General features: G+C 43.0%; 1 protein-coding gene across 1 annotated transcript; it reads right to left on the bottom strand.

The window, feature by feature from the left end:
- Positions 1-17,288: 17,288 nt before the first annotated feature.
- Positions 17,289-86,421, bottom strand: LOC137346965 (bone morphogenetic protein 7-like). The gene is made up of 7 exons (XM_068010923.1): positions 86,031-86,421; positions 42,505-42,697; positions 36,027-36,175; positions 29,423-29,620; positions 27,975-28,054; positions 21,537-21,647; positions 17,289-19,314 (listed from the first exon to the last, which is right to left on the bottom strand). Exons 1-7 carry the CDS (start codon positions 86,419-86,421, stop codon positions 19,165-19,167), a joined length of 1,272 nt encoding a protein of 423 aa, XP_067867024.1. The 3' UTR covers positions 17,289-19,164.
- Positions 86,422-112,144: the final 25,723 nt, after the last annotated feature.

Here is a 112,144-nt window from a genome sequence, read left to right as displayed (position 1 = left end):
AAAGTAAGGCTGGGATTCTGGAATGGTGACATCTCAGGGACTGAAGGAGCCTCTTAATCATAACTTTGTGATCTTGTGAGTAAAATATAGGATTTTAAAAAAATCACCATTCACGATTAACATATAAAACATATGTTCAATATTAGTGAGATAATATCTCAAAAAGCAATTTAATTCTGTCCTGAGGTTGGATGATGAAATGGTTAAATCTGGTTCATTTGCTCTGTTTCTGCACTGAAGCAGAATATTAGCTATTACCAACATTTGTCAATGTCAGCAAGTGCTTCCTGTCTGTACTTCTGAAACAAGCAAATCATAGACAGATATGTAGCTGTGAGCTGAAAATAGCAGCTATTTGAAAAGGTTCAATCAATTTAGTACAGGAAAAGGCCATTGAGGATGTGAAGGGACCGGAGCATGGATGTGTTTGTATGGATACCCCCTACAAGTCGAACTAAATAATCATTTAAGCATGACAATTCACACCCTAATTTAAAGTAGTAGGAAAATGTTCTGTTTCTCGTGGATGTGTCGCTCATGCCCTTAGACTCTCAAAATATTTTTCTTTTATTCATTTGTGGGATGTGGGCGTCATTGGCGAGGCCAGCATTTATTGCCCATCCCTAATTTCCCTTGAGTGGCCTGTTAGGCCATTTTAAGAGTCAACCACATTGCTGTGGGTCTGGAGTCACATGTAGGCCAGACCAGGAAAGGACAGCAGATTTCCTTCCTTAAAGGACGTAAGTGAACCAGATGGGTTTTTACAACAATTGACAATGGTTTTATGATCACCATTAGACTAGCTAGATTTATTTATTGAATTCAAATTTCACATCTGCCATGGTGGGATTCGTCCCCAGAGCATTAACCTGGGCTCTGGAGTACTAGTCTAGTGACATTACCACTAGGCCACAACCTCCCCAGACCTTGAGAGAAAAATGCAACTATCATTTGGGCCACTGCAGTACTACTGTCATATCCTATTTCAGCCACTTGATGCTGCTCTTCGCATATGTAAACAATTTAGCCTCTTCTAGTGGCAATAGCAGGGCACTACATTATTCTGATTCAATACAGTCCCTGGCTAATAAAAATAAGTTGGTGTCATCAGTGATTAGCTATTGGTGCACAAATGTTCTTTGCTCTTAATGCTTATCTTTAACAAACAGAAACATATAAATAAATGAGGCTGGAATCTCATTCAGCCAGAGAAACATAAGCTGACTGGAAGAGTCAGCGTGGTTTGTGAAAGGTTGGTTATGTTTAACCAATCAATACTTTTTTGACAGAGACACGGGACTGAATTTTACAGGCCTCTCCGACGTCAGGAGTCGTGGTGGGCGGATGCCGGAAAACGCCTCCAGCAGAGGCCTGCCACGGGCCTCAATGCTGGGAAGGCCCGGCCCAATAATGCCGGTGGCGACGAGGCCTCTTGGCGCCCACCCCCACCCCACCAATCCCCCACCCCCACCCCACCGCCGCTTGGTGACGCAAGGCAAATCTACATATGTTAATTAATTTAAGTAAATGAATAAATGACCTACTTGTTCCCGCCATCCTTTCTGGGGCAATATTGGTGCTGGTAGCTGGCACTCCCGAGCCTTCAGATACCTGTCCGGGGATCCGAGGCGGGACACTGGTAGGGAGCGGGGAGCAGGTAGGTTTTTCAGTGTGGGGGATGGGAGTGGCGTCAAAGTAATTTCATTGGTGGAAGGGTTGGTGGAACGGGGTAAAGTTTATAGTTTATGAACATTGGGGTGGGGAAGATTAGGTGGGCAGGGGAAGTGTCTTGGGGGGGAGGGCATGTAATGCATTGCATGGTTATGGGGGTGGGGGAGAGGGGCAAATTAAATGTCTTTAAAATTTTTTGCAACATCTATCTTTAAATATTTAAATTAAATGGAAGGGCTTGAAGCCCTTTAAAAATGGGGTCAGTGCCTGCACAAAGGCTGCTGACACCCTTGCTGGGGACGGACTACCCGCCCCCTCCATGTCATCGGGGTGGGCGGTCTACCCCGGCCATTTAAATGAGCTGCTGTGCTGAATTGTGCGATGGCTTCACAAAGTGCTGCCCACCATTATATAAATTGGTGGCAGCAATGTAAAATACAGCTCGCTGAGGTTATGAAATAAGGAGGACCAATGGATGTCACATACATAGACTTTCAGAAGGCATTCGATAAGGTTCGGCACAAGACTTTAATGGCTAAAATTGAAGTATGGAATTGGAGGCAAATTGACTAATAAGTAGGAAGCATAGAATTGGGTTAAAAATGACATTTATGGATTGACAGAGAGTAACAAGAGGTGGCCCCTAGGGTTTGTGTGCTGAGGTCCTAACATTTGCTCTATATATAAATTACCAGAATTTGGTAAAAGAGTATATCCAAATTTATATGTGATTGCAAGCTAGGAAGTATAGTAAAATTGCAAAAGGATATATATATAAATAGAAAGATTAAATTGACTGGGTGGCACAATGACAGATGGAGCTTTATGTATTAAGTGTCAGGCAATACACTTTGGATGTTAAAATATAGGTGGGAATGATTTCAAAAGAGGGAAATATGGAGAGCTGGGGTAGATGAACAAAGGGATTTAGGGGCGCTGTTACATATTTAGATCTTCTGTAGATCCTTTCTTGGGTTCGCTGGTGTCATTTACTTTCATAGCAGTCTGATCATCTAACCTTGGTGAGAGTTAACTCACAATGCCCTACATCTACTTGCCTGGTATAATAGCTTGCAGGTGCAACAGTAATACCCTTTGTGATCTGAAGTGAATATTTGCATATTTCACATATGTAGTGTTTCAGTTACTCCGAAGGCAGATTGAGCAAACATTTGGTGAGATAAGGCTAAATGGGATCCTGGGTTTTATATATAGAGGCATAGAGTACGAAAGCCAGGAAGCTATGCTAAACCTATATAAAACAATAGTTTGCTCCCAACTGGAGCAGTGTGTTCAATTCTGAGGCCACATTTTCAGAAGGACATGAAGGTTTTGGAAAGAGTACAGAAGTGATTTACTAGAATAGTTCCAGGGATGAGGGATTACAGTTATGTGGATAGACTGAAGAAGCTGAGGTTGTTCTTAAAGAAAGCTGAGAGGAGATTTGATAGAAGTGTTTAAAATCATGAAGTATTGAGATAGAACAGACAAAGAGAAACTGTTTCCAATGGCTGACAGGTCGACAACCAAGGGGCACAAATTTAAGGTAATTGGCAAAAGAACTAGCGACAATATGAGGAAAAACTTTTTTTACATGAGTGGTCAGGATTTGGAATGCACTGCTTGGTGGGCAGTGAACAGATCCAATGATCGCCTTCAAAAGGGAATTGTATAAATACTTGAAGGAAGAAAAGAAATACAGGGATATGGAGAAAGGGCTAGAGCGTAGGACTAATTGGATTGCTCTTTGAAAGAGCTGACAGAGACTAGATGGGCTGAATGACTTCCTTAGTGCGGTACTATTTTATGATTCTATGAAAGCAATTAGCTGCTTTACTTCACAATAATGTGACCGTACAGACTGGCAGTTAAGAATGGCTCACTGAATTCAAACTGTACTTCTTACAATGATACAGAATAAGGAGTATGTCATACTTCCCTGCATACTTCCCTGTGTAAGGTCCCCCCACCAAGCTGAATGGAGGGGCTGGATCCATGGGAAACCCCTCGAACTGTATCGGAAAAATTTTCTTTTTCTGTAAAATGTAAAAATGTTAATGGCATGACAAATGAAATGGAAGGGTTGTGAGGCAACTCATGATTGTATAGAAGGAAACGGACCGCCTTTGCACTGTTTGTATTTTTGACTTGGTGCTGTTTGAAACTGTTTGGCAATGTATTTTTTTTTTACAGATTTTTATGAATAAAGTATATTTTGGAAAAAAAATACTTCCCTGCATCAATGAGTTGCCTTACTTGATTTAAACAAGATGTCTTTGTAACTGTTCCTCGAACATGCTAACTTCAGACTCAGGATAGCTCTTGCAGTTTTCTCTTCAAAATCCTAACTGCATGCATAACATCCTGTTTCAAACATCCTCTCAGTGAGCCTATGTTCTAGTCTCTGTCTTGTAAGAACTCTGGATTTCAGTATCTCAGCAAATATGTGTCTTGCTTAACTCCTGAATAAGGAACTGTTTGATATTTTACTGTCCAGCTTTAGGTCTAGGAGTGAATTATACTTAAGTGGCTCACCAAACCATTGTAACGTGAATTAGTTTGAACTGAAGGTGAGTTGATGTCACTAATCCTTGATAAGGATACCACAAGCCACTGAGTGAATGGTAACCCTTTCTTGCTGAATTATCAAGGAAGAAGTCAGACAAAAAAGTCATACACTAACAACTATTTATTGGCTACAAAACCATAACTTAAAGTTAAACACTGAGTGTACGACCAATTAATAGATATAAATAGATGTAGTCCACTTGAGTTACATAGCAATTTGAATATCAGCAATGAATGGACAGAGTTACTTAACAAAATAAATAGAAGAGATTATAAAGGCAAGTCAGTAGTTTCATCATTTATCATCGTTAACAGCATCAATGAATATCAAATTATAGCTGAGACCAGTGGCTGAAACTATTGCAAATTGGTGAAATTATTTTAGGAGTAACTTATTAGATAGTTGACAAGTTAACAGCCTTAGAGAATCAGTCTACTGGATAGATGAATGTCTAAATGCTGGTGGTTAGCAATGTTGCAGAGCATATATCACAACTTCCTTATGAGTGGCATAGTTGATTTGATCTTCCTTTCCTGGGATGTTGGCATTAACTTCTGGAGCATTGAGTCATTGAGCCCTTTCAGCACCGGGGTTATCTGTTCCACTTGGATCCTTGGTTCTGGCTGAACCCACCTTATTTATGATTGACAATATCCAAACTAGCTTAATTCTCATTTTCCCTGATTTCAGACTTTGTACAGTTAAGTGGTACACTTATCTCTGTCTGTTACTGGCTGGTGTAGCCACTTATTTCTCTCTGTCTGTGTTGAAGGTACCTCAGCTAGGTAAAGATTACTACAAAGAAATCTCCTCCTAACTACAATGAGAAGTAAGAGAATCTAAGAAAGTCAAAGAAAGAATGCTTCTTCCTTTATCACTACTACAGCAGCCTACCACTTCCAGAGAAGTATCAAGTACCTCCCTTAAATTCTCGGATAAACTTCTTCTATACAACAGACTAATCTAAGTGAAATGTGTTAGAAGGGTTCCACCCCCTGCTGTCAATCATCTCCAACAATCAGTAAATTTTTTCAGAAATATCAACTTTGTGAAGCTTGAACATCTTGAGACTGACAAATGCTGTGAAACTATAACTGAAGAAAATGGGTTCTTGACTATAATCATAGGACAATTCACTACAAAACAAAGCATGCCACTTAATTCTTGTACAAGACATTGACTAGGCTTCAGTTAAAGGACTATGTGCAGTTTTGGTCCCCTCACATAGTGGGAGAAATTGAGGCTTTGAAAAGGGTGCAGAGGAGGGCTAGAATATTTGATTCCCAGTTCAAAACACATTAGTTATCCAAATAGGGTCAAAGAGCTGGGTCTGTATACTTCAGGGAAGCGTATACTTGGGCAATTTGATCAAGGTTTATAAAATTATGAACTACATTGTGTTTATGTGGAACAATTATTTAAACTGTCTGGGGTCACACTTATGTAAGAGCCCAACTAGTCTGGATGTTAGGTGGTTCTTCCTATCCCAGAGAATACCAGTGGAGGAGGTTCCTGACTCATGTATCATCATTTTATAAACCTTGATCAAATCGCCTGAGTCTACACTTCTCTGAAGTGATAAAGGGGGAAGCATGCTTTCTTTGACTTTCTTAGATTCACTCTTGCAGTTTTTGTATAATGATGCATAAGGCATCACAACTATATGGGTCAAGGTAGGTGGACCAGTTGTTTTTAATTTCCTGTCTGGCATTTTCATATATTTGTATCATTGTGTGACATCGCTTTATAACCCAACTTGCCTATCCATCAAGGGATCAGATTCAAATATGAGGGAACATGACTGGCTGAAATTTCAGGCCCCGCTGACATCAGGAACGGAGGGGGACGGGGGCTGAAAATTACGAGGCTGGTCGGCCAGTGTGCTGGCTTCTCGATGTCACCCTTTTTGGCTAACATGGCTTCGGGACCCGGTAAGGCTGCCCACCCCTATGAGACAATTGGGATCGTTAAGAGCATTGTTAACCTGGGATTAAGGAGGTTGACTGGGATTTTCCAGTCAGTCTCCAGTTTCTCGATGCGACATGGGTGGCAGATAAACTGCCTGGAGGTGGGCACCAAGCAGCAGGCCAGGTGCCAGTGCTCCAGGCAGGCCTACAAGCCCTCCCTGCCTGCCTGGGTGGGGGTGCAACCAAATTCCACCATGTAGGCCCCTCCCCTGCCCACCACCCCACAGTGGTGGCCTGGCTGCTTTTTGTATATTTTATTTAAACTTTTTTAAAAGTGGCTGAGAGGGCACCTTCTTGTTGAAGCACTCTCCCAGTTACTTACCTTGTACTGCAGTTGGGTGCTCCTCTGAAGCTGGAAGGACTCTGACTGTAGCTTTGAGCGCCTGCCCAGCATCCTTAATTCACTGGAAACCTGTCTTCATGCCAATTAATGGGGGCACGTCGGTCAAAATTCCAGGCTGGCGACTATATCCTCCTGGGGGTGGGTTTGGGGCCTGGAAACAGACCTGGTTCCTGTCCCCCCACTGCGCACCCCCCCCCATCAAGCAAAAATTCAGCCACATATTTCTGTTTCATTAAGACCTATTCCTGAGCTCTGAGTTCCTTCCAAATGGCTTCAGAACGCAAGTAAGGAATGTCTCGTTTATATATACAAACCTTCATAGTATAATTAATTTAGAAGCCTTATGACTTAATTAGCTTAAAGCCTGTGGGTTTAATTAGCTTGGAAGCCTGTATTGATTAGCTGAAAACCTTACATTCCAGCTACTTCCCAACATTCAGTTCAAAGGATGAACTCCATATTGAATGGGAGCTTTCAACGTAAAACTCCATTTTGACCACAATTCAGGCAGTTTACAGAGCATTTCCCCACAGATCGTGAAAGCAACCTACTGGCAATGTATGGGGTACTTTTCTTACGAACTTACATGTCTCTTTTTACAGCCAAAAAAGGGATAAAAGACTTTTCAATACAGTGGGTGTGAGTTGTTTTTAATTGCTGAGGCAGCTTAAAGAATTACTTATTTACCTGTGAAGAAACACCATCAAAGCTCATTAACATCTTATCTAAAGATTGTCCCCTGCCCTTTTCTTTACCTTGTCTGAATACGCTGATTTTTTTTTAATATCACAATCCTGTCTTTGGAAATTAGTTAAAAGGACCTGAAATGTGACAGGCCTTTAAATTATTTAAAGTTAGCTCACAGGCATAAAAAGTAATGAAAAATATTAGGATGCTAGGCTTCATCACTTTGTCTGATAACGCTCTTGTTATGGTTAAAGGCGCTCTATAAATGCAAGTTGTTGTTGTTGACTTCATTTGGGTAATTTCAGAACCCTACCTAGGTAGAATATATTGGGCTTGGAGAAAGTGTAAATAACGTCCAGCACTGATCGAGTTCCCGCAATCTTTTGTGCTAGTTTAAAAAATATTGCACTAGAAGCTGGCCCAACCCACAAAACTGGCCAGGTCCCCAACTCGAATTAATCACCATTACCAGTTTCCACTGATTGCACCATTTGCTCTTAAAACAAAGCTGTCTTTTACTTAGACGCATCAGCCGGGATTTTACAGAGCTTCCAACGTCGGGCTCCATGGTGGGGCGGAGGAGGGGGCCAGGAGCTTGTTCCGGCAGTGACCCGCCACGGAGCCTGACACCGGAGGGCTGGGCTCGATTTTCCCAGCAGCAGCAATGCTCTGTGGCGCCCCCCACCCCGGCTGCTGGGCACGGGACCTGGATTAACATATGGTAATTATTTAATTGCATACGTTTAAATACACCTACCTGCGATCTAACAGCCGGGCCGCGATCTTCAGTGCGGTGGCCGGCACTCCCGCGCCTTCACTTTCCCATCTGATGAAAGCAGGTGCCGCAGTGGTGGGGAAGGGGAAATTAGAGATTTTTAGTTAGTTAGTGAGTGAGTGGGGTGGGGAAACGGGGTCAAATGTTCGTCATTAGTGTAGGGGAGGGTGGGAAGGGGTGACCTGTAAACCTTGTTCAGTTTGAGGGTGGGGGGGAGGAAGGTCATATTTGAAAGATAAGTGTTTTTTTTGGGGCGGTGGGGAAGGGCAGAAACTTAATTTTATTGTTGTTGGTGGGGGGTGGGGAAAGGGAAGTTAGAATTTTGATTTGAACAGTAGGAGGGAGTTCCCTTTAACAATTTAAATTTGCTGGCAGGGTTGGCTGCCCTTTAAAAATGACACCAGTGCCTGCGCACAGGCAGCTAACACTATTGCCAGCGGTGGAGAGCCCACCCCCTCCATGTGATTGGGAGGTGGGGTGGCAGGCCGACTGGGGTATTTAAATGACCCGTCCGGGGGGGGGGGGTGAGTGGGTAGAATGGAATCACGAATCATGTATGCCGGCTATCATTTTTCTCAACTGCTGCCACTCCCGGCAGCAGGTGTTTAAAATCCAGTCCATCATGTTATAAAAGGCTGTAAACTTTTAATTTACTAAGAAACTGACTACTGTACACCAATGTATCTAATAAATAATTCTGTATAATGTTACTTAAAGGTGGTGGACTAGACCTTTTGATTAAAAATGCTTATTTTTTTTGATAAACACACTTTCAGCTGTAATAATAAAACTGCAGCAGGTTGCCACTTAAATATAATCAAGGAATATTTTTTCATGTAAATTTAAAAAATTACATTCTAAAATGCTGCTTGATTGTGCTGATCCATGAAACATTTTACATACAGCAATATGCTAATTGAAATATGAAATATGAAAATTAAACTTTTGAAAATTAGTGCAATTTTGGATGCAATTTGTGCCCAGATTGCCGATTGTGCCCAAAGCGAAAACTATTGGTCACAGTATTTCTAAAGGCCCCTTGTTCACCTATGTATGACTATGGAGCCCTGCTTTTGTTAAAAATATCATTATTGGATCATTTCTGTTAACTGTATAGTGATACAGTCTACACTATTTTCAATGTTAATCTGTTAATTTTTCCTTTATCTGCTACTTTCTAGCAAGAAGAAATATCATTCTCTGAATTGTTGCAGCAAATCTATCAACACTATCAAAACTGTCAACACCAGGCAAATCATAGGTGGAAGCTATTTCAGTCATTTGCCTGAAGTGTTGTCTTCCAGCAGTATATGAACATGGTGAAAAGTGGCAAGCTGAGATGGCCAATCAGTTAGCAGAAAATACCTTGAAGAGATGGACGGATGTGTATTAGCCATAGTATAAAGATGAAGCCTTGTTAAGAAAAGGTAAACATTTAAATTTAAAGCAAACTGTTGGCCTATCACACTAAGGTTCACATTTTAAATATTGAAAAGAGTTCATTATTTTGTCAGCTCTTTCAATCATTAAAACTGACATCAAAGATTGGAAGGCAGTGAGCATATGTTTAAAGGTACCATGCCTTAGAGCCCTATAGTTTTAATATCTTCTTCTTCTTAGGCATTCCTCAGGAACGAGGATGACTTTCTTCCACTCCAGGGTTGTGGGTCCAATCCTGATATTCCAGGTCCCGAAGTTCATTTCGAGGGGGTGAAAGATGCCTGTGCTTGGGTTCTTTTAACGTGGGGTGGCCGTTACACACCAACTACCACATGGTCCGAGTGAAGCAAGGTCTTTGTCCAATGGCAGGGATGGCTGAGACGATTGGAGACCAGGCTCCGCTACACAGACGGGGACTAATACACACGAGTCCGGATACAGGCCATGTTGATCTGCGTCAGGGTGTTCTTGAACGGGTAGCTGAAAGCCTGCTCCAAGGCTCCTGTGACAAGGGCTACCCGGGATCCCTCATGCAGCTGGCAGGAATAGTTTTAATATAGGCTTTCAGTGAGTATAGATGATGGAACGCATATGCCTCCATTGTGCATTGTTGCTTTTTCTAGTTGGAGAATGAGAGAAATTCCAGCAATTATCTGTGGTGTGAGTTCGTGAAAGGAGAAAGGATGAAGGAAGGTTGGATTCTCACACGTCAGACGCTACTACCTCTGCTCAGATATGAGGAAGAACTCCTTTCCTCAAAAACTGTTTTTGTATTGGTTATACTATAAGTCATCTCCAAGGATAACTTGAACTACAACCATAGAATGGTTACAGCACTGAAGGAGGCCATTCAGCCCATCGTGTCTGTGTCGGCTCTCTGCAACTCACTTCCCTGCCTTTTCTCCAAAGCCCTGCAAAAATTTGTTCTTTTCAGCTAATCATCCAATTACCTTTCAAAGCCTCGATTGAATCTGCCTCCACCACACTTTCAGGCAGTGCATTCCAGATCCTAACCAATCTCTGCCTAAAAGGGTTTTTGCTCATGTCGCTGTTGCTTCTTTTGCCAATCACCTACAATCAGTGTCCTCTGGTTCTCAATCCCTCCACCAATGGGAACAGTTTCTCCCTATCTACTCTGTCTCTATTTATGCTATGTTCTCTTTGCTGAGACATAAGACTATACTGAAGCCGTGCCAGTATTATATATAAATTCAAAATCATTTTCCACCTTTTCTCAATCCAAAGTGAGATTTGACCTAATATCTCCTATGTGCCTCGGTGTCGTATTCTGTTTTATGATAGTCCTGTGAAGCACCCGGGACATTTTATTACATTAAAGGTGCTATATAAATATAAATTGTTATTATATCATCCCTTTCTAGTGCTGCAACAATAATTTTAATCAATATTGCCAATACAATTAATGTTTTTCCCTTCCCATCTTTCCTGAATACATTATAACCAGGAATATTAAGTGCCCATTCCTCCCCTTGTTTGAGCCAGGTCTCCATTACTGCTACTATATCATAATCTCATGTAGCTACATGTGCCTGCAGCTCACTAACTTTATTTATCATGCTGTGGGCATTAACACACATGCTCTCTAAACCCATTTTATTCTACATCTTATTTCTGAACTATTCTTTATTCTAATGTTGTTTTTCTCTCCCAGTCCTCTCTGCACCTTGTATCTCCTTTTTAATGATTCATCTTGGTGCCCCTGCCTGTGCCAAATGAGTTTAAAACCTCCCCCACAGCTCTAGAAAACCTCCATGCAAGCATATATCTGGCAGCCTTAAATATGGTAGTCCTATATATAGCAGTTCTATATATGGCAGCTTTATATCTGAATTATCTTCTCTTTGAAGATCTCCCATTGCTCATTTATTTTGTTTACATGCTAACCTTTGATTCAAGTCCACCTGAGCCAGATCCCTTTTCATCTCTCTAAAATTAGCCCTCCTCCAATTGAGTACTTTTACCGCTAAGCATTCCTTGTCCTTTTACATAACTATTTCCAAACCTAATAATACTGTGATCACTGTTTCCTAAATGCTCCACTTACCTCACTTCATTCCCTAAAAGTAGATTCAGCACTGCTTCCTTCTTCATTGAACTGGAAACACATTGATCATGAAAGTTCTTCTAAATGCATTTCAGGAATTCCTCCCCCTCTTTGCCCTTTACTTTGTTATATCCCCTTGTCTAAAGTAGGGCAATTAAATTCCCCCATGATCACTACTCTGTAGTTCTTGCATCTTTATATGCAAATTTCTCCTTTACCTTCTTCCCACTATTTGATGGCCTATCGTATGCAGCCAGAAGTATAACAGCTGCTCTTTTCCTTTTACTCTAATTAAATAGATTCTGTCTTTCAACCCTCAGTCACATCGTCACTTTCTAGTGATGTATTAGTATCCAATTAATACTGACAATCCCCACCTTACCACTGCACCTTCCAATGTGTTTTTTCCTTCCTCATTCCTTGTAGCCAGGAATATTATGTTCCCATTCCTCCCCTTATTTGTCACGACATAATAATCTCATGTAGCTGCAGCTCACAAACCGGGCATTTATGCATATGCTCGCCAAGCCCATATTGGTCTGCTTTGCATTTCTCTCTCCTATGTCTGGACTACTCTTCATTCTAATGCTATATGTCTCTCCCAGTCCTTTGTGCACCTTATTTCTCCTCTCTGATGCTCCATTCTGGTGACCCTCCCCTGTCAAATTAGTTTAAACCCTCCCCCCACAGCACTAGCTAACCTCCCTGCGAGGATATTGGTCCTAACGCTCTTGAGGTGTGAATTGGCCATCTTGTCCAGGTCCCTCCTGCACCATTTTGCCAGTCATGCATTAACACATCTTATCCTACTTCTCCTATATTCACCAGCCTGTGGCACTAGAAGTAATCCAGAGATTAATTTGAAGTCCTGTTGGTTATGTTTCTCCATAGCTCCTGAAACTCTGTCTGTAGGACTTCCACCGTTTTCCTAACTGTCGTTGGTTTCAACATGGACCATGTCTTCTGGCTGGTCCCCTTCCTCCCACAAAATGTTTTGCACTCATTCAGTGGCACCAGGGAGACAATGCACCATGTGAGACTCATGTTGACCATTGCAGAAACGATTATCTATTCCCCTAGCTATCAAATCCCCAATGGCCACAACGGCTGGAATTTTACGCCCCTCCCACCACGGGGATTTTACCCATGGCTAGTCGGGCAGCCCAGGCCTGAGAGAAGTCGCCTGACAAAAGCAGGCGGCTCTCCTACAGCCTGAGGGAGGGGGGGGGAGCCTTCATCAGGCACCCTGTGCCTGACAGAGGGCCACCCCCGCTGCCCCAACCAACCCCAACATGCAACACACTCCCCCCCCCCCCACCCCCCCCGTTCCCCCAATTGACCACCCTTGCCTTGCCAGGGCCCAACCGATGAACCCCAGTGAGGCACCAAAAACTTACCTTCGTTCCGGGCTCCCCGACATCATCTTTGCGGTGGCTGGGTTGCAGTTCCAGCAGTGGCCACCACTCCCGGAGGGGATCCCTACCTTCACATTATCACCGCCATGGAGGAGGGAGCCATGGACATCGCCAAGGTCACAGACGAAGAGCGTGTCGAGCAAGGCCATATGGGCATCTGCAGTAGAGGTGGTAATTAGAGAGTGCAATGCGTTGATTATGGGCGTGCATTGCACTCCACCCCCATCCAGCAGCATACCCAAGACTGAGTTGCATTGGGAAGCCTCAGCACTGCAGAGGCCTCTGCTCCCCAAGGCTAGTTTTTATGATCTCTTCCTGTGTCTCCCACAGGCGCAAATGTTGAGGCACTTAAACCACATCCCTCGCCATCACCAGGCTAACTTCAGCAATAGCAGAGCTCTGAAGAGGCTCCATCACTTCTTAGAAGCACACCCTGCACCAGTGCAGATAAAGTCACCTCGGTGGGTCACCTGTTAGATAGGGTGACATTGGGTGATGATCACGGCATGAGTGTGCAGGAGAAGTTACCAGAGGCAGAGGCAGCTGTGGTCACTCCCCTCGGAGGATGAAGGACAGACACAGCTCTGCTGATCTGAGCACAGATGCAGGGCCTCAGGAGTACCAGGAAAGGAGGCTCTACCTAGACAGGAACAACAGATGAGTCCCCACATGGCAGAGTTCCCTGAGGCAGTGTGGGGTCATGGGCTGAGAATGGAGGAGTCTATCCAGCTCATGTGCACCACCCTGGCTCAGGGCTTTGAGCACATGAGCTCCTCCATTGAGAGAGTGGTCAACCTCATGGGGAGCCATGTGTGGCAGCACTTGGTCTGCATGCAGGGTCTGTATGTCACACTATCTAGCATGGACTGGTCAGTGGTGCTGATGGTACAGGGATGTCTGGAGGGGTGCCAGTAGCACCCCAGCTGGTGGTCTCCTCCAGCCTACTGAAGCAGTCACCGAGGAGGATAAGGGTGCCACCCTTCACAGGGCACCATCATCATCATCAGCCTCCTTGGCTTCCCTGATGGAGGAAGCATCTGTGCAGCAGGGCTCAGTGACAGAGCTGCCCTGCAATCATACTGATGCAGCAGCCTCCAAAGATGCCCCCGCGGGCATCTCCATAATGAGGATGACTGCCACGTGTATCTCAGCCATAAGCAGAGGCAAGTGAGCAGGCTGTCTCCGCCTTCTTTGAGGCCACAAGGAGAGCACTGTGTACAAGTGGCCAAGCGTGGAGGTGAGTGCAGAGGCCACCACATCAGGCAGAGCACTGAGCGGGTCACTGGGATGTCTTCCACCTGCAACTGTGCACTGTTTGCCTTATGAGCACCATGTAAATATTGACACTTGAAGCCTGAAGTGTGAGCCTCCTTTTATTAATGACAGGACATGAAAAGATTTATGAAGTGGTGAAAAAGAGCAAGGGTCCATCAATGGTGACAGTGAAACGTCTGGGCAGATGTACATCGTTCATTGGCAGTCAGAGTTTACTTGTTCCAGACTGTGTCATCAATGAAAGTGTTAGCACAAGCAATACTGAGAGTTCCAGACCATGCCGTTCCTCTTGGGTCAGAGGGTCTCAGTCGAAACGTGCCTGGATCAGATGATCCCTGAAATTGATGGCATTCTGATGAGACCCTCGAGCCCAGCGCCAGGCCCGGCCAGCTCCCTGTGCAGTCAGGGCACCTCGGTGATCTGCACCACCCCCCTCTGCCTCCTCCTCTTCCACTTCCTCTGATGAGCTGTGTTCTGCCAAGGCCTCACCCCCTTCAAGGTCCACACATCTTTGGAGGGCTATGTTATGGAGAGCACAGCAGACCACCACAATGAGCAAGGCCCTTGCAGGAGTGTGTTGCAGGGTTCCGACCAATTGGGCCAGGCACCAGAACCAAATCTTCAGAAGTCGATGACCTGCTCAATGGTTGTCCTAGTTGTATCGCCTCTGTCTCAGGCTCTAGTGGAGGGGTAAGTAGCCATCTCTTCAAGGGATATACCTCGTCCCCTAGAATCCATCCATAGAGTTTGGTGGGTGGAGAGAAGAGTTGTGGCAGTCTGGCAGCTGCCAGGAAAGCAAGCGTGCACGTGGAGAAAGCTCTTGTGATGGTCACAGACCAGCTGACCTTTGAGGGAGTGGAAGCCCTTCCTGTTGATTGATCTCACTGGGTGGTCAAGTCAGTGCCTTGATGGCCACATGGGTGCAATTGATGATGCCCTGTAGTGGGGAAATCCAACGATGGAGGCAAAACCCACTGCCCTCTGTTCCTGCGAGGCCTCATTTGTCTGGAATTGAATGTACTGTTAGGTAGGACATCAGTGAACCTGCGCAGCCATTTGTGAGATGCCTCCAAGATCCGCAACTGATCCTCGGAAGGAGCCAGAAGTGAAGAAGTTCAAAGCCAAAGTGACTTTGGTTACTGGCAGGGCATGGCAATCAGTGCTGCAATGTGTGAGGTGGGAGACGAGAGTACAGATCTCTGTGACCATCTACCTGGAGAGTCACAGTCTCCTACAGCATTGGTTCTTGGTCATCTCAAGGTAGCTCCTCTTCAGTGGTAAATCCTATTCTGAGGGTACAGCCTCCATCTCCTTCCTGCCCCTCATCCCTCTCCTCTGCCCAGACCACTGCCCTTCCTGCGGAGTGTTGCTCCGCATCAGCACTGGACCTAAAATCTGAGAGTTGTACCCTCATTGCCAGCTGCAGCCTTCCTTGTGGTTCCCCAATTGTTTTTGGCAGCCTTGCCCCCTCCTCTTATGCCACCGCAATGCCAGGAGGGTGACAACCCCCCTCCCCCCCCCCACTCCCCTGCACTGCCCAAGTGCTTACTGTCCACTCTCCCCGCAACCTGCACTGACCGATGGCACCTGTTTCCCAATGGCCGAGCCCACCTCTGCATCATTCACCTTTCATGGGGCCCACTTAATTCCCTGGGATGGCCATGACTGGCTCCCCACTGTGTTTCTGTCTCCATTCAGCCGGTCTGCCCCAGACAGTGGGCTGGAATTTGTGCTAGAGGCAGGGCTCCCAGTGCCAGACCAAAAAGGCATAGGGGACCCCGCCTCTGCCTTTTCGTGCCCCTCCCCACCCCCCGGAGCGATCCTCTGGTCTTTTTAAATCAAAGTATCAGGAGGCGGGATCCCCATCCCTTTAAAGACGGGGATGTAGCCTCCAAGAGCTGCCAGCCAATCAGAAGGCCAGCAATATCAGCAGCAGCACCAGGAGTGGTGGCCACTGCCGATACTGCAGAAGGCTCGGACTCAGGCCCAGCGCTGGTACCCTGGAACAGAGATGGATGAGGTGGGATCCCGAGGCCAGTCCAGAAGCCCCAGCAAGGTGGGTTGGGAGAGTAGTCAAGCAGTACCTGGGGATAAAGTTGTTCCCGGTGGGGGGCCCTCCATGGTCCACAAATTGCCCATGAAAGAGGGACCTCCCCCACCAAGCCTACAGGGAGGGCACCTCATTTTACAAGGTCTCCTCCCCACGTGGCGGAGGCCCCCCCGCCACTGGAAAGATCCCAACAGCGGCAGGAAGAGGCCCTTACTTGGCTGTTAATAGCCCACTTAAGGGCCTCAATTGGCCTTTGGGTGGGAAGGTCGTCGACGGCCTATCCCGCCCCCAGGAAGATTGCTGGGTGACGGGGAGGTGATAGGCCCTCAACCCCACCACTCCCCAGCCCCGCCACGATACTCCATACCCCCCCCCAACCTCTGACCCCACCTCAGGGGGCTACACAACATCCCGGCCAGTGAGTGCAGCCTGTGTGCTTCGTCAAAATCAGAACATGCCCCTTAACGAGCTCTCAATGAGCTCTTTATCAATGTTAATTGGTCTTCCTAATGGATCAGGAGGGATCTCAGGGCCGCCTTCCCCTGCCTTGGTGAAACTCGCTGGTGCCAGGAACGGCGTCAGGAAACCAGCCAGCGCTGGTATGTTTGTCCCCTGCAGCCTATGTTCCTGCCTCCAGTTGGGCCTGAAAATTCAGTCCTTGGAGTTTATGATGTTAAATCTGGATTCCATAGACCCTGGCATACTTGAAGGCCCTGCAAAATGCACATTTTACCAAGTGCACCATATTGATTTAAGGTGACTTTTGCTTTGATTTCCATTTTGTGTCTCCCCTTGGCAACATGGCTAAGTTTGGGAACTTGTGTTATGGACAATTGCAGGTATTACTTCGTCTGACATGTAACCACAAAAGGGAAATGTCAGGTGATATTTTTTCCCCTGATTTTAACCATTTTTCCACACTAAACATACTGTACCTGTATTAGATATTCTTCAACCGCAATAAATAGAACTTGATGAGGCAACAAAGTTCTTTACAAAATAAGAACAAATCTGATTTTTAATGTGTGAAAGTAGTAAAATCTGAAATACAACAGTCACTGGAAATGAGGTAGCAGTAATATCAATTCTTGAGAACTTTACTTTTTCACTGTTTCAGTGGCTGGTGCTATCTATGAAATACTGTCTCACAAGATGCACAATACCCCTATTTATTATACTATTACCCCTTTCACAATCACTTCTTTATTTCCTTTTGATTTCATGGAAGCTCAGAAAAGTCTGAGTCTTGGAATATTTCATGTCTTCCTTCATAACAGCTTAGCAGCGACATGCATTGCGAGACAAGATACTGGAACGCTGCTTAATAATTTTTCCTCGTCATAAGAGGAACTGTTCCATTATCATGAGGCACCTCATCTAACAGGCTCAGCCCAGAACAATGGAATTCTCTTTATGAGCAAAGTCAGTGTGTGAACACTCGCAAGGTCTAATATTCCAGCTTGGCTTTACAGCGCAAGATGTCCAGCTCTTTACCTTTGGTGCTACTGGGCCATTTATTTTAATAGCTGGTGATCCTGCACTGCATCCAATCTTTTAGACACTCACACATGGTTACCATCCTTTTAATCTGACAGCTTGCTCCATGATAAATACATGCATCATAATCCAGGATCAGGAGGCTACCAAAAGCGATGCATACAAGCTGGGAACAGTCAGTATTAGCTGAGTATCCATCTGTCCCCGACACTAATGGAACAGCTTCAAGTGTGAGGAAAGACTCAAACTAAATGTCTCCAAAGGCTCCATAAGATAACAATGAAGTGACAGGTATCTCTTACTAGAGAAGAGATTTTTTACAAGATTTTCTAATGCTAGATAAACTGTGGGAGTTCAATATGCTAAAAGTAACTTTTTCCCCCTGCTGCCCTTTTTTAAACCAAAACTAAAAATGATCCACTTGTAGTTTGTTTATTTGTATTCCCAATTTAACCAGTTCTGGTCTCAGTCAATTGTGGAGAAATAGAGGGAGGTTTGGAGGGTAAATTACACTCAATCATTTAGTTATCTGTTTCTTAATATGTGCTGTGATGCTCATAGTGAGGATTTTCTGAATATCATTTTCGGAAAAGCTACTATTTTTACATTTCTTGCTGCAAGTCACCAAAAGATTAATTTGATTCCTCAAAATCAAATCTTCTTGGGGACAAGAGTCCTAGTTCCCAAAGTACTTATGATTCTATTAATGGAAAAATTCTAAATAAAACACAGTAAAAAAGAGCAAATCTATCTGCAATTAAAGGTCTGCTCACTGAGGAGTGACAAAGCTCGCAGCGGAGTGAAGTCAGTATCTCAGTGATACTTTAGGGTCCATCCTGTTTATGATATAAGCAAACATGAAAACGCAAAAGCGAGGATTAAATTTATTAAAAAGTTACTTTTAAGTTATGTTTTTTCAATCAGTAGTGCTGTCAATCAAAGTAATACACAGAAACTCTTGTTGTAGTAAGAGAATGTACACAATGGGAAGCAGAAGGGTGTGGCGTTTCGTCCACCAGTGGATTATGGTCTTAGTCACCAGCAGGATAAATTAATATCTAATTTCTCCACATTGTCGATTTTGTTTATACAGGGGCAAAAATATCAATGTAATCTCATATTACAAATATTACTGACATGTTTTTCTTGCCTTCAGTGTTGACGTGCAAGTGCTTTGATATGCTTGGGTACATTATTTTGAACCATGAAAAATATATCTAAAGGCTTCAAAGATGACACACTGTAGAATAGAACTAAATCAAATTGAGATATATTAAATGGTGTGCAATTAGGCAACATAGGGAACCTGCAGTTCCTTGTACACTGGATCTTTTTTCTGATGTTATTCTTCAAGCTGCCTAATGTCTTGAATATTTGACCAAACACAATTACACCTTGCATAGAGACTTTTCATTGACAGCCACATGACTTTGCTACCATGTTCCGGTACTTTTTTAATATCACATTGTATTTCTCATCAAAGTAGAGTACTGAAGTGGCACTGAGTTTGGTTGGTGCACAGCATGGTTTTGGAACTGCCTCTGGTTTCAACAGATGCGCCTGTCAAGAGAATAAAATATAAATCTGTTTCAATTTTTTTCCTTTAATGCACGCTCCCCAATTTTCTTCTCTCCTGAAGTTAGTTCTCAAAACTATTCTCCAGGTCCAGGACAGTAAGATGTTCATCAATGCTGCTTTTTGGCCAGTACATCAGGAGACTTACATAATTAGTGTCTCAAAATTTCCCATTAATCCTTCTGTTTGCTGCCTGAAAGTGTCAAGATTCAATGCATAGAAAAAGTTCAAATACGAAAATGCTTGGACTCTATCAACATAAAGCTACCTGTATCTGGGTCAAAATTAGAGGAATTTGGGCCAGACTTGGTTCCACAGAGTCTCTGCCCCTTTCTGCAATAGTTTCTGAAGTCGTACAGGAGTGCAGATGCTTCTTGTATCTGCCAGGCTCACCCAGTGACATGAGTGGCAAGATCATGTCACCTTCCATAAAACCTCTCAGTTCCACCTCCTTTGCCATCAATGGAAAGTATGCCTGAATGATGCAGGGCTACACAGCTTGCCAGGATGCTAGAGGTGAGGCCCACATGGCCAATTTTCAAATTGCAATTTATTGCCAAGTGATTGTTATGTCAATTATCTTAAAACAATGCCCCAGATTTTGTGATGGTAATGACAACAAAACTGTCAGTGTTTGTTGTCATTATTGAAACTGACAGCAATTTTGGGAGTCCGCATATGTGCAGAATAACGCAGAAATCCAGAAGTTGCTGTCAGTGATTCAATGATGCTGTAGAAGGTGCCCTGTTGAGGCAGCCCCAGACTGCAATCAATGGGAAATTTATGATTTGACAACAACTTCCACTCTTACTTCTCGCTGTATAAACAGTTGAAGAGGTTACACCTTGTTGACTGAGGTGTAACTGGGGTTTTGACGGCGTGCTAAGTTCATAATTACTGCTAAATATCCTCACTGGCAATGTTTCCTTTATGTTGCGCAGCTGCACAGCAACCCAGAAGTTTCCACAGAAGCTGAGCATAAGTTGACCCCTTTAAGTTACTGCACATGCGCGGCCACTCAAAAAATTTAAAGGTCCCAGGCAACAAAAAAAAGGGACATTACCCACAGGCTCTGAAAAGCTAAATTTATATTTGTGAAATGTCAAATTTCTCCATTATGATAAAAAGAACACATTTTTAAAATAATTTTTTAAAAGTTTGTTTATCTTTATTTTAGCTTCTATCTTAATCCAATCATAATCATTTATTTTGCTATCTGAAATTTTAAATCAGAAGTGAAGGGATTCAGTGGTTTTTGCTTCCTGCTTTGCTCCCTATGAGAATATTTCAAGGATTTTGGCTGCTTACCCTGCTTGCTAACATCACTGCTGCTGCATGCCTGGAGATCCCTTGACCTGGTGCCAGATCTAAACTGCTGTCAGGAAAGGGGATGTCCATACCACAGAGATTGCTAGATCTTTGTGGGCATCTTTCTTTGAGGCCAATGGCGAGTGCCGTTGCTTCTCCACTGACCGCAAAATCTAGGCCATTTTGAATCTTTGGCCAGAACAGTTTGTAACCCTTGCCCCGCCTCAAGGAGCAGTACAAAGTCCATCTCTACCTTGGGATTTGGGACTGGGTCAGCACGAGGGTCAACTAGCAGGCAGACGTCAAGCCCTACTGCACTTCTGATGGCACAGTGGCCTGGCAGGAATTTCCAAGCTTCACATCTGCCAGCTTGGTTCAGTTGGTAGTGGATTCAAGCCCCATTACAAAATTTGAGCATGTAATCTCGATTGACTCCTCAGCGCAGTACTGAGAGGTGCTGTCTTTGGATTAAATGCCTTTATTGCTATTGCTGTGATCTTTCTATGCGCAAAATGGCAGCAATCTTTAAATGCATAAAGGTCACTGCTGTCATAATAAGTCACTGTATGTGAAGAATTTTGAGGAATTTCTGAAGAGACACAATAAGTTCCATTTAAAGATGTCTTTTGCCTTTAGTGTTCTACTCATCAGGATCATTTGACCATCTTTTCTCTGATTTAAAGCCCCTTTCTGCCAGAAACCTGTAGTTGCACGATTGAGATGGATCCACAAACAGGATGTATTTCAATATTATACCAGTGCAGTAAGCTTATTTTTTCATACTTGGTGCAAGTTTCACTTGAGCGAATACCACAAACTGACATACACAACAAAATGCATGAAAAGCAGTCCAAATGCAGGAACAGTTTGATTCTGGCCAGGGACACCTGTACACTTACCAATGTCTGAACAATTGCATGGTTGGTTGCATTCATGTGGGAGTCGAGTGGAAATGAACATTCTCCATCACAGTAAAATGCTGCATAGCCCTCTGGTGCAATTATCCAGTCCTACATTAGTGGACAGAAAGAATTAATACACACAGACCACCACAATTTCTCTATTCCTCAAATGTAGCCAGTTTGTCTTCAATGAGTAACATTTCTTACAAAATCTTTATTCATTCCACGGTACCTATCCAATTAAAAGGAATTCACACTCAAACATTAGCCTCTTGGAATTGACAGTTTCACTTTTGTACACTAAAATAAAAGCAAAATACTGCAGATGCTGGAAATCTGAATTAAAAACAAGAAATGCTGGAAATACTGAGCAGGTCTGGCAGCATCTGTGGAGAGAGAAACAGAGTTAATGTTTCAGCTCAGTGACCCTTCATCAGAACTAACGTTAGAAATGTAATAGCTTTTAAGCAAATAAAGCAGGGGTGGGGCAAGAGATAACAAAAGGCAAGGTGTTGATAGGACAAGGTCACAGAGAATAACTGACCAGAAGGTTATGGAGCAAAGGCAAACGGTATGTTAATGGTGTGTTGAAAGACAAAGCATTAGTGCAGAGAGTGTGTTAATGGACAGAAAAATGAACAGCCCTGGCCCAAAGCACAAACATTGACATTGAAACATACACTAGTCACAAGTCAGGAGTAGCTATATTACTGTAATACTGACTCTAAACTACAAAAAGTACACTTCCATAAACTAAAATTAAAAATTATGTTTTTAAACATTAATTATGTTCACCCCTCATCTCCAATGTTCCAATGCCCTTGCCTTTCTTATTTCTTTTCTGTCTTTTGTTTTCCTTTCTATTTTAATTTTATGTTTTTTAAAACTCAGTTTAATCATCACATCCCTTATTTCTTTAAAAGTCACATTAAGGAGGCACAGATGCATTTAAGAGACACCTTCATATCGACACTTCCATAATCTTGCTAGTGGATCAGTATAGTGTCTGGCTGTGCACAGAATAGGAATGGAATTGAGTAATAATACTCATCCATGGCAAACAAAGGGTTAATTCCAAAAGTACTCAATTAAGCAATTTCCGACAGCACTGCACATTTATCTAATCCGGTTTTATTACTTATAGCCATTTGTCACAGAATCATTTTTTCAGATGGTACACGAAAGAATATAAATCTGCATTTTGAAAGCTGGAAAGGTTTTGACAATCCCCGAAGGATTGTTATGCCTATTCTGGTGTAAAAGGCTGGTGTACGTTACCTATAGGATTTATAACTATAGACAGATGAGCATACAAATAATGTAGTGTTATTTTATATTATGATTCCTTTGATTTCACTTTGAAAGCTTTAATGGAAATGAAAAAATATGTTTATACAGCTGTCTTATGGACATGACACTAAGCATTAATCTAATATAATCCATGATAAAGTGGATTTAGGGCAGAAGAGTGGTGGGAGGGGTACTAAATGCTTCCTATACACAGGTCTTAGTTACAAGGTGTTTATACTTTAGGTAGGAAAGTAACTTGTGAAGAGGACATAAGGAGGCTACAAAGGGATGTAAATAGGTTAAGTGAGCGGGCAAAGACCTGGCAAACGGAGTATAATGTGGAAAAGTGTGAAATTGTCCACTTTGGCAGGAAGAATAAAAAAGAAGCCTATTATCTAAATGTTGAGAGATTGAAGAGCTCTGAGATGCAAATGGATCTGGGTGTCCTAGTGCATGAATCGCAAAAGGTTAGTATGCAGGTACAGCACACAATGAGGAAAGCTAATAGAATGTTATCGTTTATCGCGAGGGGAATTGAGTACAAAAGTTGGGAGGTTATGCTTCAGCTATATAGGGCATTGGTGAGACCACATCTGGAGTACTGTGTACAGTACTGGTCTCCTTATTTAAGGAAGGATGTAAATGCATTGGAGGCAGTACAGAAATGGGCGGGCTGTCTTACCAGGAAAGATTGGACAGGCTACACATGTATCCGCTGGAATTTAGAAGAGTTAAGAGGCGGCTTGATTGAAACATATAAGATCCTGAGGGGTCTTGGCAGGGTGGATGTGGAAAGGATGTTTCCCCTTGTGGGAAAATCTCAAACTAGGGGTCGCTGTTCAAATATAAAGGATCGCCCATTTAAGACAGAGATGAAGAGAAATTTTTTCTCTCAGAGGCTCATGAGTCTTTGGAATTCTCTTCCTCAAAAGGCAGTGGAAGCAGAGTCTTGAATATTTTTAAGGCACAGGTAGATAGATTCTTGATAAGCAAGGGGGTGAAGGTTATCGGGGGTAGGTGGAAATGTGGAGTATCAGTTCATCCATGAACTTATTGAATGGTGGAGCAGGCTAAAGGGGTCAAGTGGCCTACTCCTGCTCCTAATTCGTATGAATCAAAAAATGTTAGGGACTCGGGTGAAGATATGGGGCTTGGATAAGCATAGATCAGATCCGGAAATATAGGTTGGGTGACAGAGTGAGCTGGCTGGCCTTTCCTCACTCCTTACATTATCAAAACATTCCTTTCAGATGCTTTACCATGTTTGTAAACAGAAGTGGCACAAGATGTAATTGTATTCTTTGTGATATCTAGACCAAGAGACATTAGAACTTGAATTAAGAACTAAAAGCCTGTTGCTACACTATTTACCACCAAAACCCAAGATGTTGAGCTTGCAGCAGACATTTCAGAGTGAGCCATTTAATTAGTCTGCTCATTAATATTGGTCCCTTAAAATAATGAAGTAATACCTGCATCTTTCTGCAACCAAAATTATAGAATCATAGAATTCAGCCCATCATGGCTGTGCTGGGTCTCTGAAGGAGCAATTCACCAGGTGCCACTCCTCTGCCTTCTCCCCATAGTCCTGCAAATTCTTCCTTTTCAGAAAATAATCAAATTCCCTCTTGAATGCCTCTATTGAACCTGTCTCCACCACTCTCAGGCAGTGCCTTCAAGATCCTAACCACTCGCTGCGTGAAGTTTTTCCTGAAGTTGCCATTGCTTCTTTTGCCAATTATATTAAACCTGTGTCCTCTGGTTCTCAATCCTTCCAGCAATGGGAACAGTTTCTCCCTATCTAATCTGTCTAGACCCCTCATGATTACGAATACCTCTATGAAATCTCCTGTCAACCTCTCCAAGGAAAACAGTCCCAGCTTCTCCAATCTATTTACGTAACTGAAGTTCCTTATCCCTGGAACTATTCTCATGAATATTTTCTCTCTAACACCTTCACATACTTCCTAAAGTGTGGTGCCCAGAACTGCACGCAATACTCCAGTTGAGGCCGAATCAATGTTTTATACAAGTTCAACATAACTTCCTTGCTTTTGTACTCTATGCTCCTATTGCTAAAGCCTAGGATTCTGTATACTTTATTAACCTCTCTCTCAACTTGTCCTGCCACCTTCAATGATTCATGCACATATACTCCCAGGTCCCTCTGCTCCTGCACCCCGTTTAGAAATGTACCCTTTATTTTATATTGTCTCTCCACATTCTTTCTACCAAAATGAATCACCTCACACTTCTCTGCTTTAAATTTCATCTGCCATTTGTCCGCCCATTCCACCAACCTGTCTATGTCCTTTTGAAGTTCTGCACTATCCTCATCACAGTTCACAACACTTCTAAGTTATGTATCATCTGCAAATTTTGAAATTGTGCCCTGTACACCAAGATCTAGGTTATTAATATAGGGAAGAGCAGGGGTCCTAACAGCAACCCCTGGGGAACTCCACTAAAAACCTTCCTCCGATCTGAAAAACATCCATTAAGCACTACTGTCTGTTTCCTGTCACTCAGCCAATTCCATATCCATGTTGCTACTGTCCCTTTTCTTCCACGAGCTCTAACTTTGCTCACAAGTCTGTTGTGTGGCACTTTATCAAATGCTTTTTGGAAGTCCATGTACACATCAACAGCATTACCCTTATCAACCCTCTCTGTTACCTCATCAAAAAATTCAAGCAAGTTAGTTAAATGCAATTTTCCCTTAACAAATCCGTGCGGGCTTCCCTTAATTAACCCACATTTGTCCAATTGACTATTAATTTTGTCCCAAACTATTGTTTCCAGAAGCTTCCCCACCACCGGGGTTAAATTGACGGGCCTGTAGTTGCCGGACCTATCTTTACACCCTTTTTTGAAGAAGGTTGTTACATTTGCAATTCTCCAGTCCTCTGGCAGCACCCCTGAGTCGAAAGAAGATTGGAAAATTATGGCTAGTGCCTCTGCAATTTCCAGTCTCACTTCCCTCAGTATCCTTGGATGCATCTCATCTGGTCCTGGTGCCTTATCAGTTTTAAGTGCAAACAGCCTATCCTATATCTCCTCCTCATCAATTTTAAACCCTTCAGGTGTCTGAACTAGTTCCTCTTTCACCATGACCTGCACAGAATCTTCTTCCTTGGTAAAGACAGATGCAAAGTATTCATTTAATACCTCAGCATGCCCTGCCTCTATGCATTAATCCCCTTTTTGGTCCCTAATTGGCCCCACTCCTCCTTTTACCACCTTTTTACTATTTATATGACTATAGAAGATTTTTGGATTCCCTTTTATATTAGCTGCCAGTCTCTTCTCATATTCTCTCTTTGATTTTTTTATTTGCTTTTTCAATTCTCCTCTGAACCTTCTATATTCGCCTGGTTCTCAGTTGTATTATCCACCTGTCTGTTAGTCATAAGCACACTTTTCCCTCTTCATCTTAATCTCTTATCTCTTTTGTCATCCAGGGAGCTCTGGATTTGTTTGTCATACCTTTCCCCTTCGTGGGAATATACCTTGACTGTGCCTGAACTATCTCTTCTTTAAAGGCAGCCCATTGTTCAGTTACAGTTTTGCCTGCCAATCTTTGTTTTCAATTTATCTGGAATTATCTTACCCCATTGTAATTGGCTTTCCCCCCAGTTCATTATTTTTACTCTGGATTGTTCCTCGTCCTTCTCCCTAGCCAAACTAAACCTTATGATTCAATAATCACTGCTCCCTAAATATTCCCCGATTGACACTTGATCCACTTGGCTCACTTCATTTCCAAAAACAAGGTCTAGTCGTGCCTCCTTTTTCATTGAACTGGAAACATACTGCTGTAGAAAATTCTCCTGAACACACTCTAGGAACTCTTGCCCCTCTCTGCTCTTTACACTACTACTATCCTAGTCTACATTCGGATAATTAAAGTCTTTCATTATAAGTACCCTATAATTCTTACACCTCTCTGTAATTCCCTTGCAAATGTATTCCTCTACATCTTTCCCACTAGTTGGTGGCCTGTAGACTATACTGAGCTATGAGTGTGCTTTCCCAGATTTGCTAATGTTAGCAGGTCTGGCAGTTTGAGAACAGATTTGTGGTGTTTGGCAGATACAAGATGGTTTAAATTCATGTCAGTGACTGCAATGTCATGACACATAGTGGATTCTGGGATAATCTGGCAGTTCCAGCTGTTAGATAGCTGATGAACCCTTTAACTAATCTCTGCATTGAATTGTAGCGGCGATGTACTGATGTCCATGACAACAAATTTTTGGGGGTGTTCAAACAGTAGTTGTGATGCTTGAATTGAAATAGTCAGGTTCAACTACAATAAAACCATAGAATGCAACAAATAAAACTACAGAATGGGGCTTTTAATGAAACAATGTATTTTACTGATCTTTTTTCTGTATGGGTATATCTATATACAAATGGACCTTAAGTACATACGTATCTCCTTCATGTGAATTTGGAATTTTTTACCACCAGTTGTTGGATGGCAAGAGACCAGAAGTTGTGGATTTCTGATGTTGCTGTGACTGTGGGTTCCCAATGACTGGAGCAGTGACTGGTGCTGACGTCCCCTCATCCATGCAAGGGAGCTCCTGCCTTTGAGATCCCTTATGTGTTCCCATTTTCACAGATGCTACCAAAATCTATTTAGCATTGTGTTGTGCATGTCGTTGAGAAGGACTATGAGAGATCCTGGGATTTTCAATCTCCTCAGCAGACAGTTATGTTTATGGCCTCTACAGAAGCATTATGATTTAGAAGTTTATTAACTGCTTGCAAAATTGTGAAAACGAATGTCAGTGCAGGTATACACAAATTGGTCAGTTGCTGCTAAGCATAAATCTGTCAGAGGAATACCCCGATACACATGATGGACAGATGCTACCCACAAATAGAAATGGATGAACTTTAATACTTATTTCTAAAACAGGAAATATACCTGATTGGTATAAGTGGAAGTAGTGGCTATTTAATTAAAAATTATTGGTGATGGCAAAAAATTACACTCTACAATATTTAATAAAGAGGAAATCATCCAAGCAAATAAAAATAGAAGTAAAAGGACTACAGTAAACCATTCTCTCACAAGTGTACATGTGAAAAACACCTGCACATATATTCTGAATATCACAGGAAGAGTCACCTTACCTGCCAGCCAAGATCTCGGAAGCTAACATACAGATCATGTCTCTTGCACACTCGCCTGTGATCTCCAGAATGATGGGCTGCTTACACACATAATTAGAAAAACAAAAGATAAATCATAATGTGGTAACCAACCTACCTGTCTTTTAGTTTAATTTAGCAATGTGGAAATTATTGCCAGACCTAGGTGAAACCTCACAGGAGATTCTTTTGCTTGGGTGGTGATGAAGCACACACTGGGCTGGATTTTAACAAGCCCTCGGCATCATGATCTGTTGTGGCGAGGCCTGAAGATGGCTCTTGATGAGGCCTGCCACAGACCTCAATGCCCAGCCAGATCCTCCTGGTGGCTGCTGGGTGACGGGACCACAATTTAAATATGCAAATTAATATAATTAATAAATTTAAATACACTTACCTCCAATCTTGAGGCCCCACTGCAATCTTCAGCACGGCAGCTGGCACTCCTGCACCTTCAGATCCCTGTCCAGGGAAACTTGGCGCCACACTGGTGGGGAGGGGGGGAGGAGGTAAATTTGTCAGTGCTGGGGGGCTGGGGGGAGACGGGGTCAAATATACATAACGGGTGTAGGGGATGGTGGGAAGGGTTGAACCTTAAACTTTGTGCATTTTTGTGGGGGGGTGGTGAAGATCAAATGAAAAATGGTAAGTGTTTTGGGGCAGGAAGGGCAAACAGTTATTGTAATTGTTTTTTAGGGGGGTGGGTGGGAAAGGGGCATAAGAAATTTATTTATTTAATTCTGGGGAATCTTTCTTTAAAAATTTGCCGGCAAGGCTGGTTGCCCTTTAAAAATAGTGCCAGTGCCTGCGCACAGGCAGCTGACGACATTGCCAGGGGACGGACAGCCCGCCCCCTCCAGATGATTGGGCAGGTGGGTGGGGGTGCGGGCTGCCCAGCTCTTTAAATGAGCCACCGCACTTAAGATCGCGGCTGCTCTTTGGCGTGCAGCCCGTGCAGGTGGGCCGCCATTTTTTGAGCTCGCCGCCAAGATCAGCGGTGGGCTCTTAAAATCCAGCCCACTGTGTCTCCCATAAAATTTCTCACAATGCGTGATTATTTAAAGGTAGCATTTTAAGATTTTTAATTTCTCTTTATAATTTACCCCATCTCCAAGTTTACTGCTCTATCCTTGTCGGGACATAATCCCAGCATGGCTATGAAATCTTTAACCATTCCACACTGCCCATCCACTTATCAGCAATTCTACCCAGAATGTAGCCCTTTGATAATAGCTCTGCACCAAAATCCGAAATAAGCTACATTACAACTTGTAAAATGTGTTCTAAATCAGCTTTGATTCAAATTACTGGATAAGTAACAATGTCTTTCATGACAAAAGCAGGAACTAAGATAATAAGTTGGACTTATAGTTTAGTTCAAACTTAGTCTGGACACAATCTTTAATATATACGCATGTTCATTGTGTTACCTGGCGTGCTAGGCAATCTTTCACAGGGTTCCTGTAATTGGTTGTGTTTCTTGCGACCTCTGCGTGGTTTTGTAGCCCGTGTTGTACGAATAGGTCCCTGACTTGCTCTGAAAAAGGTCACCATGAATGGCTGCTTGGAGCGGGCTCCTCCTCGTCCTACCAGCCCAATAGATTCAGGGTCCAGACTGTATCCCGGAGCTTAACAAAAAGAAGTAAGCAATTGGTAAGTGAACCAGTTAACATGACTGCTACATTAAATATCATTCGGATAGATTTTTAAAAAACCAAAAAGTAGTATTTCTTTACAATCTTATTTTTTTCTTTCTCTCTTTGTTAGTCCAAGCCACACTCCATACCTGGTTCATAGTATGAACAGGTAAACTTCTGTTAGCTGGCTGCCAACACCACATGGAGGTGCACTGTAGTGGTCCTGCAAAATAGTTTTTGCGTTTCCCTGCCTCGTTGAACTGGATTTGTTCTCCACAATATTCAATATCATTAAAATGGATGCTCGTGACAGCACCAGCATATATTTAGTTTCTGCAGAGTTAATTTCATTTGGCAGAATCTCCTGTTAATACACGGCCATAAAAATATATAAAATTGGAATTCACAGCAGCACAACACATGGGGCCATATACAAACTGTGCCATGGATTAGTAGGCCACAAGATCTCACTGTTAATTTACTACATGGTAAGTTCCTGGTCTCAGCTGCATTGCCATAGGGAACATAGTCACTTCTCCAAAATTTGGGAGAGAAGTTCAGAGGAACGATTTTGCAGGAGTACTGCAGTGCACCACCTTGTGGATGATTTCAGAATGGCACTGGCAGCCATCGAGCCGCAGTCTGCCTGCTCTTTCTGTGAGCCAGATATGTTAGACTTTATTGCAAGGGGATTGGAGTGATGAAGAGAGAGAAAGAAAAAAAATTAAGTAATATCTTTTTTAATATGCCGCAGTAACATAGCGAATTTGTAGCACTTGTATAAATTCAACATAAGAAATAGGAGCAGGAGTAGACCATATGGTCCCTCGAGCCTGCTCCGTCATTCAATAAGGTCATGACTGATCTTCTGCTGCAGCTCCACTTTCTTGCCTATTCTCCATACCCCACGAAAATCTATCTCAGCCTTAAATATACTCAATGATGGAGCATCCACAACCCTCTGGGATAGAGAATTCCAAAGATTCACAACCCTTTGAGTGAAGAAGTTTCTCTTCATCTCAGTCCGAAATGATTGACCCCTTATCCTGAGACTGTGCCCCCGTGTTCTAGATTTGCCAGCCAGGGGAAACAACCTCTCAGTGTTTACCCTGTCAAGCCCCTTCAGAATCCTGTATGTTTCAATAAGATTGCTTCTCATTCTTCTAAACTCCAGAGAGTATAGTTCTGAGTATAACTCAGCCTCTCGTCATAAGACATCCTTCTCTTCCCAGGAACTAATCTAGTGAACCTTCGCTGTACCGCTTCCAAGGAAAGTATATCCTTCCTTAAATAAGGAGACCAAAACTGCGTACAGTACTCCAGGTGTGGTCTTACCAACACCCTGTACAATTGTAGCAAAGCTTTCTCATTCTTGTACTCCAATCCCCTTGCAATAAAGACTAACATGCCGTTTGCCTTCCTAATTGCTTCCTGAAATTGTGCGGTAACTTTCTGTGCTTCTTGTACGAGCACACCCAAGTCTCTCTGAACATCAACATTTAGAAGTTTCACACCTTTTAAAAAATATTCTACTTTTATATTCTTATTACCAAAGTGAATAATCTCACACGTTTCCACATTCTATCCATCTGCAACCTTGTTGCCCATTCACTTAATCTGTCTATATCTCTTTGCAGCCTCTTTGTGCCTCCTCACAGTTTACCTTTGCAACTAGCTTTGTATCATCATCAAACCTAGGTCTCTTTGTCATTAATGTAGATTGTAAATAGCTAAGGCCCCAGGACTGATCCTTGCAGCACTCCACTAGTTACAGCCTGTCAACTTGAAAATGCCTTGTTTCCCCTACTTTCTGCTTCCTGTCTGTTAACCAATCCTCTATCCATGCTAATATATTACCCCCCAACTCCATGTGCCTTTATCTTGCATATTAGTTTTTTGAGTGGCACTTTATTGAATTCCTATTGGAAATCCAAGTATTCTACATCTACTGGTTCCCCCTTATCTATCCTACTCGTTACATCCTCAAAAAACTCTATATGTTTGTCAAACACAATTTCCCTTTCATAAAACCATGTTGACTTTGATCATATTATGATTTTCTAAGTGCATTGTGAAGACTTCCTTAATAGAATCTAACATTTTCCCCATGACTGATGTCAGGCTAACTGGCCTGTTGTTCCCAGTTTTCTTAACATTTTTAACTTAAGCAAGGAGTCAGGAGGGCTAAAAAGGGTTATGAGAAGTCATTGGCAAACAGGATTAAGGAAAATCCCGAGGCTTTTTACACGTATATAAAGAGCAAGAGGGTAACCAGGGAAAGGGTTGGCCCACTCAAGGACAGAGAAGGGAATCTATGTGTGGAGCCAGAGGAAATGGGCGAGGTACTAAATGAGTACTTTGCATCAGTATTCACCAAAGAGAAGGACTTGGTGGATGATGAGCCTAGGGAAGGGAGTGTAGATAGTCTCAGTCATCTCATTATCAAAAAGGAGGAGGTATTGGGTGTCTTGCAAAGCATTAAGGTAGATAAGTCCCCAGGGCCTGATGGGATCTACCCCAGAATACTGAGGGAGGCAAGGGAAGAAATTGCTGGGGCCTTGACAGACATCTTTGCATCCTCATTGGCTACAGGTGAGGTCCCAGAGGACTGGAGAATAGCCAATGTTGTTCCTTTGTTTAAGAAGGGTAGCAAGGATAATCCAGGAAATTATAGGCCGGTGAGCCTTACATCAGTGGTAGGGAAATTATTAGAGAGGATTCTTCAGGACAGGATTTACTCCTATTTGGAAACAAATGGACTTATTAGCGAGAGGCAGCATGGTTTTGTGAAGGGGAGGTCGTGTCTCACTAATTTGATTGGGTTTTTTGAGGAAGTGACAAAGATGATTGATGAAGGAAGGGCAGTGGATGTTATCTATATGGACTTCAGTAAAACCTTTGACAAGGTCCCTCATGGCAGACTGATACAAAAGGTGAAGTCACATGGGATCAGAGGAGAGCTGGCAAGATGGATACAGAACTGGCTCGGTCATAGAAGACAGAAGGTAGCAGTGGAAGGGTGCTTTTCTGAATGGAGTGCTGTCACTAGTGGTGTTCCGCAGGGATCAGTGCTGGGACCTTTGCTGTTTGTAGTATATATAAATGATAGGGAGGAAAATGTAGCTGGTCTGATTAGTAGGTTTGCGGACGACACAAAGGTTGGTGGAGTTGCGGACAGTGATGAGGATTGTCAGAGGATACAGCAGGATATAGATCAGTTGGAGACTTGGGTGGAGAAATGGCAGATGGAGTTTAATTCGGACAAATGTGAGGTAATGCATTTTGGAAGGTCTAATGCAGGTGGGAAGTATACAGTAAATGGCAGAACCCTTAGGAGTATTGACAGGCAGAGAGATCTGGGCGTACAGGTCCACAGGTCACTGAAAGTGGCAACACAGGTGGATAAGGTAGTCAAGAAGGCATACGGCATGCTTGCCTTCATCGGTCGGGGCATAGAGTATAAAAATAGGCAAGTCATGCTGCAGCTGTACAGAACTTTAGTTAGGCCACACTTAGAATATTGCGTGCAATTCTGGTCGCCACACTACCAGCAGGACGTGGAGGCTTTGGAGAGGGTACAGAAGAGGTTTACAGGATGTTGCCTGGTCTGGAGGGCATTAGCAATGAGGAGAGGTTGGATAAACTTGGATTGTTTTCACTGGAACGACGGAGGTGGAGGGGCGACATGATAGAGGTTTACAAAGTTATAAGTGGCATGGACAGAGTGGATAGTCAGAAGCTTTTTCCCAGGGTGGAAGAGTTGGAAGAGTCAGTTACTAGGGGACATAGGTTTAAGGTGCGAGGGGCAAAGTTTAGAGGGGATATGCGAGGCAAGTTCTTTACACAGAGGGTGGTGAGTGCCTGGAACTTGTTGCCGGGGGAGGTGGTGGAAGCAGGTACGATAGCGACGTTTAAGAGGCATCTTGACAAATACATGAATAGGATGGGAATAGAGGGATACGGACCCCGCAAGTGCAGAAGGTTTTAGTTTAGGCAGGCATCAAGATCGGTGCAGCCTTGGAGGGCCGAATGGCCTGTTCCTGTGCTGTACTGTTCTTTGTTCTTTCTCCCTCCTTCCTTGAATAGCCATGTTACATTTGCTAACTTCCAATCCACTGGGACTGTTCTAGAATCTAGGGAATTTTGGGAAATCATAACCAGTGCATCCACTATCTCTGCAGCTACCTCTTTTAGAACCCTAGGATGTAGGCCATCAGGTCTTGGGGATTTGTCGGCTTTTAGTCCCTTAACTTTCTCCAATACTTTTTCTCTGCTGATATTAATAACCTTAATTTCCTTACTGTTAATAGACCCATGGTTACCCTCTATTTCCGGTATGTAATTTGTGTCTTCTACTGTGAAGACAGACACAAAATATTTGTTGTAAGTCTCAGCCATTTCCTTATTTAATAACTTTTGGTGGTCCTTTTTTGACTTTAAATGAATTAAACATAAGGAGCTGAGTTTTTGCGTCAGAGGTGGGAAACGGGAGCTGGGTTATCAGGTCAGAAACCTGTTTCCAGTGGATTTTCAAGTGGGTGAGTCCTTAATTGGCATGGCAACAGGTTTCCTGTCCAATTAAGGGTGGTGGGTGGGCTCTTGAAGCTGGAGGGTCAATCAGAGACCTTCCAGTTTCAGAGAAGCACCCAGCTGCAGTACCAGGTAAGTAACTGGGAGGGCGCCTCAACAAGAAGGTGCCCTCACAGTTACTTTTAAAAAACTTTAATTAAAAAACAGAGGGAGCAGCTGGGCCACCACTATGGTGGAGGGGGGTGGGGGGGGGGGGGTGGGGGGAGGAGGGATGGGGGAGGGGGGATGGGGGAGGGGGGGAGGAAGTCCCTCTGCAGGGTGGTCTTTGGCTGAAACTGCACCCAGGCAGGCATGGAAGCCTGTAGGCCTGCCTGCCTCTAAGTAGTTGATCTGCCCCTCTCCCTCCCACCTGTTGCATCAGGAAACTGGAGGCCAACTGGAAAATCCCCGTTGGCCTCCTAAACTTACCTTTAACAAGGCTCTTAATGAATCAAATTGCCTGCCCACCTCATAGGGGCAGACAGCCTTCCCAGGCCCCAAACCTGTCTGTCCCAAAATGGCCGGTGCTGGGAATGGCATCCCGAGACTGACATACTGGCCAGCAGCAGTATTTTTGGCATCATCCCCGCCTCTGTTTCCACCTTCAACCCTAATGTTAAATATGTCGCAGTGTACACATGGCCACTGTTAGACAGCCTTTACTCTTCCCTCCTTCTTCTTCTTTGGTTTTCTGCCTTTCAGCAGGTTCTTGTCCCATTCTTACATCTGCCTGTCTATGGCCTTTTAGATACTCATATCGTCCTTCCTTCACCATATCTAGCATTGCTAGTCTCTTCCTTCCTCGTTGTGTTTTACCCTCCATTCTACCTTCAATCACTGTTTTAACCAGGCTTTCATGTCTGATGACATGACCAATCCAGTTTTTTTTCCTTTTTCTGATGGTGTCAATGATGGAACAACTCTCCTTGACCCTTCAGAGCACCCTCTCTGACCAGCTGATTTCCAACATTTGTCTCATGAACCACATCTCACACACTTCTAGCTTCTTGATGTCTGCCTTGCACAGGGTCCATGTGTCTGCCCTGTATAGCAGCACGCTCCTTATAACTTCCCTCCAGCAATGGCCAAAGCAATCGGCCCATTTCTAGGGATGAGTGGTTAAAGCACAAAGCAAAATCCTGTCTCGTGGTTTCACTACTCGTATCTGCAAATTAGCTCTCTGTTTTAGAGATTTTAGAAAGAGGTGAAAGGAAGCTAAATATTTTGTTAAATAGTATGGGCGTGTGTGGTTGACACATCTGCTGATTTTAGTTGAAGTGCTTTTAAAACTTACTTAGAAGAAGTGCAATTGCAGGTAATAACAGTTAATGTTAATAAGCAAGAGGAAGTGCCATGGGCAGGACTGGTCACCGTTGCCGCCATGTTTCCATCCATCAGTTATGGAAACTATAGTGTGAATAGGACAGTTTTAGAAGTTAGTTCTTCCAGATGCTCAGAGTTATATTGTTAATGAGGGAGGGGAGATAATCTGGTGTAAGTACATGTGTGAATGAACCAGTTATATAGTTGGTTAAGGACTGTGAGTATCCTAAAATCCCATGAAGTTTTCATGTTGGAATAAATGAGAATTGAATCAACGACAGATTAAAACATTTACTTTAAGTTAGCATTTCTATAATAGGAATGCTCGAGGATAAGGCCCTACAATGCTTGAACTGTAATAATTTAGAGACAAGGGGGCACTGTCAGAGGAAAGTTTTACTACAAATATGCAATAGTAACAATGTAATTGTAGGGCAATATAGAGTGTGCTATTACTAGGTCACTTTGATCCAGGAACATACTGTATGTATGTTAAATACAGTACCTTCCTCAGTCTCCACACAAAGACGCAGACCCAGATTATAATGAGGATTCATCAGCCAATCGTTACTTGTTGCGGTGATGTCAAACTCCAGCCACCCTTCTTCTGTGGGCCACACTTCTTGATTGTCCAAAAGGAGGAGCTCTGGTTCTCTGTAAGTGAAAAAAATGAATAAAATCAATTTGAGCCAGACATGTAGGGCCTTGAGTAATATCCTGATCTGTGACCTTGCAAAATGGAATATTGTTTTAACTTGCGAATGCTGTAGTCATTGCTAGCTCAATTTACAAGATTTACAAAACTAGAGGGTCGCCTGTGGCATTGTTCAGAGTGAGTCAGAGGCCAGGCTGTTGGAAGAGGGATCCTAGGGTTGGGTAGTTATAGAGTGACACATCACTATTAACAAAATGAGAAATAAGTTTCTATGAAATTGGCAGCATTTTTTATTGTTCCCTGGAAAATAGATAGACAGACAGACCCACTATTAGAGTGGGGCCTTGCCAAATTTACTCTATAATGTATCCTTCCCCAAAATCTTTGCGCCTCTCACAAAAGTGTCACAGCTCGCCACCTTTACTGCTCATCTGTCTAGAGTATGGGTAAAGCCCAAAATATGTTATGCAACCTAAATCCCAGCAGAGTAAATTAACTTGGATTTTTCCTTCTTTGCTAAATATCTCTGTAATAGTGCATAATGTTACTAAATGGTTCTGCTTAAATAATTATGCTCAAATTGGTGTATTTTATTTTGGATTCCCCTTCAAACTTCAATAATGGTACAGCTTTACTGGAATTTCCACTATTCATATTAATTATCTGCTTTCAATTCTGAGAGAAGTAAAAGTACAGATGGTGTAGGCATTTAAAATATAATATTGAACAATGCAAAATTTCAAAGTGAAAATTTTCATTTTACACCTGTAACATGCTTTATCTGCTAAATAAACAGTATTTAAATTGAACAATCTGCATTGTATTTTCTGGAAAGCTACCTCTGAAGAACGAAAGTGATCAAGTTTTATTTAATTTTGTTCTTAAACCCAAGGTTAATCCTCCGAAAATTTGCATATGCATCGAAATTGCAATGTGCTTGTTGATTTTTGGGACTTCAATGCTTAAGCACTATAGTATCTTTCTGTGTTAGATTTGAGCACTGAATTGGTCTGAAAATCAGGGAAACAGCAACAACTTGCATTTGTTTAGCATTTCCTCTACATAGGACAACATCTCAAAGGACTTTACAATTAAAAGAATAAATTATGGATGCCAAACAAGAGGTGGAAAAGGAAGAATGGAGAGGGTTAGGGTGGGAAACCAAGGGCATGATCACACAGTAAGATTTTAAGGAGGTTTTTGAAAATAGCAAATATGGAAAGCTGGAAGGAAGTACAGAGGGAGTATCAGAGGGAACATGACGGGGAATGAGAGAGGGAACGAGAGGGGGAGTACCAGTGGGAATGAGAGAGGGGGCTAGAGAGGGAAGTAGAGAGGGAGTACCAGAGGGAGTAGCATATGGCAGGAGCATAGTAACTACACAAGGTGGGATCAAGAAAGGCCATGAATAAATATGAAAGGGCAAGGACTTTGAAGTCAACTCACTGGGACACAATGAGCCTGGATTGCCAACAAGTGCAAGTAGCTTTTTTGTCACTAGATTGAAACCATCTATTTAGCTGCCTCTGCTACTTCCTTCCATGCCCTCTCCAAGCTCATCTTGCCCATAAGCTCCAATTCCTGCTCCCTCGACTCTTATTCCCACCCAACTTCCCTTCCTGGCCCCATGTTAGCTGATATTTTTAATGGTTTCTTCTCCTCGGGTACTGTCCCCCTCCCCTTCAAATCTGCTGTCATGACACTCCTCCTCAAAAAACTATCATTGACCCCACCGTCGTTGCAAACTATCACCCCATCTCCAACCTCCTCTTCCTCTCCAAAGTCCTTGAACATTTGTTTTTTAAATTTGTTCAGTGGACGTGGGTGGTTATGCCAGCATTTATTGCCCATCCCTTATTGTCCTTGAACTGAGTGGCTTGCTAGGCCATTTCAAAGGGCATTTAAGAGTCAACCACATTGCTCTGAGTCTGGAGTCACACGTAGGCCAGACCAGGTAAGGACAGTAGATTTCCTTCCGTAAAGGACATTAGTGAACCAGATGGGTTTTTACAACAAGCAACAATGGTTTCATGATCACCACTAGACTAGCTTTTTAATTCCAGATTTTTAAATTGAATTCAAATTCCACCATCTGCCGTGGTGGCATTCAAACCCATGTTCCCAGAGTATTAGCCAGAGGCTCTGGGTTACTAGTCTAGTGACATTACCACTATGCCACCACCTCCCAAATTTGCGTCCATCTTCCCCGCATCTCCATGTTCGAGCCCCTTCAGTCAGGTTTTCATCCCTGCAACTGTGCTGATAAAGCCCTTAATTAAGGTCACAAATGATATCCTCTTTGACTGTATCCGTGGTAAATTATTCCTCTTCATCCTTCTTGATCTGTCCGCAACCTTTCATATGGTTGACAATATCATTCTTCTCCAATGCCTCTCTTCTGTAATCCAGTTGGGTGGGATTGACCTCAAAGGTTTCATTCTTATTCATCCATTTGTGGTCAGGTAATCACCTGCAATGGTTTCTTGGTCTGCTCCTGCGCCATTACCTCTGAGTTCCCCAAGGATCTATCCTTGGCCTCCTCCTATTTCTTATCTACACGCTGCCCCTCGGCAACATCATTCAAAAACATGTCAGGTTCCACATGTAGGCTATCGACATCCAGCTCTGTTTCACCACCACCTCTCTCAACCTCCCCAGTGTCTCTGATTTGCCATGCCACTTATCCAATTAGAAGAAGCTTTCTCTAACTAGATGGTAGGAAAACCGGGGTCGCTGTCTTTGGTCCCTACCACAAACTCCACTCCCTCACCACCGACTCCATCCCTCTCCCTGGCAACTGTCTGAGGCTGAACCAGACCATTCACAACCTTGATGTCCTATTTGAAACTGAGATGATCTTCAGACCACCAATCCATTCCATCACTAAGACCACCAACATGCATATTGCCTGTCTCCACCCCTGCCTCAGCTCATCTGCTGCTGAAACCCTCATTCATGCCTTCATTACCTCTAAACTTGACTATTCCAATGCACTCCTGGCTGATCTTCTACATTTTACTCTCCATAAACTCCCGTGAAGTGCCTACGTTAAAAGCGCTATATAAATGCATGTTGTTGTTATTGGAGAGGATGGTAGTAGCAAGTGGAAGCTTGGCAACGGGAAGTAAATGTTAGCATCAATCAGGATGCATGTGATAGCCATTTGGGAACAAAGCATAATTTAAAAGGCAGGCCAGGTGGACACTTGAATATTAAAGAAATATATGGCGATTAAAGTCACAAATATACTTTTCTGAGGGTTTTCTTGAAGATTCCATGATGCTTTTAAAGCAATATTCAGTCCTGAACATTATTTCATCAAATTCTTTTGAGAAGGAGCTCTGAACGACTGTGCATGTGGGTAGAATAAACTGATGGATTCTGATTGCTATTATTTGCAGAGTTCCAGGTTCAAGTACTGATATGACGAAGTAACAGAGTGTGCTGAGTGTGGCACCTCAGATTAAAGCATGCTCTAACCTTCTGTGGAGGAACACTGCATAGATTGGCAAATGAATGGAATCTCTCATATAGTTAACATGAGCTGTCAGCTGAGGACGGAGATGAATCTAGCAGTATTCCAGAGACACTTTCAGTTACTATCTCAAGCTGAAGCTTTACTGGCCTACAGTACATGGAGTTATGCAGGTTCAGCATGATCTTGTTAATATTGGAGAATGTGTTTCATGAACCATACTTACCAGTTTCTCCCCACCAGCAATCTCAAGTCCACATCCTCCTGAGTCTCTCCTTCATTTCCACTCTGCCTGAGTTTCATCCTGAAACTTCCATCAAATCCCTGCTCGGTAATTGACAATTCCTGGCATTGCTGCCAGCCATTTCCTCCCAACTGTTTTTAAACTCACCATATTTTTACATGCAACATATTCCATTGTAATAAACTGCAAGCTTACAATTTTCCATTGTCCTTTCTTGATTAACCTCTTGAAGAGTGTAGCAGCATTTCCATTTGAGATAAAAATACAATAAGGTTGCATTTTTCTTTGACTTTATTTGACCAATTGAAAGAGCGGTACACCATCATTGAAATACTCCAAATGTTACTGATTTAATGCTCAGACCATATTAGAACAATTGGATATATGTGCTCTCATCTGAATATTATCATTTTAAAACCAGGACTCCAGCAGTACCATAGGGACATTTAGCTTTATTTGAAAATGAATCAATTTATTAAATGCTGAAAAAAAAAAGAGTTCAGCTGCTGGAAACCACTCAAAAGAATGATCATTCCAGCAAATCAGGATAATTTCCCACTTTACATTCTTAGTGTGAAGCTTCATTCCTCTGGGAGAGTGCATCAGGAAATTAAGCACAGGCAGCCCTGATTTTCTGTTGATGCAAACCAGAGCCTGTGTGTGATTTCCCAACATGCGCTTCCAGTGGGCAAAGCTTTCACCTGCAATGCGAAAATGGAAGCTTTACCTTGTAGTTCCAAGTAGCATGGCTGCAAAATGTTGCTTTATGACTCGAGCACTCGAGTTTGAATCCCAGTTTAGATTAAAATTTGGACTCAGGGTTCCCGAAATGACAAGTTTGATCAGGTTGCTGGTGTGGTGGTGGTGGGGTGTGGGGGGAAGTGGAAATGAGCAAACATTTGCTGACACAGAAACCCTCACCACACTGCAGGATTCAAATTCTGGCAGTAGTGGTGTGGGAGAGAATTGACCATAGAACAGCTGATATCATCCATTGTCATGGTCTGTCGGAAGCCATGTTGGGTGTGGAAGTCCAGCATGAAAATTGAAATCAAATAAGGAAAACCAAATAAGAATTTTTTATACTTTACTAATGTTTATAATTGTGTTTGCTTCATCCATAATCTCTCTACCCTCACAAATCATCCTCTGTGCAGCTGGCATGACCCCTATCAATGCTACTGGAGTAAGTTTACCCTCTCTTTGAGCTGGACATCTCCATACTGTACGGTGAATTGGACAGCAATCTAGACAAAAAATAGGCTGAAAACTCATCCAGGCGTTAGCCCTGAGACTTGAACTCTTGACTGTCTGCCTGTCAGACAAGCTGTCAGCACGAATGACTGGACTGCCTCACTTAAAGTCCTTTGATCCCATGATTTTATCTCTGCTGTTTACTCTACCCAGGAAATGCTATTTTCAATAAACATTTTGTTGGGTCTCATGAGGGGAGGTAACAACTTAACTGAATAACAGTTATAGAAAGAAACAAAAATGGAAATAACAGCTCAGATGAAGAGTCCCACCCAAAATGTTAATCAAGCTTTTTCTTTCAGTTGCTGACCATGTATTTCTAGCATCCTATGCTTTATTCTTGAAAAATGAGCTATGTTCACAGCCCTTAAAAGTCAGCATGCTGGTGAGTGACCTTTCCTCTCAGCTGTTGTGCTAAATATATTCAGTTTTGATTTTTTGCATCAGCTTCACTGTTAATGACCTCTGGAACCAACTACTGGATTGGGTTGACATCCTTCACTTTGACTCCCTGCCTATGAGTAAGCACCTTTTTCTTTGCTTATCATCTCTACACAATGACTCATGTCCTGCCACTCCATAGCTTAGTGTTCTGTTCCCCAAATAGCCAGTAGGCCAATAAAGTGAGTAACAGTTATTTAAAAGTATTGTGATGGGGACATCAGAGCCCATTAGTGGTAAGAGCAAAATGTTATTTTGTAAAACTTATTCACCGAATGGTGTTCTGAAAAAGGGTAACGTAATGGCTCAGCAGGTATAAGCAATGAGGTTTCTGGACCAGAAAACTCCCAGGTTCAATTCCCAGTGTGCACAAGTTAGCTGATTTCAGCCAGACCCAAAATCAACGGTTGTTGTCAACCTCACTAACTCTGGGTTGGGGAGGGAAATATTGGCTGCAGTTCCCATTCCTGATTAGGTTCTGGAGCATGTGTATGTCAGGTGAGTATAAGATCAGGTGAGTACAAGATCAGGCTTAATTGTGATACTCCAGGTGGTTGAAGAGCCTGCTCACACTGAGGGTAATTTTTGACTTTGTGTGATCGTGGAACAGTCACACATTTTACATCTCTCTGGATTTTTTTTCCATTTCCAGGAGAGATGTAAAATGGGCTGACAATTCATTATCATGCGAGTTACACTATTGGACAAAGTCAAAATTATTCCCCTGCTTATTGTCTAGATTTGCAAAGGAACAGTGGGAGCACCAGTAAAATGTCCCTTGGCATCGGCCAATGCCTTCCGGGGAAATGGAGGCAAAACTACTTGGGAAAGAATTTTGTGAAAATGTCATCGGATAATGCAGCATTCTTTAGTTGCAGGGAGGAAGACATGTTCCCACAGTAATATGCACTAACCTGTCCTGGAGCTCCTGCAGCACTTGGTAAATTGTGATATGAAGGGTCATGTTTCCATGGAAATTGTCATTTGCTCCTTTGTAGATCCTAAACTCTGCTGCAGTTACCATTTCACCTTGAGGAATCTGAGTTAAATCGAACTTAAATTCTTTCCACTGTGCTTTATGGTGAAAGACACCTTCATTGTGCTCCACTGTCAAAACAACAACAAAAAGAGTCATCGATCAAACGTGTACAGTTCCCAATCCTCTACCGATGGCACTTTATAATTGGTCACTAGATGTAATGGCAGAGTCTGCAGTTGGACTCTACTCCTGACTGAAGTCTGAAATTCTGCACGTGGAGAATTGCGGAGGCGAGTCTGTCTCCTGCGCTAGTACAGTATGCCATTGGAGCTCCATTGTATGATTAACTGTATATTCTTACAAGAAATAGAGAGATTCCTAATCTTGACAGAGTTCTGATTTTGGTGCAGAAATGCTTTTGCTATCCATACACCATGCTGAATAAATTTGAACTCCATAAAGGTGATACAACAAATAAACAAACCAGTGTTTAAACTGTTACACAAATAGTGGGTTTTAAAGGGAATGTGCCATTTCCTAGGCAAAACTTTCCCCTTTAAATACATGCTCCCATTAAGGGGCTTTTAATATATAAATATAGCTTTGTCGAATGTCAGTTTTCAGTAGCTTTTTGACTCTCCTGCCTCACTGCATATACTAGGAGTTCACTGTGACTGGACATTGTAAGTTGGAGTAGGGAGAAGTAAGAGGTTTGGTAGAAGATAAAAACTCATTGATAGTTGTACTTTGCTGTGCTTTGACAGCCATGTTACACAATGCTGAATAACAGTATCCTCACCTTGCACTGATTTTATTTTCTTCATATAAAGCAAAGGGAGGGTAGTGGTTTCACAAACCAGAACGAAACCCAGAGACATAATTATAGGAATGTTCAGCTTTTAAAAATAAACTCCTAAAGAGAAGGAATTAATTAAAGGGCAAAAAAACAGGGTGTGTTTCAGAAATAAAAAGGTTACTGAAGATTTTATGTTTTCTAAAACCATGTGCCCCATTCCGAAACTGTTGGACATTTTAAACTTTGGTCTTACTCCAAAGCCAAGTTGATGTGACAGACAGAAGCAGGAATCCTCCGTCCAGAAAGATATTTTGAACTTTCTTTAATCTGACTGTTCTTGGTTCTACTTCCTAGACATAGATATGGGGTAGTTTCCACTGGGTTCCATTGACCAAACCAATGGAAAAGATCAAGGAATTTCAAGGGTAAGCTATGTCTAACCCAAATCGAGTTTCTGCAATCTTTTACCTGTGTTTAAAAAACATTATGCTAGAAGCTGGCCCCACTTGCAAAATTGGCTGCACCCCCATCGAATTAATCAGCATGGTGCATTTCTATCAATTGCACCTGCTTGCAGGCTCTTAACAATTAAGCTTTGTTTTAGCACAGGGGAACTTGTAGGCACCTTTTAAAAGTTATTAAATATTAAAAGTTTTAATTTAAGAAGGAACTGACTCATGTAGATCAATAAAACTAACAAATGGTTCTTTTATTAAAGTAATTTTCAGGTATTTAAAACTGAGTTATTCACAGGTGGTGCATATTTTTTCTGATAAACGCATTGTTTTAGTAAAATGGTTACCACTCTTAAATATATCAAAGAATTTTTTAAATGCAAAAAATAAACAATTACATTCTAAATCGCTGCCCAATTGTGCTGGTTCAGGGAAGATTTTACGTTTGTGATTATGGAAATGAGTTTGAGCAGAAACTCAAACCATAACTTCACATTGGAAAACCAGCATAATTGAGCTCAATTTGCAATTGGATTGCAAAATGGTAACTCTACCCTAGATATTTATTTATTTAGAGATACAGCACTGAAACAGGCCCTTCGGCCCACCGAGTCTGTGCCGACCATCAACCACCCATTTATACTAATCCTACACTAATCCCATATTCCTACCACATCCCCACCTTTCCTATATTCCCCTACCACCGACCTATACTAGGGGCAATTTATAATGGCCAATTTACCTATCAACCTGCAAGTCTTTGGCTGTGGGAGGAAACCGGAGCGCCCGGCGAAAACCCACGCAGACACAGGGAGAACTTGCAAACTCCACACAGGCAGTACCCAAAAATGAACCCGGGTCGCTGGAGCTGTGAGGCTGCAGTGCTAACCACTGCGCCGTCCAATCTCTTCATGTTTTAAAGCATGTATTATGCAAACATGCATACACCTACAATCTTAGACAGATACATAATGTACAGACTGATATTTTGTGTAGGTATGTTAACTAGTTTGTAGCATTAAATATTTTCAATTTTTGATCATATTTATTGGTTTTTGTCACACTTGAACTCTGTTCTTCAAAACTAGCTTTTTGACATTGAGAATAAATTCCGTAGATCTTTGGGCATTTAGCCAGGTAGTGGAAGTAGGAAATAATTGAGCACAGCAGGGGCATGGGGGGAGGGAAGTGTTGTTGAGCAGAATGCAGGAAAAGGTAAGAAAGTGGAAGCAAGCTTCCAAATTTTCAAATGAAAACACAAAATCTTAAGACAAGTAGGGCCTTATATGTGGACTAACACCAGAAATGTAGGGAACTGTAATAGAAGTTGCTCGGAGATAATTTTTAAAAATCTTGAATCTGATTTCCAATAAGAAAGTTGTGTCATGCAGGCCCCCACCTGCCGAGATTGGGGCACAGATATTTTGCCACATGGACAGTAAATTTTAAAATTGTTGCTGGGAAGAAAAGAAGGCCTATTACAAGGGGTTGCCAAGCCCATGACTGGAAAGACATTTGCATCGTAACAGACAGTGCTTGGAAAAGACAAAGGGGCCACTACCTGCTCCAATTTAATCCACAATGGACTTTTGATTACCAGACATTGAAGGTGGAGAGGCTAGCATTCCAGGTTAACTGCGAAGATGGCTGAATACACAAACAGACGTGGGCAGACCAGTTTAGTCACATGACTAACTGGCTATTGGGTTTTTTTGAATTTGAATTTGCCACAGTTTTAAAACTCAGAAAGCTCTTTACTCCTGGACTGAGAACATCTCTTTCCTGTCTGCTCCCATCTCTGTCTTACGGAACTGAAGACCCATTGAAGACACATGAACCCCAAGAGAGAAAAGTGTCCTACAGTGAACAAGGTTTAAGAAGAATACTGGGCCCCAATGAAAAGCAAGACTACCTACAAAAGGATCACAGTGAGCTCAAAGCACAGTAACAAGAAACTCTTCTGATATTGCCTCAACCCTCTCTACTTATTTTTTCTTCTCTTTTCTGTCTCTATTTGCATGTGCATATCGCATATGCATGCTAGCGTGGGCGCAGTGTGTATCCGTAGGTGTTAACCGAATTAGAGTTTAAGTTTAATAACATTTCACTTTTCTTCTTTAAAGCTAAGAAAACCTGGTGTGCTGGTTTCTTTGCCTTATAATTGGAAAACGGTGAATGAGGCTTCACCAAGGGGGAGCTCAAAACAAGTGTGTTTAAAAATTAAATCCTGTTAAAATAACACCAGGTGAAGGCTGAGAAAGACCCCTAGACACCTTTCTCACCTGGTTGTAACGGTTGTAAATGAGAGATTTTTTTCTAATTGTCCACTTAGAAAACTGCAATATCTTTAAAGCACTAACTTTTATGATTGATAACAAGACTAACCATTTGGATCACCACTTGACTTCCTGCTTGCAAAACCCACCTTCCCTGCTCTGTAAAAGGTGGCAGCCCTAAGGTGATTTCTGGGAGTTGTATCGCAGTAGTCTGTATTCTGGAAGCCTCTTTATTCAGATACACAATACAAGCTGAAAAAAAATCACGAGACCTCAAGCCCTTGGCACTAGAGACAGCGGGACCTATGTTTGGGGAAAACTTCTTTGAGATTTATGTAATATACAATACATAAACTCCATAAAGAAAGAAAGACTTGTATTTCTATAGCACTGTTCATGATCACAAGACATCTCAAAACACTTTACAGCCAATGAGGTACTTTTGAAGTGTAGTCACTGTTGTAATGCAGGAAACACAGCAGCCAAATTGCACACAGCAAACGCCCTCAAATAGCAATGTGATAATGACCAGATAATCTGTTTTTGTGATTGTTACATCTTCTGGTTATTTTCTGGTTCCCAGATGTTGGAAATAATCACACTTTAAACTTGAAAAGGCTGGAGTCTTTGTTTATTCATTCATTCAGCCAGTATGCTGCGTGGTGTCGGACTACTTGCCTGTTACATGTCACATGACTCTCCAATGTAGCCATGAGTGTGACCTCAGTGGAACACTTAACAATTAGTTCCTGGCTAATTAATTCCTAGCACTTTACATATAGTATAACAATATATAACATCCCTCTTTCTTTAAAACATAATGCCCCTATATCAATATAATTGTCCCAGTTATTAACTTATCTTTAAAATAAAGAAGATTATAAGCCAACTTTTGGAAATAATCTGAACCCCTTTTTAGGATCTTTTATAGCATGTATTCTTTTCTAAAAAATATTATTCACGGTATTGCTTGGGTGGTAAGATGTTGTGCCTCCATCTTGTAGATTTGGCATCCGTTGCTCTCAGTGGTGAGTTGGAATGCTGCACAGGCGAAGTTGTGTCACTTGCTGGTGATGTTGTTAATGCTGTCTCACCGGATAGTGATGTTTCCAGTGTTGTTGATGGTCTTTTTTGTTGTTCCAGCTCAGGTGTAGGTTGAATATGGATTCTGTTCCTTCGCATTTGGTTACCGGTTTCGGTTTCAATGACATATGACCTTGGAGTCTCAAATTCACTAACAACTTTTGCTGGGTCTCCAGGTTTTCATGATTGGATGCTGTACATGTACAGTTTGTCCTTTCAACAGCTCGGGTAGGGATTTAACATGCTTGTTGAAGTGTTACTCTCCTCTTACCTGTGGTTCAGTGAGTTGTTGTCTCATTTCCTCCTGGTCACATGAAGGATGTATTTTGCTTGGCAGAGTTGTCTGATATTTTCTTTCATTTAACAGCTCTGCAGGTGATTTCATGTCAGCCTTGAGAGGTGTGGATCGGAGTGACAATAAGGCCAGATTCGGGTCTTCCTTCGTCTCTTAGCATTTCACAAGGGTTCTTTTGACAGTTTGGCATGTCTTTCTATGAACCCATGTCCCCATGGGTAGTGTGATGACCAGGTGATGGTGTTGAACCCATACTGGTCAGCAAATTCCTTAAATTCTCTGGATGTGAATTGGGTGCCATTGTCACATAAGAATCTTTGAGGAATCCCTTGCTCAACGAACAGAACTCGTATTGCTGAGATGATTATTGTGTCACTCAAGTCTTTCACCTTCCGGATAAAAGGGAACTTCAAGTATTAGTCTGCGACTATGTGATACCATTCTTGTTTATGTGTGAATAAATCAGCTCCTACAGTATGCTATGGTCTGGGTGGGACTTCAGTAGCTATCATCTCCTCTTTCTGATGTGCGTTTCTGTACTTCTGGCATACATTGCGTATGTAGACACCATATTTTTGATATCTTTGTATATGCCTATCCAGTATACAGATGATCTGACTCTGAGCTTACACTTCTCCATTCCCATGTGGCCTTCATGTATCTTTTGGAGAAGTTTTTACTGCATTGTTTTGGGTATGATTATTCTGGATCCGGCCAGCAGAACACCATCTTCTAGTGAGATGTCATCTCTGATAGACCAGTACTGTCGTATTGCTGTACCGTATCAGGCCATCCCTGGATCACTTGCTGAGATATCATCCGTAACTCCTCATCTTTGCTGGTCTCATCTCTAATTTGACTCTGTATTGATGGTGTTATGTTCACCAGGTGATGAATCTTTATACCTAGATCTTTTAACTCATGTTTCTCCCATGGCAACAACTGAGATAGGGTATCTGCCAGCACCATTTCTCTTCCTGGCTTATATTTCAGAGTGAAATCATAACTCTGAAGCCTCAAGAGTAACCTCTGCAGTCTTGCTGGTGCTTTACATAGATTTTTCTTGTAGATCTGCTCCAGTGGATGATGATCACTCTCCACTGTGAACTTCCTCCCATAGAGATATGTGTGGAACTTCTCACATTCATACACGACTGCCAAAAGCTCTCTTTCTATGTTGGCATATCTTGTCTCAGCTGATGTTCGAGCTTTGGATGCAAATGCTATTGGCTTTCCCTCTTGTACCAGAGCTGTTCCCATTCCTTTTGTGGAAGCATCTACTTGCAGAGTGACAGGTTCTTTCTGTCATAGTATGACAGATTTGTCTCCTTGCAGACTATCTTTTTGAGTTTGTTGAAACTCCTGTCATGTGACTCTAACCACTGGTACTCTACATCTTCTTTCATCAGCTCCCGCAGGTTTGCTGTGTGTTCCGGAATAAAGGAGCTCATATATTGGATCAAGCCAAGGAAACTTCTCAACTCTTTCTTATCTCTTGGGGCTTCCATCCCAGTGATGACTGAGATTCTTAGGACCCAGCTTGACTCTGTCAGGATGTGTACATCATTCCGAAGAACTGGCATTCTGTCACTTTCACAATGCATTTGTCTGCGTTTAGCTCAATCCCTGGTTCTCTCCATGACTTCATGTAGATGGTTGTCATGATCGTTTCCATCTACACCATATATCTGGATATCATCTGCTATGCCGACTGCTCCTTTGCATCCCCTGTATGTCTCGTCTACTTTCTGTTGGAATACATCCTGGCTCACTTTGAGGCCAAAGGGTAGATGCAGGAATTTGTACCGTTCAAAGGGTGTGTTGAATGTTGTCAACAGTGAAGATTTTGTGTCTAGCTTCACATTCCAGTCGCTATTTCTGGCATCAAGCTTGCTGAAAACTTTGCCCCTGCCAGTGCTGGTGTGATTTCCTCCAATGTTGGAATAGGGTAGTGATCCCTCTTTATTGCTTGGTTAAGATCTTTGGGATCTAGGCAAATTCTTAGCCGTTCATTTGGCTTCTCTCTCACCACGATGGAATTTACTCAATCTATAAACTCTGTGACTCTGGCGATCACCTTCTTTTCTTCCATTTCTTGGAGCTCTCTTTCAAGCTTTCCTTTTAGTTGTATTGGCACTTTATGTGAGGGATGAATCACTGGTTTCATCACTGGGTCAATGGTGATGAGATACTCAAAATCTTCAAAGCGTCCAACAGTCTCATCAAAACACCTTGGGTAGATCTGTACCAGATCATCCTTTTCTGATTGGAGGGCGGTTTTCAATGAGTGTACTGTCTTCAACCCTCAGTGTCACCTCCTTCACCTCATGGGTTACTGAGGTAATCTGCAGCTCTTCACAACTGCTCAACCCCAGGATAGCTGGATCATCTGTTTCAGTGACGTAGAACATACACTTAACATCTTTTCCTTTGTGTGTCCCTCTGATTTGGGTTTTTCCTAGCTGTCGAATCTCAGTTCCCCTGTATGCTACTAACATGACCTTGTTTGATTCAGAGCACCTTTCCTTGGATAACCATTTTCCTCAAAATTTTCAGGAAAGATCTTCTGGTATAGTCTGAGCGGGATGATGTTACTCTGCGCCCCATTATCAATCTTTGCTTTCAGATTTATCGTTGTGAGCTCTTCCTGATCTGAATGGTCGTATGACTTTCTTCTCTGGGAACTGTCACATCCAGATATTTCGTGCAATTGTATGGTTCCTTGTCTATCATGTTCTCAAACCCATCGTCATCTTCTAGGGTATGGACGTTTTGGTTTCTTTCACTACTCATTCATCCTGTTACTCTGGCCCTGGTGACTCATCTACCATCTTCTTGCCTTGTTCTGCACATCTTCTCCCAGTGATTGATCTTTCCACAAGCTCTGCAGATTGATCCATATGCGAGACATTTCCTTCTGTCTGTCAATTCATGTGGTCATCCACAGCTCCTGCACGTCTTTCTCTCTGTCTGGTGTACATTCTTTCATTGTTGTTTCACTGCATCAACCCTGCTACCTTTCTCTTGGCTTGACTGAAGGCTAGCCATTTGGGTAGTGAGTGTCTTCATCATTCTGCTTGTGGCTGTGGCAGTGTCTACAGCCTGCGATACTGTGAGCTTGTCCTTTCCAATGAGAGCTTTCTGTACTTCAGAATGTGCAGAACCCCAAATTAGCTGATCGATCAGCCTTTCGTCTGTGTTCTTAAATTTACATTTCTGGCTGCATTTTTCAATCTTGTTACAAAATTGTCAATAAGCTCACCTAATTCCAGTATGAGGCCTTGAAATTCATATCAGTATATCCGATGTTTGATTTTGGCTGGAGATGGGTGCTGAATCTTTCAAAAATTTTGTCTGGGTTGCTGCTGTCCTCTTCACTTAGGTCCCAGCTGTTAAATAAAATTAATCCTTTACCTCCTGCCCACAAAAGGATATAGCTGACCCTCCCCTCTGCACTAGTGCCTTTTAGGAAACTACTGAATGTCAGTCTGCACTTTTGTTTTAACCGACATCATCAGCTTCCCAATTCATTATGGGCTGTAGCTGTGCATTCATTCCTGTCCCGGCTGACATTTTGTTTTTTCATTTTCGCACGAGTAACTCAGTTTTTCTTTCTCTCTCTCTGGCACTAATTTGGGTCAATTTTTCCCAATCTAATTCTTTTAAAATGTTCTAGGTCTACTCACAGACACTCGTTGCCACCATGTAAACTTGGAAAGGCTGAAATTTTTGTTTCTTCATTCAGCCAGCATGCTGCCTGGTGTAGGACTGCTTGAGACTGGTTTCCTGTTACATGTCACATGACTCTCCAGTGCAGCCGTGAATGTGGCCCCACTGGAACACTTACACATAACAATTAATTCCTAGCTAATTAGTTCCTAGCAGTTTACAGATAGTATAACAATATATAACAATTATGTTGATTGAGGGATAAATATTGGGGCCAGGACACCAGGGATAACTTCCCTGCTCTTCTTTGAAGTAGTGCTATGGGATCTTTTACATCCACTCAAGCAGGCAGATGGGGCCTCAGTTTAACATCTTATATCTGAAAGATGGTTCCTCCCCCTCTGTACTGCACTGGAGCATCAGTCTTGATTTTTGTGCTCAAGCCCTGGAATGGGACTTGAACCCAAAACCTTGTGATTTCGAGGCAAGAGTACTACCAACCGAGCCAGGGCTGACGTATGGGGAAGTTGATCATTTTTTTTCCAGAATTATTTAGATTTCTATGTATTTAAAATATCCTAAATCTTATTTACACTCAGCTTGGTCAGAAAACTCAAGGGTAGCAGAAAACACTTTGGAAAAAAAATTGAATGGCTGGATGTGGAAATAAATGAGTGATCTGTTTGGATGGGGGTTCCTTGTTCTTGATGAATGTGTTATCTTTTCTTAGATCTCTAGATATTTCAGTAAATCAGGACGGTTAATCAAACAGACCCTGATTATGAAAGTCAATAATTGCAATGTGACGCTCAAATTTCAAGTATGATGTGCTATATGCAAAATGTTTAATTATATGAATTGATAATGGATTTCTTTCAAACTGATTTATATACAAGTGTGAGCTATAACCAGGAATTTGTACTGAAAATCATACTCAACACTGAAGGATGAAATAATTAAAAGAATGGAATTAATGTGTGATGAAATGAGAACATCAAATGCAGAATACCTTTAAAATATCTAACAAAATTCTCATACTTATATCTCTGCTCAATTATTTAAAGCACAGCACAATGAGAGTATTAACATTAGTCTGTGGAGATCAATGTGCTGCTCAGGTTTTTAATTTTCTTACATCAGCAAGTTTCTTCCATTAAGCCTTATGAATGTGTGACTGCAGCAGCTGAACTGGAGACGGAAATGGAAGTGAATATTTTTCAGCCGCAGACACATGGTGAAAGGCTGAATCAGAAAAAGGTGGCTTGGCAGATTCTGTAAGAGTCTATACATTGCTGCTCACTGATTAATTTTATCCAAACAGTATTATATTTTTACAAACCTGTCAGAAGGTGAGAATAAATAGCAAGTTAAAACCGGCGAAGCCAGGAATGCAGGTTTACTGCAGTTTGGACAGAATTCACAGCCTCACAGCTCAGTGAGAGAAAAAACATAAACATTCCTAGCACTAAGGTATTTCCTGACTATTGAATATTCTTAGAAAAAATATATTTGGGCTCCCCAAAGGTCTAGTGGGTGAAATCACAAGATACTTCAGGATGATGGAGGCCATTTGGCCCATCTTATGTCATCGATCCAGAATTACATAGAGTATACTGCACAGAAACAGGCCATTTGGCTCAACTGGAGAATGCCGATGTTTCTACTCAACATGATCCTCCTCCCATTCTGTTTGCCTCTGCCCACTCTGCTAAGTGTCCCTGTATTGGCTGGAGGATGTACTCGTTACGAATATGTACTGTCCTGTACTCTTCTCCATTTGTATCTTGAAATATTCTCAACTCTTCCCTGACAGTCTTCTTGATATTGTATTACTGAATGTTTTTACTGTCATTTTTTGCCTCTACAGCTGTGAATTTTTCTAGGTCTCACTTATCCCTTCTGATCACCCTTTTAACTTATCCCTCCATGATCCTATATTCGTCCCACAATCCCTTTCTTCTTTCTTCCTGCAGGATTTGTAGAGGTCATTTTCCCTTCTTATTTCACTTTTAATATTTACAGTTGCACAAGTTGCACTTGTTTAATCACAGGTTGCTAATTTTAGGTTAGTACTTGTTCTGCACAAAATGGTGCTCCATTTGTCTTGAAAATGTTGACAAACATCCTTCTCTAATTCATTCGTTTTAACTCTATTTGGACCTTTTAAAGTTAGAAATCCAGTTCTTGGTCTTTAATTTCTGTGCTCTTCTAAGTCTGGCCCCTTGAGCATGCCTGATTGTAATCCCTCCATCATTGGCAGCCGTGCCTTCAGTTGCCTTGGCCTTAAGCTCTGGGATTTCCTCCCTAAACCTCTCCACTTCTCTACCTAACTTTAGTCCTTTAACACGTTCCTTAAAACCTCCCTTTTTGACCAAGCTTTTGGCCATCTGCCCTAATATCTCATGTAGCTTGGTGTCCAATTTTGCTTTACAATGCTTCTGTGAAATGCCATGGGATGTTTAATTATGTTACAGTCTCTATAGAAATACACTTTGTTGTTGTTGTTGGTATGTTTGAACTTGATCATTCTGTGGTCACTGAACCCCAGAGGAGCAATGACTTCTATTTCCAGTATGTTGTTTGGGTCATCAACAAGCACCAGTTTAAAATGAGCATCGTCTCTCATGGGTTCCCTTACCCACTGATCACCCTTTTACATTAAGGTCAATGGAGAGGAGAATCAGGTAGGATATATAACAGGTGGCCTTTCCACTACTGCCCGCTTTATGCTCCACTGAGGTTGATAGTTTTGCCCAGTTTGTGCACAGGGTCTTACTGCTGGCAGCACTTCAAGCCTATATTGGGGGCACACAGCAAACTGAAGCCTGCGGGCCTAATAATAAGGGCTACCTGCCATCACATTATTTACACCTTCCTGTCAAGATTCACACAGAGAATGGGCCAGAGGTAGAGTTGCAGCACCAGAGTGCCTGGCATCAATGAAACTGGAACCTAGAAGAAATCAGTGTCTTCAGGAGCAGAGCAGGAAAAATAGAAAAGAAAACTGAGAGAACAGAAACATTTTACTGAGGAGAGAAAGAGAAGCATATTGAAATTTAAAACAGCTCTAAGTTTCATGAAATATCTAGCAAAAGCACAAGAATGTCACTTTAAAAAAGGATAAAAGCATGACAAGGACAGGATTCACTGAGAACGTTCCTGGGAAGAGGAGAATCCCAGGCTCATTCCATCCACAACTGTGGAAGGACGCTGCTCAAGGGCAGATGGAACAATAATATTTGCCATCTGCATGACAGCCTCTCATCTCCAGGGACCCATGATGAAGTGCTCACCACATTAAAAGAAATGAACTTACAATTACATTGCTTTTCATCCTTATTTACTTAAAGTATCTTCTGAGATCATCTAATCAGAAGTGTATGACGATCACGCACAGGGTTGGGTTCCTGCCCCAATGGAGCAGCCCTCCTGAAAAACCCTGGTGAAAAACAGCTCAAGTGAAGTGCTTCTTTTGCTTGCACCAGATTTTACATTTAAGACTGTAATTACAATTGGAAGCAGGAAAAAACACAGACCAAATCGAAATATGCAATGATAGTTATCTGTAGATCTAGCAGTTGATTTGAAGGGGCTGCTTTTCATTGGATAGTGCTGTTGCCATCAAAGCAGATTTGGAGCAGACAACCCACGGTTTTGACCAATGAGGTAGGAAATGACTAAAATTAAAAACCAGACACCACGAGGGAGATTTCAGGTGGGCGACTGGTGAAGTGTGCCAGCTGTCTGCCAGTGGGAGGCCTGGCCAATGCAGAGCTTATTACTATATTGCCAGCGAGGTGCTATCTCTAAACGGGCACCCCGTTGCAGCTCGCCAGCTTCAAGCTACCCCAATATTAGGCCATATGGTATATAATATATAGGGGTCCTGGGCTTCATAACTAGGGGCATAGTGAACAAAAGCAAGGAAGTCATGATGAACATTTATAAAACACTGGTTTGGTTCAACTGGTGTATTGCGTCCAATTCTGAGCACCTCACTTTAGGAAGGATGTGAAGGTTTAGAGAGGGTGCAGAAAAGATTTATGAGAGTGGTTCTGGGGATGAGGGACTTTAGTTACAAGGATAGATTGAAGAAGCTCCTGGTCCCACAAAAATATATATTTTAAAACCTATCATTTTTGATGCCTCTTCTGCGGTTCCACCTGGTAAACCCAAGCAACCTGTCCACGACATGTGCTCCCCCAGTTCTCCAAAGTTGCATCATAGGACCTTGATTTGCATATTAAAGGGATCATACCATCTGAACCAGGCGGGTAACATGTCCACCTAATGGAAAGACCCCTTGAGGATGATGACGGCTGCAGAGTTGAGGCAGTAAACCACCTTTGGCCATTTACGCCAGGCAACCCATTAAAGTCTACCCCCAAACATTTGATTTTTAAAACAGGATTTTATCATTTTCCCCATTTACTTCTCAGCTGCTTGTTTTTATAATCCTCAGTGAATTTTCATCGATGACAAAACAAACTTCTGACCTCAAACCACGAGCCGGGCAAGCGATTTATTGCAGCAAAAAAAAAACCATTGCAGGAAGTTGTGGACTCTGAGGCTCAGCCCCCACATTTCCTTCTGTGCTGTCCATGCTGGCCTTTCTCATCTATTCAGCTACTGAAGCTGCACACTGACTGTGCTGACATGCCACTTATCAGGGCTTAAAGCAAAATTGCTTCATGGTCAACCATTTACGTTGTTGGTAGCATGTAGCGAACTATAGGGCGGCACCGCAGCCTCACAGCTCCAGCGACCCGGGTTCGATTCCGGGTACTGCCTGTGTGGAGTTTGCAAGTTCTCCCTGTGTCTGCGTGGGTTTTCTCCGGGTGCTCCGGTTTCCTTCCACAAGCCAAAAGACTTGCAGGTTGATAGGTAAATTGGCCATTATAAATTGTCACTAGTATAGGTAGGTGGTCGGGAAATATAGGGACAGGTGGGGATGTGGTAGGAATATGAGATTAGTGTAGGATTAGTATAAATGGGTGGTTGATGTTCGGCACAGACTCGGTGGGCCGAAGGGCCTGTTTCAGTGCTGTATCTCTAATCTATAGGATTTGTTGCTCTATGACAAATCACTTGCCTCAGCTGTGATGATTCTATCCCTGTCTGCCCCATAACTGGTTTTGGACTTGTGAAACAGTTGTCAGCATCACTAACAAAATGACTTGAATGCTGGAGAGGTGCAAAGCTAAATTATATTTCAAAACATGCAGTAACCAAACTAACATGGCATTTTAAAAAGTTATTTCCTATTCCGCACCCTCCCTGTTCCACATGCCTTCCACCGACTGACTTCTATTCATACTATTGTAGAGCCAGCTGACAGGAGGCACATGAGAGCAGTCTAGTTAGCATGCTTTCCTCCTTGTAGGCAAGCCTCTTTGACTCAGTGAGGTAGATCTTGACTCTGTGAGATGGCGTAATGGGGATGTTAGTGAATTGGCAACCCATTTTACATCTCTGCATGTTTTTATTTCCATTGACTTTGTTTAATCAGGTAATGGAGTATTGCGAGTAAATACCTGTCCACTATTTTGGCACTGCCTTGGGAAATCCGAGTATGCAGCTCAGGAGCTCACACCTTATCTATAGCTACCTGCAACAGTTCATTCCAGTTTCTGCCACTATACTTCAGCTTAGAAAAGTACAGATGTGTAAACCAACACAAACTACAGAGGAATTCCACTGCTCAATGCCAGGGCAGGTTTACAGTAATACAAAACACCGACTTTCTTCTATAATTCCCCCTATAGTAAGCCCGAATCCCTGCCTGGTTATCTGAAGAGATATTAAGAGCAGGAAAGATGCCTCCCCAGGGGGACCAAAAGAAATTCAGGGGGTGAATTAATCCACAAATTTCTTTACGGCCTGGGATTGGCAGCTTTATCAAGTGCAAAGTTTTTGGGGAGTGGAACATGTACGGGGCAGGAAGTGAGATCATAGCTGGAGTTCTGCTGATGAAAATCTTAATAATGTTAATAAGTATTAATTACACAACATAGGACATGAATTAAATTGGAGGATATTTCTGCTCACTGGATGTTGGATAAGCAGTCTGATAATTTAGCAACAGTGGAGGAGTTGAGAGAGGTGGTGGTGAGGTACAGATGGGTGTTGTCAGCGTACACGTATATGAAAACTAATGCCGTCCTTTCAGATGATGTTGCCGAGGGGAAACATATAGATGAGAAATAGGAGGTGGCCAAAGATAGATCCACCAGAGGTAACTGTGCAGGAGCAGGAAGAGAAGCCATTGCAAGTGATACTCTGGCTACGCTTAGATAAATAAGAATGGAACCAAGTGAGAGCAGTCCCGCCCAGCTGGACAACAGTGGAGAGGTGTTGGAGGAGGATGGAGGAGGACCTGCAGACAGGTCGAGAAGGTCAAGGAGGGATAATTTACCCTTTCACAGTCACATAGGATGTCATTTTGGTACTATGGCAGGGGCGGAAACCTGATTGGAAGGATTCAAACACAGAGTTCTTGGCAAGATGGGAACAGATTTGGGAGGCCTTTCCATCAGTCCGTGGAGACCCAACAAGAACAATTTGCATTTATATAGCACCTTTAACTAGTAAAACATCTCAAGACCCACTCATCAGAGCCTCAAATTCAGTTTATATCAGCCCTGGATATTAACTGCCCATGACTGAGAAGTATCAAAGACATGGAGATTCAATCAGTATAGAATCCATCTTTAGAAGTAGCATTGGAAAGATGCTGATCATCGTTGGACTCTGTGAAGCTAGTCACTGACTGGGCTCATTATTATGTAAACTAAGCAAAAATCTTTAGACTAAAATGGCACGTTTTGATCAGGCTACAGAGGGAACATTAAAACTAAGAATGTAATTTCTCCTTAAGTAGGATTTACTGTGGTACATTCCTAATGAATCCTCATTGTATGTAAACAATCAAATACTATTCTTGTTTAGTTTTGCAAGTTCCAACAGTTATTGATTTCAGGACAGGTTAGATCTGCATTGTCTGTCAATGTCATGTGGCAAATACATCAGAAAGCATTTCGTTAGCTGTATTATCCACCAGGTATCTAAGATTATGATTACACTGAATGCACAATGTATTTTCTCTTTAAAGTAACAACAGCTAACGTCACGCCTCCTCTGGTGGGTGATATGGGTTCCTAAACTTTCTTCTTGTGTTTCTCATTCCCTTATAAAAGTGATTATTCATTTGTCCAATTGTCCGGTTGTTATGATGACTGACTAATGAAGTCACCATATTGTGATAGTTTCAAAACTGCTTTGTGGATAACTCAGTACAAAATGTGCTGTTTCAATCCAGTGGATTTGTTTGAACTGCTTCATCTTTGACACTGAACTAATATTTCCTTTGATTTTTTTTTTGCCCAATTATCGGTAAGGGTTAATGATTTCTCCAGTGTAAAAGCTGACCTGTGATTGATAAATTGTTGAGTGAGTCACAGAAGTAGATTTAGTTTCTAGTGTAAAGGTGTAGTTAGTGCTCGTGTCCTACTCCTGTAGAACATTAAATAGAAATGAGTCGGTCCCCATCTTTGTGAATGGGAGGAAGCCGCATGTAAGGCTGATCATTTGGCAGCCTCATCGTGTTAATGCAGGAACCACACTAGAGATGCCATACAGCCTGGTAAACCACCAAATAAGCTTGAATCAGGTTTACACAAGACCAAGACTATCTGAATGCTCTTTTTTTATTTGTTCATGGGATGTGAGGGTTGGTGGAAAGACCAGCATTTGTTGCCCATCACTAAATTGCCCTCGAAAAGGTGGTGGTGAGCCGCCTTCTTGAATCACTACAGTCCATGTGGTGTTGGTAAACCCACAGGGCTGTTAGGAAGGGAGTTCCAGGTTTTTGACCCAGTGACAGTGAAGGAATGGGGATGTAGTTCCAAGGTTTAGCAGGTCTTCCTTGCTTTTTTAACTCTATGCCTCTATTGAAAAAACCAAGGATCCAAAAAGGGTAAAAGGGTAGCTAGGGAGAGAGTAGGTCCCCTTAAGGATCAGTGTGGTAATCTATGTGTGGAGCCATGGGAAATGGGCGAGGTCTTAAATGAATATTTCTCGTCTGTATTTACCGTGGAGAAGGTCATGGAAGCGAGTGAATGCAAGGGAGGGAACAGTGATATCCTGGAGCATATCAACACTACAAAGGAGGAGGTGTTGGAGGTTTTGAAGCGCATTAAGGTGGATAACTCCCCAGGGCCTGACCAGGTGTATCCTAGGATGCTATAGGAAGCAAGGGAGGAAATTGCTGGGGCCAAGGCAGAGATTTTTGTATCATCGTTAGCCACGGGTGAGGTACCGGAAGACTGGAGGATAGCTAATGTTGTGCCTTTATTTAAGAAGGGCAGCAGGGATAAGCAGGGAACTACAGGCTGGTGAGCCTTACATCAGAGGTGGGAAAGTTATTGGAAGGGATTCTGAGAGACAGGATTTATATGCATTTGGAAAGGCATGGTCTGATTAGGGATAGTCAGCATGGCTTTGTGTGTGGGAAATCATGCCTCACGAACTTGATTGCGTTTTTCGAGGAGGTGACCAAGAGGATTGACGAGGGCAGGGCAATGGACGTTGTCTACATGGACTTTAGCAAGGCCTTTGACAAGGTCCCACATGGTAGGCTGGTCCAGAAGGTGCGAACACATGGGATCCAGGGTGAACTAGCAAATTGAATACAAAATTGGCGTGGTGATAGGAGGCAGAGGGTGGTAGTGGAGGGTTGTTTTTCAGATTGGAGGCCGGTGACTAGTGGTGTGCCGCAGGGATCGGTGCTGGGCTCTCTGTTTGTCATATATATTAATGACCTGGATGTGAATGTAGGGGGCATGATTCGTAATTTTGCAGATGACACCAAAATTGGTGGTATTTCTTTCTTTTTCTTTTGGGCCTCCTTATCTCGAGAGACAATGGATACGCGCCTGGAGGTGGTCAGTGGTTTGTGAAGCAGCGCCTGGAGTGGCTATAAAGGCCAATTCTGGAGTGACAGGCTCTTCCACAGGTGCTGCAGAGAAATTTGTTTGTTGGGGCTGTTGCACAGTTGGCTCTCGTATAGTGGACAGTGAAGAAGGTTGTCTAAGGTTACAACAGGATATAGATAAATCTTAGTTCAAACATTTACCACTAATCACTGCTTACTGCCCCTTAGCCAATTTCATATCCATGCTACCATTGTCCTGTCCCTGTAATCCCATGGGTTTTAATTTTGCTAACAAGTCTAAGGAGGGAATTTTATGCTCTCCCCCGTGGTGGGTTTGGAGGTGGGGAGAGTATGTAATCAGGGGTGGGACCCTGCCACCTTCCTGCCCCTGCCAAAATTAAGTCTGGGGCAGGAAGACCTGTGAACAGTCTTCCTGCCCCGCCGTCAATTGAGACCCTTAAGTGAGCAATAATGCCCAATTAAGGGCCTCATCCTGCTGCAATTAGCTGAGCGGCAGGCAGGCCTGTCGCCTCACAGGAAGCACAACAAGAAAAATCGTGCAGGTTGCTTGCCAGCTCTTGGGGTGGCGGTGCGGGGGTGGGGGGGAGGGGTATCCCTCGTTAAAAGGCACTTAGCGTCTAAACGAGGGACTCTGCATCGGGAACGGGTGGGCCACTGAAAGCCAAACCCCTGCCTTGCTGCCAACCCCCACACCTCCATCCCCCACAACCCACACCCTGCAAGGCCCCTCCCACTCTGACCCATGGCCTGGGTCCAGTGCCGCTCCCTGGACCTCAGGTGGGTGCTCCACCAGCCGTAGCCACTGCCTCTGTGGTGGTGCTGCTCAGTTAAAGAGCTGCTGGTTTCTGATTGGCCAGAGGGCGGGACTTCCATCGCTGGGGTCCTTGATCCTAGCGAAGGCCTGCTGCTGTCCACTTAAGTGCCCAATTGGCACTTGATTCGGCGGGCCTCCCAGAAGGGGCAACGCTGGGTTCTCAGCAGTGCTTTTGCTGGAGGTTGAGGCACTGCCGCCCAGATAAGATCCCAGCCTAAACGTTTCTCAGTCAAAGAGGAAAATCATCCATAAAGGAAAAAATACTCTCAAACATTTTTTGATCTACAACAGACACCAATGAGCTACATAGAAATTTGAACAATCACTCACTGTTATGTCTGGGTCAAGATATAATTTTCAAAATCTGTCCTCTTCTGTTAATTACCCCTTTTTCACTACTCGTCTGGTGAAGTATTTATTTTCCTACATTGCTCTGGCCACATTTTGGACAGGCCTGTGATTGACAAGCCACACAAACGCCTATTACTAGGATGATGTCTGTAATAGTGCTTCTGAATATTTGGTAGCCCCACCCATTTGTAACAACCTTCAGCCAGAAGTGCCGAGTGGATGATCCATCTCGGTCTCATCCTGAAGTCCCCAATATCACAGAGGCCAGTCTTCAGCCAATTTGATTCACTCCACGTGATATCAAGAAACTAATGAAGACACTGGATACTGCAAAAGCTATGGGCCCTGACAACACTCTGGCAGTAGTTTTGAAGACCTGTGCTCCAGAACTAGCCGCGCCCCTAGCTAAGCTGCTCCAGTAGAACTACAACACTGGCATCTACCCGACAATGTGGAAAATTGCCCATGTATGCCCTGTCTACAAAAAACAGGACAAATTCAATCTGGACAATTACTGCCTCATTAGTCTACTTTCGATCATCAGCAAAGTGATGGAAGGGCTCGTTAACAGTGCTATCAAGCGGCACTTACACAGCAGTAACCTGCTCACCAATGCTCAAATAAGAACAGAAAGTGCTGGAAATACTCAGCAGGTCTGACAGCACCTGTGAAGGGAGAAACAGAGTTAACATTTCGCGTCGGATATGACTTCTTCAGAACTCTGATGATATTGAAACATAACCAGGACCCATGCAGGTACCCATAGCAACACCTTTTATTTGAAAGATGTGAGTGGAGTTGAAGGAGAAGGTGTTCAATGTGACAACACGTTCATCCAGGTGGAGGAGGGTGGTGGTGATAGGGACTAGTTGGGCCTCTGTTCAGGGAAGAAGCGAAGAGCCCTCAGACCGTCCTGGTGGGGGAATAGAGGTGTAGAAAGTTTGGACGTCCACAGTGAAGGGGAGGCAGTTAGGGCCAGGAAACTGGAAATTGTCAAAATGACGTAGGGCGTTGGAAGAGTCACAAATGTAAGTGGGAAGAAATTGGACAAGGGGAGAAAACGTAGAGTCAAGATAGGAAGAAATAAGTTCAGTGGGGCAGGAACAGGCTGAAACGATGGGTCTACCAGGACAATGTTTGTGGATTTTGGGAAGGAGATAGAAGCGGGCTGTCCGGGGTTGTGGCACTGAGGTGGGAAGCTGCAGCGGGAAGATCTCCAAAAGAGATGAGAACAGTCCTGGAGACATACCCGACTCAAAATGTCAACTCTGTTTCTCTCTCCGCAGATGCTGCCAGACCTGCTGAGTATTTGCAGCACTTTCTGATTTTTATTTCAGATTTCCAGCATCTGCAGTATTTTGCTTTTATTTCAATGATGCTCAGTTTGGGTTCTGCCAGGGCCATCGGCTCCAAACTTCAATACAGCCTTGGCCCAAACATGGACAAAAGAGCTGAATTCCAGAGGTGAGGTGAGAGTGATTGCGCTTGATATCAAGGCAGCATTTGACCGAGTATGGCATCAAGGAGCCTGAGGAAAATTAAAGTCAATGGGAATCGGGGGAAATTTCTCCACTGGTTGGAGTCATACCTAGCACAAAGGAAGATGGTTGTGGTTGTTGGAGGCCAAACAGCTAAGCCCTAGGACATCACTCAGGGAAGTGTCCTCGGCCCAAACATCTTCAGCTGCTTCATCAATGACCTTTCCTCCACCCTAAGGTCAGAAGTGGGGATGTTCGTGAATGATTGTACAGTGTTCAGTACCATTTATGACTCCTCAGATACTGAAGCAGTCCATATCCACATGCAGCAAGACCTGGACAACATTCAGGTTTGGTCTGATAAGTGACAAATAACATTTTCACCACAGATATGCCAGGCAGTGACCATCTGCAACAAGAGAGAATCTAACCATCTGCCCTTGACATTCAATAGCACGGTGAATCCCCCACTATCAACATCCTGGAGGTTACCATTGACCCAAAACTTAACTGGACCAGCCATATAAATACAATGGCTACAGGAGCAGGTCACAGGCTGGGAATTCTGTGGCGACTAACTCACCTCCTGACTCCCCAAAGTCTGTCAACCATCTACAAGGCACAAGTCAGGAGTGTGATGGAATACTCTCCACTTGCCTGGATGAGTGCGGCTCCAACAACATTCAAGAAGCTCGACACCATCCAGGACAAAGCAGCCCGCTTGATCGGCACCCCATCCACCTCCTTCACATTCACTCCCTCCAACACTGGCGCATTGTGGGCAGCAGTATGTACCATATACAAGATGCACTGCAGAAACTCACCAAGCCTCCTTCAACAGCACCTTACAAACCTGTGACCTCTATCACCTAGGGCAACAGATGCATGGGAACACCCCCACCTGCAAGTTCCCCTCCAAGTCACACACCATCCTGACTTGGAAATATACTACCGTTCCTTCATTGTCATTGGGTCAGAAACCCTTCCTAACAGCACTGCGGGTGTACCCGCGCCAGATGGACAGCAATTGTTCAAGAAAGTGGCTTCTCAAGGGCAATTAGGGATGGACATCAAATGCTGGCCTTGCCAGTGATGCTCACATCCCATAAAGAAGAAGTTACAAAAATCCTATTCAGCATTCCACACTCAGTGGCAAACAGCTTTAGTTTATATTAGACTCTGTCTGGTATATCAACAGAACTTGGAAATGATGTGGAGAAAGTGACCATGATGGTGGAAAATGCACCTAAGCCCTACTCCGGAACTAAAATATAGTAATACTGGATGGACAAAGTTTAATTCATTTCAAGGCAGAGGAGTTCATGAGCTAAATGTAATGTTCACTTCCAAAACACCTTTACTGATATCACTTTGTGTTGTGTTGCCTAGACAGGATTCGATTAAAAGTTATTTTTGATAGATTTCTAATGAAAGTATTGTGCTGCTGAGAAACATCCACCTCTCTAGTCTCACACACACACACAGATGATCTAATGCTATCATATAAAAACCTACCATAATACAAGCACACAGATCATTCAGCATTAGAAAGAATGAAGTTCATATTTCAGACATGATCATTCTGTGACAAATACAAACAACTCTGGTCCTGAAATTCCACAGTATTTCTCCCAGTTTTCTGCCTAAACTTTTGCAGAAACCAGTAGAACCCCCAAGAAAACAATATAACTTGTGAAAACAGCTGTTTACATTGTTTCGCCTGAGGATTTTTCTGGTCCCCCCACTGAAGTTACAGCAAGAAGCCAGGAGAACTCCTGTAGAATGTCAGGACATATGTCCTTATTTCGTACAGCTGGAGTTAAAATGGAAGTTCAAAATGGAGGATCAAACAGTATGTCTGTGGCAAAAAGAGCAAACACTAGTTTATTAAATACTGTGATGATTCATTTTGTCTCATTATTATTACTTGTAATTACATAGGATATATGGCACAGAAACAGGCCATTCAGCCTAACCAGTCCACGCTAGTGTTTATGCTCCAGTCGAGCCTCCTCCCATTTTTCCTCATCTAAAATATCATCATAACTCTCTCTACCCTTTTCCCCCAGATGCTTGTTTAGCTTCCCCTTAAATGCATCTATACTTTTCACTTCAACCACCCCCTGTGGTAGCGAGTTCCACATTCTCACCAATCTTTGGGTAAAAAAGTTTCTTCTGAATTTCCTACTGGATTTCTTGGTGACTATCTTACATTGATGGCCTCTGGTTATGCTCCTCTCCATAAGTGGAAACATTCTCTCCATAAGTACTCTATCAAAACCTTTCATAATTTTAAAGACCTCTATTAGGTCATCCCTTAGCCTTATTTTTTCAAGAGAAAAGTAACCCAGCCTGTGAATTCTTTCCTGATATGTATACCCATGGATTTCTGATATCATCCAAGTAAATCTTCTCTGCACCTTCTCTAGTGCCTCTATCTTCTTTCTATAATATGACATCCAGAACCACACGCAGTATTCTACGTGTGTTCGAACCAAGGCTCGATACTTTTCAATTCTACTGAGGCTGAAAATAAATTTGATTGGACAGTTTTAGTCCATATCCATTGGTTTTGAAATGTGCTACTTTCTACCTTTGGAAATGACAGAAGAATGTGGTGGGCATTCTGTAGTGAGTGATATACTGCATCAAGGAATTCATGGTTAAACGCAGGCATGTTATCCAATACACCACAGTGAATAAGATACAAATTTCAGTTCGTAAAGGAACTCGACCTGCTTAATTTGTAAAAGACAAAAATTGGGTGGTTGGTCCAGAGGCCACATGTCGGCAACAGAAGGTTGCTGACACCAGAGTGAATCCAGGAGGGGAGATACTCCAAGTATCTTGGAGCTGGTTGGGTTGGGGTGGAGGATATTGGTGGGGAGAGTCCATGAAAGGAGAAGCCTGGACTTTTCTTGTGGATCCCAGAGGAGCAGCCCTCTCCTTCTGGCCACACTAAGCAAAGTATTTGTTTTTAAACTTACTGCTTGGCTGTCGGCTTCACCTGACAGGTTTGCTGCAGTAGGTGCCTCGTTCAGGAGTGAGCTAACATTCTGTTGAGGTTTCATGTATGTCATGGGACCTCGATTTGCACTTATTAATGAGGGTCCCGCCAATGCCTCACCTGCCATCACAACCGATGCTATTACCATTTCAGATCAGCAGGAATGGAGGTGCTTTATTTTAACTGCTGTTCCACTTTTTTCTCGCTGATTGGGGAGAGTTAAAATCACCACTTATATGCCAGACTTCCAAAAGCTCCAGTGGTATTCTTTAGTCCCATTCTTTTATTTAATGCAGGGTTGGCAAACTACCCGATAAGACATTGGCTTATTGCTTAATGAACAATCAGGTTACAAAATGATTCTGAAAAGGGACATAGTCACCTGTAAAGTAACCAACAGGACGGATTCATTGGGCTGAATTTTATGAGCCCAGTAGGGATGGGGAGGGCAGCGGAGGGGCTCTATAAAATTGCGAGGGAAGTTGGGGGAGATGGAGGGGCAATCTGTGGCCCACAGAGGGTCCCCAGTGGCAAAGGCGCCCCTGTGCCACCCTTTCCCTCAACTATCCACACCTACCCCCAACCCCTCGCCGGGGCCTGTCTGACTGGCCCTGGCGAGCCCACCCCAATTTACCTGTAGTCTGGGGCTCCATGCCTGCTGTTAATCCGGTGACTGCTGCAGTTCCAGCAGTGGCCACCACTCCCAGTGGCACTGCTGGGACTGCTAAGCTGCCAGCTCTCTGATTGGCCAGTAGCTCTTGCAGGCGGGATCCCCTCCTAAAAGGGACGCGGACCCTGGTACCAGGCAGTTCATTGCCCAAGCGCCATAAAATGCAGCCAGGGTCCTCCAAACGGCCGAAGTGAAGTTCCCCTCGCCTTTTTGGCCTAGTGTTGGGACACCCGCCAACTGCATAAAATCCAGCTCATTGTTGTTGTCATCAATGATGTAATCACAGCACAGATACCATTACAATTTTTTAAAACTGCAATTCCAGAATAAAAATAAAGTATTGCAAATTTTGTAGTGAAACAGATGTAACATCAACTCCACCAGTACACACTTCCACTCACAGTTAATGTACATGGCTTTAGCAGACTTTGCAGAGTTAGCTTTGCAAAAACTCCCCCGAACACCAACTCAACGCACTACAAATGATTGTCGTTACAAAGTTTCACTGGGTTTCAGAGAAAGAGAGTAGGAGATAGAGATAGAGGGAGATATCGGGAGCGAGCAAATAACCTGTGGACACACTTCAAAAAGAAAACCAAAATAACAACACAACCTTAATGACGAGTTACCAGAGGCTTTTGTTGTTTCTCACCCATTGTATATAATTTTTAAGGGAAGCAGAAACTTTAGTCTGAATGAAGAAAATCTTCAATGAGTACAACATTATATATTAATATAGAACTTTAAATCTTCTCTTCAAATATCATTTAATCAATACAGGAGTCTTTGGCTGTAATTTTATGCCACCCCTGGGAGTGTGCTGGGAGACAGGGAGGGGACATAAAATCAGGTGGAATGCGGGCAGGGGGAGGGGGAAGGGGTGTTGCGCCCACCGTCTATCTGCCTCTGTTGTTATTTTACCAGTGGTGGGGGAGGTGGTGGGAGGCCTGACCGGCCTTAGGCCAATTGAGGCCCTTGAGTGGCTAATTAATGCCACTTAAGGGCCACTTCCCGCCACCACTGGTAAAGGGCCCAACGGAGGGCCCGCCCCCCCAGTGGCACAGGCCACCCCTCCTGAAAGACACCCCTGCCCTCGCGATCAATCTCACCCACCCGTCGCCGCAGCCTCACAGATGGCCCGGTGAGCCCCAACCCCACTTACCCGTCTCCGGCCTCCATTGCTGACTCGGTCCGGGGACTGCTGCAGTCCCAGCAGTGGCCACTGCTCCTGAATGGCCAGCAGCTCTTGAAGGTGGGACAACCAGCCTTAGTGCCTTAGTGGAACAGAAGCCACAACCACGCAAAATAGTGTCATGGCATCCAGGATCGCCCTGACCTTCAAGCCAGTGGGCAGGCCCAACGCATCCTCGTTAAATCCCAGCTTTTATTACAGAAATAAATTCTGATGGAACAAAACCAAAGTGAAGATCAGCTAAACATTTGGAACAACATTTTGAAAAATGGCACCAGCCAGTTGGCACATGGTGCAACACCATGGGGCGGGATTTGCGCCCTGATATGGGGGCAGGAATGTAGGCAGACGGGCACGTAATTTTGTGGCACCAGCCAACATGCTGGTTTGCTGGCACCATCCTGCCCCTGAGCCATTTTCCTGCAGGCCTGATCGGGGGATGGAATGGCTACCCGCCTACAAGCAGTAAGTAGCTTGTTAAAATCATTTAAAGGCCAATTAATGCCTATGATCAGAGGCCGACTGGAATTTTCCAGTCAGCCTGTAGGCCCCTTGCTGCCTCAAGGGATTGGCAGCTGCCTGGAGGGGCCTCCTGATGTCAGACCAGGGGGCCAGCAGTCCAGGCTGACCTTGAGGACCCAACCCCCCACCCCCCCAAACCTAACAGGCCACAGTTGTGTCCGCAGGCCGCCATCTGGAGGGGTTTCTTCTCTGCAATGTGGTCTGGCAACTGTGGCCATGTTTTACTTCAAGAGTTTTAAAACAGCTGAGAGGGAGCCTCAAGATGGAGGTACCCTCTCTCTCCCTTACCTGCAATGGTAAGTTGCAGCTCCTTCCATGCTGGAAGGTCTCCTGTTAGTCCTCCAACTTCGAGAGCCCACCCACAATTCATAATGGAATGGCAAGCATGCCCTCTGGCCACTAATTGGTTAATCTATGTCCAGCTGCTGCTCCTGACACCGTGCAGGGTTGGGACCCGCATTTGACCCCAATGTTGGGGTCCTGATCAAATCCTGCCTAAGGAGTTGTGGGATATGGTTTGGTATCTGTGACCCAATCATCATTCTCAGCTTTGGCACTGTAGGAGACTCTCCGTGTAGGAGACTCTTGGCGTCGGAGACTCTCGGTGCCAACCAAATGATTCCCAAGAAGTGAAAACCAGAGAGAGAGAATCAGCCCAGATCCCGCTGCTTAGCAACTAGTTTGAAAACTAGAAAGGTCCAGCCACTTGTTGGCATTGTTTTGCCAGGGGATGAGTGGAGAACCAGTTAAGGGAGCAAAAGACTTTTAACAAAGAAGGCATGTTAACCAATTTAAAAAATGTTATAGACCAATCTCCCATTTTAGGTCCCTCTACATTATTCCCTGACTGAGAGAGCAGGAAAGTGACTGACTCCAAGGGTTCTGCTTGTGAACCCCATGTTTGCACATCACCTCCTTGTATTTTCATATCCTAAATCATTAGGTATTATGTCAGGAATCATTGGCACTGACTCTGATATACAGCATATGAATGGACCACACACCATATTATATCTACTGGCTGTTCACTGTGAAACTAAGAAACACAAAACATACAAGGTTTGGCAACAAGTCCTAGAAGGAAATTAATTTGCTTGTTCATCTTCCTTGAACAGCATCTTGATCCCATTTAAAATGGCAGACTGCAGAAAGGCCTTTTATTGTCAATTTATAATATGTACAAAATATTTGATTCATCATGTACTTTCTGAAAATTATGTTGCTACTTAAAGACTTTTTAAAATGACTATACTGCTAGGTAACAGGTTGGTAGCCTAGCGGCTATGGCACTAGACTAATAACCCAATCAGTGTAAGCTCAAATCCCGCCATGGAAAGCTGTGAAATTGAATGAAAACAAAAGTTGGTTCGGCTAGCTCTGGAAAACAACCATGAGTTCTAATGGTACAATAGGGTCCTCAGGTGAGGGAACTTGCCATCCCTAACCCAGCTGCTCTGGATTTAGCTCCAGTCCCACACTATGGGCAGGATTCTGTGATGGAGGCGGGGGTCCCAGCATTGCACTGAAAAGATGGGGGAAGCCCCGCCTTGGCCTTTATACACACTCCTGGAGTGATCCTCCGGTCTTTTAACCTCTAAATTTCATGACCCTGGATCCCCATCCCATTAAAGATGGGGATCCCACCTCCATGAGCTGCTGGCCAATCAGAGGGTCGGCAGCTCAGCAGTATTGGCAGCGCCACCAGGAGCAGTGGCCACAGACGGTACTGCAGAGGCCTCGGACCCAGGGGTTGGGTGTGCAGTTAGGGGGAGGGGGATCCCGGGGGTAAAGTCGTTCCCGGTGGGGGTCCTCCATGGGCCACAAATTGCCCACAAAGGAATTACCCCGCCCCCTCCAAACCCACAGGGAAGATGTCTCTTGTTACAGGAAGTCCTCCCCATGTAGCAGAGACACACCCCGCCACGAGTAAGATCTCAGCAGGGGCAGGAAGATGCCCTTAATTGGCCATTAACAGGCCACTGAAAGGCCTCAATTGGCCTCTGGGTGGGAAAGCTGTCATCGGCCTATCCCGCCCCCGGGAAGATCGTTTGGCGACGGGCCATCCGCCCCACCTGTCATGACACTCCGTGCCTCCCACCTCCGACCCCGCCTCAGGGGGCCACACAAAATCTCGGCCTATTTGGTTAATTCTTAATGTCCTGAGGGCAGCTAAGGTTGGGCAATAAATCATTTCTTTCCCATGTTGCCCAGATTTCAATAACAAATATTGAAAGAAATCATCATCAACAGAGATCACATCCAATTAGGCTCATATCACAAACCATTTTCCACCTAGAGACACAAAGGAACAATGGGTGTCACGGGTGAACTACGAAAGGTGGGAAATCTTGTTGATTTGTTCTTGACCTTTGGCAAGAATCCATTTACATGTCTATATGTTGTAGCCGCTAAAGCCATAGGAGAACCCTGAGGAACATCAAGGTGAGGGTCACTAATGGTCTTTGCGTATTTCAGATTTCTTTTATCTTTTTTTAAAATCGCATGCAGTTCAGATAAGATCCTCTCCCAACTCCATGTTAATACATATGTGATACACTGTGCACAGATGTGTTTGTATCAAAGGTGAGGGTGGCACTTGTTGGAAGTAGCACATAGTTTGCATTTCAATCACTGCGTGTCACCAACACCACTTTTAGGCTATAATGAGCCGCAAAGAAATTTTTTAATGACAAAACTCTTCTTTGATTTCATTCCAGAAATTGATCCTGGAGTTTTTCACAGATCATGAGACTTAACAGATAATGCAAAAAGACTTCTATTAAAAGGTAAATGTTTTACCATGTGATTCTTGCTCTGTAGCTGATATTCAGCAAGAGGGGAGAGGTTCAGAGCTGAATTTTATTTTGGTGGCGAGGTCCCAGCATTGGGCCAGAAACCTGGGGCTGACCCCACCGCGGCCATTTGTTGGACCCCCACCCCCCCGCCAGTCAAATTCAATGGCAAACAAGCAAATAACTCCTCGCCATTGGGGATGCCATCCCTTTTAAGAGATAAGATCCCCCCCCAAGAGCTGGTGGCCAATCAGAGGGCTGGCAGCTCAGCAGGCCCAGCAGCGCTGCTGGGAGTGGTGGCCACAGCTGGTACTGCAGGAGGCCTGGAGCATGGAGGAGGCCCCGGAATTAAGGTAAGTGGGTTGGGTTTGCTCGGACCATTCAGGCAGCTCTCGGTGAGGGCGGGGTGGGTTCTTCTGAGGGCAGCGGGGACATTTTCAGTGGGGGCAGTCCTTGCCGCTGTGGGCCCTCCATGGACCACAGAGTGCCCAATCAGGAGGCCACCCAGCTGAGCCCGCAAGGAGGCCATCTACTTCTACTGGGTGGCCTCCCCACCTGAAGGGCCCCTCCCCGCCACTGGTCAAACACCAGTGCTGGTGGGAAGAGGTCCTTAAGTGGCCTTCCTCAACCTTCCCCACCCCTGGTAAAATTCCATGGCATCGGGAAAGTGAGGGGCACTCCACCCCATCTTCCCTTGCCATTTTATGCCTCCCTGTGCCCCCCTGCCTGTCCCTAGAGGGCTGGAGTGTTTGGAACATAGGGGATGATTTTCGTCTCACTACTGCTCCATATATTGGGAGGAACAGGTGACTTTGGACTGATAATTCCCAAGGCCGTCCATCAATGGGCTTTTCCTCGTGTCGTGTCTGGGTCTGTTGTATACTTATTAATAGATGTTGATTGCTATGATTAGTTAACAATTCCTTTATTGTTGTACCATGTGACTACTCAGATGGGAGAAGGCGTGGACCTTGGTCTTTTTTAGTCCAGTAATTTTGATGTTCTTAGTTAGGATGAAATTTGTAGGAAATAACTATGACTTACTGTTGGAGTTCCACCCATTCCAATTGTCTGGCGGAGCCTGGTTTAAGTAGCCAGCATTCCCGCTGGAAAGAGGAAGGGACTGAATTATAATGTTGAAATAGTGGTCAAATGATGCAGTGATTTTCATGTCAATCAGCGCTGCTACCGTTACTTCCTTAACCTGCTGACAAATCATTGTCGGGACAGTTTGAGGTGGCGGCCAATTACTCCTCGCAGTAGAATATCAAATGTCTCACAAAGACAACATTTTTTCATGGGGGATGGGTCACTGCATGTTACTCTTTATATTGAAGCTACGCCTGCTTGCAACCCTCTTACCAGACTGTAAGATTCTTTATCGGGTTCAGTGCTGTGTAACCCCTATAACAAAGAATTTGCCACTAATAACTTGAGATGTTTTTGCACATGAAACAGTAGCACTTGTTCAATGTGAGCTGCTCAGCTGTATGTAGATTAGAACCCTCGATACATTAACTGCCGATTTGATCCCATCATGGCAGGTGGCATGATGGCACTCATTGAGAATCGTCTTTTCTGTGTCTTACTAAACGGCTTCTGTTTTGTTTTTGCCCAGCCCTCCAGCTGCAATTAATGAAACAAGAGGGAGGAGGGCTTCACGCCTGCCCTGAGCATTTCAGTTGAGAAATGATCATCGTACATTTGTGTAGCTCCAGAGAAGCAGAAAGCAGGGTTGCAGTGCCCCCGTCACCGCACAGCAGGTTCCCAGTCTCAGCCTTCAGGGCATGTGCTATACCGTGCAAAGGAAAAACGTCCTCCGAGGAAAAGAAGGAAAGTCAGGAAGAAAGTCTCCTGCACAATGTTCCCCCGAGGCTGGACGGCCAAGCAGCAACTTGAAAGTTCCTGTGCAGGCCGCGCACATGCTGGCCCCTTTCAGCTACCGTGTGTTTGCGACTGTGCAAAAAATTTACAGAGCCCACGCACTGAAATGAATCTGCCACGCGCTACAAAAATAAAATTTAGACAGTACGTTGCTCCTGCGCTTCCCAAAAAAAGTGAAGAGATTTGGACACAGGCCTGACTCCTCATGTCACAAATTTTCATGGCCCAGGGAAATCAAAAAAGAGAACAACTTTTAAAATTGCAAAGAGGAACATGTAAAGATAAACTTCTAAAAAATGTTGCAAAATTCTCTCCAAATGTGCAATGATTTTCCTCTGTTTTTCACCTGTTTTTTGGGCAGCCAATACAGGCATATTGGGCACAGAGGGCAGGCATCTTGGTTGCTAGATTCTCATCTTGCTGTATTTAAATAATAGTTCTGTCAGTGTAGATTTGCCAACTCTGCTTAGATGTATTCCTAGAGTTCTCATCACATGGCCTCCCACCAGTCAAACAGCCTTTTCTCTCCACCTCCACTATTTTAATACTGATAAACAAATGTGCTCAAAGAAAATCACTAATCTTTTTAATGACCCATAATTTTCTCCAGAGTTACTTGCGGAAGTGCCCAGGAAATTAATCTTGAATTCTGGAGTGTTGGCAACCTTATGCCAGTGCTATGGGACAAGGTACTGGGGCTACTTGTGATAGGGCAGTGCTGCTCCTAAACTGAGGGCCAAAGGGACCTGGAATGCAGGTTTTTAAAAAATAGTATTTAAAGTTGTTTTTTTAAAAATTATTTTAAAGTTTTAATAATTTTTGTGAGCTTTTAAAATTTTTTTTCAAACTTTAAGTTTCTTCAAATATTTTTAAAGTACCTGTAAGAATTTTAAAATTATTGTAAGTATTATTACCATATTTTTAAGTTTAGAGGCCTGCCATAGAAACTAATGGAGTTTCCTTTGTTCCTCTGCTTTGACAGGGGAGGGGAGGATCAGTAGGGAATCCAGGCTGAAAAGACACCATATGCTTCCTCCATCAAACAAAAGCTGAGTCGTGCCAGCTGCCAGACAGCTGCAGGCACAGCTCACAAGTAAGACCTTGAGGTGACAAAGATCCAAGGCCACTTTAAATGAACTGTCCTATAACGGTCCCTTTTTTGGCAACAAGCTCTACTCAGTTGTTGGCTTCTCTGACGCTCTCCTTCCCAACTTGCACTCCTGCCATAAGGAGATCATTCTGCTATTCCTTTATACAGGCATTCTCCACCTTGCCCCAATTCATTCAGCACAACAGTGTCAGTGACAAAAATATATTGCTGATGACAAATCTGTGGCCTTTCCTATTTAGTGCCTACTCTTGGGTGTGGTTCTCAGATGGCTGACTGATAATTTGTGCAGGAGTTTTGAAAGATTGAGGTGCTCTTTTCTAGTCTTGTGTTCTCGGCCATTTTCCCTTTCAGAAGAAAGTTGAGGCATGAAGGCACGTTGTGTATCATTACATAGGTTTCAGAAAGCATTCTGCCAATATCATCGCCTTCCAATGGGACCCTGTGTACTCCTTCCAACCCAACTGAAGACTCAATTTGTGGGCTCGGTCACAGCCTCAGTCATTGTTTTGAACCACATTATTATGGACACAATGGACAGAATCTTACTACTTTTGAAAATAGTCTTCCATTGGGGACAAATGCGGGTCTCAACCCTGATGGTCTGGGAGTCTCACCCGCCTGTGCGACATTCCCAGAGGTGGCCAATCAAGAGATTGCCTCCAGAAATCCCATCCAATAAAGGATGGAGGGTGGGCTGCGCAGGCGGGAAGGCCAATGAGAACGCCTGAGGCTTTGGGCAGCCGGCAGCCCCACTGGGAGAGGTGGACGCAGCTGCTGTTGAGAATGAAAGTGTGTCTCAAGATGGATGTGCTCTCTGAAAAGTGCAAAAAAATTTAAAAGTAAACTATGGCCACAGCTGCTAGGCCATCATTCCTTCCACAGGATGTCCTGCAGCCACAGCTGTGGCCCTTTGGCACCCGCAGCTCCAGGACGGGTCGCCTCACTGCCCCCCACTCCCCCGACCCCCCCAACCCTGCCACCTGCTGGGACGCCACCTTCAATCACCTAAAGGCCATCGGCCTCAGCAAGGGGCCCATCTGCCACCAGTAGGATCCCAGCAGCTTCACCAATTTGCCCAGTAGGATCCCAGCAGCTTCACCAATTTGCCCCTAAGTGGGTGCCTAATTGCTGGTGATTAGTTACTTGCCACTGTCAGGCAGGTAGCTGATGCTGGTCTCATCCCCACCTCTGGAAAGATCACTCGGAGATGGGAATGCCTCGGGGAAACCGATGCGGAGTGGACCGTTCCGATATCTCTCTCAGTCCTGTCTCCAAAGGTTTCATAAGATTCCGCCCAACATGCCTGCCATGACCCTTTCAGCTGCGGTAGCATTACAGGATTTTCCTCTGTCAGAGGCATTCTGCCTATAGAGGGCACTAATAGTACTTGGAGCTCAGCAGGTGTCGGTAAAGAGGTTGCGCTGAAGAAAATTAGTCAGATTCTTGGCAGCATAAGAGTGACGAGTTTATATATAGCAGCTTTCATGACTTCAGGATGTCCCTAAGCGTTTTACAACCAATTTAAGATTGTCAGTAGGACTCGTAGTGTGGCACATTTGTGCGTACCGGAAGCTACATGTATTAATACACAGGACCCTGTTCTTTGCAGACAGAAAGAATATGTACAAACATTGCGCCTGTTTCAGCTGAACAAAATAATTGACAGCCATTTGCTGGTTCATTCCTCAGGGCAATGCCTTAACCAATCAGAGTCGAGCGGCCTGGTTTAAATTTCAAACAAAGCTTGGTGGTTAACTGTCAGTCACCATAAACTGGTGCATTCTCAATGGCAATGCCTCAACCAATCAAAGTTAACTTGCCAACCTGCACTCTCTTCTCATGCAGTATAAGTTGTTGTTTTCCCTTACATTGGTTATTCTTGTGGATTGTCCTGATGAGTGTAAGATGAAAAGCTTTGACTACGTGTCTCTATTTTCAGTAATGCTGGAATTAATTTCAGCTCCTTTTTCTTCTGTGAGGACATTTAGCTATTGGTAATGTTAAACAGTAATATTTCTTAAATGTACTTAATAAATAGATTTTCAATTAACATTGAAGAGGCAGATTTTCTCTTTTAAAATTGCCTGCTACAAGTCTTTCTGAAATCAGCTTTTGTGTTATACCTGAACTACCCCAAAGTTTCTTTTGATCTGAATGAATGGCTCAGCAATAATAATTCAACAATTCAATGTATCTGCCTCACAACAATGCAAAAATAATATATTCCAGAGTCAAATCCATCCCAACGCTAGAGTGGAATGTGCAAGAGCTTCACTGGATGAGCATCTTTCCATTCCTTGGCCTAACACTGAATTGAGATGAACTCCAGTGCTGTATTAGGCCTGGTTGAAACACTGCTCAGAGTCCATCAGAACACCTGGACACTTCATAAAATGAAGCACAGGCTATTTAAATGGCTTGAGAGAATGGATGCTTCTGCATGCACTCTCGATACATCTAAAATTTACTGTTCAGGAGCAGAGCCATACACACATGTAAGTGCAGAGCTGTCCATGATGCAAACAAAGATTTATCCTGTTTTTGTCCATGAGACCCACCTTTTAATCTCTCAACCCTATTCTCACTAAACTGAACACTCAATTTCCCTTTCTAGCCCCCCCCATGCTAGCTGATATTGTAAATGGTTTCTGTGCCCGTTACCATCCTGCTCCCTTTCAAATCTGTCATCACCCCCTCTTCAAAATACCCACCTGTCATTGAAAACTATCACCCCATCTCCAGCCTCCCTTTCCTCTCCACAGTCCTCAAACATGCCATCACCACCGAAATCTGTGCCCCCCTTTCCCACAATTCCAATGCTTGAAACTCTCCAATTAGGTTTCCACCCCTGCCAGAGCACCAGAAAAGTTCTAATTACAGCCACAAATGACATCCTGTGACTGTGGTGCTCTATCCTTTCTCAGTCATCTCAACCTCTCTGCAGCCTTTGAAACAGTTGACTACACCATCCTCCTCCATCACCTGTCCTCCATTGTCCAGCCAGGTAGGACTGCTATCATCTGGTGCCATTCTTATTTAACCAGCTGTAGCCAGGGAATCTGCTGCAATAACTTCCCTTCCCACTCCTGCACCGTTCCCTCTGGTGTCCCACAAGGTGTCCTATTGCTCATTTACATTGACCCTCAGCTATATCGACCAAAATCACAGGGCAGGATTTCAATTCCAGGGTCGGAACCTTGACGTCACAATAGCTTCCTGACCCCCCCCCCCACACCACTGAGGCAATGCGCATGCGATGCAAGTTTAATTTGCAAAACACTTAATTGACCCAGAGTCACGTTTGCTGTCCAATTAGTGTCTGCAGATGTGGGAGGAGGTGGGACACAATCAGCAGCGGGCCCAATTTAAAGGGCAGGTGGCAGCAATTGCTGAGGTTGCTGTTCGTCCAAAAAATGGAAGGAGCAGCAGAGCAGAGGGCAGTGGGTAGGGAAGCCCCTTTGCCAGGGCAGCCCACACTGCCCACCCCACCCCCCCCCCCACTCTTTTTCTGACATCTCACTTAAGGTGCTGCTGGAGGCGTTGACTGAGCGAAGCAACATCCTGTTCCCTGCCAGTGGCAACAGAAAGCTTGCAAGGCTCACCAAGAGAGCAAGGCTGGAGGTAGCTCACAAGGTCAGGAGCAGAGGATTGGTGAGGAGGAACTGGGTGCAGTACCGGACGCTTTTCAATGGCCTTCTCAGGTCTGGAAAGGTGAGTCCAGAGACAGTTCCAGATGGCATGCCTCCTGTTCAGCAATCACCAGAGTACAAAAGAAAGGGGCATCCTGCTCCTGATCATGGGAGAGATGTACGCTCGGTAGCATTGATGACCCTTAATCATAGATCAGAACCCTAATGCTCTTGGACAGGAGGTTGGAGTGCTGACCCCAGCAGCGTATGCACCTGGAAAGCTGCCAGTGGTGAGGGAGAGAGGCACTGTACTAATGGTATTTTTCTTCACCTTGCAGTTGAATGCCAGGGAGAACGAGAGGGCACGCCTGGATGGCAGGGTGCCTCCGTTCACATTGCTCACGTACTTTGAGGAGCTGGTCCTTATGTGGCCAGAACATTGAGCCACAGGGAAGCTGGGGACAGAGAAACAGGAATCCAAAACAGGGTGAAAACATCTCAACATGTGTAGGTTCAGAGGTGCACAGGGCCAGCTGCAGAGGAGCAGGAGTCCACGCTATGACAACAAGTTCCTGAGGAGTCAGAGGAGGAAGACACCTCAGAACCTGCACCTTACTAGCGCACTCTCCACCAGTGCAGATACCTTGGTGGGTCTTCCCATGTTTCTTAAGTGGGTAGCACAGGGTAAAGCGATCATCACGTCAGAGCTGGAGGATTCGGGAGAGACAGAGTCGGCTGTGACCAGTCCCCCTTGGAGGATGGAAGACAGGTATAGCCTTGCTCAGCAGGGTAGAGATGCAGAGCCTCGTGAGGAATGAAACAGGTGGCTCTAGCAGGAGAATCAGTGTGAGATGTGTGCCCACATGTTGGAGTTACCTGAGGCCGTGTGGAGTTATGGGATAAGAATGGAGGAGTCTATTCATGTCATGTGCTCCACAATGTCTTTGAGTACATGAGCTCCTCCATTGAGAGAGTGGCCAACCTCATGGTGAGCCATATGTGGCATCACTCAGAGTGGATGCAGGAGCAGTGTACTGACATGCACAGGATGCATTCCAGACTCAGCATTGACCAGTGGCACAAATGGCAGAGGGACATTGAGTGTAAGCCAGCTGTGCCTCAGCTAGTGGTCCCCTCCAGCCATCAAGGGTGTATGAAAGGGCTGAGGAGGTGACAGATGGTGAGGAGGGGGCCACCCCTGAAGGGGCACTGTCATCATCATCCGCCCCCATGGCCCTTCCAACAGGTGAAGCATCTGTGGAGTTCTGCCCTACGGAGGTGCCCCCCCCACCCCGGGCACCACTACACCGAGGCCGACCGCCAAGGGCATCGCAGTCCCAGACAGGCACTAATAAGCAGTCTGTCTCCACCTCATCCTCAGCTGCAGGGGGAGGCACTCATTGGAGTAGCTGTTAGCAGAGGCCATTGTGTCGGTAATGTCATTTTGTGTGTTTCTGATGTAAATAATAGTGAAATGTTATGCAATAAAGCACTGGGAAAGTTGTTGCACCACGGCTGACTTGTGTTTCTCCATTTCATTTTGTTGAAACACAGGAGAATGGGAAGTGATGGTTGGCAGAGCGATGGAAGATGCTGGAAGGATTGTCATAGAGAGATACAGCACTAAAACAGGCCCTTCGGCCCACCAAGTCTGTGCCGACCAACAACCACCCACTTATACTAATCCTACATTAATCTCATATTCCCTTACATCCCCACCTTCCTTCAATTCTCCGACCTCCTACCTACACTAGGGGCAATTTATAATAGCCAATTTACCTATCAACCTGCAAGTCTTTGGTGTGGGAGGAAACAAAAGCACATTACGGAAACCCACATGGTCACAGGGAGAACTTGCAAACTTCGCACAGGCAGTACCCAGAACCGAACCCATGTCACTGGAGCTGTGAGGCTGCAGTGCTAACCACTGCGCCACTGTGCCACGCAATTGTGTAGATAGGGGGTCTGCAACCTTCCTGCCCCTTCTTTCTCACCCCTTCTACCCTGTTGTCCAGGGGTCTGCCTCTGCTCCGGCAGATGCTGTTCCCCATCACTGGTTGGAGCAAGCTCGGAGAAGCTTGATCCCATTTCCTCTAATTCCCTTCCTTCGTTGGCAATGGAATGTGGAGTTTTCCTGAATCCATCCCCCCATCTTCTGCTTGTCATGAACCCGTGAGACCCGTTAGCAGAAGGACCCATTTCCACCCCACCTCCCAATCCTGGCCCCCCCCCCAAAATGGCCTTGTTAAGAGTGCAGAGATATGAAGGATAATTCTTCTCACTGAGCACAGCTGGTTGCCTGTGAATGTGGGCCTTCTCTGAGCCTTCTTCAATGCTTCCTCTTGCTTCTGTCTCACCATTCCAGCTCGCTCCCTGCTCTATCACCGCCTCCTCCCCCTATTGTGGTTCTGACCTTAGAAAGAAAATCCTAAAGTGGCCCTTTAGTGAGCTGACAACAAGCTCGTTAATAGGCTTAAGTGGCCATTTGCACAGAGCAGGCCTCTTCCTGCTCCCGACATTACCTTTTAAACTCGGACATGCCAATTTTGCATTGGGAAACTGGCACGCTGACCTGAGGGGTGGGTTTAAGTGAAGACCTTTCCCACTCTTACAAATGAATAAATACCTAGCCCACAGTGTCAGAATCCACACATACCCAGCTCTATCTCACCACCACCTATCTCAACCCCTGCATTACCTCTGTATTATCAGGCTGCTTGTCTGACATCCTGTACTGGATAAGCAGAAATTTACTCCAATTAAAGATGAGGAAAACCAAAGGTATTGTCTTTGGTCCCCATCACTAACTCTATTCTTTAGCCACTGATTCTCTCTCTCTCCCTGGCGTCTGTCTCAAGCTGAATCTCTGCGTACTATTTGACCCTGGGCTAAGCTGCCATTCCCATATCATCTCCATCACTAAGATTGCCTAATTCCACCTCCATAATATCTCAATTTTGAGAATATTATATTCCTGAACTGTAATGCAGCAATGCCATGAGCAGGAACCGTAGGTAAAATTGAAGCACCATCCAAACTGAGCCCTGTATTTGGAGTTATACTAAAATCTCTCTTGGGGAAATGTTTGTAATTAGGTACACCCATTAGAAATGGTCTATTACCCTCAAAGCATATCTCTGACTGCACAGTCTGTTAATGGTGAAGGTAGGTGCTAGACTCTCACTTCATTGGTTCGGATCCCTCATCAATTTTAATACAAAACTATGTTTTATTTCCTCAGAAATTACAGTGGCAAAGTTAGAAACAGGAGAAGGCCCTTCAGCAACAATTTGCATTTATATAGCACCTTTAAAACAGTAAAATGTCAGAGGAGCTTTATCAAACAAAATTTGACACCAAGCCACATAAGGATAGTGGGATAGGTGACTAAAAGCTTGGCTAAAGAGGTAGGTTTTAAGCAGCATCTTAAAGAATGAGAAGGTGAGAAGCAAAGAGGTATAGGGAGGGAATCCCAATGTTTTAGGGCCTAGGCAGCTGAAGGCTCGGTGGAGCGATGAAAATCGGGGATGTGCAAGAGGCCAGAATTGGAAGATCAATGAATCAAAGGTCATCCTTCTGTGTAAATGAAAGAACGGTTTGTGGTTCAGCCTGTACTATCATGTTTCAGCAGGCTGATAATTTTCTTTTGCTCCAGTTTATGATTGCTCACTACTATCCCCGAGTGATACTTTCCCCGGTTGGGAGAGTTGGTTGTGGGCCAGGCTCTCCTAATGTTATCCTGTTCCAGTTGCTAGGAGGTGAGCAACATGGTCCTATGAGAAAGGGTAGAGAGTCAGAAAAGCACCCGACTTCCTGCTCAGTATCTCCTTCCTGGGAGGTCACAGAGCAGGGAATTGTGGGTATGCATCTGTGTCCATGGCAGGGCTTTGTTCCATATTTACATAGCTGCTGTGACACAATCACCGAGAGCATCATGACCTAATGGTTTGGAATTGGGTTTCTCTGCTTTAAAGAGGAAATAGAATTACTTTTTCAATATGGCCACCCAAGGTCCAGTAAGTATTACAAGCAGAACCAGTTTGTGCTTCATCTAGAGTCATAGAGAGATACAGCTCCGAAACAGGCTCTTCGGCCTACCGAGTCCACGCTGACCATCAACCACCCATTTATACTACTCCTATCAACCTGCAAGTCTTTGGCTGTGGTAGGAAACCGGAGCACCCGACGGAAACCCACGCGGTCACAGGGAGAACTTGCAAACTCCACACAGGCAGTACCCAGAACTGAACCCGGGTCGCTGGAGCTGTGAGGCTGTGGTGCTAATCACTGCACCATTCCTAATAATCTGAAATGATTTTGAAAACATTATTCTGTGCCCTACTCCTGGAAATGATGATCAAATTTCACAAGACATTGCTGTGTGGCCTTAATTGAAAAATTAACACCAGTCATTAACATGCAGCCATCTTTTACAGTTAATTCTTTATGATACAAAATTGAAGAAGTGACTACACTTAAAGTCAAGCAACTCAGCGCTCAAAGCACAGCAGAGAAAGCAGAGATTGCTAGATTATTACATAGTTACACTTTCTGACTTCTCATCTTAAATCTATTAAAAAATTAACCTGTTTACAATGATTGCGAGGAAAAGAGGATTATCTGATTCTCATGGCTTTGCAAGTCTGGAATACTGGAATGTTTCAACATCAGTAATGTGTATTGTGCAAAGATTCAGCGAAATGAATAGTCAGGGATGTCATTCAGAGGTGCATGCCTGACATCGTGAATTGTTTTGGATGGTGCTACCTGAGTACAAAAGTACAAATTTACACCTTATTAAGGCTCTAAGTGTGTACGAGCCACTCTCTTGTCAAAGTAGTGAAGGGATCAGTTTGTAGATCACAATCTATAGACTATAGATAATTACAAGCAGAACATTCACTAAAAGGAACTTTAACTCTGCACCTACAACTTGTCCATATCCAGACCTCAGACAAAGGGTTTTCAAAAAAGACCAGAGCACATTGTGGGCAGTGAACTAAGTTATGATAAGGTGGCATTATTTAATGTGCTGTATTTGGAGCAGACAGGCAAGTGTAAGATAGGGCTGAGAATGTGAGATAGTCACAGAAAGAAATAAGAATGAAACTTCTCATGTACATGTAATTGTTTCCTGCAGCTTACAGCTTGAATCTTTCCAATCAGGTTTCCTCCCCAGCACAGATCTGAAACAGTCCTTAAAGTCACAAATAACATCCTCTATGACTATGGCCATGGTGCACTCTCACTCCTCATCTGCCCTGATCTCTCTCTAGCCCTCGATAAGATCAATCACACAATCTACCTCCAACACCTCTCCTCCATCATTCAGTTGAGTTGGACTGCCCTCACTTACTTCCTCTCTTAAGTATTCAATCATAGTCAGTAATGTCTACTCTTCTTGTCCTCACACTGTTACTTCTGGAGTTCCTCAAGAGCCCTCCTCTTACTCATTTACATACTTCCCCTTGGCAACATCAGCCTGACATAGGGTCAGGTTCTACATGTCTGTTGATAACACTGAGCTCTACCTCTCAATGCTTCCACTGCTTGTCTTACGACATCCATCCCTGCATGAACTGCAATTTCTGTCAGTTAGACACAGAGAAGCCTGAAGTTATCATCTTTGGCCCCTGCCACAAACTCTGTACCCTTGCCACTAATTCCGTTCCCTCCCCAGTCACTGACTAATTCTAAACCAGACTGTTTACAACCTCGGCATCCAATTTGCAACCCCAAGTCCTCTGTATGGCTGAGACCATCTGATTCCACCTCCCTTAACATTGCCTGTCTTTGTCTCTGCCTTAGCCCATCTGCTGACATAACCCTCATCCATACCTTTGTCAGTTCAAGGAAACCTAAAAATAAGTCAAGGGGAGGAACTTAATGGATTTAATGTAAATAAAATAATGGTAAAGAAGAAATAAATAGGGCTTAAGAGAGGGACCAATCTCCAGGACATGATTACTTCCAATCCAGGGTATTAAAAGAAATAGGTGAAGAAATTGCAGTTCCTTAGTGGCTCAAATTTATAAATCTCATCTTGGCGCTGAAATCTCTTCGCCCTCGCCTCTCCCTAACTTTGTAACCTTTACCAGAACTACAACCTTCCGAGAACTCCGTGTTCCGAGAACTCCATGTTCCGAGAACTCTGGCCTCTTCTGCATCTTTAAATCCATTTACACCACCATTTGTTGCTGTTCCTTCAGTTGTCCAGGCCCTAAGCTCTGACATTCCCTCCTATTTAGCCTCTCAATGCTACTCTTCTCTTTTAAGAACTTCTTTAATACCAACCTCTTTGACCAATCTGTTAGTCATCCTTCCCAAAATCTCCTTTTTTGGCTTGGTAATGACATTTCTGTTGTTACATTTCTGTGCAGCACCTTGGGATATTTTTCTACATTAAAGGGACTCTATAAATGCAAGTTGATGGCCCAGAATATTTGTCAAAATAATGATGAGGCTAATGGGGCTCGCTATTATTTTTACATAAGTGGTAGTGCAACTTCAGGCAAGAGGCAGATGTAGGGTTAAACTAAAAAATCCAGACGGTTGTGCCGTTCATCTGTTAGTTTCATGAAAACAGCATCTTGCTGTCTGCCTCACTACAGAAATGCACAGTCTGGCGTGAATTTGCTTTATTCGCCTTGTAGATATGAACTAAACTCGGCACATAATGTTAATTCAAGTCATCTCAAGTCCTTTAACAACATGATAAGTGTTAATTGCCGCCAGTTAACCTAACTCTGAAAATTAACTATTACATGTGGGGAATCCCATTGCTTCAGTCTTCAATTGATGGAGATATTTAAAAAGTAAGATGTTTAATTTAATTTTTTTTTAAACTTTTCCTTTCTGTCACTTCTCTCTGTCTTAATCCAATCTTTCTTTCCCTTTCTATTTCTCCTCCTGTACCTGATGTGACATTGAATTCACCCGCTCTAATTTACACTTTTCACTTCTTGCAATATTAATTTCATAATCCTTCATTCCGGCTAGTTGGGGTGATACAGTTGCTTTCTCTATTCACTCAGGTCCCTGATGTCCTTCTCCCCTCACTGTGACATTATTAGCTTGCACTTTCAATAAGTTGCCACACAAAATTTTAGAAACCTAAACATGCGAGATTAAGTCTAACTAATGGCGTTGCCATTAGATGCCCTGCCAGAGCAAATTATGGCCCATTGTTGTGGTATGCTTGAACATTGTACTTAACTTCATGTTATATAAATGGAGAAATGCAATAAATAAACATTTCATTTGGATGGGACATGCTTTGGGGCCAAGACACTTCATGCTTTAGAATTTCAGAACTTTCTGAGACTTTTTAAAACTATATGGCAATACTTAAATTTATAATGTATTTTTTCCAGTGATTTTAGTGGATTTATGATACTATAAATTATCTACATTTTCTTACATAAAGAATTTATAGCACAGAAGCACAGAAGCCATACATTTATCCTTCACAGTTAGGAAAGTGTTAAGGTTGGGCCTGGATTTTGTCCTGTGTTGATAAAATCAGGACCATTCAGGCCCCTAACCTAAATTAATTATCCTGTAACTCCTACAAAGGTTTCTTAAATTGGTGGTGAGCTGCATTAGGTACTGGAGCAAATCACAAATATTAATCTTATATCAATGCAACATCTCCGTTTTTAGTATATTAGTAGCCATTGCAAAGAATGTATTTTTGGCATATAGGTAACTATTGGATTCCCGTAGGATACATTTATGTCATCTGGAGGTTTATTTTATAAGGATTATGTGGAATGCCCAAGATAGAGACTGTAGTAATAAACTTCTGTTAATCTAATAAAATTGGAATCACAAACTCTAATAAACCCATTTCTTAAAAATAAATAAAAGGTCTGTTCCCCAGTCACAGTTAGTAGCTGCACATAAGAGATACACATTGTTAAAGGAAATTTATATATGGGCATGCGAGACCATTGTTGACCTTTATTTTGAAATCTTTTATCATATTCAAACACATAGATGAATGTCCTCAGATCACCATTAAATTAACTGTTACAGATAAGCTTTCAGATGTCATTGCACAGATGGAAACATCGAATATACAGTGTCAGCCGTACATCAGTGCCTACTTACCCTGCACATCAGACATTTTTTTTTTAACTCTGCATTGACTGAATTCAGCAAAACTTCACCGGACTAATACATCTGTGCCATATTTCACTTCTGTTATGTTTGCAGTTATACGGTACCTGCTATCAAACCTAAATACTGAGAGATTACTTCCACCAGTTGGTCTCGCATTGTTTGCTGAAATGCAAAGCACCATCGACAAAGTGACTTCATGCCCAGGTTATACTACAGATTGAACACCAATGAGAAGCCAAACTCTGTAGTGTAACTGGCCTATAAGAGGTCTTGGCAGAGGACCATGTCTGCATTCAACCCATTAAAAGTATTTAGATTGTACAAATGTAATACACAATTACTCTTTCTTTTCAAACTTACCTACATTAACAAAGCTCATAATGGTATCTGCTTGACTGAGAAAGGTGTCTTCCAAGGGTCTCTGAGTGCTTTGGAACACATGAAAAGGCAATGAAGCCCCTTGCCACCTGTCTGACTCTTCATTGGCCACAGTGCGATAAAGATCCAGCATGAAGACTGGGGCAGACGATGAGCGTTTGACAGAGAGTAAAGGTTTGGGACGCCGAGGTAAGCCCAGAATAGACAAGATCTCTTTCTGCATCTCTCGCCTCTCCCTGCTGTTCAGCCTCCGATGGATAAAGCTTGAATGAGGCTGCTGCTTCACCAAGCTCCCGTTAACTAAATCCAGAAACATTCCCGATAAGCAGATCAGAAGAAATACTGTCTTGTCACATCTCTGCACTCCAGCCATAACCAATAATTTCTGTTCTTTGATTGATTTTATCTTGTTATTGATAGAAAAACTCAGTACTTTGAAAAGTATCAAAAATTCCTCCAAAATTCTTCACAAGCATGTAATTAGATATTAAGATTCTGAAGATGAAAAATATCTGCTGCAATTAAAATACAAACCTTTATAGCGGAAAAGGAATTGCAAGAGACTTTAAAAAAAGGTGCTGCAAGTTTAGTGCAGCTCTTTGATAACCATGGCTACCAGTCACAGCTTAAAACAGATCCATGAGCTTTAAATCCTTTCAGAAAATATGACAGTTGAATTCAGTTGCAGATTTACACTTTCAGCCCCTGAGCCTCCAGAGTCTGTATTTATCGAGTCTCAAGCTGTTGAAATGACTCAGGCCGATTCCCCAGGGTTTGTTACTATCTGACTGGTTTGGCTGTTGTTGGATGATAGGTACAACCCCAGGCCATTCAAACACCACAGTATCCGCATACTCCAGACTTGAGCCATACCATCTATATATAGACTAATCACAGCATATTCACAGAATCTTGAGGTTATACAGTGCCCAAATTCATGCACCCATGCAGCCTGTCATTTAAAATAAGCTTAACCCTTTCATTTATTTTATTTTGTTTGTGCTCATTTTTCATTTAAGCTAGTTAATTTCTGAGTGTGTTTAAGCTGTGTTTGAATCTTGGGCTTGTTTGTAATTTGACTGTTTATTTTGCTTTATGAGTTCTATAAAATTCAAACTGAACTTCATCTGTTTCACAGCAGCTCCAGCTCAGAGAACCTGCAGATGAAAACATTAATCAACTGTGCAAAATTACAAGGTACTGGGAGAACTGTAAACATCAGTTGCTGTTGCTCCAGAAACAGATTCTTTAGACCTAAATATCTATTTGTACCAGTAAATAAGTTGGAAATTTTATATTTGTCTGCCTCTATCTTACTGGATATTTTTACACATCCTCGTGTAGCTGTCTTTCTAGAAGACAAATGGTTAACAGTGTACCAGTGTTTGGGAAATGGAAAATGTTAAAAGCTAAGAAGGGTTACTCACTCATAGTACAGGTGTAAGTCGAGGGGGAGACCAAGTACATACAACGTAGCTTGGAAATGATTGTCTGAATCTTTTCCATGTTGTGATTAACAACAAACAGCAAAGAGAAAACCCTACATGTCACTGACAACATAAACTCCCAGACACCGTAGAGATTGGGGCTGAGATTGCTGATCAGACAGGATGGGTGAGGCAGGCATCAGAAATCCACTGGGCAGTTGTTGCCCTGTCTCAGCTGCCAGTTCTGCGACAGATCTTCAACCATCCGTCTCGTATCAGCTCCATCTACTTCAGGATCAAAATAAAGAAAACAATGAAAGAATTTTATGAAATAATGAGTTGATACAGTAGTTGCTGAGAAAAAGACAACACACTAATAACTAATCTCTCAGAGGAGCTAATCTGCAGAGAAAATCATAAATAAATTAACTGCAATGCGTTTTGCTAATAGTGATTGCAGAGATAGTGGTTGTTTTTAATAACTCTACAGATTATTTGCAATAAGCTCATCCTGAACCTCTCTACTTCTCTGTCCTCCTTTAAGATGCTCCCTTAAAACCTACCTCTGACCAAACTTTGGTCATCTGTCCTCATACATCCTTATGCAACTTTGTGTCAAATTTTGTCTGATAACACTCCTGTGAAGCACCTTGGGAAATTTTACTACATTAAAGGTGCTATATAAATGCAAGTTGTTGTTTCTATTGAATACCATGAGGTGAAGATTTTCTGCAATGCCCTTTGATAGTTATTTAAATTGAGGTTTTCTCTTATTTTCTGCTTCCCCATCCCCACTCCCATTACGTCTTGCCACCAGTTTCTATTATCAACAAGGAGAGTGGATTGCTACAGCTTAAATATCCACGCAGGAACTTTGAACAGAACGGAGGTTTCAACATTGAGACAAAAGCAAAATACTGTGAATGCTGGAAATCTGAACTAATAGCAGAAAATACTGGAAATACTCAATAGGTCAGGCAGTATCTGTGGAGAGAGAGACAGAGTTAATGTTTCAGATCGATGACCTTTCATCAGAATGGTTCTGATGAAAGGTCATCGACCCAAAACGTTAACTCTGTTTCTCTTTCCACCGATACTGCCAGACCTACTGAGTATTTCCAGTATTTTCTGTTTTTATTTCAATATTCAGTGTTCATTATTCAAAGTCTCTGAAACCGGAATCACTGAATATAGTGCAGCAGACTCACAGCTCGTTACTATCACAGTTGCTGCCAAGTGGGTGGCTTGTTTACATCATGGATTTCTGTTGTTCCACTAAATCTTTTCCCTTGTGTACTGAACCCATTTCAAAGCTCAGAACACTAGGAAATTTTGACTTTGATGAAGTTACCATAAATAATATTTTTAAGTCTTTGTAGGTCATAGTAGTGCTTATGTCACTTTCTTAAGTATAGAAAGCATTAAACGTGCATTAATGTGTGAATTTCACACAATACTTTACAGTACAATTAAAGTTCATTTTTGTTCATGAACTAACTGAATATTTCTTTGGTTCCTGTTATGTACATTGCAATGCTGCTTCCTAACTTTCCTTCCTCCCATCCCATTCAGACTGTATAGAGAGAAGTGAACGTTTGGCTTTTACTATATTACTCTTAGTACTGTTGTACAAAATGGGAGTTGTGAGGGATAGAGGAACTAATTTATAAACGTCTATATTTTAAAAGGTTGTGTCTCTGTGGTGAGCATCCACTAGTTTTCTTCTACTTCACTATTCATGTCTTTTGAGGAGAAATTGGGTCACAGTGGTCCAATTTTGCAGGCTACGACCTATGCCCCAAGAGCATCTGAAATATGCCAAACTCCATACTGGCCTTGGACAATATTCAGACATCTCAGGTGATTGCATAAGACAGGCATTAGGCCCCTTGAATAACTTAATGAAAGGTCTAATGCCTAGTTTAAAGACCTTTCCTTGAAATTGGTCAAGACTGAGCACCAGAGAATCCTATTTTGATTCCTAATATGGCCTAAAGGTAAATCAATTTTTAAAATTTATCATTATGTGAAACCAGAGGGAGCAAGAGTGTGCCTCTCGGCTCCACAACTGAAGGCCAATGATTGCCCTCCCGCTGTTTGCCTCAAACCTCTCGGCACCTGACTCCAGATCTACCTGACTGCTGCTGCCGACGAGACAGTCAGCCAACTTCATCCTCATCATACCAATGACTTGCCTCCGGACGCCCTATTGGTATCTGCAGCTTGCTGGTAATCTGATGAGGTCCAAGGTCTTTCTCGGTGAACCTTTGGCCTCCATCCTCTTGTGTGCACTCCTAGCGCACTGCCTATTTCAGGCCCAAAACAGACCTATAAACGAGGATAGGATTTTAAATGGGAGCCAAAACTGGCTGGTGAGGACAGGGGTGATAGGCGAGCAAGATGTAGTCAGGGAGAAGACGTGAATAGCAGAATTTTCGATGGGTTGAGTTTTGTATAGGGTGTACCTCAAGATTCTGCAAAGAGAATGTCAGAAGTTGAGTCTCAAAGTAACAAAATAAGGGTTTCAGTGGTGGTTGGGGTGAGGTAAAGATTTAGGCAATATTGCAAAGGTGGAAATAAATAGAGTTGGTGATGGTGTCGTTCTATGAAAAAGAGTTTTGGAGCCTAATAGCTTAAATAATTCTGTTCCTAAAGATTCCTTATTGCTTCTTTTATTGATAATATATATTTGAATGTAACTAAACTCAGGTTTTTCCCATCTTTTGGATAAAATTTTGCAAAATGTTTTGTAGTTTTCGATGCTGGACCATTTTTAAATGATTTCTCCATCTAGACATATGGGTTGGGGTAGATGCTTCCTCATCAGCTGAAGTACATTCCGATATCGAAATCATAAAAATTGACATCTAAGCTGCTTATTATAGGGTCCCATTTGACCACTAAAAGAAGCCATGATATTGACTCCTGATGACATCAAAGTTACTAAATAGATTTAATTCAACTACATTAGTTCCATGTGGTCTTCATTCATATAACCCAACACATATTTTTGAAAATTGTTGACTGAACATTGAAGCTAATTACAGATTCATGATGTCTCAGTGACTTTGAGTTTAAGCCCTCTCTGAAGGCTTGCATCACGCAAAGAGCCAAGAGCTTGAAATTCTGGAATCCTTCTTTCTTGCAAAATTTCCAGATTACTAACACAAAACCACAAATACATTTATGAAATTCAACAAGCAACCAACCAGCATGGGCTCGATGAGCCAAATGGTCTTCTTCTGTGCTGTAAATGATTCTATGACCTTCTCATTCACAATGAAGGCACTGAATTCAAACCAAGATGGGTTTACAGGGGGAGGAGACCCGTTAAAACAAGTTCTTGGAATTCTATGAGGAAGTAACAGCATTAGTGGATGTGGGTAGGACTGTTGATTTAATACAGTCTCTCACAGGAGACAGAGGCTAGAAAGGAAGCTAATGATATTCGGTTAAGTTGAATTTGGAAATAAGATTATTAATTGCTCAGCTAACAGGACATGGAGGGTGACTATAACAAAAAGGACTTGCATTTATATGCGCCTTTGATGCAGGGATATGTCCAAAGGAGTGTAGTCAGACAAAAATTGAGACTGAACGAGGAAGGGTGACAAAAAGCTTGGTTTTAAAGAGGGGTTTAAAGGAGAGAGAGGTGGAGAAGTGTCTTCAAAGGTGGTTGCAAGATATTTGGTACAGATCTAACAAACAGACCCAGTCTGGGCGGTAATTTTGGTTGGCAAAGAAAAGTCAAATTTTTGTCATTACAGTGCTGTCTAGGAGCAGCCATGATTCGTAGCAATAACCCATTTTGTTTTCCCAGAGTTCAGCAGGATGGTTTTAAACATAAATTTTATGTCACCTTTACTACAGTGGATAATAGAAACAAACTTGATTACTACTTCTCCTTCCTGAAGATAAAAGAATTTTATCTTTCTGTTCATTTGCTCACTGCTTCTTCACTTTAAAAAAAAAATTATCAGCTGCTTTTGTAATAGTTTTTGTTCATAACATAAGAAATAGGAGCAGGAGTAGGCCATGCAACCCATCGAGCCTGCTCCACCAATCAATAAGATCATGGCTGCACTTCTACATCAACTCCACTTTCCTGCCCTATTCCCATATTTTTGATTCCCTCATGCTCAAAAATCTATCAACCTCTCTGAAAATCCATAGCTCTCTGGGGTAGAGATTTCCAAAGGCTCACAACCCTGAGTGAAAAGATTTCTCTTCATCTCAGTCCTAAATGGTCTACCCTTTATCCTGAGACTATGGCCCCTAGTTCTAGATTCTCCATCCAGGGTAAACAATTCTCAGCGTTTACCTTGTCAAGGCTGCTAAGAATTTTATAGGTTTCAGTGAAATCACCTCTTATTTTTCTAAACTCTAGCAAATATGGGCCCATTCTACTTAGGTAAGGAGACCAAAACTGTAAATAGTACTCCAGGTGTGGTTTCACTAGAGTACTATTATAATTTCAGCTAGACTTCCTTATTCTTATACTTCAACCTCTTTGCAATATAGACCAACATGCCTTCCTAATTGCTTGATGTACTTGCATGTTAACTGTCTGTGATTCACGTACAAGTACCCCCTATCACCAATCCCTCTGCATATCAACATTTACTAGTCCGTCATTTAAAAAAAAAATCAGCATTTCCATTCTTCCAACAAAGTAGATAATTTCACACTTCCCCACATTATATTCCATCTGCAACCATGTCACCTGTCTATACCTCTTTGCAGCCTTTTTATATCCTCCTCACAGCTTATTTTCCCACCTGGCTTTGCATCATCAGCAAATCTGGGGGCGGCACAGTGGCGCAGTGGTTAGCACCGCAGCCTCACAGCTCCAGGGACCTGGGTTCGATTCTGGGTACTGCCTGTGTGGAGTTTGCAAGTTCTCCCTGTGTCAGCGTGGGTTTCCTCCGGGTGCTCCGGTTTCCTCCCACATGCCAAAGACTTGCAGGTTGATAGGTTAATTGGCCATTATAAAATTGCCCCTAGTATAGGTAGGTGGTAGGGAAATATATAGGGACAGGTGGGGATGTGATAGGAATATGGGATTAGTGTAGGATTAGTATAAATGGGTGGTTGATGGTCGGCACAGACTTGGTGGGCCGAAGGGCCTGTTTCAGTGCTGTATCTCTAAACTAAACATTACACCCGGTCCCCCCATCTAAAAGACTGGTATAGATTGCAAATAGCTGAGGCCTAAACACTGATCCTTGTGGCATTCCATTAGTTACCTCCTGCCCATCCTGAAAATGACTCATTTATTCCTACTCTCTGTTTTCTGTCATTAATCAATCCTCAATCCATGCTGATAGCCCCAATCCCATGAGCCCTTATCACATGCAAACACCTCTTGTGTGGCATCTTTTCAAATTCCTTCTGGAGATCCAAATAGACTATATTCACCTACCTACCCTGCTAGTTACACCCTCAAAACTTCAGTAGATTTGTCAAACACGATTTCCCTTTCAGAAAACCATGTTGACTTTGCCTGATCATGTTGTGATTTTCCAAGTGCCTCTGTTATCACATCCTTAATAATACATCCTAGCATTTTCCCGACTACTGATGTCAGGCCAATGGGCCTATAGTTCCCTGTTTTCTTTGTCCCTCCTTTCTTTACAATTGGGGGTTACATTTACTACTTTCAAGTCACAAGGACAGTGGATTGAATTCTTGTTGAACTCTAATTGAATTCTAGTTGTCCTGAGAATTCTAGGGAATCCTGGAAAATCAAAACGAATATATCCATTATCTCTGCAGCTACCTATTTTAAAACAATAGAGTGTAGGCCGTTAGATCAAGGGGATTTGTTAGCTTTAAGTCCCATTAATTTCTCCTGTAGTTTTTCTTTACTAATATGAATTACTATAAGTTCTTCACTCACATTAGACCCTTGGTTCCCCACAATTTCCTATATGTTCTTTCTGTCTTCTATTGTGAAGACAGACACAAAATATTGAGTGGCAACATAGGCTGGGGTTGTTTTCCTTGGAGCAGAGAAGGCTGAGGAGGGACCTGATTGAGGTATACAAGATTATGAGGGGCATAGATAGGATAGATAGGAAGAAACGTTTTCCCTTCGTGGAGGGGTCAATAACCAGGGGGCATAGATTTAAGGTAAGGGCCAGGAGGTTTAGAGGGGATTTGAGGAAAAATGTTTCCACGCAGAGGGTGGTTGGAATCTGGAACGCACTGCCTGAAGGGATGGCAGAGGCAGGAACCCTCACAACATTTAAGAAGTATTTAGATGAGCACTTGAAATGCCATAACATACAAGGCTACGGGCCAAGTGTGGGAAAATGGGATTAGATTGGATGGGTGCTTGATGGTTGGCGCAGACGCATTGGGCCGAAGGGCCTTTTTCCGTGCTATATAACTCTATGACTCTATCTCTGTCATTTCCTTATTCCCCATTATAATTTATCCTGTCTCTGCCTCTAAGGGGTTTACTTCCACTAATCTCTTCCTTTTTACATAGTTGCAAAGGCTCTTAAAATCTGTTGTTATATTTCATGTTAGTTTACTCTCATTTTTTCTACCTCTATCAATTTCTTGGTCACCCTTTGCTGATTTTTAAAACCTTGACAATTCTCAGACTTACTACTCTTTTTGGCAACATTATAAGATTTTTAAAAATCTAATACTATCCTGAACATATCTAGTTTGCCATGGCTGTACCACTTTTCCAGCGGAGTTTTTATTCCTCAATGGAATGTATATTTATTGAGAATTCTGAACTATTTCTGTAAAAATGTTTGCTATTGCTTATCTATTGTCATATCGTTTAATCTAATTTTCCAATCTACCTCAACTAACTCTCCCTTATACATCTGTAATTGGCTTTGTTTAAATTTAAGACCCTAGTTTCTGACTTAACCATATCATACTCAAACTTAATATGAAATTCTATCATATTATGATCACTTTTCCCCGGAGGATCCTTTCCTATAAGATTACTAATTACTCTTGTCTCACTACACAATAGTAGACCTAAATAATCTGTTCCTTAATTGATTCATTGACATATTGTTCCAGAAAACGGTCTAAAATTCATTCCATGAACTCATCCTCCAAGATACTTTTGCCAACTTGTTTTACTAGTCTATATGAAGATCCCCCCTTATTGCATTACCCCTGATACGCGCTCCTGTAATTTTTCTGATTTATACGCTGTCCAACACAATGATTGCTGTTATTGGGCCTATAAACTACTCCCATCAGTATTTTCTGCCTTTCTTTCTACCTGCTCCACCCATACTGATTCTGTATCTTGATTTTCTAGGCTAAGATCCTTTTTCCCTACTGCCTTTATCTCATCCTTTATTATCAGGACTACCTCGCCCCTTTTCCATTTTCCCTATCTTTTCTAAAAGTCAAGTACCCTGACATATTTAGTTCCCAACCTTGGTCACCCTGCATCCACATCTCAGTAGTGGCTACTGGAGAAAACCAATTTATCTCTACTAATGCCATTAATTCCTTCATCTTGTAATGAATGCTTTGTGTGTTCAGATATAGCACCTTGACTTTTAACATTTTACTATTTTCCCTAATGTTGCTTTACTCACTAACACCCATGAATAAACTCTGTCCATTCCTTACACAGCCTCCTTGATTTTACTCAAATTGCTATTCTGCTCTATAGCCTTGACTTTCCTTTACAGATTTATAAATTTATCCTTATCTGAACCCTCCTTTCCTGTATTAGTTTCAAACCCAATCTATGGTCTGGTACCCAGTCTGGTTTAAAGGGAATTCCTCCCAATGGAACAGTTCCCTCTTTCCCCAGTACTGGTGCCAGTGCCTCATGAGTTGAAACCCCTGCCTCCCACACCACTGTTTCAGCCACACATTTAAATTTCTAATCTGTTGTTCCTATGCCAATTTGTGTGTGTCTCAGCCAGTAATCCAGAAATTATCACCTGTGAGGTTCTACTTTTTAATTGGTACCCTGGCTGTTCAAACTCCCTCAGCAGAACCTCATTCCTAGTTCTACCTATGTCATTGGTTCCTACGTGGGCCACAACAATTGGATCCACCCCCTCCTTCTCCAAATTCATCTCCACCCCAAAGGAAATGTCCTTAACCCTGTCACCAGGCAGGCAACACAAGCCTTTGGCACTCCCAGTTGTGGCTGCTGAGAACACGATCCTTTACCACCACTACATTCCTTTACACTCCTCCCACTTAGCAGCCTCCTGCACCACTGTGCTGTGGTCAATTTGCCCATCCTCCTTGCAGTCTTTGTGCTCATCCACACCGGTAGCAAGTACCTTGCACCTGTTGGACAATAGAAAGGGCTGAGGCTCTTCAACCACTGCATCTGCAGTCCCTTTACCTACCTGGCTTGCAGTCACATCCTCCTGTCCCTGATCACTAACCAAATCTAATCTAAGGGGTGTGACTGCTTCCTGGGTCAAAACATCCAGGTAACTCTTCTCCCTCCCTGATGCATTGCAATGTCTGCACCTCAGACTCCAGCTGAACAACTCTGACCTGAAGTTCCTAAAGTTGCAGACACTTACGACCGATGCAGTTGCCTGGGGTCATGTGGTTCACTACAAACTCCCAGTCGCTGCAGATGCAGCACACCTCCTGCACTGCCATCTTTATCTAACCTTGTTTTATACATTTGAAGGTTTATTTAAAGTATTATGTAATTAATTCCCATGACTTATTTTAAAGTAATTAATTTAACTAGAAGGAGCACCTCCTTCCCTTTCAGCACTGAATTCTCACTCTCATCAAATTCTCAACTTCCCACTCTTTTTATGATGCAATCAGTTAACATTGTGATCTGTGTTTATGTGCTGTGCTTTATTGCTGCACGTTTTTATTACTAAGGTCTTGTTTTCCTTTCCCTACTTTTGTCTGCCAGCTTTTTTGCCTTTAACATTGTGTTGTGATTTCCCTCTTTATCTGATGCTCTGTCTATTGCCATTTTCTTTTTGATTTTCATTATTGCAATCTCTCAGCCATCCTGTGTGATATAGGGACTTTGTTCACCAATTTAACCAATAGTACAATGGGTAAATAATATCAGCTAAAAGTCAAATAGTGTTACACAAATTATTTGAGTATGTTATATAGAGAGAGGCTCAGGTGTTGGTTTAGAAATAATTCCTTTCAGGGTTTGATACAAATAATGGTTAGTTGAGGGATGAACTAAGAATGTAGGTTCAGTCCTTTTGGTTTTGGGCTTGTATTGTGCTGTGAGGCTGTGTACACCTAAATGATGGCATCTTATCCATCTTTTATTATCTAGTAAGTTCATTACATAATAAAATCACTGTCTCCTATTTCTATGGTGCCATGTTTAAGTGTCTGCATATGGCAAGATTCTAATCAATTTGCCACATATATGACTATTTTGTTTGACTTGTTCTAGTGGGCAATTCACTTTTCCCATTAGAGGGTGAATTCGAACAATTTTAACAGACACAAGAATGAAACCAACCTTTACCGACATGCTGACTGCCTCTCCAAATAAAAACTTGAAATCAGCATTTTGTTCATTAAAGAACAAAAGTGCGGTCCTTGAAGAAAGGCCTATAATATGCATTGCTCACTGTACATTGATTATTCAAACGAAGGATGACACTCTGATACAGCTCTTGGCTCTCTAACCAAGAGGAAGAATGGCTCAGGTTCACATTCACGATTCCTTATAAAATGAGTTCCTTATTTCAGCATGTCACTGTGGGGAGGTGCAGTGTGGGAAAGTCTCTGGCTCCACTAAGCGGAGGATGATTAGGGGGAGCAGTTATCTGTCACTGCTCAATTTAGCTCAGTTGGTAGCACACTTACCTGAGACAGGAGCTGTGAGTTAAAGCCTTAGTCCAGGACTTGAATACATAATCCAGGCTAACACTTAACATTGTCAGAGGTGCTTTCTTTTGGATAAGACATTAAACTGAAGCCTGAGTGCCTGTTCTAATGTTTTCGGTGGATGTAAAAGATCCCACGGCAGTATTCAAAAAAATAAAATGAGTTCTCCCAATATTCCATTTTAATCAAGATCGCAAAAGAACAAAATATAAAATGGAACAAAAACAGAAAATGCTGGAAATACTCAGCAGGTCAGACAGCATCTGTGGAGATAGAAATAGAGTTAACATTTCAGGTCATATCTTACTAAATTATATAATGGAACTGACTGGATTGCTTTACAGAGAGCTGGCCTGGACTTGATTGGGCGAATTGCCTCCTTCTGTACCGTAATGACGCTCTGACTTTATGATTAACTGTGCCATGTGGGAACTCTTGGGTGCTGTGTGTCCTAGTTAGTCATGCTTGCAGGAAGTGTCTCCAGTTGCTCAAACCTGAGATCAGGGTTTCTGAGCTTGTGGAATGGCAGAAGTCACTGCAGGGCATGCAGGAGCTGGAGAATTTCCTAGAGTGTACATTTAAGGAAGTAATCATCCCACAGCGACACAGAGTTCAGGAGAAGAGTAAGTGGGTGGGCATCCAGCAGTACAGGAATCCCCTGGGGGTGTGCCACTCTCAAACCAGTTTTCAGTGCTGAATACCAGTGTGGGCGATGACACCTTGGGAAGCAGAATCTGGAGCATACCCACATCATTCTGGGGCAAATGACTACACAAGGGAGCACGGCAAAGTGTAGTAATGCAGTGGTCATAGGGGATTCAGGGAGATAAGACAACCATTTCTGCAACAGCCAATGCGAGTTCCACATGGCAGGCTGCCAGGGTAAAGAACATCACAGAGACGGTGCAGAACATTTTGAGGGATGAAGGGGGACAGCCAAAAGTTGTGGTCCATGGTATAGGAAGAAAGAGGGTTGAGGTCCTGCAGTCAAAGTTTCAGGAGCGAGTGACGAAGTTAAAAAGCTGAACGTCAGAAGTAGTACTGTCTCGATTAGAGCTAATGAGTTTCGGAATCGTAGAATAAAACAGGTTAACTGGAGAAATGGATTCAGGGGGAAAGGTTTCAGATTCCTGGCATATTGGGACCAGACCTGGGGCAGGGGGAACCTGTTCAAGGTGGATTGTTTGTACCTCAATAGCGCTTGGACCAATGTTCTCATGGGAAGGTTAACTAGCACTGTGGGGGAAGATTTAAACTAATTTGGCAGGGGACCAGGCACCAGGATGAAACCTCAGAGAGGAGAAAAAGGGTGCAGAACACGAGGAGAGACAAACAGCACTGGAGTAAAGAATAGTTCAGATGTTGGAGGAATTAGACAGGGGCAAATGCGAAGCTATCTAAAGTGGGTTTTAAGTGCATGTACGTAAATGTGTGGAACACGGTAAATAAGGTTGATGAACTTCTGGCACAAGGTACCACATGGGGCTATAATATAGTGGCAAAAATAAAGCCCTGGCTCAAAGAAAGGGAGGATTAGGAACTTAACATTCTTTGCTATGAGATGTTCAGGAAAGATAAGGAAGGAAGAAAAGGAGGTGGGTGGCAGTATTGATCAAATAAACTATTATAGCACTGGAGAAGGATGATGTAGTTGAGAGGCCAAAGTAAGAGTCTATTTGGTCAGAATAAAGGAACACTCGAGGAGCTATTACACTATTTGGTGCATACCAGAGGCCACCAAATAGTGGGAAGGAGATAGGGGAGAAAATTTCAGAAAGATGCAGAAACTACAGCATCGTAATAATGGGGGACTTCAATTATCCGAATATAGACTGGGGTAGTAGCATTGTAAAGGGCAAAGAAGGTGAGGAATTCCTGAAATTTGTACAAGAGAACTTTCTTAATCAGTATGTTTCCAACCCAACAAGGAAGCAGTGCTGGATCTAGTACTGGGGAATGAAATAGGGCAAGTGGAGTATGTTTCAGCGAGAGCGCATTGGGGAACAGTGATAATATCATCAACGTTTGAGTAATTATGGAAAAAGACAAAGTGCAATCTAGCATAAAAATATTTGACTGGAGGAGGGCTAACTTCAGTGCGTTCAAAAGGGATCTGGAAAAGGGCCCAGGTGAATTGGAATAAAAAATTGTTTGGCAAAACAGTAATTGAATAATGGGAGGCCTTCAAAGAGGAGATGGTTCAGAGTAGACACATTCCTATGAGGGGGAAAGGAAGGGTGCCTAAAGCTGGAACTCACTGGATGTCTAACGATATAGAGGTGAAAATGAAACAGGAAAAGGAGCCTTACGACAATAGTAAGGCTCATAATAGAGAACTAACTGAATGTAGAAAGTACAGAGGATTTAAAAAACGGAAATAAGATGGGCAAAGAGAGAGTATGAGAATAGATTACTGGCTAACATAAAAGGGAACCCAAAAGTGTCTTAAAAAACATGTAATAGTAAAAGGATAGTCAAAGGAAGGGCAAGGCCAATTAGGGACCAAAAAGATCTTCTTGTGCAGGCAGAAGGCATGGCTAAGGTACTAACTGAGTACCTTGTATCAGTCTTCACTAGAGAAGCAGATGCTGCCAATGTAGCTGTAAAGGAAGAGGTAGTAGCGATATTGGATAGGATAAAGAGGATATACTTGAAAGGTTGACAGCCGTCAAAGCAGAAAAGTCACCTGATCCAGATGGGATTCATCCTAGGTTACTGAGGGAAGTAATGACAGAAATTGTGAAGGTTTTGGCCACAATCTTCAAATCCTTCTTGGATATGGGGTTGTGCCAGAGCCCTGTTTAAAAAAGGGGAGAGGGATAAACCCAGCAATTACAGGCCAGTCAGCCTAACATAGGTGGTGGGAAACTTTGAAAGACAATAATCTGGGGCAAAGTTAATTGGTATTTGGAAAAGTATGGGCTAATAAATGAAGCCAGCACAAATTCTTTTGAAGAAATATTGGGCTGGATTTTATGGGCTCCCCTGAGACAGCGTCAAAGGTGGAGAGGCCCATAGAATCGCGACAGGTGGTAGCGGCAGAGGGCCCGTTGCCGCCCCTTCACTAAGCAATATTGCCAGGGTCAGGATAGGCTAACAACGGCCTTCCGCTCAGAGGCCAAATGAAATCTTTAAGTGGCTTATTAACAACAATTTGAGGCCCTCTTCCAGCCCCTGCTGAGATCTAACTAGTGGTGGAGGGTTGCCTCTGCCACATGGAGAGGGCAGCTTGTAAATGAGGCAGCCTCCCTGCGGGCTTGAGGTGGGGGCTCCCTCCTTTGTGGACACCCCTTCGCAAAACTTACAACTTCATGGAACACCCCCCCTCCCCCTGGACTTCATGCCCATGCACACCCCCTCGCTGGGGCCTTCTGGACTGGCTGCAGTGACCCTGTCTCACATCCCTGAGGTCCTTGTTTCCAGTGCTGGGCCTGGGTCTGAGGCCTCTGCAGTACCAGCAATGGCCACTGCTCCTGCTGGTGCTGCTGATACTGCTGAGCTGCCGGCCCTGTGATTGGACGGCAGCTCTTGGAGGTGGGATCCCTGTGTTTAAAGGGATTTGGCCTCCGGAACAACAGAGGATCACGCCGAGGGGGAGAGGGGCAGGGGCACGAAAAGGCAGAGGTGGAGTTCTGCCTGGCTTTGCGGCCCAGCACTGGGTGCCCCGCCTCCTCCACAAAATCCAGCCCAATTGTGTTAAACTAACAATTGAGTTCTATGATGAAGAAATATGGTTATTGAGGATACTGTGGTTGATGCTGTGTACGTGGACTTTCCAAAGATGATTGACAAGAAGGCATGTTATGGACTTGTTAGCAAAATTAAAGCCCGTGGGATTAAAGGAATAGAGGCAGCAAGGATACAAGATTAGTTAAGGGATAGAAAGCAGAGAGCAGCGTTGAATGGTTATTTTTCAGACTGGAGGGACTTGTGTATACAGGGCATAATTTCAAAGTTTGCAGATAATACAAAACTTGGAAATATAGTAAACAGTAAGGAGGATAGTAACAAATTTCAGGAGGACATAGAACAACTGATGAAATGGGCAGACACATGGCTGATGAAACTTAATACAGAGAAGTGTGAAGTGACACATTTTGGTAGGAAGAATGATGAGAGGTAGTATAAACTAAAAGGTACAATTTTAAAGCGCGTGTAGGAGCAGAGAAATTTGGAAGTGTATGTACACAAATCTTTGAAGCACTTTGGGATGCCCTGAGAATGTAATAAAGCCATAATATAAATACAAGATCTATCTCTATTTTGGTTTCATTCTCCTCCTAATCATCAATTATATCAATACACTGCTACAATTCTGAATGCAAGGTCTTTAGTCCATCTTCTCAGCTTGGGAAGGTGTATACTTTGGCCTGGAGAGACTTTAACGAGAACAACAGCAAAAACAACTTGTATTTATATAGCACCTATAACGTAATAAAACATCCCAAGGTGCTTCACAGGAGCGTTATAAAACAAAATATGATATTGAGCCACATAAGGCGATATTAGGGCAGATGACCAAAATCTTGGCCGAAGAGATAGGTTTTAAGAACTGTCTTAAAGGAGGAGAGTGAGGTGGACAGGCGGAGAGGTTTAAGGGAGGGAATGCCAGTGCTTAAGGCCTAGTCAGCTGAAAGCACGATCACCAATGGGGAAGCCATTAAAATCAGGGATGCTCAAGAGGAAAGAATTAGAGGAGTGTAGATATCTTGGAGGTTTGTATGAGATTACAGAGGTAGGGAGAGATGAGGCCTTGGAGGGATACAAGGATGATAATTTTAAAATTGAAGCATTGCTTAACCAGGAGTCAGTGTAGGTCAGTGAGTACAGTGGTAATGGGTGAATGGGATTTGGTGCGAGTTAGGGCATGGACAGCAGTTTTGGATGACTTCAAGTTTACAGAGGGCAGAATGTGGGAGGCCGGCCAGGAGTGCATAAGAATAGTCAAGCCTGGAGGTAACAAAGGCATGGATGAGTGTTTCAGCAGCAGAAAAGCTGAGGAAGGGTTTTAGTGACAGTGTGGATATGTGGTTGAAAGCTCATTTTGGCAACAAATATGATACAATTATCAGGGAGAGGGATGTAGTTGGTGACAAGGGAGCGGAGTTTGTGGCGGGGACCGAAGACTGCAGGGCTTCAGTCTTCCCAATATTTAATTGGAGGAAATTTCTGCTCACCCAGTATTGGGTGTTGGACAAGCAGTCTGGCAATTTAGAGACAGTGGAGGGGATGAGAGCAGTTTTGGGTGAGGTCGAGCTGGGTGTTGTCAGCCTACATTTGGAAACTGATGTGCTTTTGGATGATGTTGCTGAGGGGCAGCAGATGAAAAATAGGAGGAGGCCAAGGATAAATCCTTGGGAGACCCCAGAGGTAATGGTGTGGGAGCAGGAAAAGAAGCCTTTGATGGCAATTCTCTGGCTACAATTAGATATATAAGAATGGAACCAGAAAGGGAAATGAGGAGAAATTAAAATACAAGAAAAAATTCCCAATGCTTTTTGTCCTTTCAAGTTTTAATTTCTATCATCTTGTAGCTAACAGTTCTGAATAGAATGATCAGTGTCAAAAAAACTAATAAGGTTGGAGGCCCACTGCAGTGCTTGAGCACATAATCTAGGTAAAAACTTTAGTGCAGAGTCCTGAGGGAATACTGAAGTGTTGGAAGTCCTGTCTTCTGGATGAAATGTTAAACTGATACCTCATCATCCTGTTTGAATAGATGTAAAGATCCCATGAAGAAGAATAGGAAGTTACCATGGTGCCTGAGGCTCACAAGATGATCAAAAAACGAAGTATCTGGGTATTGTGTCTTTACTGTTTGTGGGATCTTGCTATACACAAATTGACAATTGTGTTTGCTTGCACAATGGCTAAACTTTAAAAGTAATTAATTGGGTGTGAAGTACTTTGGAATGTTCTGAGGACATGAAATGCATTATATACGTTCAGTTTGTTCATTCTTTCTTTCAAGCTTAAGAATTAAAGCATTTAAAAATCCATGCTTGATCTTTAGTCTACCAAAATCCAGAAAAATAGTTTTAGTACAAAGTACAAAGGCTAAGGGTTAATCAGCAACTTTGAAAAAGAGTTGAGATTCTTGATTAGCTGATGTACTATGGAGCAATGGAATATGTTCCAAACACAGATCTCCCAAGTCTCCAAATCCCTGAATGCAACATGGCTTTTCTTTACAGAAGGCTGGGAGAGGGGAAGGAGGAGGCATTTGTCATCAAGTAATTTTTGCAAATCTCCTGATGGCTCACAGTGGCATTAGGATCTGGGATGAAGAAATCTGCTTACCCTCTCAGCTACAGTTGATGTTTGACTAGGTGAAACCAGGAAAAATGGAGTGGGAAATAATATATTCTGTAAAATAATTGTTATGTTCAATTAACACAGCGACTTATGAAATTGAATTCAATAAAATTTATCATTTGCGACCTAGCATCAGAAAAATAACTAGTAGAGCCCCCAGATTGTTCCAAAACCCCAACTGGTTCATTAATGTCCTTCCAAGAATGAACTTACCACCCCTACAGAGTCTAGCCTATGGGTGCCTCCATTCCTGCAGTATGTGGTTGATTCTCAATACTCTCTGAAGTGGCCTAGCAAGCCATGCTGCTGTCAGGGAAACCAGGGATGGGCAATAAATGCAGCCTGGCCAACATTGCCCACATCCTGAGAACAATTTTTTTAAAAACAGGAATGGCACTGGCAGTACAATTTTTAAAAAAAATTCAGTGCCGCATAAACAAGGGTCCTCCTCCTTTAAGAGATGCAACTATTAAATATTTAACATTTATTGGTTCAAATTTTGGGTGGCTCCTTCTAGCAACTTCATCTTGTGAGGATTAGAAGCTGACCTTTCAGGGGACAGAAAGACTCCTTGATGCTGTGCTGTCAGAATTGGTGTTGGCAATGGTTTGGTGAAATATGGACTTAGTGAAGAACTGTTCCACTTGGATCATGAAACCAGGGCAGGTTCTGGTATTCATTTTATGATTTTTTTTGTAGGATTGGGATCTAACCATGGAGGAGGCGTTGTGCATGTTCTTTGTGAAGGTTGCAATTATTTTTAACAAGCGTCTAACTCTTTTGTCAGGGAAACATTGTGTGGCTGGAAGCAGAAGTAGCACTAGCTCAGGATTTCATATTTGTGGTTAGAAAGAGTGCCAGGCCAGAATGTTATCCCACTTTTTTATTCAATTCAGTCTCTCACCACACTTGCAACTTAAAATGGAAATCAGATGTTTGCAGCTCCATGCTCAGATCAGCCATCAGTTAACCAAGACCTCAATGCATGTAGTTCTGTAATCCTGTTAGAGGGCTGGAAAATGGCTACAGTCTAGCCTCCTTTCCAGGCGTTTGAGTTTGTTTTTTGTTTTCTATATGGCTATGAAAGTGATTCTGTTTTTTGTTAAAAAATATTTTAAAATAAAATATGGTTAAGCTGAATAAATATTGGACCATGTGTTATTTTAAAAGGAAGCCATCAAGAGGTCTGAGGGAGCCAGATTGGCAACAGTGTTGCTGGTTGTCACATGGTTCAGATTAGGCTTTGAACAGAAACCCTGGTAACAGAGGCAGAAAAGTGACAAGTGCTCCTTTGATTGGACAAGCCCAGTAGTCACAGAGAGCACCTGGATAGGCAGAAAATAACTCACAAGCTTTGTCAGTCAGTGTGTGTGTGTGGTTTTACCTGCTGGAAGGAGATAAAAGTCAAGTATGCTGAAGGAGAGAACTCCAAGGAAGAACAGAAGGCTACAACCCATCTCTTTTCCTGCAATTCCCTAAAAGATTCTGTGAAGTTCACTGTCAATTTGTCTTGTTTCCTGTATTTGAAGAAAGCCTGCTAAAAATAATTCTCTACTCTGGAAGATTCTAATGATCTATCGGCGTGTGCTTGAAGGTTGGACTGGTGCAGCGCGTCTCATCTGCTATTTTTTTTTCAGGGATGGGCAAGTGATCTGCCTGGGTGTTTTTAAAATCTGTAATCGAGCTCTGATCTAAAAATCCTTAAAAAAAAATTTTGGGGGTAATTTATAATTTGGTTAAGTTAGAAAGGGGACTTTTAAAAATTTAATGTTGGATTTGAAATTTTTTTTTATCTGTGATATTGTTTTACTTCATTACTAGTTAAGACTTGTTTTATAATAAACTGTTAATTTTGTTGTTCAGGAAAGAAACCTGGTTAGTTTGTTCTATTCTGGGGAAAATAGTGTATCTGATTGAATGTTTTAGTAAGTGGTAGAATTTTTAAAAATATGTTGTGACCTGTGGAGAAGTGGGACTGAATTAACAGTGCACTCCTCCCGCATTGGTCGTAACAATATGAATATCAACGTTGTAGCAAACATCTAGTCATGCATTGCCACTTTCTAGTACCTGCCATTTCAAACTTCAATGTTTCCTCTTTAGGTATATGATGGACATCTACTTTCAGTGTGGTGAAGGACCGATCCTGAACAGCTTGTGATGTGCCTGGCACCTTGAGGTTCCAGATGTTCAAGTCGTCATGCACCTGCCAAGAATGAGGCACATAATTTCACCACATGGACATTAAACTTAAAATTGTTGCTGGGAAGATTAGAGGGCCTATCACAAGGAATTGCCAGGCCCCTTGCCGGAAAGCCCTTTTTTGCATACTAGCAGACAGTGTTGGAACAAAGGAACCGGTCCCTGCTTCCCCAATACACAGAAGACATGGTCAGACCAGTTTAGTCACATGAGTAACTGGCTGTTGAAGGCTTTTGAATTTGAACCTGTCACAGAGAATTTGAACTCAGAAAGCTGTTTGCTCCTGGACTGAAAAGACCTCTCTCCTGTCTGCTGTCAGCTCGCTCTCACCAGCTTCGGAAACCATTGAAGACATATGAACCCCAAGAGAGAAAAGTCTCCGACAATGAACAAGGTTTACGAAGAATACTGGGCCCCAACGAAAAGCAAGACTATCTACAATCAGGGACTACAGCAAGCTCGAAGCTCAGTAAAAACCCATCTTCAGAGATTGCCTTAAACCTCTCCACTTTATTTTTCTTCTGCTATTTACATAAGAACATAAGAACTAGGAGCAGGAGTAGGCAATTCAGCCCCTTGAGCCTGCTCCGCCATTCAATACGATCATGGCTGATCTCATCTCAGCCTAAACTCCACTTTCCTGCCCGTTCTCCATAACCCTTCAACCCATTACTAATTAAAAATCTGTCTATCTCCTCCTTAAATTTACTCAATGTCCCGGCAACCACCGCACTCTGGGGTAGTGAATTCCACGGACTCACAACCCTTTGAGAGAAGTAATTTCTCCTCATCTCTGTTTTAAATCCATTACCCCTTATCCGAAAACGATGACTTCTCGTTCTAGATTGCCCTACAAGAGGAAACATCCTCTCTACGTCTATTTTGTCAATCCTCTTAATCATCTTATCTACCTCAATTAGATCTCCTCCCATTCTTCTAAACGCTAGAGAGTAAAGGCCTAAACTGCTCAATCTCCCTTCATAAGCCAAACCCCTCATCTCTGGAATCTATCTAGTGAATCTCCTCTGAACTGCCTCCAGTGCAACTACATCCCTCCTCAAGTAAGGGGACCAAAACTGTACGCAATACTCCAGGTGTGGTATCACTAATGCCTTGTACAGTTGCAGCAACACTTCCCTACTTTTATACTCTATTCCTTTAGCAATAAATGCCAAAATTCCATTTGCCATCCTTATTACCTGCTATACCTGCATACTAGAGGGACCCAGATCCCTCTGCACCGAAGCACTCTGAAGTTTCTCGCTATTTAGATAATAATTTGCCTTTATATTCTTCCAACCAAAATGGATAACCTCACACTTATCCACGTAAACTCCATCTGCCAAATTTTGGCCCATTCACCTAACCTATCCATATCCATTTGTGAATTTCTTATTTCTTTATTGCAACTTACTATCCCACCTATTTTAGTGTCATCTGCAAATTTGACTATCATACGTTCTATCCCTGCATCCAAGTCATTAATATAGATTGTAAATAGTTGGAGCCCAAGGACTGAACCCTGTGGCACCCGACTAGTTACATCTTGCCAGCCAGAAAAAGACCCATTTATCCCAACTCTCTGTTTTCTGTTGGTTAGCCAATCCTCTATCCAAGCTAATAAATTGCCCCTAACCCCATGTGATCTTACCTTGTGTATTAACCTTTTGTGCGGCACCTTATCAAATGCCTTCTGGAAGTCCAGATATACTACATCTACAAGATCCCCATTATCCACTTTGCTTGATACAGCTTTGAAGAATTTTCTGTCTCTATTTGCATGTGCGTATTACGTATGCATACTAGCATATGGTGCGGCATGTATCCATAGGCGTTAACTGAACTAGAGTTTAAGTTTTAATAAATTTCACTTTACTTCTTTAAACCTAAGAAGGCCTGTTTGTGCTCATTTCTTTGCCTTATAATTGGAAAGCCGTGAACAAGGATTCACCAAGGGGGAGCTCAAAACACATTGTGTTTAAATATTAAATCCTGTTACAATAAGAGTTGGTGAAGGCTGAAAGAAACCCCGAGACACCTTTCTCACCTGGTCGTAACAAAGTCTAATGTTATGTACCAAGCTTACTTCTCATCAACTGCGCAATCCAAATCTTCATCTTTGGCAAAGAGCCTTGTCCACCGTGAGACTGATTGCTTCTCCAGAGCGCAGAACAATAGGTTTGTGTAGGCCAGGGCCCTTTGTGTCTACAACCATTTACCCTTTTTACCTCAATTGGAAGCTTTTCCATTGCTTATGTGGGAGACCGGAACTGTAAAGGAGGACTGTTTGGACATAAGAGTTATAAAACCATAAATTTAAACTTCACTGGGAGGATGCAATCATTGAAGGAAGATGAAAAGGACAAAGGTTTTTTCCTTGCTTCTCAGCAGTCTCAAATAGCTGTGTCCAGGTTAAAGCTGGTGTTCACCAGAGCCCTTAGTAACAATATCTGTGGCAAATGGCTCTTGTATCTTACATCAATACTTAAGAGATAGATTTGGAATCATGACTATCCTCAAGAGCAAGTCAGCCAACACCATAAAATTATCTGTGAGGGGGAGATAACAGCAACATTAGCTAATTATAGCCAGGCCATCTGTGAAAACCTCCAGCCTTCCTAAATAAAAAACACTTATTATTTGACAGCACTGTAGCAGTAGTGGTTCTCTATATGCAGTGCAGAATAGACATTGCAGAGTTGGCATCCCCTAGTCCTTTTATCTGGAAAATTGTACAAGATAATATGTGATCTCAATAAATGAAAAAAATTGCATTAGGTTCATGTTTACTTGTCAAGTTCTGTGTACATCATGGCCTCTTCAGATACTGAAAACTGGAAATAGACAGAATGGTTAGTTCAAAATTTTAAAACAAAAACATATCACATACAGCACTAAAGGTATGATCTTCATAGAAAATCTGTCAACTACAAACACTTCCTAATTGTTTTTGATGTAACGATCATGGGGCACCCATTGCCATTTTTATTCTACTGAATTGGTTGCAGATAATGAGAAAGTGTTTCAATTCAGGTTTTAAAATTTAACATAACTTTAAAAATCTGAGTTTGCATAATTATGTCAAACCTGATTCAAAAACAAGGTATGTTTGAATAAAATAAAAGGGGTTGAAGGGTGCTGGTTTAATTGGCTGTATGAATAAAATAATATAGAAGTAATGCAGGAGACTGAGTGACTAAGCAGAGTGTTCCTTCATTTCTTGTGCAAGATTTGAACCTAGCCCAGACTGATGGGACAAGAGTTTCTTCTCTTTGACTAGAAGGGTCCTCAGCTTGGAAATCCTCAAATCCTAATCATGAGCCTACGGCGCACAGGTGTCATAAAACAACACAAAAATGGCTGTCATGCTCAAGGAGAGCAGTTGTGGGAAATAGAAAAAAATCACATGGTCATAGAGTTAAGGAGTCATGCAGCACAGAAACAGGCCCTTCGGCCCATTGTGTCTGTGCCGGCCATCAAGCACCTAACTGCTCTAATCCCATTTTCCAGCACTTGGCCCATAGCCTTGTATGCTGTGGTGTTTCAAGTGCTCATCTAAATACTTCTTAAATGTTGTGAGGGTTCCTGCCTCTACCACCTCTTCAGGCAGTGCGTTCCAGATTCCAACCACCCTCTTAGTGAAATTTTTTTTCCTCAAATCCCCTCTAAACCTCCTGCCCCTTACCTTAAATCTATGCCCCCTGGTTATTGACACCTCCGCTAAGGGAATAATTTTCTTCCTATCTAACCTATCAATGACCCTCATAATTTTGTATACCTCAATCAGGTCCCCCCTAAGCCTTCTCTGCCCAAAGGAAAACAACCTTAGCCTATCCAGTCTCTCTTCATTGCTGAAAAGCTCCAGCCCAGGCAACATCCTGATGAATCTCCTCTGTACCCTATCCAGGGCAATCACATCCTTCCTATAGTGTGGTCCCTAGAACTGTACACAGTACTCCAGCTGTGGCCTAACTAGCATTTTATACAGCTCCATCATAACCTCCCTGCTCTTATATTCTATGCCTTGGCAAATAAAGGCAAGTATCCCATATGCCCTCCTAATCACCTTATCTACCTGTGCTGCTGCCTTCAGTGATCTATGGACAAGTACGCCAAGGTCCCTCTGACCCACTGTACTTCCTAGGGTCCTACCATCCATTGTATATTCCCTGGCCTTGTTAGTCCTCCCAAAATGCATCACCTCACACTTCTCAGGATTAAACTCCATTTGCCACAGCTCCGCCCACCTATATCGTCCTGTAACCTAAGGCTTTTCTCCTCACGATTTACGACACCACCAATTTTCGTGTCATCTGCGAACTTACTGATCATACCTCCTATATTCACGTCTAAATCATTAATGTACACTACAAACAGCAAGGGTCCCAGCATCGATCCCTGCGGTACACCACTGGTCACAGGCTTCCACTTGCAAAAACAACCTTTCACCATCACCCTCTGCCTCCTTCCACTAAGCCAATTTTGGATCCAATTTGCCAAATTGCCCTGGATCCCATGGGCTGTTACCTTCTTAACCAATCTCCCATGCAGGACCTTATCAAAAGCCTTACTGAAGTCCATGTAGACTACATCAACTGCTTTACCCTCATCTACACATCTAGTCACCGCCTCGAAAAATTCAATCAAGTTAGTTAGACATGATTTCCCCCTGACAAAGCCATGCTGACTATCCCTGATTAATCCCTGCCTCTCCAAGTGGAGATTAATCCTGTCCATCGGAACTTTTTCCAATAGTTTCCCAACCACTGATGTTAGACTCACCGGCCTGTAATTACCCGGTTTATTCCTGCTACCCTTCTGGAATAATGGTACCACATTTGCTGTCCTCCAATCCTCTGGTACCTCTCCTGTGGCCAGAGAGGATTTGAAGATTTGTGTCAGAGCCTCTGCTATCTCTTCCCCTGCCTCACATAACAGCCTGGGATACATCTCATCTAGGCCTGGGGATTTATTCACTTTTAAGCATGCGAAAACAGCTAATACATCCTCCCTTTCAATGCTAATATGTTCAAGTATATCACAATCCCCCTCCCTGATCTCTACACCTACATCGTCCTCCTCCCTAGTGAACACAGATGAAAAGTAATCATTTAAAACCTCACCTACGTCCTCCGGTCCACACACAGATTGCCACTTTGGTCCCTAATGGGCCCTACTCTTTCCCTGGTTATCCTCTTGTCCTTAATATACTTATAAAATGCCTTGGGATTTTCCTTTATCTTGCCCGCCAGTGTTTTTTCATGTCACCTTTTCGGTCTCCTAATTACTTTTGGTAATTATTGGTGCAGTTGGTAATTATCTTCTGAGACTATGGTTGACTTGTGAAGGCATAGCAAAGGGAACTTCACTGAGCACGTGTCTTGTGTTAAACTTGATCTAGGAATCCTTAGTGTGCACCAAATTCATCCAAAAGGACAGATACACACATCTGGATGATAAATAAGGAAAATCAAATCTAAATAGAAGTTTGTGGTTTTTGCTGCTGAAACCAAGGCACTCAAATTTATCATGAGCAATTTGAAAATAAGAAGGGGGGCTATATGGGAAAACCATTTTAATTTAAATGACTACTAACAAAGAGTTCAAACCAACACTTAGATCCACTGTTGAGATTATAATGGAAGTTCTTGTGCCACAGTAACTTCAACGTATCAATTAAAATATGCATGTAACTTATAGTAGTACATGATGAATGCAAGGCTGGGACGTCATTCAGCGCAACATGTAATCTGTACAGGAGAAACACAGCACTCATATGGTGAAACAGGATTTGGGAAGCAACTGAACCAACCAAGATGCTGGACAAATGAACCTTGGCTCCTCTATCACCAAGAGAGTCCTGTTCTCAAATGTTAATATTCTCTACAATGGGAGTGTATTTACTTGCTTTCTCACACAAAACAAAGACACAGCTGGTACTCTTTTTTTATAAGTAAAAGTTATTCTGAGGTAGTGCTTAAGGCACATTATTCAGGCAATGTAGAGAGCTTTACCCATGCCATGCTTCACAGAAGAATGCTTTGTGATAACAGAGTGACCAAATAGAGAAATATTCAACATATCAGACATTTCCTACCTTAATAAACACACAGCAAAAATAGGAAGAAACTAGATATGTAGAAAAAATTACAAAGCAGCAAGCTGTCAGGAACTAGGTGACAATGAACAAGAACAAAGCTTGTGTAATATCTGATCATAGTTTGATTCTAAGGAACTGAATGCATATCATCAGTGAACCACCATTCATCATTTTCAGAGCTGCAATGACTAATTAGGAAGGAGGGGGAC

This window comes from Heterodontus francisci, chromosome 31, assembly GCF_036365525.1.
Source record: "Heterodontus francisci isolate sHetFra1 chromosome 31, sHetFra1.hap1, whole genome shotgun sequence".
Classification (NCBI taxonomy): Eukaryota; Metazoa; Chordata; class Chondrichthyes; order Heterodontiformes; family Heterodontidae; genus Heterodontus; species Heterodontus francisci.
The sequence above is the reverse complement of the archived record's forward strand: the minus strand, read 5'-3'. Positions and strand labels throughout refer to the sequence as shown.

Excerpts from the sequence above, each read along its gene's own strand:
- LOC137346965 (XM_068010923.1), bottom strand. The coding sequence starts at position 86,421 with ATGGCTGGAGTGCAGAGATGTGACAAGACAGTATTTCTTCTGATCTGC. Across the intron at positions 36,176-42,504 it reads CTGCAGGAGCTCCAGGACAG|AGAACCAGAGCTCCTCCTTT; the intron begins GTTAGTGCATAT and ends TTTCACTTACAG. Across the intron at positions 28,055-29,422 it reads AAGATTGCCTAGCACGCCAG|CAGCCCATCATTCTGGAGAT; the intron begins GTAACACAATGA and ends TATGTGTGTAAG.